Below are 110,677 nucleotides of genomic sequence, written 5' to 3' on the forward strand. Positions count from 1 at the left end.
CTTCCCACTGAAGAGGAATTTCAAGATATTTAGCGAAGACTCAATAGTTCGCAATTGGGAAGGGAAGAGAAACCTTTATCCGTTTAGGATGCCGAGTCATCAATCAACTTATGGACAAATGATTTACTTGTTAATGACAAGAATCAAAAGGTCTGATTATAATAATTTTGAATATCGTGATGAAGCTTCATATTACATTTGTTTTGTGGGCTTATATGGAAAACTTTATTTTGTAGCTGGTGGTGTATGAAGATGATTTTCTCGTGTGCACATTAGGATCACGAGTGTGGGAGGACTCATCGCTAGGAGAGTACATTAACCGGCTAAAATTTTCACGTCATTATATTCCACAAAAAGTTTTCAAAGGATAAAGTTGAATTCCCATTGTTTGTAATCAAGACATTATCTAGATATCTTAAGAGATACCCCATTAGGTGGAATGCATACAAAATCATGCTTGTGGGAGAAGCAGTTAGTGGTGCAAATCTTCGACCAGGACTCCAAAGTGTATGCTCTAAGGAGTAAATATTACTTAGCCTGTACCGCATATGGATTAACATGTGGGATCAGGTTTCCCAAGATGCTAAGTGAATATGGCAAAAGGAAGCTTCTCAGATTCAAAAGATCGAGAGTTTTACCATTTTACAATTTTGCATGATGATGCCGAGCCATTTTCAAAGAGGACAAAGCTTCACACGCACCAAAGGATGCTAGTCGGTAGGATCAGACGTAGTAAATTTCCACTTGCGCCTGACCTCTTCTCATCTTTCTTGATTTTCACTTTCCCTTTGTATAGACCCATGCATGAAAGAACGTTCTCCACTCTTACACACTGACATCGATTGCATCTTATATGCAAAAAATATATATTCAAAAACTAAAATTTTCACAATTCTACATATGGCATGTAGTATATAAGGATGGACTCGTGTTAAAGGAATGTTAAGTATAGGGTCCCACTTTGGATCCACCCTAACCATTGTTCTGCCATCCCATATGAATTGATCAAAGTCAGTGCACCATCCTTTTCAATATTCATATTCCATGTTTTTTTTTCCTTTTACCCTTTTTCCTTGAGCACATGCAATATAAGCAAGCGAACTCTACATTTGCAGCATTTGAGACGCCAAAAATACACTTTAGTGTCTTTAGATCACCTGCAAGATGCCATTCCATTGAGTAGTCTTTAAAACCATCCACATGTAGAATTTCACCTGCTTTTTGACATTGAATCACATTAGGAATCTCTGTTAGATTGAAAAACATGTTTAGGATCTCATGAACCTCTTTTGGAATCTCAAATATTACGAGCCACGAAATTTCGTTTTCAAATTGAACACAAAGTACTGAGGATCACTTAGCTTTATGGAAGGATCCAATGCCTTATTCATCAATGCTAAACTTACTCTTTTTATCTTTTGATTCTTCACAATTTCACTCTCATCAAGTTTTAGTACAAATTTCAATGTGCCACCACATTCTTGAACAGATATATCATAGAACTTCACCATTGCAGCTTGCAATTTGCCCACATCCAAGATATAATTATTGTTTGGATTTAGATCGAAGGTCACTTCTTTGGCGCAATGCTTGAATACATGCAAGTGAACTATGTGTTCAGGCTCACCAATAAGTTTAAGGACATTGTTATTCAATTGTTGCCTTGCTTTTCTGACGCTAAAAAGACACGACACAGGAGTTACCCTTTTGTTTTACAACACTGACGTAAAACCTGTATCTATTTACTTATAGATCATTACATAGAATTCTCTACTTAAACTTTGTCACAAATACCTTGAGCTTCAGTGTACAGTAAATGTATTATTCACATCTTCCAGTCGCGCATGCACAAGATCATCACTAATTGTTCTGAACTTTGAATGAGAAAGTATAAGAATTGTGAGAGTGCTCCATTGTCTTGTTTAAGGTTCTTCAACTTATCAATCTCGGCATGTATATGATGTTTGTAGTTTCCACTAGTTTTTGATAATGCAATAAGTGATCTTTGTTCTCTTACTCGTTCACGTATATCCAAATTAGAGGTGGACCTATGCTTAACTGTCTTCTCCAATATTCCTTTTAATTTGTTGTTCTTGGAATCTAGATCCTTTGATTTTTGTTTCAATTTATGGTTCTACAAATATTGAGCATAAATAACTTCTACCAACTCATTGTATTAATTCTTCTTGTTAGACAATCGAGCATTTAATTCCTTGATCTAAGCTTCCTTCATCATCAACATCCTTTGTGACGATATCCAAATGCTTTACACATCTGCTTAATAAGCCTTATTGTGTAACTAAGCAAGCCAACATTTCTCTCACAAACATATTTAATCAAAGAAGTTAAGCCTAAAAATTTAGGTGGTTATTGAGTTGAGGGATCAGGTGGATAAATTGATTCTTCCACCTAAATATTAACATGCTTTCTTCCTAATTCCATTGCATGTTGCATTACATAAGGGTTGACGTTAGAAGCCTCTGTTCTCTTATATAGAGAGAAACGTACTTATCATCCAGGTCCATATGTATAAATCTATTCTTATAGAATTATTTTTGATGTTCTACAAACCATAAAACAATACTGAAATTACAATTAACTCTTATTTGTAAAGATATACAGTGCAATAAAACATTATCATTAATTTCAAACACTTGCATTTCAAATAACATAAAAATTAATGTCCACTAAATATATCCATACCTCCATTGAGCACTATAGTAACACCTCTTAATACCCTTTTTGATACAATAACACTTCCTGGTAATAAAAGAATCGAATATAAAAAATCAATGAAAGTAAATATGACTTTTTGGTTTCACTTGAAAGTACCAGAAAGTCAAATCTCCCTTCATTGTTATCCATAACGTAAATAGTATGTAGGAAAAGAGGCTTTCTTGAGAGATTGAAGCTTTGAATAGAGAAAATTCAATTGGAGAAAAGTAGCTATTGAATGAGGAAAACTCAGCCAATAACAACCACCATAACTTCACTAGAATAAAATTAAAGCATGTTTAATTACATTTTTTTTAAAAATATGAAGTTTCTTTCAAGATATGTTAAAAAATGCCACTATTTTCAATTAACATCTTCTAATTTCATATTGTACTTATATCAAAAATATAGTTGTATAGTTACATATATTTGAAATATTCTTATACTTGTTTGAAATATTCTTGTACTTGTATAGTTACATATGTTTGAAATATTCTTGTACTTGTTTTCTTACTTTATAGAGTACTAATTTTTCACGTTTAGGAATTTTTACGCACAGTGATTGAAGTTTTACACTTTTCAAGAGGAGAGAGAGAGCCCTTAAAGAACCCATTTGAAACCTGAATTTGTCCTAATGGAAAGATAAGCATGTGTTTGTTTTCTATTCAAAATTAGGGATGAGCAATTGTTTTGATCAAAGCCCATGCTTGTTATTCACTTGATAACGAGAACATGTTTGAGAGGTATTACATGCCATGAGAAGCATTTTTTTCTTACAGCCATGTAAGAAGGCTTTAATGCTATGTGCATCTGAAGTCCAAAGATTTCTACTACGTTTTTTGCTCGAAGTTATAATAAGCATCTTCGACAAAAAGTTTATTTTCAAGAAGATTTGAACAAGAGACAAAGTTTTTTTTTTTAAAATGTGATCATCTTGAGGAAAGAGATTGAGTAAAGCTCTACCCACAAATAACTCATGAAGAAGCACTCAATTGAGAGCTAGATACCCAAAATAATTTCCACATCTCTTTTCATTTTGTAAGAAAAGAAAGAAGTCACATGGGAATTCTTGTGAAAAGACTATTTGCCTAGAATGGAGATAAAGAATGTTGCTAGTAATTTACAAATAAAGTTTAGGACAAATGGTTCAAAGAAGAAGAAGACAAAGAAGCCATCATAAAGTTTGGAAGAAGAAATGCCTGGTGGGGGTGGTGGGCAAAGCATGGCCCATCAAAAGCGCTTGACAATCCTTAGTACACACACCATCCTATTTTAAACAAAACTCATTGTCAAGCATATTATATTATAAAACTTGCACTTCTCTCTATAAAGTCCACAAATTTCATAGACATGCTACAGGCAGCTTTGTAGGCGTGTTGGCAAGTGTGAGAGCCATTTCTTTGACAAAACTGGTAGGGTGTTTTTGACTTTTCTCAGATATACACCATCCCTACCCTAAACTCAATGCCTGCACTTAAATGTTGCATCCATCCTGCACAACCCACATTGGGTTACCAAATGTTTCTTCCAAAATCCAAAAAACACAGTGAATGATCCAAACCACACCATAAAACCTAGCTCAATCAGACTACAAGAACTCACCTCCGAGCAGTTTACGATCCCAAATTCCAAGCCATCAACTAAGGCACGAAAACTCGCTTCCACAATAGAAGAGTGTGCACCCACCTAAGTACATCATAAAATCTTGACTCTATTAGTGTTTCATATATTCAAAAGATTAAGAAAAAAGCCATCCCAGCAATGCAGCCCAAATGTATGTTGATATTCATGTTGTTAACTTGACTTACAGTGGTCCATTTGTTGCCCAGGTTATCGATAAAATCAATGATTACTCGAGTGGTGGATAAGGTGCCTTTCCGTGAATCCACTGGTTCCAATAAACGGACCCTATAGTCTGCCAATTCTACACGTGCTAGTTGAGGATAGTGGGCCTCTAAAGCATTTCTGAAAATGAAGGTAAGCATAATATCTCATATAAGCATTACGCCAGCAGAAAACTTCAGGTTAACAAGTTCTGTGACTTCTTAAAAGTCTGTACACCCAAGTTCTAGACTATATACATCATGCACAGATTAGATTACATGCTATGACATCCCTTGCATCACTTGAATGGCGCTTACCTTAGAGCATCACTTAAAGCATCCACTGGCCCAATACCCTCTGCTGCACTCATCTGTCCAAATCAAGTGCACCTGAACTATCATTGCCATGTCTTCTTACCACTTTCAAGATAGATTTTAACCATTAAAACCTGACCTATCCTAGCCAGGTAAGTTAAAAAATGGTAAGATGAGAAGCTACATTAATCATGTGTAACTTAAGGCTCAAACATCTTCACCAAGACTCCCTCTCTTCTTACTTCATTTGTTTGTATGTATGCATACATGCATACGTATGTGTATTGCATGTATGTAGGCATGCATGTAAGCATGTATGTATGATATATGTATTGTATGTATGCATGCATGTATGTACGTTTATATGTATGTATGTATTGTACCTGTGTGTGTATGGTATGTATTGAATGTATGTAGGCATGCATGTATGCATCTATGTATAATATGTGTATTGCATGCATGTGTATGTATTATATCTGTGTGTGTATGGTATGTATTGACTGCATGTCATGTATTGGATGAATGTATGTATACCTCTCTCTCTCTCTCATCCCACTACACATCTTGTATTAGCCACATGGCTACTACCTTTTTCACCGACACATGTTCATAGTATAGGTAGCTAGTTCCTTTTTTCAGTTTTCGTATTTTCATGGAGAGATTGTACTACTGTTAGGTCTCATCATAAACCTTTTGTGCCCACCATATTGTACTTCAAGGTCTACGTAATACGTAAGCCTTTTATTTGTCTTTTGGCAGCTAGTTTTTCTTTTCTCATGTTGTCTTGACATCCAGTTTAGTGATGGATCACATCTCATAGACCCTTCGGAACTTTTGTAGATGTTATACACATCTCTCTCTCTCTCTCTCTCTCTCTCTCATTGGAGTGTGGTATACCATATATTGGAGAGTGGTATACCATCTATTGGGGGCTGATGCTTCTCTCATGTTTCCTGTTTTTGGCATTCCATGATGAGATTTCCATGAACAGTTTTGTATCACTCCAGTGAGATAGTTTTGATTTGTTTCTATTTTATTTTCCGTTGCATGATGAGATATGCCATGGACATTACTGTATCACTTTGGTCTTATAGGCCCATTGGGTCTTTAGTAGACGCTTAGTATATCTCTCTCTCTCTCTCTCTCTCTCTCTCTCTCTCTCTCTCTTTGCCAGACTACAGATTTGGCTCAAGACCTCCATGGTCTTTAAGTTTTTCTATTTGGTCTCATAGGTTGTTTTGGCCTTTTGTAAACAATACTCAAGCATATGTGCATGCAGGCGTGCACACACAACACTCCAAGGAAAGGGGAAAAAATTACACAAAGCAGTTGTATGATTAGGATTGGATAAGCTGACTTGCCTGATCTACACCGCCCACATTCAGTTTCACAATAGCCTGATTAACTTGGCAATCTCCGTACTCTTCTGAGTCGCTCCTTGTTTTGCCAATTTGGTTCCCTCGGTTGCTTGAAATAACCGAAAACTCTAGTATACGAAAACTGCCTTGAAAAGACAAAGAAGTACAACATCACCACCAGATAATTGGCTTACAACATATTAAGTACAAACAGATTTTTTTTTCTAGTGTATGTATGTAAGCATGTGTATATGTATGTACGTGTACACACACACACATTTATACGTTGGGGATCGAATCCCTCCACCATCATCACAGAGGTATCGGCCCACCAACAGATACCAAAATAGAATTGAAGTTTTAAGCAAGTCCAAACACTAAATACTTACGGACTTTTGTACTGATGGCCTCTACGTATTATGAGCATATCCACGGAGGCACCTGCATTTTCAAAAGCACAGCCCTACACAAAATACAGGAACACTTCAAATTAACTTGAGCCCGTAAAAGAACGATTTTTCGTAACATAACCACTAAAACAAGGTTCAATGGATAATTGTTTCTTGTCTAGGGATTAGTGACCATTATAAACATGTGAGACTTCAAAACTAAAAAGAAAATAATTTGAAATGCCTTTGCTGTTCATGTCTTCTGGAAGCTTTTGTATATAAAATGTCTTGTTGCATCTTACTACGAGTCAACTTGTCGATCTTCTATTCCCAAAAAAATCAAATGTTTTAGCTTGATGAGGATATAAAAGTGTCTAGTACATGTTTAGGGACTGCTTGTAACATTTGGCATCTTCCAAACAATGGTAAGCAGCTAAGTAAATCCTAAATAAACTTTGCACCTTTTTTTCCCTGGGTGGTAGATTTTCCTAGTAGATAATTTTGTCCTCTGCCAAGGCACATCCTGAATCCCGTTCGAAGGCAATTTTTGTGCGCAAGCCACATCAGGGGAAGGCCCGGGGGGGGGGAGCACCAGCTGGGACTTGAACCCAGGACCTCTCAGTCTTGAGTAAACTGCACCTAACTGCTAGGCTACAACTGCCTTGGCAAACTTTGCACAATATACCAATGATACATGCAGAAGCTTCAAGCAACCTTTTACTTGACAATGCAAACATCTTGAAAACTATAATGCGAGAGAGAGAGAGAGAGAGAGAGAGAGAGAGAGATTAGAATGGAGAGGTCGTAGAAGCGAGGTAGGGGAGAGAGAGACAGAGAGAGAAATGAAATGATATATTAACGTCTTCAGAAGGCCAAAATGACCTATGAGACCAAAAAGGTTACAACAATTGGTGGATCTGAAGAGAGAAAGAAAGAAAGAAAGAAAGTTGTATTAACGTCTTCAAAAGGCCAAAATGACCTATGAGACCAAAAGGTTACATCATATTCATGAGGTACATAATCCTGGGTACAAAATAGTAATAAAGAAAGATAACAAAAATCTAGAACTTTAAAATCTAATCTAGGTACATGAGCAGAGAGCTCTCATATCACCCTAATACATCCCTCATGGGCCGCTGAAACATGGTGCTCAAGGTGGTAAAACTGAGGTGGCGCGAGAAGGTCCTGCGATGATGGGAGATGATGTAGAAAGATAACAAAAATCTAGAACCTTAAAATCTGATCTAGGTACATGAGCAGAGAGCTCTCATATCACCCTAATACATCCCTCATGGGCCGCTGCATGGTGCTCAAGGTGGTAAAACTGAGGTGGCGCGAGAAGGTCCTGCGATGATGACCTATGAGACCAAAAGGTTACATCATATCCATGAGGTACATCATCCTGGGTACAAAATAGTAATAAAGAAAACAAAAATCTAGAACTTTAAAATTTGATCTAGGTACATGAGCAGAGAGCTCTCATATCACCCTAATACATCCCTCATGGGCCACTGTGACATGGTGCTCAAGGTGGTAAAACTGAGGTGCCTCCAGAAGGACCTGCGATGATGGGAGATGATGGCCCGGATCTTCCTGTGGTGGCGTGGCCGTGGGTGAGGGCCATGGGGTCTGGGGCATCGAGCTCTGCATAACTCAGTGGCTCTGTCGAGTGTCACACCTCTCGGCTGAGCTCCTACACTAGCCTGTGGTCTAGGTATGATGGGTGGATCGGCCCTCGGAGTGGTGGTATGGAAGAAATTCGTGAGAGCTCTCTGTGCTGGTCCTCGAGCAAGTACAGTTGAGAGAGAGAGACTAAGAAAAAAAGTTATATTAATAATGTCCATGGCATATCTCATCATGGAATGGAAAATAAAATAGAAAACAGAACAAAACTATCTACTGGAGCGATACAAAACTCTCCATGGAATACCAAGAACGTGAAACATGAGAGAAGCATCAGCCCCCATTAGATGGTATACCACTTTCCAAAATATCAGGCATAGGGCTAATGAGTATGGCCGAGAGGTGCCAATGACTAAGGCATGATTACTGCACATTTGCCGCTTTATTAGCTGCACAGTTGGTAGTGGTGAGAAGGCACGATGGAGAGAGAGAGAGATAGGCTCGATTCGTTTGTGTGTAGAGAAGCACTAGTGTGCTTTGTGGAAGTCTAAGCCTACCACCAAGCCCCAAGCTGTGGCAGTCAACTGCGGCAGACGGAGGCGATGATGGAGCTTGATGGACGGATGGTGACAAACGGTAACATTCGTTGGCGGCTGGCAGCTTCTAATCTATAATATGCAAACAAGTCCTAGAGCTCCATAGACTGCACCTTAGAGGAAAGCAAAGGTTCCAAAAAGCGAAAGCCCCACCCAAAGCATAATGCAGAAAAGCTAGGCTCTAGCACAACGTTGGTGCTTTCTTCTCTCCCCCACCAAGCAACTGAATACTTGCATGCTCTCCCCCTCCCCCCCAAACACCCCCAAACAACAACCCCCCCTGCGATGATGGGAGATGATGTAGAAAGATAACAAAAATCTAGAACCTTAAAATCTGATCTAGGTACATGAGCAGAGAGCTCTCATATCACCCTAATACATCCCTCATGGGCCGCTGCATGGTGCTCAAGGTGGTAAAACTGAGGTGGCGCGAGAAGGTCCTGCGATGATGACCTATGAGACCAAAAGGTTACATCATATCCATGAGGTACATCATCCTGGGTACAAAATAGTAATAAAGAAAACAAAAATCTAGAACTTTAAAATTTGATCTAGGTACATGAGCAGAGAGCTCTCATATCACCCTAATACATCCCTCATGGGCCACTGTGACATGGTGCTCAAGGTGGTAAAACTGAGGTGCCTCCAGAAGGACCTGCGATGATGGGAGATGATGGCCCGGATCTTCCTGTGGTGGCGTGGCCGTGGGTGAGGGCCATGGGGTCTGGGGCATCGAGCTCTGCATAACTCAGTGGCTCTGTCGAGTGTCACACCTCTCGGCTGAGCTCCTACACTAGCCTGTGGTCTAGGTATGATGGGTGGATCGGCCCTCGGAGTGGTGGTATGGAAGAAATTCGTGAGAGCTCTCTGTGCTGGTCCTCGAGCAAGTACAGTTGAGAGAGAGAGACTAAGAAAAAAAGTTATATTAATAATGTCCATGGCATATCTCATCATGGAATGGAAAATAAAATAGAAAACAGAACAAAACTATCTACTGGAGCGATACAAAACTCTCCATGGAATACCAAGAACGTGAAACATGAGAGAAGCATCAGCCCCCATTAGATGGTATACCACTTTCCAAAATATCAGGCATAGGGCTAATGAGTATGGCCGAGAGGTGCCAATGACTAAGGCATGATTACTGCACATTTGCCGCTTTATTAGCTGCACAGTTGGTAGTGGTGAGAAGGCACGATGGAGAGAGAGAGAGATAGGCTCGATTCGTTTGTGTGTAGAGAAGCACTAGTGTGCTTTGTGGAAGTCTAAGCCTACCACCAAGCCCCAAGCTGTGGCAGTCAACTGCGGCAGACGGAGGCGATGATGGAGCTTGATGGACGGATGGTGACAAACGGTAACATTCGTTGGCGGCTGGCAGCTTCTAATCTATAATATGCAAACAAGTCCTAGAGCTCCATAGACTGCACCTTAGAGGAAAGCAAAGGTTCCAAAAAGCGAAAGCCCCACCCAAAGCATAATGCAGAAAAGCTAGGCTCTAGCACAACGTTGGTGCTTTCTTCTCTCCCCCACCAAGCAACTGAATACTTGCATGCTCTCCCCCTCCCCCCCAAACACCCCCAAACAACAACCCCCCCTGCGATGATGGGAGATGATGTAGAAAGATAACAAAAATCTAGAACCTTAAAATCTGATCTAGGTACATGAGCAGAGAGCTCTCATATCACCCTAATACATCCCTCATGGGCCGCTGCATGGTGCTCAAGGTGGTAAAACTGAGGTGGCGCGAGAAGGTCCTGCGATGATGACCTATGAGACCAAAAGGTTACATCATATCCATGAGGTACATCATCCTGGGTACAAAATAGTAATAAAGAAAACAAAAATCTAGAACTTTAAAATTTGATCTAGGTACATGAGCAGAGAGCTCTCATATCACCCTAATACATCCCTCATGGGCCACTGTGACATGGTGCTCAAGGTGGTAAAACTGAGGTGCCTCCAGAAGGACCTGCGATGATGGGAGATGATGGCCCGGATCTTCCTGTGGTGGCGTGGCCGTGGGTGAGGGCCATGGGGTCTGGGGCATCGAGCTCTGCATAACTCAGTGGCTCTGTCGAGTGTCACACCTCTCGGCTGAGCTCCTACACTAGCCTGTGGTCTAGGTATGATGGGTGGATCGGCCCTCGGAGTGGTGGTATGGAAGAAATTCGTGAGAGCTCTCTGTGCTGGTCCTCGAGCAAGTACAGTTGAGAGAGAGAGACTAAGAAAAAAAGTTATATTAATAATGTCCATGGCATATCTCATCATGGAATGGAAAATAAAATAGAAAACAGAACAAAACTATCTACTGGAGCGATACAAAACTCTCCATGGAATACCAAGAACGTGAAACATGAGAGAAGCATCAGCCCCCATTAGATGGTATACCACTTTCCAAAATATCAGGCATAGGGCTAATGAGTATGGCCGAGAGGTGCCAATGACTAAGGCATGATTACTGCACATTTGCCGCTTTATTAGCTGCACAGTTGGTAGTGGTGAGAAGGCACGATGGAGAGAGAGAGAGAGATAGGCTCGATTCGTTTGTGTGTAGAGAAGCACTAGTGTGCTTTGTGGAAGTCTAAGCCTACCACCAAGCCCCAAGCTGTGGCAGTCAACTGCGGCAGACGGAGGCGATGATGGAGCTTGATGGACGGATGGTGACAAACGGTAACATTCGTTGGCGGCTGGCAGCTTCTAATCTATAATATGCAAACAAGTCCTAGAGCTCCATAGACTGCACCTTAGAGGAAAGCAAAGGTTCCAAAAAGCGAAAGCCCCACCCAAAGCATAATGCAGAAAAGCTAGGCTCTAGCACAACGTTGGTGCTTTCTTCTCTCCCCCACCAAGCAACTGAATACTTGCATGCTCTCCCCCTCCCCCCCAAACACCCCCAAACAACAACCCCCCCTGCGATGATGGGAGATGATGTAGAAAGATAACAAAAATCTAGAACCTTAAAATCTGATCTAGGTACATGAGCAGAGAGCTCTCATATCACCCTAATACATCCCTCATGGGCCGCTGCATGGTGCTCAAGGTGGTAAAACTGAGGTGGCGCGAGAAGGTCCTGCGATGATGACCTATGAGACCAAAAGGTTACATCATATCCATGAGGTACATCATCCTGGGTACAAAATAGTAATAAAGAAAACAAAAATCTAGAACTTTAAAATTTGATCTAGGTACATGAGCAGAGAGCTCTCATATCACCCTAATACATCCCTCATGGGCCACTGTGACATGGTGCTCAAGGTGGTAAAACTGAGGTGCCTCCAGAAGGACCTGCGATGATGGGAGATGATGGCCCGGATCTTCCTGTGGTGGCGTGGCCGTGGGTGAGGGCCATGGGGTCTGGGGCATCGAGCTCTGCATAACTCAGTGGCTCTGTCGAGTGTCACACCTCTCGGCTGAGCTCCTACACTAGCCTGTGGTCTAGGTATGATGGGTGGATCGGCCCTCGGAGTGGTGGTATGGAAGAAATTCGTGAGAGCTCTCTGTGCTGGTCCTCGAGCAAGTACAGTTGAGAGAGAGAGACTAAGAAAAAAAGTTATATTAATAATGTCCATGGCATATCTCATCATGGAATGGAAAATAAAATAGAAAACAGAACAAAACTATCTACTGGAGCGATACAAAACTCTCCATGGAATACCAAGAACGTGAAACATGAGAGAAGCATCAGCCCCCATTAGATGGTATACCACTTTCCAAAATATCAGGCATAGGGCTAATGAGTATGGCCGAGAGGTGCCAATGACTAAGGCATGATTACTGCACATTTGCCGCTTTATTAGCTGCACAGTTGGTAGTGGTGAGAAGGCACGATGGAGAGAGAGAGAGAGATAGGCTCGATTCGTTTGTGTGTAGAGAAGCACTAGTGTGCTTTGTGGAAGTCTAAGCCTACCACCAAGCCCCAAGCTGTGGCAGTCAACTGCGGCAGACGGAGGCGATGATGGAGCTTGATGGACGGATGGTGACAAACGGTAACATTCGTTGGCGGCTGGCAGCTTCTAATCTATAATATGCAAACAAGTCCTAGAGCTCCATAGACTGCACCTTAGAGGAAAGCAAAGGTTCCAAAAAGCGAAAGCCCCACCCAAAGCATAATGCAGAAAAGCTAGGCTCTAGCACAACGTTGGTGCTTTCTTCTCTCCCCCACCAAGCAACTGAATACTTGCATGCTCTCCCCCTCCCCCCCAAACACCCCCAAACAACAACCCCCCCTGCGATGATGGGAGATGATGTAGAAAGATAACAAAAATCTAGAACCTTAAAATCTGATCTAGGTACATGAGCAGAGAGCTCTCATATCACCCTAATACATCCCTCATGGGCCGCTGCATGGTGCTCAAGGTGGTAAAACTGAGGTGGCGCGAGAAGGTCCTGCGATGATGACCTATGAGACCAAAAGGTTACATCATATCCATGAGGTACATCATCCTGGGTACAAAATAGTAATAAAGAAAACAAAAATCTAGAACTTTAAAATTTGATCTAGGTACATGAGCAGAGAGCTCTCATATCACCCTAATACATCCCTCATGGGCCACTGTGACATGGTGCTCAAGGTGGTAAAACTGAGGTGCCTCCAGAAGGACCTGCGATGATGGGAGATGATGGCCCGGATCTTCCTGTGGTGGCGTGGCCGTGGGTGAGGGCCATGGGGTCTGGGGCATCGAGCTCTGCATAACTCAGTGGCTCTGTCGAGTGTCACACCTCTCGGCTGAGCTCCTACACTAGCCTGTGGTCTAGGTATGATGGGTGGATCGGCCCTCGGAGTGGTGGTATGGAAGAAATTCGTGAGAGCTCTCTGTGCTGGTCCTCGAGCAAGTACAGTTGAGAGAGAGAGACTAAGAAAAAAAGTTATATTAATAATGTCCATGGCATATCTCATCATGGAATGGAAAATAAAATAGAAAACAGAACAAAACTATCTACTGGAGCGATACAAAACTCTCCATGGAATACCAAGAACGTGAAACATGAGAGAAGCATCAGCCCCCATTAGATGGTATACCACTTTCCAAAATATCAGGCATAGGGCTAATGAGTATGGCCGAGAGGTGCCAATGACTAAGGCATGATTACTGCACATTTGCCGCTTTATTAGCTGCACAGTTGGTAGTGGTGAGAAGGCACGATGGAGAGAGAGAGAGAGATAGGCTCGATTCGTTTGTGTGTAGAGAAGCACTAGTGTGCTTTGTGGAAGTCTAAGCCTACCACCAAGCCCCAAGCTGTGGCAGTCAACTGCGGCAGACGGAGGCGATGATGGAGCTTGATGGACGGATGGTGACAAACGGTAACATTCGTTGGCGGCTGGCAGCTTCTAATCTATAATATGCAAACAAGTCCTAGAGCTCCATAGACTGCACCTTAGAGGAAAGCAAAGGTTCCAAAAAGCGAAAGCCCCACCCAAAGCATAATGCAGAAAAGCTAGGCTCTAGCACAACGTTGGTGCTTTCTTCTCTCCCCCACCAAGCAACTGAATACTTGCATGCTCTCCCCCTCCCCCCCAAACACCCCCAAACAACAACCCCCCCTGCGATGATGGGAGATGATGTAGAAAGATAACAAAAATCTAGAACCTTAAAATCTGATCTAGGTACATGAGCAGAGAGCTCTCATATCACCCTAATACATCCCTCATGGGCCGCTGCATGGTGCTCAAGGTGGTAAAACTGAGGTGGCGCGAGAAGGTCCTGCGATGATGACCTATGAGACCAAAAGGTTACATCATATCCATGAGGTACATCATCCTGGGTACAAAATAGTAATAAAGAAAACAAAAATCTAGAACTTTAAAATTTGATCTAGGTACATGAGCAGAGAGCTCTCATATCACCCTAATACATCCCTCATGGGCCACTGTGACATGGTGCTCAAGGTGGTAAAACTGAGGTGCCTCCAGAAGGACCTGCGATGATGGGAGATGATGGCCCGGATCTTCCTGTGGTGGCGTGGCCGTGGGTGAGGGCCATGGGGTCTGGGGCATCGAGCTCTGCATAACTCAGTGGCTCTGTCGAGTGTCACACCTCTCGGCTGAGCTCCTACACTAGCCTGTGGTCTAGGTATGATGGGTGGATCGGCCCTCGGAGTGGTGGTATGGAAGAAATTCGTGAGAGCTCTCTGTGCTGGTCCTCGAGCAAGTACAGTTGAGAGAGAGAGACTAAGAAAAAAAGTTATATTAATAATGTCCATGGCATATCTCATCATGGAATGGAAAATAAAATAGAAAACAGAACAAAACTATCTACTGGAGCGATACAAAACTCTCCATGGAATACCAAGAACGTGAAACATGAGAGAAGCATCAGCCCCCATTAGATGGTATACCACTTTCCAAAATATCAGGCATAGGGCTAATGAGTATGGCCGAGAGGTGCCAATGACTAAGGCATGATTACTGCACATTTGCCGCTTTATTAGCTGCACAGTTGGTAGTGGTGAGAAGGCACGATGGAGAGAGAGAGAGATAGGCTCGATTCGTTTGTGTGTAGAGAAGCACTAGTGTGCTTTGTGGAAGTCTAAGCCTACCACCAAGCCCCAAGCTGTGGCAGTCAACTGCGGCAGACGGAGGCGATGATGGAGCTTGATGGACGGATGGTGACAAACGGTAACATTCGTTGGCGGCTGGCAGCTTCTAATCTATAATATGCAAACAAGTCCTAGAGCTCCATAGACTGCACCTTAGAGGAAAGCAAAGGTTCCAAAAAGCGAAAGCCCCACCCAAAGCATAATGCAGAAAAGCTAGGCTCTAGCACAACGTTGGTGCTTTCTTCTCTCCCCCACCAAGCAACTGAATACTTGCATGCTCTCCCCCTCCCCCCCAAACACCCCCAAACAACAACACCCCCCCCCCCCCCCCGCCCCCCTGCCGCAGTTGACTGCCACAGCTTGGGGCTTGATGGACAGATGGTGACAAACGGTAACATTCGTTGGCGGCTGGCAGCTTCTAATCTATAATATGCAAACAAATCCTAGAGCTCCATAGACTGCACCTTGTTCCTGCTGCTATATATACCTTAGAGGAAAGCAAAGGTTCCAAAAAGCGAAAGCCCCACCCAAAGCATAATGCAGAAAAGCTAGGCTCTAGCACAACGTTGGTGCTTTCTTCTCTCCCCCACCAAGCAACTGAATACTTGCATGCTCTCCCCCTCCCCCCCCCAAACACCCCCAAACACCCCCAAACAACAACCCTGCCCCCCCCCCCCCCCCCCCCCCCCCCCCCCCAGCACCTTGTTCCTGCTGCTATATATACCTTAGAGGAAAGCAAAGGTTCCAAAAAGCGGAAGCCCCACCCAAAGCATAATGCAGAAAAGCTAGGCACTAGCACAACGTTGGTGCTTTCTTCTCTCCCCCACCAAGCAACTGAATACTTGCATGCTCTCCCCCTCCCCCCCAAACACCCCCAAACACCCCCAAACAACAACCCCGCCCCCGCCCCCACAAGAACACTGAAGCAAGCACCAAGAAAAGCAGCAAATCACTTGTGCCTCCCAAAGAAAGAAACCGGAAACTTTGACACCGAATGTCAATCCCTCAAGCACCAAACCCTAAGCCTTGTGTTCTAGCTTCAATGCAAAAACGTGAGAGAAGGAAGAAGATGAACTCCAAATAAGCAAAAGAAAACCTAGCATGACATATATGTTAATCCACCCAACAATATATATACCAGTGACCATGGGCGTCAAGTGAGTACTTTATCTGCCACACACCATACTCACATGCCCCCCGTGTCCCCGCTGGTAGCATCATGCTCAATGACCTCATCATACCAATATTCCCCTGAAATAGAAGTTTCAATCGTTATTTGTAGCAGCCTCGGATGCCAGTTATTTAGCCAGAATGAGTGAAGGTCTGATTCAGATAAAGGGGCTGTTTTGGATGATACACATCACTGAGTCTTTGGCCTACTACAGTCACCCATGCACATTACCCGTTCACTCTTTATCTCATATGTTGTGATGTGCATTCATATGCCGCCATTGGTTTTCCCATGTATTACTCGTGTGTCTGATGCTTTGCCAACATGTAATCAGAGGAGTTGTAACACAGGCACCCAACCAGTGGCCTGATAACTGCCCGGGACAACACGACGCATTACATTGTACAAGAGGGTTACAAATGATTGCAAGACGGGCATGCCACTGACATTTGCAGGAAGAGCACAACTCCCACTCCCCCTTGGCGTCACAAGGGCGACTCGTCCTTGGAAAAGGGTCACAAAAATGCTTAGTATCATGCCTTACGGCCTCACATTGGTGTAGTATCGCCATGGCATCCAAGTGCAGGATGCACATGACAGCTAGGGAAGCTAGGAGTCCCGAGGGCTTGGATTGGGTAATCTCACTATATGGAATATTTGGATTGTCGTAGTATATTCTCATATACCATAGGGTTGGTATTAATTTGGATTCTTGTATATTTAGACTTGTGCACATTATTAGATGATCCTATTATTAGAGTTTTCTCTGTCTTTTATAGAGTCATGGATTTGTCTAAGCAGAGGTTGTCCAACCCCCTCATAATCCAACAAGGCTCGTGGGGTACATTGAAATTTGTCCATGTGAGTCTCTCGCTCTCCTCTCCATAGCCTCATGTCATGCCACAAACTATTTTGAGGGACTGTTGCTGCTCAAAAATCTCCCTCACAATACTTAGTACGATGATATGATTCCTACTAGGGTCATAAGTGGCTACAATGACCAACCTCGCCTCGCTAGTGCATCCCAGACAGCCAACCCTTCCATATGGAATCCCTTACATCTGGGATAATTTGAGGGCTGTCATGACACATGCAACACCAATCCCCATGTTCCCAAGAAATGCATCCTCCAGTATAGCTTATTCAGAAAATTCACAAGTCAGACTGGCAATGTGCAGCAAAGAGAGCAACAAGTCAAGATCCAACAACCTTATAAACTTAAGTTATCCCACTTAGTTTCAGAGGAATTACATGCAACCTTGTAAACTTAAGTTATCCCACTTAGTTTAAAAGGAATTGCATGCAACCTTCTACCAGCCACCCCAAAAAAAAAAAAAACTCTCTCACAGTGAAGCATAAACGTTATGTGAAAAAAAGACCCAAAGTGTACGCAACATACGGACCTCCTTTTCCATTTCCTTGATGCGGGCAAGCACGCTACCAGCTATGTTTTTGTCTATGGTCAACCCAGCTCTTTCAGCCTGAAATATAGTTACAAAAGAAAACCAAACAATATAAAACTCATTGTAGAAGCACACAAAACAGAACTTTGACATCAATTGGTTTACCTTATCTAAAATATTTCCCCGTCCTGAGAGCTCACTTACTACAGATCGCATTGTATTGCCCACCACAGTGGGGTCCATGTGATTATAGCTTTCGGGCATCTGTTGAGAAAAGCAGCCTTTATGTGATAAGAAAGTCCACACAAAGTACACTCCCAAGGTCAAGTAAAGCTTTTCACTATGAAACATCCAACTTGGACGCTCAGTTGCTAAACATTGCCTTTTGGATTCAATATTTTCATATATGAGATGCCAAGAAGTAATGCACAACTAATGTTTTTTTAAAAGAAAATAATAATTATATATTATAAACATAAGAACACCTTTATTAAGGGTGAGGTATTAATGCTCTCAGAAAAGGGAACGGGGAGACAAGCAGCAGTGTTAACTAAATACAAAGTCTAAACAAGTGAAGGGCCCACCATACAATTGGCTTTAAATTTGTGCATGTTTCTGGGTGGGTGTTACATTGCCTTGTGGATTCAATATTTTCATATATGAGATGCCAAGAAGTAATGCACAAGTAGTGTTTTTAAAAAAAAGAAGACAATAATTATATATATATATTTTTAAAAGAGGATAATAATTATATATTATAAGAACACCTTTATTAAGGGTGAGGCATAAATGCTCTGAGAAAAGGGAACGGGGAGACAAGAAACAGTGTTTACTGAATACAAAGTCTAAACAAGTGAAGGGTCCCCCATACACTTGGCTTTAATTTAAGCATATTTGGTGTTCTGTTTGAGAGAGAGTGTGCGTGTCTGTGAAATCATCTCCGTCTGTGTGAGCGCTTCTCGCGTATAGGAACACGTAACACTACGAAAGAAGACGTGAGAAACCTGTTGACGGCACCGATCCCAAGAAGCCAAGGCATGAGGATCCTGCTACATAGTTTCTTTATGATGTGCTGCATCAAGATTTTGAGGGTGCAAAGTGGGAGAAACCTAAACCCACACTAACACTGAAGTGCACTATCCCAAAGAATGTAACTCTTCCCAAAGTAAAGAAGTTCTCTGAAGGTGCCTACAAGGCCATCAGCCAGAGACTTCGGGCTTTCCTCCCTGACTTGATCCATGACACTCAAACAGGTTTTGTTCAGGATCAGAGCATTTTGGACAACATCTTCACATTCTAGGTGGGGACAACTTTGGCCAGGATGCGGCAGCAGCCTCCTTCTGGATTTTGGGAAAGCTTATGATAGTGTTGACCGGGGCTTTCTTGAGGGGACAATGTACCTGATGGGGTTCCTAGTGGAGTGGATCCGTGGTATTTCAGGCCTATACTCAGCCTCTCACAGTCAGGTTCTCATTCAAGGAGCCCGAGGTGATAGATTTCCCCTTTCTCGTTCGCTCCCGCAAGGCTGTCCACCACTCGCACCATACCTCTTCCTATTTGTTGCCGAGGCCATGAGCAGTTTTCTCTTAGCTCAGGAGACGGGGCTTCAAGGATTGCATCTCCCCATCCGTACTCAGGAGGAGTTGCTGGACTCCAGAGTTTGAAGATGACACAACAACATACTTATAACAGAGATGTGGGGAATCTCCAGAGATTCATAGAGGCATAGGAGCGTAGATCAATTGGCACAAGTCGCGTGGTTTTTGGATAGGCTCTAGACCCGCCCTTACTTGGAGTCAAGTTGATGCTTTCCAGTGTATCCCGAGGGACACTCTAGTCCGCTATCTTGGATGCCACGTGAGCATTGATATCTCCCTAGAGTAGCAGCTTGCCTTGCCCCTCCTCTTTTGAGCACTTTTGTACTAGAGTTTTGTGAGACTTTCCTTCGCTGGCCGAGTGGTGGTGGCCAGCCTTGTTGGGCCTTCTCCCAAGTTTACATTGGTCAGGTACAGCGGTTGATCTAGAACTTTCTGTGGGCCGGCAATGATGGGAGGCCTGCCCGGGCCAAGGTGGCCTGGAGAGTGACCATTCAGCTGCAATACAGAAGGGGCCTAGGCATCACTGACCTTGCCATTCAGAGTCGTGCCCTGCTGGGCAAGTTGATCGTCAGAGGACTTCTCCTAGGTGGTGAGCCTAGAAGGACTTCCTCTTGGCCATGATTTCAGCCTGTACTCCAAGCCTGGGTGGCCCTTGGCCACTACGCACGAGATGGATCTTCACCCAGATGCGGGCCCACGGCTTTAGCCTAGCTTTTGAGGACATATTTGCTGCTGGCCTACTCCGAGATTGGAATCACCTCAGTTTTGGTAGCCTTGGAGAAGCGTCTTTGGCAGCCCCTCATCTGGAACCCCTTGATCCGTTTACCAAGTGGCCACATGCTGGGGGACGGCCTCATGTATCCCGGGGAGCGTTGAGCATAGGACCTGCCAGATCTCTTGGAGATTGGCTTGCATTCAGACAACTTCCCCTTGAGGCTTAGGAGAGGCTTGGCTAGGATTCGGGGTAGAGACAGACTCAGCCTTGACATCGCCTCTGCTATTCCTCAGGAGTCGTTGACCCCTATTCCAAACTTGGTCCCCCTGCAGTGGTTGGGAGTGTTTACTAGGAATGATATTCGGGGTAGAGACAGACTCAGCCTTGACATCGCCTCTGCTGTTCCTCAGGAGTTGCTGACCCGTATTCCAAACTTGACCCCCCTGCAGTGGTTGGGAGTGTTTACTAGGAATGATATTCTCTTGGTAGTTCATGGTGCAGATGAGAGTTGTGCTTTGCTCACTTTTTCGATTGGACCCCATGGTAGATTAGAGGGATCAAAGCCCCCTTTGGATGACTTCAATGGATGCACCTTACAAAGTGTGAGGGTGATCAGATTTCAAGCACACTAGTGGCACATTGACCCCCCGCCGGCCAAGCTCGCCAGGGAGAGAGTCTGGCGTTTATGGATTTGGGAGAGCTGACCCCTCATGCGTCTCAAGTGGGACCCTGCTGACATGGAGGAGATGCTGGGCACCCCATTCTTTGCATACACCCCATGGCTAGGTCGCAAGATCCACATGCTCGAGGTCGAGGGCACCCCGACAACAGCACTACACTGGTTGGCAATCACAAGGCCTCTAAGGTGGTTTCTCTCAGATTTTTGGAAGAGGCTCTAGGACATTTCCCGGCCTCTTGGGACAATTTCCAACCTCTGGGACAGATTCTGGCCTTGAAAGATCACCTCTTCCTTTGTCTGCTAGCACAAAAGAGTTTGGCAGTTGGCACGTGGTTGGCCATTGGCGCTCAACCAGCTTCTTGTCCTAGGTGCAGTCACCCTCAGAGGCTCAGCGACATTGTCTTTGGGATTGCCTAAAGGCTCAACAGGTTTGGCAGCGGTTTCTCCACATTTTCACAATAGATAGGACCTTGACCTGCATCATGTCATGGGGCACGGGCCACTGATGTTGAGTTTGTCATGGCTTACGAGGAGGAAAGTGGGGGGCTAGCCCTTCAGGTCTCTCACCTTCACATTTTAGTAGTACCAGTCCCAACCCCATCTATTGATCATTGGACTCCGGGTTCATGCTAGAGATGGGAGATATATAGTAGCAATGCAGCTTGGCACATTTGGAGAGCTAGATGCAACGAAGGCAGATTGGACGGATTTCGAGAGCAGGAGAGGAGTCTGTGGAGGGGTATGGCCTCTTTACAACAGCTACAGGAGAGTTCCCCAGATAGCCCATGGATTGAGAGTCAGCTTGTTGCCACTCGCACGGAGATTAGATCCATTGAGGAGAGGAGGGTGGAGTACAGGTACCATGCCAAAACTTCATTTTGGACTTAGGTCGGTGACGAGCCACAGGGATTTCGTTAGCTAGCCCCCACAGGAGGAGAGATGGTCACTCACCTTCACATGTCGGCAATACCTGTCCCAGCCCCATCTAATAATCATTGGACTCCGGGTTTATGCCAGAGATGGGAGATATGTAGTAGCAATGCAGCTTGGCACATTTGGAGAGCTAGATGCAACGAAGGCAGATTAGTAGGATTTCCAGAGCAGGAGAGGAGTCTGAGGAGGGGTCTGGCCTCTTTACAGTGGCTACATGAGGGTTCCCTAGATAGCCTGTGGATTGAGAGTCAGCTTGTTGCTGCCCACACGGAGATTAGATTCATCGAGGAGAGGAGGGTGGAGTAAAGGTACCATGCCAGAGCTTCATTCTGGACTCAGGCTGATGACAGAGTCACATGGGATTTCTTTGAGATAGCTGGCCCCCACAGCAGGAGAGATGGTATTCGCAGGTGGCGTGGCCAAGATGGAGCTATTGTTTCTAATCCCCCCCACCCATGCTAGAGCCATCGTCACTGATTTCTTCTGATCTCTTCTCACTGGTACCCCATTATCCCCACAGGTGATGGACGTGCGTGAGAGGGTCTGGCCGCGCACAAGAGAGGTGGTTTCCCCCCTCTTCGGTCCTTCTTATTGACTCCATTCACTGTGGAGGAGTTGGCAGAGGTGTTGATGACACTACCCAAGGGAAAATGCCTGGGGGAGGATGGGCTTCCAGGACCTCGCCCCCCAGCTTGAGGAGATCTTGGAGAGGCACAAGGCCACCGTCCCACGCCTAGCGGATCTGCATAGCCTTCCACATGCTAACCCCATGCTCAATATCCTTGACGGTCCCCTCCCCCTACCGGAGTCCGGGAGGTTAGCTCCACTTTGTATCATATGGCTCGGATTTGACATTCCAAGCCATAGCTCTAGTCTTTGTTTTCTTTTGTACCATGATGAGATTACATGTACACTATTGTACCACTTTTGGTCTCATAGACCCACTGGGTCTTTTGACAACGTTTAATATAACTTTCTTTCTTTCTCTCTCGCACATGCTCACTACTCAAAGATGGCTGTAAGGCAATCCGGGACATAATGAAGATACAAGGACTCCTATGAGAAAGAATTGGGGGAAACGAAGGAAGCCCACACCTTACAGGTTGAGAAGCTCTCTAGTTACGTGAGCCGACTGAAAGAGCAAGTGGAATGTCTCACATACGAGCTCAAAGAATGCCAAGGCACTATCAAGGAGGGGAAACTCACACACATGGAAGAGCTTACCAAGAGTGTAGATGCAAAGATTCAAGAGAGTATGGTAGCAACAAAAGAAGAACTTGTGCGGGTATGGGTCAACGTAGTAAAACAAGAAGTGGAGGAGTGGACAGCAATGGTCAAGAAACATTGAGCCTCCGCCCCGGCCATCATAGTGGAAGAGAAGAGGAACATTATACACATGACACTCAAAGAAGAGAACCGGAGGAATACTAAAGCCTTACACATTCGCATCACAGGGTGTGGTAGAGGGTAGCTCACCGAAGGCGCCTTGGAGCTATGCAAGGAACTGGAGGTGGAAGGTTCCCCATTTGTGGATGTATGGAGAGAAGGAAAGGATACCACCCGACCACGCCCACTTGTCCTCCATTTCCTGGACTTATAGAGTCCCCAGGCATTTTTAGGTACAGGGTAGCCTTGAAGGGGGAGAAAATCTACTTGGACGAGGACCTGACCCCGACACAGGTACCACACAGGAGAGTCTCAATGAAGGTCATGGCAGCCCGTAAGGAAGGGAAATGGGCAGTATACCGGTCTATGAGACTACACGCATCAAGATGGCAGCCTGGAACTGTAATGGGACTCTGGTCAGATGCGGGAGGCTTCCGGGAGACATTTACAGTACAAGATATTGACTTCTATTACAGAGGCAAACGAAAGCTCAGAGAGGGGATTGCCTTATGTCGCTGAATACCAGTGGGGGTCGGCTTACTGTGGGCATACCCGCAGGACAGGAGTAGTAGCAGTCCTATTTAGGTCGCACCTTGAGGGTATGATCAGCATAGTCAGGCGGGATGAGGATGCCAGATACATGTGGGTTACGCTACAGCTTACACCCACCAGATACATACATGTGGCGGTTTGCTACTTTGCACCAGATACTTCGCAGTATGCTATACAGGATAGTTGGGACACCTAACCACTCAGGCATAGGAGAGGAAGGAGTCCCCTTATGCATCATTGTCTGCTGAGATCTCAGCCATGTTGGGACCAGGTGTTCTCCTCATTGGGGACTTCAACACTAGGACCAAGAGTGAGCAGTCTCGGTTATATAGCTTTGAGGACCCTATCAGACTACAGGCACTTGACCAAGAGGGCAAAGGATTGCAGCGGGCTTCTCAGGACCTTGGAGCTATCACTGGATATAGGAGGTACCTCTTGGAGCTGGGTTCTCGGCATGGTCTTGTTATTTATAACGGGATGGCACAGTGGCCCCTATCCGGCGGACTCACAAGCTTTCCATATAGTGGAGGATCGAGCATGGTGGATTATATTATGGGACCCCCTCAGCTTGCTTCACTCATCTCCAAGTTAACTATCCCCACACGCCCTCTTGGAGCCGACCACACCTACCTCTCCTTCTCCATTGCCTATACACCACCCAGCCCACCACCACTCCCACCCACCTCCCGCTATACCAAAATCCACTTCACACACGAATGTGACCACATATATGCCAAACAACATTGATCGTGGTGGACCCATCAATTACAATCACTTTCTTCACATCAACCATGGTGGAAAATGCCATCCAGAAACTCCAAAACGGTTACTCCCAGAATCATGAGGGGATTAGATCAGAGAACCTATCACATGCTGCCAACACCCTTGCACCCCTCTAGGCTTACATGTTTAACAGGGCACAAGCAGAAGGCTTTCCCCACACTTGGTCATCGAATATCATCTCACCCATACACAAAGCTCAGGACACTATGGACCCAATAACTACAGGATCATCATGATCAGCCATACCTTGGCCAAGCTATATGGATCCGTGCTAGAGACAGAGCTCAGCTCATTGCAGAGAGGGAGGGCCAAGCAAGGTTCAGAAAGACATTCTCCACATCTTCACACTCAGGAGCCTCATTGAGCAGGCCAAGGCTGATGGTCGACGCCTCTTCTGTTGCTTTGTGGATTTCCACAAAGCCTTTGTTACGGTGCCACATGATCGCCTACTACAACACCTATAGATCCTTGGGGTTCCATCAGACATGATTTGGGGCATTATTGCTTTATATGAGTCAGTGGTTGGGAGTGCGAGATGCCTTGGAGGACTCTCAGAGGAGGTATCTAGTACTATTGGGGTGAAACAGGGCTGCCCGCTATCCCCCACCCTCTTCGGTCTCAGACTTTATTGACAGAGTGGGAGGTAGAGGAGCATCCCTAGCACGCATACTTGTGTCTATTCTCTTATATGCTTATGATATAGTGCTTATTGCATACTCACAAGAGGGACTACAGAATCGCATGGATGCCCTACAGCATTTTTGTTTGCAGAGGGGCTTGTCACGTAGCCTTGGTGGGAAGACCAAGGTCACGATCTCTATACTACCCCTAGTGTGAGAAAACATACAGAGATCACCTGCATGGGCAGCCGGGTGGAGGTAGCAAAACTCATGTCTACTTGGGGGTAACTTTCATGAGCTCTGGCAAATGAGACAGGCATCACATGACAGATTGACTAGCAGATACGCTGCACTTGCCCTCCTAGAGAAGCAGTGCCACCAGACACATTTCCAGGAGCCTGGGACGAAGGGTTTACTTTTTGATACAGTAGTGACTGCAGCGATGATGTATGCATCCCCATTCTGGGAACCAGGCTTATCAGCGGCAGATTGGCAGCCCATAGGGCGTCTACAGATTTTGATGCTATCTAAATTGATATGTAGAAAACCATCTGTCCTTCACCATATCATTCGAACAGAACTCGCACCTATGGTGGTAGAGGCCTTATTCCAGACTGTCACGTACATACACAGAATACTAGCCATGGATTCATCACAATTACCATACTTGGCACTACAATCTTCTTGAGCGATAGCGGAGAGAGGGGTGCGTCCATCCTTGTATGCTTCTGTCCTCACATGGTTCAGCACACACGTACTACAGTTGAGCCGACTACCCTCATTTCAGTATGACCCAGACTTCCCCTACACCAAGCTCACACGTGCGGACAGAAACTGGGTAATTCAATATGACTTGCTACAGCTACACATTCGAGATACATGGATTACCCCAAGTAAGCCCCTACACCAACCAAGATGCTGTACGTAGCACTTGGTCGACTAAGGGTCTCATCCCATAGGCTCAAGATTGAGGTTGGCAAAGCAGTAGGGATCCCTAGAGAGACGAGACTCTGTATATTGTGCCATGGAGGAGTAGAGTCTCAGATTTCTCAGTGCCCGGTGTATTATGAGATCAGAGGGAGATTCCACTGCCTATTTAGAGAGGGGTTTGGGCTATTATCTTGGGTTATGGAGGATCCAGATCGGCATTGTCTTGGACTCTTCCTGTTGGAGATCAAATGACACAGAAAGTTACTATTCAGAGATCCTCGACCCCGGCACCCATCTCAATCTACCATCATCAATTTTTTCCACTCACAAGAGGACACTCAGACGGATAAGGCCACCACATTACCGACAAGGTGCCCACCATCTCGCCCCTTGACTGGAGTTACCCTACCTCGTGCCACCGCACTTCGGAGAGCCAGACGGCCTCACCATCCCAAAATTGATGAGATCCTCACCCGCCACCAAGCATATGTAGCTGCTACCTCGTCCCAACTTCTCCTCAACCCTGCAGATCTAGGGGCCCTCCTCACCCCCTCGCCGATGCTGGACATCCTTTATGGACCCCTACCACACATCGATGGATAGCAACCTCTCCACACTCACCTCCCCCATGTCCTCTACACCCACTTTGTATCCACAATGATGAGAATGGCGATCCTCCATGATGAGGATGACGATGATGATCCATACATATCCACATTTACCTAGGGATTAGTATTACATAGTGGACTCCTGTACTATCTGAATACTACCTTTCTGACTAAGAGCATCTACTATAGGGTTGTGCTTACCCAATACATAGTCTCAATCATTCTGCCAAACTGTTTTTGTTATGTTGTCTTTTTTTCCATGATGAGATTCCATGGACACATCGTACACCTTTTGTTTCATAGACCCATTGGGTCTTTTGCAAGATGTTAATATATCTTCTTCTTCTTCTTCTTCTCTCCCCCACACACCACCCTCTCTCTCCCACACATGGCAACCTCCCCATGTAATACCAGAGGGATGAAACAAGGGAAGAGGGGGGGGGGGGGGGGGGGGGGGGGGGGAAGGGGTGCGGCAGTACACATTAATCCACACTGCCCTACAGGAAATTGATGCCAAAAGGTATCCAAAAAGTGCCATCACTCAAAACATGCACAAGGGGATACAGGCCATTAGAGACATTCTCAAACAACAAGATGAGGAAATTGAAGCCATGGGGTCAGAAATGCAAACGCAATTGCAGCATGTATTAGCTACCTACAAGTTGATATTGAAAGAAGAGATGGAAACACAACTGCCGACAAAGCTAAATACAATAATGCAAAATCAGCTGAGTGAGAATCTGGAAACATGCCAAGCAATGGTTAAAGCAGAATGTATGATGTTATGTATGCCTCAAATGAAAGCATGTGTACAGGAATGCACCGGATATGTGAGAGTACAATGTATACAGGAATGTAAGGGAAAGATGCAATCATGTGTAGCCCGATGCGTGGGTGAGGTGAAAGCCGAATGCATAGATGTTAATTTGGAAAGAAAATAAAGAATGTATTTCCACATGATAGGTTTGTAAGTAAGGGAGTACTTGATGTGTTGCACTCACATGTATGAGGGCTGACAAAGACGACATCAATGGGAGGAGATCGTTACTATGTATCTTTCATTGATGATCACATAAGGAAGATGTGGGTCTATTTCATGAAAGAGAAAAGTGAAGTGTTTACTCACTTTCAGAATTTTAGAATACTAGATGAAAAGCAAACATGTTTGTAGGTTAAGTGCTTGAGGTCAGATGGAAGGGAAGAGTACTTCTCTAATGAGTTTAGTGAGTACTTGAGAAAGCATGGAATTCAAAGACAATTTACATACTTATGTTAGCAAACAAGGAATGCAACTGCTTGAAAGCATATAGCAGCCCTCTATGGAGGTAATATGCACAATTATGAAGACGAATCTCCCTCCATGGTGTTGTCATGGGTGAGGAAAGGTCTTGGGTTTCAGGTCCAGGGTTCCAAGTGGACCTACCTCCATTGCGCAAGCTAGAGTGACCCATGAAATGTAGTGGATCTCTGATCTGTCCATCATGAATGTAAGGGACTCCTCCCCTATACATGCATAAACAAGATTGGAGAAACCAATAAAAGGGCTGTAGGCAAGCTCACCACCCAACTGTAGGTTCACGTCCACAAACCTCCCCTGAGCCAAGGGCTAAGGTTCCAATCCCAAGAGCCCATGCCAGTCAGCCCTGACGTCCCATACCACTAGTGCTTACCCACAGGGGCCCTCAGCAAGACTACCCCTGATTCGCCATGTCCATGGTGAAAGTATGCCAGTTTGTCCAGGTCTAGACCACAATGAATCAATAATAACCCAGGACACTTATATAGTGCTTATTGTTGTTATAAATAATAGTCCAATAACCTTGGATTTATTAAATTTGAACCTTGGTCACCGAAATTTACCTGCTTTTTCTAATCCCAGGGCTCCCCTAACCCTGCTGGATGCAAATAAGGTGAGGAGTATTGCCTCGGATTTTTATCTGATCTTACTCTTTGTAGAGGCCCACTCTTTGGATAGAGATTTTGCACAACAGAAAGTCTCAGAGCGCATCACATGCCCAGGCTTATTACAAATGAAACGTGCACCTCTTTGGATGCCCCCTTTTCAAAGGACGAGCTGAGACATGCATTCTAGGCCCTTTCAAAGGGCAAATGCTCAGGGGATGATGGTATCTCTCCATCCTTCTTTTTGCAGTTTTTGGATTACAATTGGTGATGATGTTACTAATGCTCTGCAAGAGATGTGGTGTACTAGTATGATGCCTCCTTTTCTCACGGAGGGTCGTATCCACCTTGTCCCGAAGGGTGGGGAAAAGACCAATATTAGGTAGTGGAGGTCCATAACTCTCATTGGATCTACTTACAAAATCTTAGCAAAGGTACTGAGTACGAGGCTTCAACTTGTTCTTCAAAGGGTTATTCATGATACACAGAATGGAATCATCCAAGGAGTGAGTATTTTTTATAATATCTTTTCATTCAGGGAAGCTGTGGAGTGGGCTCAATATTGCCATCAACCCCTTGCCATTCTAAAAATCTTATGACAGAGTATCTTTTTTTTTTTTGGTGCTGGAAAAGAGGGAGAATCCAAGGCAATTCCCCCCGATTTCCTCATTGAAAACAGGGATCTCTTTGACCTTTGTGGCATGTATGGGTTCACTAATACCTAGGTATAGACACTCTCATCTTGATGAACCTATTGGCAATCTTGACACTCCCTCTAATCAAGATAGCCATCATATGGTAGGGAAGGGAAAGGAACAAGAAAGGGTCCTACTTTGCTTATTAAAGAACTCTAAACTTGGCCATGTTTTTTCTTTTCAATCACTGCTATACTTTGCTGCAAAAGCATAGCTTGTTTAAAAGTGTTGATTTTTCAGAGTCATTATCTTTCTTTCTAAGCTATACTTAGCATAGAGATGTCAAGCTGTTCTTACATGTAGACTCCTATCTAGCAGAAGCATTGAGCAAATTTGGTGAAATAGGAATGGGGCATAATTCGTACAATCATGAATTATACTTGTGTGTGATGTTTTGTGTTGTTCAATTATATCTTTTTACATAAAGATGTTGCCGCTCCTATTGTTGTAGGTCTTGTCTCTAGAATTGATTTGTGTGATGGAGCTCACCACAATTTCCACCTGGTCTACCTGATTTGTGTGCTTTACTTTGCCGCAAAGCATACCTTGTTTAAAAGTGTTGCATTTTTGGAGTCATTATCTTTCTTTCTAAGCTATACTTAGCATAGAGATGACAAGCTATTATCTAGCAGAAGCATTGAGCAAATTTGGTGAAATACGAATGGTAATCATAGGCCTTGCATGGGGGATAATTCTTACAATCATAAATTGTACTTGTGTGTGATGTTTTGTGTTGTTCAATTATATCTTTTCATAGATATGTATACCAGTATGTGTTCTTGTTGTTGTTACCGCTCTTGCTATTGTAGGTCTTCTCTCTAGAACTGATTTGTGTGATGGAGCTCAGCGTCCCATACCACGAAAGCACACCCCACATAAAACCCTTGTTAAGCATGATCATAGGTGGAATGGCCAACTTTCCATCCTACAACCCAACCTTGAAGTAGCCAAACTCCTCTTTGAACACCAAGGTCAAACCACGGCTACATGGAGCAAAAATGTTTACAAAGATTGATTTAAGGTTTGGATATTATCAAATTAAAATCAAGGAGCAAGACATACCAAAGATAGCTTTTAATACAAGATACGAGCATTGTGACTTTAGTGTAATACCCTTTGGCCTTACAAATTCTCCTGTAACCTTCAATCGTTTGATGCAAGTAATATTCTGAGAGTATCTGGATGACTGTCTTGGTATTCTTTGACGACATTTTCGTTTATTCCAAAAATGCCGTAGATCAGGAAAAGCATGTTTAAAAAGCCTTGGACATCCTGAGGAAGCAAAGGCTCTTTGCAAAGAAGAGTAAATGCACCTTTTTCACAGAACATATTAAATATATTTGGGATTTACTATATATGAAGATGGATTCTCAGAGCTAACCGTATAAAGGTGCAAGCAATTATTGATTGGCCAGAACCGAAGATTGTAAAGGAGGTTTGAGGTTCTCTTAGTCTAACACGATGGTACCACTTATTTATCCGAAGGAATGCTAGACCGCTTCCTCTAACATCTTTGCTTAAGAAGGATATGCCATTTAAATGGACCCCTATGTGCTAGAGTGCCTTTGATAAGTTGAAGATTGCATTGGTAACTAACCCAGCGTTGAAATTGCCAGAGTTTGGCAGACCTTTTGAGGTGATTACTAATGTAAGTGGATTCGAATTTCCCGGGATCCTTATGCACGAAGGAAGGCCAATAGCTTATGAGTCACAAAAGCTCACACCCCATGAGCGAAATTATGCAGTTCATGATTTGGAGCTTTTGGTCGTCACTCGTGCTTTGAAAATGTGAAGACTAGAGGGTTGATCTAATCCATGCAAAGTCAAGGATGAAAGTTATCACCATGTTTCACCCGAATCTTTCTCCCTGGCTTCCGTAGTCAGCTCTACTCGCTATTAATAAGATATCTGGAAACCTTAGCCTAGGCATCTTGGATTATGATCATCACCACAAGACTGCCTATCACCTGCCGCCTAGTGGGTTCATGGTAAAACTAGGTATGATCTCTCCTCCACTTTAAAGAGAACTATCCACTCGTGTGGAAAAGTAAGAGCATGCAACAAATTACATAACATCACAGTTCAACAAAGATCATGTGGAAAAGTAAGAGCATGCAACAAATTACATAACATCACAGTTCAGCAAAGATCTCGAATTAATTAAGCGTTTCACCAAAAAAGTACAAAAAAGTACTTGAAATAGCGTCACGACTTAGGGTCTGTGAAGTCAAGGCTATGGAGCCATTCTTGGACCCACCAATGTGTGCAAGTTCAGACTTGAATCCCACTTAGCAAAAGCCACTTGACACCACTTAACAACGCTACGGTCACCATTAGTTGGCAAAGGCATGGAATCACCCATTAACCTTGGGTCCCCGACACTATCCTCCCCCAGAGGATCTTGGATAACGCGCTCCTGTTTATCTTCCAACCTTAATCCTGATGTGGCGGGTAAAATCCTAGCCATCCTAGAGCTTGACTTGCTCAAAGTTGTCATTGCCAACTATTGGATGACTTCACAGAATTACTGCCAATTAACTCTATATATCTCTGGTGCACACTAAACGTGCTTGCTAACTTGGAGAAAAGTAGTGATAGAAAGGTGACGAGTTATAGGCTGGAAAAAAAGCTTTTAGGGTGGATGAGAGGGCTGAAGCGAAGTTTGCAGCTTTCAAAGACCAAGATCTTGGAGATGGTGTGCTTAGATCTTGCACTACTTGTATGAATGAGCCAACAAGAAGGCTAAGACCAAATTTATAGGACAATTGAGTTTAAAAAAGCACCCTTGCTTTAGTTTTGTGCTTTTCGAAAAGATGGGGCTGAAAATTCCATACTCCCATACTCAATGCATCTGTGGTCTCATAGACCCTGCACCGTCATGTGGGGCATTTATCCGTGATGATGACTCGGTCATCACGATAAACGGCCCATTTTCTTGCCTTGAGGGCTTCCATAACCTGAACCATCCAGGCTTTCCTATGTTCCACCTGTAGGGGGGTCAGGTCATCTCCAAGGTATATTCTGGTGGTTTGAAGGGTGGCCCTCTTCTTCAAAAATGCCAAATGGGACTCCCTATTTTGAACCTCTCCCTCATCAAGTCCTTCTTGGCTTGCTAAGCATCTACAAAAGGGATATCCGTGCGGCCCATCTGTTGCATAAAGTCTCACCGTCCTCTTTTGGTGAGTTTCCCGCATGCAAGCCTGTTACTCGCACATGTAGAGCCCTAGATTGGCAACGCTTCTCTTCCTCAAGCGTGGCCGTCATTATGGATGTGGCTTTTGGGGTGTAAACTGTTTTTTGCTTTTTCACAACCTCAACCCATTTGGAGGTTCCTCCAACCTCCTCTTTGCTTGCTTCCATGTCTTTTTGAAAGCCTGCATGCTCCTCCCGGAATCCTACCAGTTAGATGCATATTCAAGGCCTCATGGATGCACTGTCTTGGCAGATTAGAGGAGATACCAGTGTGGTATTTTTGGGACACAGAGCTGTGTGTGTAACCTCTATGTAAGAGGTCCAGAGGATTGGCAGATTCGACATGCAAACATACAAGCCATGAATGGCCACGTTGTACTCATTTAAACTTTTCCATTTAATTTGAATAAAGAAATACCAAAAGGGGCGCCAAGCTTTGGGGCCAACAAGTGTCGTTCTTCTTTTCGTGTTGGAGCACTCTAGCTCCCATTTATTTGTTTTATCTGCTGGACTACGATTGGTTTGGGTGACTGCTAGTCTACCGCACTTTGGTTTCAAGGAAAGAAGTGTGACCAGTTTAGAAAAATACACTCAAAACTCCCGCCAAATATGAAACTAAGTTTGAGACCCTTCGAATTGATCTGTGGATCAAGGTTATAGAACTCGAGGAATTTTGGTATGAAATTCAAAATTCCGATCAAGAAGTTTTGGGGATACTGATTCAAGAAATACTCCTTGTATTCAAAAGAAAATCAAACTAAAAACTTACATAGAAACCCTATTTTCTTAAAGGACTGTCTTATGCCATAATAGATGGATGGGATGGGATGTGAATAGATGTGATGAGATGTCATGTGAATCAGATAGATGTGAATCAATGGATGGATGGGATGTGAATGTGTATGTGAAGAATGGATGTGGATGTGTATGTGATTAATGGATGTGGATGAGTATGTGAAAGAAATCTCTACTGTGATTGCCTTCTTAGCCTTCTCTAGTTCCGCCTCAAGTTTGGCATTGGCGTCTCGCAATTGGTCTTGTGTGGCTAGCTCTCCCTTCTCTTTGCCAAACTTGTGCATCTCTTCCTTGCAAAATTCCATACATTTCTCCAGGCATGCATGCATCCTTCCAAGCTTCCATCTCTTGTCGCATCTCATCTTGCAGCTGTTTATACATTTCCTCTACTCGGTTGTCTTTGCCCTGGATCTCAGTCCTGACAGCACGTATCTCCTTTTGATGGTGGTTCAATGTCATGTCTATCAGCTTCTTTTGGTTTGAAAGTGCCTTCTGAGCCTGTTCTTCGATCTTGTTCATTCTATCTTCAAGAGGGAGCAACATTGTCACAATCACCCACCTTAAGCTGTGGTCAAGGACACGGGACAAGAAGGAAACCGGCCCGATACATGATGGGGTAAGGGTGGGAGTGGCTTTTGGTTAAGGGTTCAACCATTTGTCCGGGGTAGGGAAATTCTACATTACTGGGGGAAAGACAGAACAGAGCCAACCCAGGCAGGAGAGAGGGCAGTGTCGGATAGAAAAGATGGTAGGCGCAGAGCATAGGTGGAATGGGTAGCGGCATACAAAGAAGATGGAGGGCGTAGAGCACACACAGAATGGGCAGCGGCGGACAGACAACATGGTGGGTGCAGAGCACGCGCGAGAAAAAGGGCGGCGGAGGACAGACAAGATGGCGGGCGCATAGCACACGCGGGAGAGGACGGCGCCAGACAATCAAGATGGCAGGCGCAGAGCGCAGGCGGAATGGCGGAAACGGGAGAGAGGGCGGCGTCGGATAGAAAAGATGGCAAGCGCAGAGCATACGCGGATGGGGCAGCAGCAAACAAAGAAGATGTAGGGCGCAGAGCACACACGGAACGGGCAGCAGCAGAAAGACAACATGGTGGGTGCAGAGCACGCGCAGAGAGAGGGCGGCGGAGGACAGACAAGATGGTGGGCACATAGCACACGCGGGAGAGGACGACGCCGGACAATCAAGATGGCGGGCGCAAAGCACAGACGGAACGGCGGAAACGGGAGAGAGGACGGCGGCGGAAACGGGAGAGAGGGCGAAAGAAAGAAAGAAAGTTATATTAACATCTACGGAAGACCCCAAGGGCCTATGAGACCAAAAGTAATACAATGGTACCATGGATATACTGAGCCATGGAAAACTGAAAGAAAAAGTAAAATGAAAACATATGACAGTACATGTGATCAACAAATGATCTTGTGTAGAGTGAGATATGCTGTGATTAGCTAATGTCGATACCCGCCTCAGCTAGAACCGATTTGATGGTGGAGTGAATGTCAGGCCTCTGTGATGGGAGCGCGACATGTCGGTGGAGAACCTCACGAATCCGTCTCTGTGTGGTGGAGGGTCCTGATGCTCTGGGTCGGGGACGTCTGGCTCGCAAAATGGACTGAGCTCTCTCACTAGGAACTGTCAGGATAGGCACTGGGATAGATCTCTGGAAGAAATCAATGAGCTGAAGCTGTCGCGCCCACCTCTCCCTGTGGTATGAGTCCGTAGCAGTGTCTCTCTATGGCGCTGTGTCTCTAGCAAGAACTGGCCAAATCTGCGCTGGTTTGCGGACTCCATGATCTGGCGGAGTGAGGGATGTCCACTAAAGATGGTGGTGTATCTCTCTCTAATGACACTATATGCTCTCCATCTGCATACATAATGTTCCTCACTCTCAACCTCCTCCTGGCATAGTCTGCATATCCTCTCTGCTCTAGGGATCTGTGTTGCTCTACCTGCCTCAATCTCAAGTTGGTGTGATGACACTCTGAGCTGGCCAATCACCACTCGGGCACTGTGAGGCATGTACACATCCATGTATCCAGGTCTCTGTATGAATCCATCCGCTGAAAGAGAGAGTCTACTAAAGACCCAATGGGCCTATAAGACCAGAGTGATACAATAATTCCCATGGAATATCTCATCATGGAATGGAAAATAAAACAGAAACAAAACATGAACATAGCTATCTCACTGGGGTGATACAAAACTGTCCATGGAAACTCATCATGGAATACTAAGAACATAGAAACATGAGAGAAGCATCAGCTCCCAATAGATGGTATACCAATCTCCCAAATATCAAGCATGGGGCTAAAGACTACGGCCGAGCGAGAAACCTGCACCTACATTAGTACTTTGGTAGTTAGGGTCAGTCAAAGGTGCTGCTGTTGTTGCACTTGCTGCTACGAGAGAGAAATGAAATGAAATGAAATGTTATATTAATGTCTTCAAAAGGCCATAATGACCTATGAGACCAAAAGTTACATCATGGTGGATCTGATACAATGTCTGGATAAAAAAACCCAAAAAATGAAAAATAAAGATGATACTACAGGCACCTAGAAAATGAAACTGGAAATGGAAGGTAAACAGAAACCCTTATAGGGTGTGAATATAGTGAGGGGGGGGGTACGCTATGGAGGTGAGTGGAATATAGTGAGGGGATACAATATCATGTGGGACGGAGGGGTACACTATGGAGGTGCCTCCATCTCATAATATGTGCCGCATCGGACGCTGGCGGATCTCCTCAATATCCTCCATGGTGAGTACTCTGACTGGACGTCTCCCATGCCGTGCTAGTATGGTCCTGATCCTCAGTTGTAGTCTCCGCCAGTGTCGAGATGGGCCTCTAATCTTGGGGCACCTGGAACGCCCCAGCTCTATAGCCCGATCAATCAGTGTACCTCTGGTGCGGCTGTACTCTGGGGCTAGCTGCAATGCCTGCTGACCTGACTGCTCAATCTCTGGTCGAAAGAAGTCTGTAATCTGCCTCTGTAGGTGTCTCTCCCTCTCTGATCCCCTCCCTCTCAGGAGACCCTCTCTATGTCTACGCAGCTCCAGCAAGTACAATCCAAGGCATCTCTGATCCTGGTATCTCATGACTCTAGAAAGTGGTCCAAAGAGAGAGAGAAAGAAAGAAAGAAAGAAAGTTATATATGCTGTGATCAACTAATGTCAATACCTGCCTTGGCCAGAACCGATCTGAGAGAGAGAGAGAGAGAGAGAGAGAGAGAGAGAGAGAGATTAACGTCTACGAGAGGCCAAAGTCGGCCTATGAGACAAAAAATAATACAACTGTGTTCTTCCGGTCATCGGAAGAAAAGAAACAAAAGAAAAAGTGTGCATGTGTCTCGATACATGTGAATCATCATGGATCGGTGGAGCCCATATACAAACAATATAAGGGGGGTGGGGATGTGGATGGAGTGCTAAGGCAAGATGCATCTCTATATGCTGAAGGGGTAGTACAAGCATGCTATGCAGATCTATGTCTAACTCCATCCAGTGCCATAAGAGGGATATAAGATATCATACATCGCCGATGTTGAGGCTGTGAATGGCATGAACATGTACCTTGAGTCTGAATGAAAGCGAGCTAGCCTCTCCTGTGTCTCCATCTGGTGTCTCATTCGGATAGCTGCTATCTCTCGGTGACGGAGTCGGGGTGCTCTATGTCCACTCTGTCTAGGTCTCCTCCTGGCTCTCAATTCCTCTGCTCTCTGTGCGGTCACCCCACGTGGTACCTCAGCTGGCACTGGCATAGCTCTCTGGAAGAAATCTGTGAGCTGGGACTATCTCCCACCCCTAGTGGGAGCGGGTGTCTGGAGGAGTCTCTCTCGAGAACTATGAAGCTCTAGTAGTAGTCTGCCAAGCTGTCGCTGGTCCGAGGCCTCCATCAACTGATGTAGTGAAGAGTGCTCCTCAAACAATCCTGCATATCTATCTCTGACCCCCTGGTGGGCTCTACATCTACATACAAAGTGATCCTCAGTCTCCACCTCCTCGCGGCACAATATGCATATCCGCTCAGCTCTGGGAACCCGTGCCGCTCTCCCAGCCTCTATCTCTAGCTGATGTGATGAGACTCGTAGCTGTCCAATAGCAACGCGAGAGCTGTGTGGCATGTATACATCCATGTACCGCGGTCGATGTATAAACCCATCCCCTGAGATGCTCATAAAGTGGTCTCTGTAATACAGCATCTTCGGTGGTAGTGGGCTCTCTGGTGCTGTCCATGTCTCCTGTATGTAGTGCTGCCATATGTCTTGTCTCATCACTATGTTCCTCTCATTGAGAGAGAGGTAACCCCGTGGAGCAGACTGATGATACTAAAAAGGTGGCAACCGCTCAATGTCTATCCCATGATGTGAGAACCACTGTAGCATCTGTGCATACCAAGATCCAGTGTGTCCAGCCTCGGCCAGCTGTCTGGATGCCTCAAAAGCTCGGCGGGATAATCTCTCCGTGGGCATCTCCCTCATCCTGTATATAAAGGAGATCGTCTGGAACAATGCCTCCACTGCCATAGGTGGTGCAGAAACTCAGCTCGAACAATGTCGTGCGGCACGGATGGTTTGCTGCGCATCATCCTTGAGAGCATCAAGATATGTGGTCTCTCCAGCTGTACCCATGTGGAGGCTGCAAGCCCTGGTGCCCAAACCGCTGCTGCATACATCAAGGCTGGTGTCACTAATGTATCAAAGAGCCACCCCTTCGTGCGGGGTTCCTGAAAATGTGCCTTATGACACTGACGCTCAAGGCCAGCAAGAGCTGCATACCCCCGGGTCACTCTGTCTCGGACTGCCTAAGCCATGGAGAAGTGTCCAGTTGAGCTAGTAAATGTGATGCCAAGGTAAACATAAGAGCTCACCACCTCGACCCGCCCTCCTGCTAATGTGAGAGTAGTGTGGCTCCTGATTGCGGGTGAAGTGTGGAAGATCATAACCTTGGTTTTCCCAAGGTTCACTGTGAGCCCCTGCTGTGGGCAGAAGTCATCAAGAGCCACAAGGTGTCTTTGAAGCCCAAGGGTCTATGAGACCAAAAGTAATACAATGGTACCATGGATATACTCAACCATGGAGAACTGAAAGGAAAAGTAAAATGAAAACATTTGACAGTACATGTGATCAACAAATGATCCTGTGTAGAGTGAGATATGTTGTGATCAGCTAATGACGAAACCCACCTCGGCCAGAACCGATCTGATGGTGGAGTGAATGAGAGGCCTCTGTGATGGGAACATGTCATGTCAGCAGAGAACCTCATGAATTCGTTTGTGTGTGGTGGAGAGTCCTGATGCTTTGAGTTGGGGACGTCTAGCTCGCAGAATGGATCAAGCTCTCTCGCTAAGAACTCCTCTGGGGCGTGGAGCTGGAGCGTGGGTACGAGTGGTCGGCTTTGATGTCGTAGTAGAGGAACTGTTGTGGCCAGTGGATTCTAGTGTGGAATGTGTGTACCACAAAGAAACATGTGATGGCTCTCTGTGAGGTGTCCTGTCGTCACTGGGGCTGTCTCTCAGCATGCTGCCTCAACACTACAACCCTGTGTCGTCTGAGCTCCATCAAGTACATGCCCAAGCACCTTTGATCCTCAAATTGTATCACCCGTGTGAGTGGTCTGAATCCCTCTCGGGGAAGAGGCAGTGGAATCTTCCCCGTATCTCATAGTAAGCCGCGCAACTGAACATATAATGGGCCTCATCCTCTACTTCTCCTGTGATGCATATTGTGCATGTCCTCTCCTCATGTGGGAAATCCTCAACTCTGCCAGTCTCTACTCTGAGGTGGTGGGAGGATACCTTGAACTGGCTGATTGTGATACGGATAGAATGTGACATGTGTATCTGTATGTATCCCGGTATCACAAAGAAACCATCTTGGGAGAGTGTCAAGAAGTGATCTTTGTAGAACTCACACTTCTTACCAATCTCTGACGGAGACACCCATGTCTGGTGTATGTGTAGCCCGAGTAGATCTAACCGGATGATCCGGTTGATCTCCTGTCGTGAGAGATCAAGGTAGGGGGGATCCAAGCTATATTGAAACAGGGTGAGACGGTCCATCTGTATGTCATGTGCATGAAACCACTCGACTACCTCAAAGTACCATGCATGTGTCGGTAATGATGGTGGCCGTGTTGCTGAGGGCAGTCTAGCTCGTCTCAATCGCTCCCCCTCCCTCTCGCAGTATAATTGCATACAGGACTCTAGTGCTAGTCGTGGGAGGCGATCTCTGTCAAGCGTGTATACATGCTGAATATAAGTGACAGTCTGAAAAAGGGCATCTGTAACCAGTGGGCCCACCCCAAACTCTGCATGTAGAATGTCATGTGGTACAGATGGCTTACTCTTGATCATGCGTGCCAGCATCATCACCTGTAGCCTCTCTATGCTCCTCTAGTGATCATTCCTTAGGCTTGGCCCCCAAAAGGAAGAAAGAAAAAAGGTTGTATTAACGTCTTCAAAAGGCCAAAATGACCTATGAGACCAAAATGTTACATCATGTCCATGGAATACTTCATCATGGTACTTAAGTAAAACTAAAAGAAAATATACGTGGAAAAAACAAGGAGCCTCAAGCTCTAGCATCAGCCAAGAATATCTCGCATAGGGCGTGGTACCCAGTGTAGTGAGGCGGGACAAAGTCCTGCGGTGATGGGAAATGATGGCTCTGATCCTACATGAGTGTGGGCGGCAGCCACTATGTCGGGGGCATCGGGCTCTGCACAGCTCGGTGGAGAGAGAGAGAGAGAGAGAGAGAGAGAGAGAGAGAGAGAACATTGTGGAACTTTTAAAGTAAGTTCTAAGCATTTTTTGGAAGTAATTTTTAAAACAAATCCAAGCAAATTGTAACAGCTTAGACCTACCTTTTACAAAGGCATGCCAAAAATACCTTTCGAATTGCTGCAACATGAATCCCGCCTTTATGAGCAAATGCATTATATCCAACAAAAGGTTGAGATGGGGAGAGTGGTTGTCCTGCTATTTCTGCCACCATGGCCGCAATAGTTGATAACTTGGGAAGCGCATTGGCTGGTATGCATCTGTATCCAAGCTTTGCTTGCAGATTTGCAATAATGCTCACCTGTATTGCAATGAAATAGAAAAGGAGAAAACCAAAATCAAGTACAAAGAAAAGATGCTATGTGTTTAATTATAATGATTATAGATCATCAAATATCATCTACAAATCATCATGGAAGAAACGACACCAGTAACATCTCAAGTTAACTCCATGTGAAGAACTCCACCTGGAGTTGTAGGGTACACTATCGCAATAGTAAGCCGCTTTCTAGCTAAAAACCAGAAGCAACGTTTCTCTAGAGTCGTCATTTCCATTTCCCATCTCATTATCTCCTCTCAAGATATTCCTCACTAATTTTGTTACTAAGTTTTGATTTCCTCACTCACTCCAAATTATCCTCTACCCCAAGTTTCTCTTCTACATGCTCCCATCACAGAGGCCTGACCCTCTTTCGACCCTGAGATTAGTACTGGTTGAGGAGGGATCAGCTATGTGGATATATCCACACACTGGTAATTTTTTTTAAAACAGTTTTCCATTTCCTTTTCAGTTCTTCCATGGTACCATTATATTACTTATGGTCTCATAGACCCTTGGGGTCTTCCACAGACGTTAATATGACTTTCTTAAATTCTTTCTTTCTCAGCTTTTTCTAGCTAATAAACTATTGATCATTTTAATAGCACCACAGCAACCCGGCTGAGTTATTCATCTTTGCTGGGAGAGGAGACTTCATGATTCAGCCATAGTTGCAGGAAACAGCTGCTTTTCCACCCTATGGAATGTGGGAGCTGCCTTTCCACCTTCCTCAAGCCAGGGAATGTGCTGGAATGGGCAGAAACAGATGTGGTGCAGCCAGAACATGAGTGAACACTTTCAGGTAACAAACAGCCGTTTCCTGGCCATAAGACTTGGGCACTCCTTGGACGAAGAATTATGGTGCCCACATCAAGCAGTCAAAATCATTTTTAACATTATACCCTCACAAAAAGGTGGACCTGTGCAACTCCCTCCAACAGTGACACCCCGTGGGCAGCAACTGAGCAAGCTAAAAAGGGAGAAAACCCAGCCTCCAGGTACTCTAGTCTGTAATTAAAACCTTCTTCTTCTTCTTTTTCATGTAGCATGCTTTAACATGCTAGGAGATTTTCGTGCCTTTCTTGTGTCAGTATGTTTATGGAAAATGACGTGTTTTTCCATTTCCATGCAGTGTCTGTTCCCGTTTCCTACCCTCTCACGTTCATGTTCACGTTCCCGTTCCACGCTAACCTGCCATTCCCGTTCCCTTTACCTGTTGCCAGTTCTGTCAAAAAATAGCTTCATTCATGAGTTAAAACGCTACAATTCTGTCACATCTTTGCTATCTCAGATACCCTGATTTTGTACAGTAATCAATCCTCAAGTCATCCACCCACTTATATGTACCAAAGGAAAGTCCAGGTCATTTCTCATACAAAGAAAAAACCAATATGCGATCTTGAGTCCATGATAGTCTACTCATAAAGCTTCAAATCATCAACTATAACATGCATAGCATAGACTACACATGCTATGACATCCCGAGTCACATCATCAGCTCCTAAGAGTAGGTGCACGTTATCCATAGACAAACCATCAAACTCAGTTTCTATCACTACTCCAGAGGTGAAGAGCAGATTCAACCGTGATGGAGGCTAGCACTAAAGAGTGCACACAGCGTTTCTAACAATCCCAAAGCCTTTACGGTTTTGACCATTTTGTGTAACATTAGGATGCTCCCAAAATACTGTTGGGCAATTGCACTGCTTGGATAGACAGAATTATTATACCAGCTGGCTGCAACTTGGACAAACCAGTCCTCAGGTTCTATCCACGCACTTATCCTGAAAAATAGTTGGGGCAAATCTTTCATGCCAACGCAATAGCACATCTACGAATTTTCCCTCAAGCCCACTATTATAGACAGAATTATTATAAACCAGGTGGCCGAAACTTGGACAAACCAGTGCTCAGGTTCCATCCACCCACTTATCCTGAAAAATAGTCGGGGCAAATTTTTCATGCTAACCCAATAGCACATGCCCACTATGGAAACTTCGCAATTGGGCTTCTAATCACATGCTTGACTGAATTCCCCTTTGCCCAGTTGCTTGCCATGAGACCAATTTATTTCAAAGGTTGAACCCCTATGGAACTTCACATTTAATCACACAAAGCATTTTCACTCTCATCTAAACCTAAAGATTCCCTATTACTGTATCCAAAAGGAAAAACCCATAAAGACAATTCATTGATGTGTACTTGTTAATGTGGGTTCCCCAACATTCTAGAAATTCCCTCCCACCACGAGAATCAAGAACATCGGTATCTTTACAAGCGTTGCCATTGTTAGATGTTGAATCTCTCTAAGGGGTTCACATTTTGGAGTGTTTCTTGCATCTTTTTCCTTTATTTCACTTGCCATGAAGTTTTCTTGTAGTCATGTAGAATCCTCACCTGCAACAAATTTTACTTGCCAGGCCATGCATATGTCAAGAGTTTCCTACTTTCCCACCAAGACCAAAGTCCTGTTTCTAGTTTATGCTCCAAAAGACCCACAAGCACCCTAACTGAAGGAGCTAATAAGAAATCCTGAGGACTTAGTATAGCAATGTATTTTGCAACAACGCATGAGGCAGCAAGAGTTATTGGTGCCTCAATTTCAGCAAATTGAAGCTGAGAAAATTAATGGCCAAACTTTACTTTCATACACTTATTGAAAATCAATGTACACCAGAAGCTGCATGCCGCCTTCCTTTAACCAAACAACACCTAAAGCATACCTTTCTTACAACACCTTACACATCTTTCTTACAACAATTCCACTTTCAAAACATTTATGCATACCAAAATTATGGCTTACCAGGTTAGCATTTCCGGTCCGCTCACCGTAACCATTCATACATCCTTGAATGAGTGAAGCACCTCCTTTCACAGCTGCCAAGCTGTTAGCTACAGCCATATCTGTATCATTGTGAGTATGCACACCTATCCTGACATGTGGCCATATTTCCAGTTCCCTCTTAACCTCTCGCGTCACTTCCTGCAGAAGAGTGCATACAATTCAAGTTGTGACTACATAAACCTCACTGTGTGAAGCAACGTCCCAAATAAAGCATCCGAAGAAAAAGATTTTCGCAACAAATACTGAACAAGATACCCAAAAAAAAAAGCAGCAGGTTCTGTGATCTAATAATACAAAACAAAAAGAGATAAGTCTAATAATAAGAAGAGTCTGATTTGGGCATATCAACAATCCACAGACACAATCAATAATAATAATCAGGCTCAAACATGGTTTGGGCAAATATATGTGTAGTGAGAATAGGTTTAATGGACAGCTTTTCACCTGCTGTTTTAGGAAGCCTACTGGGAACAACCCTTCCATAACCACAGCTTGCTACAATCAAGTGAGAAACCCCCAACCTTGTTCCTTGTAGGCTGAGGTGATGTTCTCACCTCCTTGAATTAGTTTTAGGCCAAAGACTATAGGATAGGATATTACTAACACCCACAAGCTATCAAAGACTAGGGCAGCCAATAATTAAAATGCCAATGATCACTCAATGTGATAACTCTCAAACTGTATAAAATTTAGAAGTGGATTAAAAAGAAAAGAACATAAAACATCACTTTCGACTAGATCTAAACATAGTACTTTTAGAAAGTTCATCTTTTTCATTCAAATTTCTACCAAAGCTGGCAAACTCAACGTGATATCAAAAGCTACCACCCAGAATCACCTTTTTTTTCCTCAACAGTTGTAAATAGAGGTTATTTACCCGCTAAGACTTAATAGTAATATTCCAACTGTATGAAATGCTAAAATACCATAAAAAAGCAAATATATCAACTAAGACTAGATCCACATAACTACACTATCACGTACACCCAAAAAACCTCTAAATGCAGTACTTTCACTAAATACACCCTTTTCAGGCATATTCTACACCAAGTTGGCAACCTCAACAATTGGATCTCACTTGCAATCTATTGCCTCCAATAGCAACCAATTTTACCCAACTTTTTTTGCCTCCAATAGCAACCAATTTTACCCAAGTTTTTATGACCTCTTTTAACTTGGGCAGCATAACATCATTTAATACACAATTTTCCATGTAGCATCAATTTTTCATTTAATTTTTTTATCAAAAGCACTGCAACACCTCCCGAAAAGCAACGAACAACTGGACTGTGCATCCATAGTGTCCTACGCACTGTGGCCACGGTGCCAAGGTTTTTTGCACCTCCAATGAAGCCCGCCTCTCCGGATAGGAGCAGCATATGTGCCTCTTCTTTAAAACATATACTTGTAAAGAGACTTATTCCTCATTCACGAAGATGCGATGTTGTGGGAATCATAGAGGTGTCGCTGCACAGTGGGGAGTTTGTGCCCATCAGGGCATCATATATGCAAGCAAGTAGTGGTTGGTTCAGCTCAAAACCCGAAACCTTTATTACTATGCAAAAAGGAGAACCTACATATAAGTGCCATTGGAATGAACTTCTCCATAAGAAGGGAAGATGTAAGATCCCCCAAGATCTCCCTAAACACAAGCAACTAGAAGGGGTGCAGGCTAGATTATCTCCCAATCGTAGGTCCACGTCCGTAGACCAGCCCAAGTCCCTTGGGCTAAGGCTTCCATGGACCGCATCCCAGGCCTAGACACAGGCCTCCCGTCATCCAACCACATTGGTAGGATAGCAGGGGTGTAGGCCAGCTTATCTCCCAATCGTAGGTCCACGTCCTTAGACCACCCCAAGTCCCTTGGGCTGAGCTAAGGCTTCCGTGGACCGCACTTAAATGGTTGCAAACCATGCCCCTACCTTTCCATGTTATGTAGCTGAGGGAGACCTCTTGGCCATACTCATTGGCCCCATGCTTGATATTTTGAAGAGTGATACACCATCTATTGGGGGCTGATGCTCCTCTCATGTTCCATGTTCTTGGTATTCCATGATGAGATTCCATGGACAGTTTTGTATCACCCCAGTGAAATAGCATTATTTTATTTTCCGTCCCATGATGAGATATACCATGGACATTATTGTATCATTTTGGTCTCATAGGCCCATTGAGTCTTTAGTAGACTCTCTCTCTCTCTCATGGTATCCTCAAAAATTCCTTCTAAAATCCAAACACCCTTGTTCCCAAAGATCCAAGCCATCCCCTAAACAGCTCCACAGTACCAATATACTCCAACCCACCATGCAGCCCCTTCATGGGAGGTGGACATATATTTTGTGTCTTCAATCATAGGGGAGGATGCCACCTGATAGTAACTAGCTGTATCACCTACACATGCATAGACCTAGACCATCTTGCCCGCGAATGAGTATTGAATGCATTTCATACCACAGCTGGCATCCACCTGGAGATTTAGCAATCCGCACCCTGCATCTGGGCTAGACCGGATCTAGACCCACATAACTCTATATGCTCAACTGTGCACCCCACTTGTTTATATAGAACCCAGGCCTCTATTAATAACCCAGCTCTCAATAGCTTTATAGGACTATTGATCCACTCTTCCAATGGACAACTACTTACCCATGTTATACCCTACATGATCTCTAGGTTCAAAGCTTTCCCTTGGCCTGTCCATGCAAGCTGTAACAATGTCTCTCTTTTACCAGCCTAGTTTTCACATTTAACCTGTTTTACTTTCTTGAGCAAAGCCTCCCATTGTCCTCACATTTAACAAGTTTTACTTTTTTGAGAAAAGCATCCAATTATCCTCTAACCAAGAGGGTTAGTGGGTATGTGATTAAGACCATTCTTTAAGCAGAACCTCCAAAAGAGATCCTCACATTGAAGCCATTTTTAATGCAAAGTTGACGTTTAGTGTGAGTACATGTGAACCATAGGTGTCAAAATGCTGACAAAAGTTGGGATTTTACACACAGGAGGATCTTCTAAACAAAACACTTAAATCTTTTGACACGGGGAAGGCTTCTTGGAGTCTCACGATTTCATCTGGCTGCTTTGACCACCTAATTTCCGCCTGTTTTGCTATTGAATTGAAAAGAAAGTATTGAACCGTTGGCTTTCATTAAGAGAAGGGAAGTATGTAGTGGCCATTATTTTACCTCAATTACCCATGGCATTGTTCCACCATTTGTGTCGCAAAGAACAACAACATCTACCCCAGCCTTTGCTGCCGTCTTCAAACAGTCAATCGCATAATCTCTGCCATGTGCATGATACACAATTCATCTCAGCCAGTGTTATATCATCAAAAATATGCACCAGCAATATTACAGTGCTTCAGGAGAAATTAGAAAGCTAAGCCAAAAACCACACCACTATACAGAAATTTAATACAAGTTTGACAAGACGGGACCTGTTTGCAAAGAATCCGTCATAAAAATGCTCGGCATCAAGCATCACCTCCTTGCTTCGATCCTGGTTTGATGTGATGTGACTTATTCAGGAAATATAGCGACACTATCAAAGTTATCAAAGCATATGTATCTACAAAGGTTATATATGAACGTACATACATATGTATGCATGTATGCACACGCATGCATACACACACGCGTGTACTTTAGTATTGTTTTCTGATAACCCATTTGGGTAGCTCACCTTTAAATAATTGACGGTTTCTGCTATCATTCTGAGGTTTTCCTCTAAGGAGGTTTCCAAAACTTTAAGGACTTGTGCATCCCATGCCTGTTACACAAGCAGAAATTCGGTACTAATAATATATTTTTATGTTTACTTAGTGCAGAGTTACACAAGAAGAAAATACGTTATAAAAAAATTTACTCAGTATGCAAAAGCTTCAGATTCACCTGATAGCATTAAACCTACTAAGGTTTTGAACTCCTTCAGTCAAGCAATCCCCTTTCACCTTGTGTTTGAGAAAGTAGGAGAGAATCCCTTTTTCAGTTAAAGCTTTGATTTTAATCTTTTGCCAGTATGGTACAGCTGAATTCATTCATGTAATGCTCAAAAGGCTGTTGCTCGAGTTGTCATCCAAATAAATGGCACACTGAAACAGGGAGAATGATTGACTTACCGCCCATGAATTTTTCAAACCAAATCAAAGGTTGAATCCCAAGTGAGTGTTAGAGATCAAAACTCCATCTGTATGTATTATGGAAGGTCAAATAGATGCCCGGCTTTGAAGAAGCCCAGATAAACGCCCATCAGACCTGGTTTGAGCACTGGATGGTGGCTGTTTGTGGCCAGAAGGATTATAGACAGCTTAGGTAACTCAACACACTCCCAAATAGGCTACATACAAGTAGGGGCACATATTCCCATATAACAGTGTACTAAGGGATGAAAGAGATATTTCCCTGTGCTTCGGTTACAGGGCCTGAACAGGCACCCTAATTTGTCCCGATGGACCTAGCAACATCAAGACTAAAGGTTCTTTATGAACTCCTAGATTTCCCTGGGCCTTGGCTCGGTGATACAATCATTTGAGAACATCATGATGTAAATGACAATGTGTGGCTGACCTAGACCTACTGTATCCCTTAAGGCCTTGGGGTTCGGTGATACCATCATTTGAGAGCATCATGATGTATATGACCATGTGTGGCTCACATAGACCTGCTCCATCCCTTAAGGCTATATAAAGGCCCCGGTGCAGCCGTTCCACACATCAATTAGTTATCCATGTTCAGCATACTTGTGTGCTTGTATCCTCTCTGCTGACAACCTCCATCCCAGCCAACCATTGAAGCTCCTTCCAGAGGAATGAATGGGTGGGGAACCAAAAGCCATCTGTTGCGATGAGTTTTCAGCAGTATGTCAGTTTTATTCTCCATCTCTGTTAACATGCGCTTCACTTCTGCCTGTGGAAAGATCCTGTAAACGTAATGTGCACGATAAACATTGCACTCACTTGAACTCATCTAAATTTGGAGCTTTAGTCTGGACATCTGAAAGGTCATTTCAGAAGTTAAATTATGTGTGAGTGGCTATAGTCTGGACATCTGAAAGGTCATTTAAGAAGTTAAATTATGTGTGAGTGTGTTACAGGGCAAGATGAGGTAAGGTTTAGCTCACTAGACCATGATGTCAACACAAGAGCACTTTCACCTGTATTCTCCTGCTCTTATCAACTCAACCATGTTCTCTAACTTGGCAAGTCCCAACATCACGCCCCAAAGGTCTCTACTTGTTAATGAAACCCTGTGTGTTAATCCAGTCAACATCTCTACACTTTTATAAGGTTTCATCATAAAGCCTTCTAGCTGGCTCCAAAAGACCCGTCGCTCATGCAATTTGATCAACACACTAGCTTCAGTGTTTTGACCCCCTTGCATCTTTGCAAGCAACATAGGACTAGCGCCTCCAGCTCAACCTTCCATCCCTGGAAGGCACAAAACACATGGCACAAAGTGTTTGTGTTTTCATTGGCCGCCATCAGCTTCTGCAACAAACTCTTCACATAACATACCAAATTCTTGGGAAAGCTTTTCATATGGTTTTCATTATAAAAGCTTAACCTCATCTTGGTAAAGGCTATTGCAGAAGGGTGGAAATGTCCAAAAGACACTGAAAATCGGCAGTTGTTCCTGTCAAGGTCAAACATATCTTCTAGCTAATCTTTCCAATCAGCACTCTAAGCAACAAGTGCAGGCAAATAGTGAGTGCCATCTGCCCAAATAGCCACTGCAAACACAGGCAGACGTCTTCACATTTACAAGTTCTTTAGCACACTGGGTGGCTACAGAATGCCTCAAGAGCGTCTATAGTCAGCATTTCTCACAAGCAAATACAGCTTTAAGGAGCCAACTCATAGTCAAATAAAGTTGCACCTGTGTTGATTTGATAGCCCTTTCTAAAACCTTGTCAAAGACTCAAAAATTTGCTTTGGGTGGCCCACAGACACCCCTCAAACAGGCCAAATACACAACACCATCATGAGTATCCATTAAATACACCTTCATGCATTCACATGTGCACTGCCGAAACTGGTTGTATCACTGCCTAGTCAAAGCCGTAATAGTATGACTTCTTCAATCAGAAAACAGAATAAGGACCACCTGACAGTTCATACAGAAGTTTATAGCACACATGGGATTATCTACTTTTATTTGTAAAGCATGAATATAGCTAAAAAATCAAAGTATCAACAAATCATACCTTAGAAACTACAGTGATAACATCGGCATCGCTTGCTACCAAAGACTGTACGTTTGCATCCTGCATAAGGATTACTACATTCGAATCAAAAATTTGACAAACACACATTCATGGAGTGGTAATCCTAGGCTAGCTAGGGGGTATCATAGCAAATGACTAGATCCATAAATATTAAGAAGCAATGAGTAATAATTGTGATTAAGGCACAATAATAAGCTCAAGGCAAAAGCAATACTCCATTAGAAAACTCACGTAAAAGTGAGCTCCTACAACAATTCATAGCTCAAAAGAGCTCTCCATGCATAACCTCAATGTGACACCTAGCATGTCACCTACAACATCCAAGTGGCATGACCCATATGACGCATGACATCACTCAAAACACATCATCCATGACATTACCCATCTTTTTCACATCTTTCTACCTACTTACATTCACCAAATAACTTTAGACTCAAAGGCATTCAGACTCTCACAAACATGTATCAAATCTCAAGGACTCTACTCCCCCTCACACACAATGTCCATTACCACAATTTCTAACACTCCCCCTTGGTAATGGAGTCTCTTGACACTGTGTGTGGGCTCCCTAGATAGCAAGGAGCCTAGCATGGTATCCTATGTTAAGGCACCCGACCATATATATACTAGTGACCCCAAGCATCCAGTGTGCACCTTACCAGCCGCACACCACACTCATGCACCCCATGTGTCCAGCTGGTATCCCCATGCTACACCACTGGGTCTTTTGACCTGCAATTGTCACCCAAGAACCTTGACAACTATGGACACTTAACCATGAAGTGGTGATGTGTCGTATGCTGCCAATAGATCCCATACTTTTGTGAGCCTATCCCACAATTTTGCTAGGGTGTCCCACACTTGGGGTCGCAACAAGTACATGACCTAGACCAACAATTGACATGGCCTTGACTATATCAAGGCTCAATGATTCATTTTTATATGTCATAGCATTTATCTAGCTGGCACGATGCCTGTCCCTTCCTTGAAGGAGCTTTCTCAGATCATCAGCTACTTCTTGGGAACCTGTAAAAGGGAGACAACCCTCCTGATTCTTCAAACATAACTTCCAATTGCTTGAATGCAACAATTTCTTCTCACTATTCAAGCTTCCCAGACATGCCTGAAGCCAATGGTTCCATGTCCGTGTGGCCTGTGGCCATTAAGTATGCCCAGCACCTGCTAAAGACCCTTGTAAGCAGAACAAGAAGCATACAATGAAGCTCAAGTGCTCAGGTGATCTGAAAAGGTGGTTGGAACAGGTCAAGCCTGGTAATGAGAATGACACTTTCAATGGGGAACATCCACACACCAAGAAACAGCCTTTGGTCCAGCTACAATAGATTGAGGCCTTCATAATGGAAAAGGCATTACTATGAAATCTGGCTAAGAGATGGGGACCAAAACATGATTTTATTTCAAAAAGATCCAGAAGGTAAAGAAAGCATGAATCCACCCAACACAATATACTGACCATTTCCATCACTTATATATACCTAGATGAATCCACCCAAATTCACCTTATAAGAAAGTGCAATTTATAACCTCATGGTAGTCATCCACAAGACCATAAACCATCAACTCCATCATGCATAGTATGCACCGATTCTCACAAGGATGCAAGTGGCAGATTCTTGAGTGTGCAATCCCGATAACACTCGACTCGAGTTTACCCTAGCCCTTCAAGAGATGAAGAAAAAGAGATAGCCAAGCATCGATGGTTTGACAGTTTATTTTACCAGTCTGTCTAGGAGGTTGTGGGGAGAGAGAGACCTTTTGGAGGTGACTGAAGCCTTGCAGAAAGGGTTTCAGCTCTAGCCCAATCAACATCGGTCTTATTACTCCTATCCTCAAGAGCAAACAACTTTAAAGCATTAATAGTTGGTGGTGCATTACTTCATAGGGAATGCCTATAAGCTTGTTGCTAAAGCGTGGGCCCTTCTATTGAAGCCTAGTTTGGCCAAAGCTACTAGCCACCAGCAAAGTGCCTTCGTACAAGATCACAAAATCATTGACAAAAGAGGCAATCTACCTGCTAAAGCATTCTCCTCAAGTATCGATCTCGTTAAAGTCTACAACCAAGTCCTCACTTAATTGATCACTTAGACCATCCTGGAGCATCTTTTGCAAGGGCTGGAGTTCCACCCAGATAAGCTTAGCAAAGGTGGCAGATCCACCTGGATAAGCTTCCTCACTCGAGTGCTTGATGTTCATGATACCACAGCCTTTGTGTTGGATCAACAGTCCACCTCAAGATCTTCGGTAAGTACCCCAACCCTTGAACATCTTTTGTGCCACACCTTTGGTAGGTAGATAATATGAAGACTTAGCTATAAAAGGCACCCCTGATTGACCATATTCCTTAGTCACTCGGTCCAAAAAGAAGCAGTCATCTCTCAAATAGGCATTCCCATGCCAGACGAAAGTGTGGGTTACACACTAGCATATCCTCTTGAGCCACATTTGCAAGAAAAAATTCTCCTGAAAAAGCAAGTGGCTGTCACCGCCGGCAGAGTCACACTTCAGTATGGTAGCACCAGGATAAAGAAGCCAAGAGCACCTATCTGATTGCCACGGGACCATGCCAGGCTCAATTGGATCTTTTTTTGCAAATCTTGTTTCTCCATGAACCAAAGCCGTCTTCCATTTCTGGACCTCCCAGTCACAGCATTTTAAGGTCATTGCTGATGAAAAGTGGTTCAATCAATATCATTTTCCTCTCTAGCTGGACACTCTCGGCATGCCCACATACTCTGGCACAGGGTTAAGACAGAATTTCAGTGGATCTTGTCTCTCTCGCGGCAAGCTGTTCCTCCATGACCTCGTGGCTTGACCTTGAACTTCCAAATGGCCCCCTTAGCTGAATTCGGGACACTTTGTGCCCCCAGTCTGAAACCCTTCCCATAGTTGTGAGTGGACACCTGAGGTATTTCTTGGAAATTTGTAGGAAGGGTTTCAAACTGGGCATAAAATCTCTCATTTTGTTTGCATGTGCCAGCCAGATCAGGCTATAGATTGGCAGGATATATTTTCCAAGTCAGTGTTGCATGTGTATCTGCTGATTTCAGGCAGGACTATCTGCCTGAAATCAGTGTTGCTCCTCATTTGAAAAAATTGTTTTGAGTAATTATCAAACACCATTGCTCCTTATTGAAAAAATTGTTTTGAGTAATTATCAAACATACCTCATCACAGGTTGAACCTTTCCTTCGAGTAGCCCCAAAAGCTGCAAGTTTTGTGTGTGTCTTGCTTCTGATAATCTCCATTTTGCAGACACTGAAGAACTCTGCATCTTTTGGATTTGACCCCGGCCATCCACCCTCAATGTACTCCACACCTTAAAAAATGATGTATCCTCATCTAAATCAAAAAAATATGCCTATTCTTTAAGCTTACCATTAATAACATATAAATCAGCCTAGATTTTAAAACTTTTAAATGCTTGGAAAAGGATCACCGACCGAGTTCAACCAAGGCTCGTGCAATCTTGAGCTTATCTGCTAAAGTAAGAGAAATTCCCACCATCTGCACTAGCCCATATTCAAAGCCATCAAAAACATGGATTGTTATCCTCATTCGTCTTAAAAATGGGACTTTCTAGGGCCATACATGCACACTGTAGTGCCTAGTATCACATTACTGACTGTCCCTTACACACAATCACAATACAAAACAAGCCTACATCAACGGTGTAATCAAAGATCCCAACTCTTAGATTATTGCAATGTTTATATACCTGAGCACCATCCCTCAAGGTGGTATCATAAGTTGATATGTAAGGCTTGACCGAATGGTAATCTTTGCTTTCAACCGTTTCCTTAGGATCCAAAAGAGTCTACAACTTAAAGTCACATGACAAACTACTCAAGATTATAAAAAGCATCACAGCGGTTCCTCCATATTGATAGTATGACATCAGACATAGATCTCGGCACTTTCTACATGTTTTTCTCACAAAGGGCATATACATTCACCACTAGGTTGCTCAATAATAATGGTTCACAATAGGCATTTACCGTGGTTGTCGAACAGCTGATGTTTTGCAGTGTAACAGCTCGGTCCACACTTTTTCTGTATCAAGTAATTAAATATAAGATGGACATTTTCTTTATCTTTTTGCCTCAATTTAAACAAAGCCACCAGCAACCTCACTGTACTGAAAGGTCCCCCATTAATGGATCATTCAAGACTTCCAGCCAAACTAATCCAGTAATCATATTCCAATAGAAGCATGGTGATTAGTAATCTAAAAAGGGGCAGCCACTGCCCGTGCTAGCGTTACACAGCAAGAGGCTCTATGCCAGTTGAGTATTGCCGTCACATATTCAACAAGCTGTAAAAGGCCAGCCACCAGAGCAAACTCACAATTTTACACATGCAATCGAGGTAAGATGCCATGTATTCTACAAAGTATCAAACTGCATAGCTATGCATGTGGGACATTCTTTACTATGTTAGACTAGGTAAGTGTAGTACTTATGTGAACTCTCCAAGTGAACTTCACCATAGGCTATGGCTTTGGAAAGATCAAAATCCATCAGAGAATGTGTTGAGAGCTTTCTCTGTAGAAGGTTGTTCGAATATTGGAACCCCCCTCAAAAGGCCTCGTAGCCGATAAATATTGGAGGTTGATAAAATACCCCTCACTCATGTGTTCTCAACATACAAGTCCATCTAGCATAAGACTTCAGAGGAGATATGAGTATGGCAAAGATTAGCACTCTCTCTGCCAAGCTGTAGGACATGCTTCATACGCTAGGGGAGCTGTTGCATGAATAGTCAAGGCAGTTACATAGACATTCCACTAGGGAGTCACAAGAAATGTGCATTTGGAAGGCAAGATGCCTCAAAGCTTTCGAACATTACAAGCCCATAGACAACCTGCATCAAGAGTGCAAAAAAGTGTGCACGTGCACACACACACAGAAAGATAGACTTGGAAAGCAATTGACAACTCACAAACCCAACCAGAGGCACAACTTCATTGGACCACCCCTGACAGGAGAAATGTATCAGGCAGTGCACAACAGTAAAGATATCCAGACCATAGAACACCTTGCCCATGGATGACTAAGGATGCATCCCAAATCACACCCAGTACGACCAGAGGGTTTGCCAGTCCACCATCCGCCTCTAGGACTAGATCAGATCAAGACCCAGATACTCACACTTAGTTAAGTGCACACCACTCACTTATAATAACCTTGCTTTTATGGGATTATAACCTTACTCTCCTCTTTAAACAACTGCTTACCCACGGTACATGTTACCTCCAGGCTAATTAGGATTAGCTTTTTTTCCCGAAGCTTCAATCTTGGGAATATTCTTCTTCTTCTTCTTCTTCTTCTTCTTCTTCTAGCTTGAATGGAGACTTTCAATTCTGAAAATCAGAACTCAGCCAGTTTCTTAGTGTTTTGGAGAGAGAAAAACACTATGGTATGGCTAGAGAAATATTCTATAATAAGTGCACTAGATAGAACAATAAACAAGGGCCAAGAAGCATCTTGAATGAGGCTGGAAATCTGAATTCATAGTGTTCTATTCAGCCTAGAAGGAGGCGCCTAGAGGAAGAGAAGGAGTGAAGGTTATTGCTCATGAAAAGATGTGGTAGAAAGAGATTTGTGCAAGACTTTTGGAGCACAAAGAATGGCTCCTAGCAAAGGAGCAACTCGTGTAGTAAAATGTCGAGGAAAGCCTTTCTTCTTTTTTTACTTTTCTTTTTGAGTTAACTAACTTGCATGACCTCTTTTGGAAGGTCATGGGTTCAAGCCCCCCCTCTACAAACGGTGGCATGTAGGGTGTGTGGGTTGTTCTATCTAATTCCAACCAAACTTAAAATTATATATATATATATATATATATATATATATATATAAAAGAAAAAGTGAGCTTGCATGATTTACTTTTAAGTAAAGTGGACTTGCATGGCACATTTTTAGGTGCATGTAGGGATAAAGCATTGCATGATGCATACATGTACCTAGAAAAGCTTGCATGTTGCATGCATGGGGGTTTCTGACCATGCATGTCGCTTGCATGGGGGTTCCTGACCATGTGTGTCGCATGCATGGGGGTTTCTAACTATGCTTGTCACATGCATGGGGGTTCCTAAATATGCATGTCACGTGCATGGGGAGTTTCTCATCATGGAGAAGAAAATCATCAACCATACTTAGCTAAATTGTCATGCATGCATGGAGATAGAGAACCCGCATAAGAGTGGGCTGCCGTCAAAATATCAATTTCTCCTGTACAAATCCATCAATACAAGTTAATTGAAGACAGATTATGCAACATACTAACTCATGGGTGCAATCCACGCGTCCCCAGATCCATGAGCTTCTCGTGCAATAAAATCCACGCATTGTCCAAGCAAACAAAACAATACACGCAAATAAAAATAAGCCATGCATACAATGTATGCATTTGAACACATATTTTCGAAGAAACCCCATCTATTTACATTTGTACTTGAAATTTACAAAAGCTATGGCAGTTGCCATCGAATGTCCATGGCATTATGTATTGTATTTGGTTCTCCAAGATCCATCAAATGCCTAACATGCTTCTTTGTAGCCAGGATCTCATAGATACAGCTAGCATACACATACATAGGAAGCTTAACCATAAACATTCCATGGCTACATGTAGTTCAATGTAACACACGGAAGCTTTGGGAGTCTTCTTTCAGCCCTAAATACCATTGAGAACATGCTGATGCAAAAACGCAGATAGAAGGGAGAGTAGAGAGAGAGAGAGATAGCTGGAATTTCAATATATTCATATGGTACAAAAAGGTACCCTACATCTACACCCAAAGGCTGCCTTTCAAAAAAGGTGGAATACACCCAAAACAATCCTAGTCTAAGGACCCAACTCAAAAGGAGTTGAATGACTCAAACAATGAGCACCTACGCCTATTTATAGGCCCTTTGAACCATTGGAGTGCTGGCCGACTGGCATACATTCTTTATAAATGCTGAGGCGCCTGAGTCTGGTACAACCGACTCCACTGTGTGCAGCCGACAGCCTCTTCCAAATCTTCCATGCCTTGCTCCAAGTCCAACACTGCCACTTCTGCACTTTGTGCTCAAAATCCTAGCTCTAATCTGTTTTTCTGGTTGCCCCCTTCAAGATTAGTTCCAGGTTATGTCCATGGGCAAGCATGCACATGACAGTCCAATACCCATGTCCATGGATAATAGAGAATTTACAATATGAATCCCGAGAAATTTGGGAGTAGTTACATTCCCCCCAGCTTCTAAACAGTTGTCCTCAACTTAGAAGCTTCCAAATAGTTGTTAGGGAGATCGGGATATTCTTTGAGATCTTGTTCTTGCATCCACCTTGAATCCATAGGGAAATAGTTCTTAGATTTAAGCAAATACTTGTGAATGACCTTGCCTCCCTTGAGCTTACGGTCTTGATAGAAGACAATCTGTTCTAGTTGAAGCACCTCTTCTAAATCATCCACTCCTGGTGGATCTTCTGTAACTGGTTGAAAGGGGGAGTTCCAATATATGGTTTCAACATGCTGATGTGGAAAGCATTATGTATCTTCCAATGATTGGGCAAACACAACCTAAAAGCCACATCATTAATCTTTTGAATAATCTGAAACGGACCATAATACCTGTTGGCAAGTTTGAGAGCCTTGCCTTCTTGCCTTGGTCTCTTGCGGAGACGTGCCTTTTCAAACTTGAGAAGAACCCAATCCTGCTCTTTGATGTCTATATGACGTCAATGCTGATCGGCAACCTTCTTGTGCTTTGCTTGAGAGCGTTGAATGGCTACCCGAACTTGTGCATAGGTGATATCCACGTCTCCAACATATTCATCAGCAACAAAAATTTCATCCTTAGTGCGAAGGAAGGGTGGAAGTATTACCTTACCATAGATAACCTCAAATGGATATTTGCCAATTGAGGAATGCACTGTGTTGTTGTATGCAAACTCAACCAAGAGTAAATACTTCTCCCATGCTGCCTTTTGATCAGAAACATAACATTTGAGTAGATCGAGGACCGCTAAATTAGCTATTTCACTTTGCCCATCGGTTTGGGGATGATAGGCACAAGAGAAATTCAACTTAGTACCCATATTGTCAAATAAAGCTCTCCAAAATAGGCTTGTAGTCGGTATGTCCAATATTCAAAAGCGCATGGGCGACTGAAGAAAAAACTAAATCTTTGAAGAACGTGCTGAAGTGACGTGAACCTGCGTTGCTGCCCCCGCCTACCCTCTGTTGCCTCCGCCTGCTCCTTTGCTGCTCCCGCCTGCGCCCAATTGCTGCCTTCGCCTGCCCTTCTGCAACCCCCCACCTGTCCCTCTGCAGCCTTCGCTAGCCTTTCCTCGATCCCCTCTGTTGCCCCCCGCTTGCCTTCGCCTGCCCTTCTGCAACCCCCCGCATGTCCCTCTACAGCCTTCGCTAGCCTTTCCTCAATCCCCTCTTCTGCCCCCCGCCTGCCTTCGCCTGCCCCTTTTGCTGCCCCCGCCAGCCCCCCTTTTGCTGCCCCGCCTCCCCCTTTGCTGCCCGCCCCCTGCCTTCTTCAGTCCCCGCCTGCCCCTCTGCTGCCCCCGCCTGCCCCTCTGCCCTTGCTTCCCCATGCTGCTCCCCGCCTTTGCCCCCCTTCCTCTGCTCCCGTTTTCCCAGCAGCTATTTTATATGGATTCAAGTCGGCTGACCACTTTTCTTGATTGGTCTTATGGCTTTTTCTGCCGCAGCCAATCTCTCATCACCCCCACTGAGAGAATCGTCAATTTTTCACAAGACGAGCTCACCTCTCTTCAGCACGACACTAACCTTGAGGTCCAGACTACCCTTGTTGCGAGAGTTTATGGTTCCCACCCCTCTCGTTCGCAGACCCGTGAGAATGGCTTCTAGCAGCTCTCCCTTCGGAGCTGATTGTGCAGTTTCAGGATACTCGTTTACTCGATCGAGGCTTCCTCCAAGTGGACTTTCATTCTTCAGAAGCTACTTCTCACGCTTTGGCTAGCAGCCCCTTTCCTCTTGGTCCTAGGAAGATTTTCTTCTTTCAGTACCAGGTGGGCTTTGATCCAGTGGTGGAGGATCAACGCCTTCCCCCGGTCTCACTACGGTTCCCTGCTCTTCCTCGGTCCTATTGGAAACTTTTAGCTTTCATAGGGGCGTCCTTTGGCCACGTTCTAGAGGTACCAATCCTCCCGAGCTCTCCTGCCTCAGCTTTCGCGGCTGTTACCGCCACTCTTGATGGTGTACCCCGGGTCCTTGTGCTTGATCCTGATCCATCGATTACTGATGATCATGTTATGCTTCAGAGACCTGACGGATCTCATTTCCGCCAGAGGATGGAGATTGCAGGCAGACCTGACCAGTGTCGGCTTTGTCGTCGACAGGGTCGCATTGCTAGATATTGTCCCAGATCGAGGGGCCATGCTAGGAGGCGGCGTGGTCCTACCCATCAGAGGTCTTCTGCAGATGCCGAGACTCCAGCTGCTCCTTTGCCACAGCAGACCACACAGCGTTGGGTTGTGGTTAGGGATGGCAGGCACCCTCGAACCCCCGTACCTGCGCCTTCACCCACACCCCCTGTGTAGCACCCTAACCCCTATGCAGCTCTTGCCTCACAGGATGTTGATCCTTTTTTGGAGGATGAGGCCTTGCAAGCACATGATCTAAATCCCTCACAGGAGGATGCTGCATTACAGTTACAGGATGATTGCACCCTTGAGGATGATGTTGCACATTCGGATTGTCATGGTACCTCTCCAATTCTAAGGACTAGCCCTGGCTTTTCCCCGGAGTGGGAGAGAGAGGTAAGGTTTACATCGTTAGATTTTCCCTCCCTTACCTATGCGAGACGTACTTCCGCCTCTAAAGGGGGTCCTTCGTCGACCACGAGATCTCGTCGTTCCTACTCTGAGTCTTTATGAGGATTGTCTCTTGGAACATTCAGGGTCTTGGGGGTTTTTTTCCGCGTCGACGGAAACAAATTGTAAACACCCAACTTCATTGTGCAGTCACAGGTAGACCTATGGATATATTGCTCTTGCAAGAGCATAAACTGGATGCTAGTCAGTGTGGGAGATCAGGCAAGCTTCTCTCGGGATACACCTTTTGGGCACCGGCTGTTGGTACCAAAAGGGTGGTGTTTGTAACTCTATTTCAGCTTTGATCTTGCCTTGCATCATTGGACATGGTGTCATTTTACCTGCGAGAGCGCAGTGGATCCTTCTTATGCAGGGTACTACACGCATTGGTATTCTCAACCTCTATGCTCCTAACCATAGAGGTGAGAGGATTGCCTTTTGGAAATCTCTCACTACATTGATGCCTCTTGCCGACCATTGGATTATTGGTGGGGATTTTAACATGGTTGAGATGCCAAACGGATAAAAGAGGTGGACATGAGGGCTTGGTGCATCCTCTTGAAAGAGCGTCTTGGGAGAGGTTTATACTCTCCATTCATGGTAGAGATTGTTGGCATAAGGATGACATTTCGAGGAGTCCATCCACTCTTCTTTATTCATGGTCTAAGAAGAGAAGAGATGTAGGATGTATCTATGCACGGTTAGACAGATTTTATGTGGATGATTGGGTGCTTGACAGAGGTGGACATACTTTGATTGCTACAGGCACCTCCAAATCGGATCATTGCCCAGTGGTTTTATGTATTAGAGATCCGAATTGCCATGGATCAGCACCCCATGTATGCATCCCAGATCATTTGTTTTCAGATGCATAGCTATCGCGTCGTATGCTTGATATTTGGAGATCTCATGACTTCTTACAGGCCTCTCAAAGCCTAGCCTCTGCTCTCTGTGATATTAGTGACTTTTATCGCACATGTGCCCTGTCTAAGAGGCAAGAGGCCTTGGACTTAGAAAGGGCTATTAGACGTAGATTGGCTGCCTTACAGAAAGAGCACGAGAAACATCCTCATGCTCAATGGGTTTCAGATTCTTTATGTACTGTTAGAGCAGAACTTCATCACTCTCTTGAGCAGCGCGCGGAGTACCGTTTCCATGCCCAGGAATCCTTTTGGACACAGATGGGTGGCAAATGTAACAAACATTTCTTTGCTTCTCACGGCCCATCTCATGCCATAGATAGTGTCAAGCAGTTGCAGGATTCACATGGCACTCTTCACTCAGATCCTCTTATGGTTAGACAAATTGCCACCGATTTCTATTGCCAGTTTCTTAGAGCTGAGCCGTATTCTGATTTGAGACACAGGGCACAGAGGAAGGTTTGGAATGCATTGCCACATTTGATCACTGAGGAGATGTGTGCCGCTCTGGATGCCCCTTTTTCTATGCAGGAGTTTAGTCATGCTCTTCATGCCTTACCTCATGGTAAGTGTCCAGGGGAGAATGGCCTCTCCCCTGTTTTTTTCATTACTTTTTGGGATGAGATTGGGACTGAGATCACATCGCCTTTGCAGGAGATGTGGGACACAGGTTCTATGTCTTCTTCTCTCACTGAGGGGCTTATTTATCTCTTTTTTTTCTTTTTTTTCGAGAAAAGATCCTTTCATTAGTTATATAAAAAACGCCCGAAGGGCTACAAAAGATCTCTCCTGCTCATAAGAGAAACAGAGCAATGAATACAGCAAGGCAGCCCGGGAGACTCTCCCTAGGTGCTGCAAAATACAAGCATCAGTACAAAGGACTAAAAGCTAAATCATACAATGGGGGGGGGGAAAGCCAAACAGGTGGCCTGTAATGCCAACGGGGGGATCCCGTGTGTAAGGTAAGGGGCTTATTTATCTTATTCCTAAGAGCGGGGATAAGACATTGATTGGCTAGTGGAGACCTATCACCTTACTTGGGACTGCCTATAAGATTCTTGCTAAGGCAGTGAGCATCAGGTTGCAACCAGTTTTGCACGATGTTATTCATGATACCCAAAATGGATTCTTACACGGCAGGAGCATCTTTGATAACATTTTCTCATTTTGGGAGGCCGTCGAATGGGCTAAAGCGAGCAATTAGCCCTTAGCCATTCTGCTCTTGGATTTTGAGAAGGCCTATGATAGAGTGGATTGGGACTTCCTTGAGGTTACTATCATATGGGCTTCTCTCAGAGATGGATCAAGGGAGTTTCATGCATGTATCGTGATGCCCACAGTAGAGTTCTTGCTTGCGGTGATGGAGAAGAGCGGTTTCAGATTTCTCGCTTAGTACGACAGGGCTGCCCATTAGCCCCTTTATTATATATCATAGTTGCAGAGGCCATGAGCATCTTTCTCCGCTCCACTACTGGTATTTCAGGATTGAGGTTGCCTCTTTGTAGTCATGAGGAGTTGGTTGACTCTGAGTTAGCTGATGACACAACCCTGTTTTTGGAGGCTTCACATATATGCTTATGTTCCTTCCGGGTAGCACTAGAAGAATTCTGTTTGGTAGCAGGGGCACTCATTAATTGGCACAAATCTGTTGGTTTTTGGGTTAGTGATTCACCGAGAGTTGATTGGGGTGCAGAGCTTGGTTTTACTTGGATCAGCAGAGGATGCACTGCTAGATACTTGGGATGCCAAGTTGGGATTGATATTTCTCCTGCACAGCAGTTTGCTCCGGTACTTATATGAGTATCCGGAAGAAGCTCCTCCATTGGAGCTCCAAGAGATTAGATTTAGCCTCTAGAGCTTTGGTGGCTAATCAGGTTTTGCTTGCCTCAGCTTGGTTTATTGCCTCTTGTTGGTGCTTCTCTCGTGCGTTCATTGGCCAATTACGGAGATTGATCCACAATTTTCTCTGGTCGGGCTTGGATGGCACCTCAGACACTCGTGCCAGGGTAGCTTGGCTCACAGTTATTCAGCCCAAAAGAGAGGGGGGCTTGAATATTATCGATCCGGATGTTCAGTGCAGAGCGTTGCTTTGCAAACTTGTGGTCAGAGGTTTCCTACCAGGCACTGAGCCTTGGAAGGATTTTTTCTTGTCTCATATTTCCAGATGTACACCCAGGGTCGGGAGAGACTCGATGCCCAGCGCACGTTTTTTTTTCACAGAGGCTGATATTAGGGCACCATCTTCCCCTCTTATTGCAGCCATTGTCAGAGCATGGAGAAGCATGATATATTTTTTGCGACAAAGGCTTCCTAGGTCTTTGGACGAGGCTGACCGACAACCTATTATGTGGAACGAGTTCATTAGGGCTGAGGCAGGTCGGCCACTTGGTGCATCTCATTATATGCAATGGTCAGGATGGGAGAGATGCGCATACACAGTTCTTGCTTGGAAGACCTTTAAGAGTCTTCCGGAGGATCGGAGAGTTGCATCCACTCAGCATCTTAGGGGCTCTCGCATTCGTATTGATCAGATTGATGCAGATATTCCACATGAGTGGCTTTCTGGGACCTTTCACGGAGACTATCATCTGAGTTGGCTGGGAGTTTTTTCAAGGATAGGCATACCTCTGCAGGTCATTGCTCTCCCGGGCCAGGAAGATACAGATTGCCTCATTTATTCTATCATGCCTGGTGGGAGATTGAGGAGATGTAGTATGGAGGAGATCATCCCAAATACTAGGCTTAGTCCAGTGAGGATTGTTGGTCGCTCAGGGAAGCACTGGTATATTGACCCTTCTCCTCAGATATTGACTCATGGCTCTTGGTGTTTGTGGCTATATGGTGGCAGTCCTATCAGATATCTTCAGTGGGATCCAGGAGAGTCGGAGTGGATTGACGCCTTCGATCCTTTGAAAAGCCTTTCTTTTTTCAGTTTCACTGTTCGGAATGCCAGGCTTCTCCTCACTCGACAGATGCATAGGAACCCTACTCTCAGGCCTCATTGGGAGAGCTATGATATTTCTCCAGTGATACAGCGCAGATATTGGCATAGACTTTGGCACTCATACAGAAGGAGCCAGATCTCTCATTTCTTTTGGTTATTCTTACATGGTGGTCTCCCCACCAATCAATGGAGATCAATTTTCGGTGTAGCACCTTCCTATCCTAGATGTGCGGCAGATTCCGAGTCCGTACAACATTGTCTATGGGGATGCAGCATTGCACAGCAGATTTGGGGTCCTGTAGCCCAACTTATGGGCAAGAGTGGCCGAGCCATGCATGTGACTTGGGGGGCAGTTGCTTGGCTCTCCCAGTCTGGTCCGTAGCTTTTTTATGAGGGCAGTGGTACAGATTCTGCTTTTTTCATTCGTAGAGGTATTGCCCAGCATGGTTTATTGCAGGATGTTCCTCACTCTGATTATACACCTCCTAGACAGAGGATTGACACCAGTTGGGAGATTATTGCCAGTATTACAGCATGGCAGATCTGGAGAGCTAGATGCACGGAGGCTATTGAGGGTGTCCAAATTTTTGGGTCTCAGTGCATTAGTACTATATGGGGTGATATCATCCACACTCTTATGGCTACTTGGACTCGCATTCAGGGGCCCTCTCGTTCTGCGCAAGCGAAGCGTGTGATATTTATGTGCGAACGGGACCATGGCATCTTCTTTTCTTCTAGTACCACAGGCCTTACATGGCATCATGATGCTCCTCAGTGGTTGAAATCACCTTACATATTGGGGTGATTCTATTCTTTTCCGGCTTATAGCTGTGATTGTTGAATGTTTTTCTCATACTTAATAGAAGTCTCTTTCTGAAAAAATAAAAAAAATAGGTTTGTAGTCCTTGGATCTCTGTCTCCTACAATGGATTTAGGTATTCCATGATGTTTGAAAACATGGAAAAGAAAGAGTCGAGCCATATGATTGGGCTTGATAGTCTTTCTTACGGGAATAAAATAACCTTGCTTACTAAAGCGATCAATGCTAGTCCAAATAGCATTATTACCATAAGCAGATCGAGGAAGATCTACGATAAAATCCATTGCTATGCTATCCCAAGACGCTTGAGGAATAGGCAAAGGCTAAAGTAAACCGGGTAGCTTATGTATGTCATACTTAACTTTTTGGAATACCACACACTCACGAACATATTTTTCTATATCAGCCCGCATAGAAGGCCAATAGAAATATCTTTCCAAAGCTGAAGTAGTGGGCAAAATACCTCTATGGCCTGCATAGGGAGATGCATGCGCTTCATCCATGACCTTGTGACGAAGCTGCATGACTACACAAATGACTTGATGGTGATATAAGTAATCATCTTTGATGGAGAAAGGATGGACTGATTTGGCAGCTTGTAAATCCGCCCATATCTCTTTGAAATCTTCATCAGTATTATACATTTGAGGCATAGATGAAAGGTCCTCATGATAGGCACTGATGATAGCATTCACCTTGGGCCCACGAGATAATGCATGAGCTACTGAATTATTCTTTCCAGAAGTGTGAAGAATTTGAAAACGAAACATGGAAAGAAAATAAGCCCACCACATCTGCTTCTCTAAGAGTTTTCTCTGTGTGAGAAAGTGCCGGAGACTCTGATGATCTGTTTTGATCATAAATTCAGCACCTAAAAGATAGTGCTTCCATATGGTTAAAGCATGAATCACATCCATTAATTCTTTCTCATAGATGGTACTATGCGTCTCTGCATCTTGCAATCTTCGACTTTCAAAAGCCACAACATGGCCTTCTTGATTTAACACTGCTCCTATGGAATCACCACTTACATCACATTCCACAACAAAAGGTTTATGCGAATCTCGCACAATAAGAACTGGCCGTTGACTAATGGCATCTTTTAGGCTCTGGAAAGCTATCTTTTGTCTAACACCCTAAACAAAAGCAATTTTCTTCTTTGTGAGATCATGCAATGACCAACCAAAAGAGAAAAATGCTTAATGAACCTGCGATAATGTGAACATAAACCGAGAAAGCTTCTAACTTCATGCCCAGAAGTCAAGTTAAGCCAATTAACAATAGCTTGAATCTTGGCAGGGTCCATGCGTACACCGTCCTTAGAAACAATATGGCCAAGATAATGAGTTTCGGCCAAGAAAAATTCACTCTTTTTGGGATTGATATAAAGTTTATGCTTGCAGAGCTCCTTCAACAACAATAGCCAAATGGTGCTTGTGTTCCTCCTCAGACTTGGAGAAAACTAGCACATCATCAAAGAAAACTCCTGTAAACATTCTGTGATTTCTGAAAATACGATCCATCATGCGATTAAGAGTAGCAAAAGCTTAGTCATCATGTGCTGTAAGGTACTATTAGGATAGAGTTTTAGCTTCATCCTAATAAAAGGTTGGAGACCACTTTCAAACTTCCGCATCTTCTTATCATTAGCAATCTTCATAAAGGGGGTTACTTAGAGCAAAACAACCCAAAACTTATCTACATATATAGACACACTTTCATGCTCTTTTTGTGACAACCAATCCCACTCTTTCTTTACATCTTTCTCAAAGTCAAGAGGAAGAAACTGCTCATAAAACTGAATTTTAAAGTCTTCCCAAGACTTTGGATATTTGTTCTCAAGAATCTTGGCCAGCCACCAATTGCTAGCCGTATGCTCCAAATACATGCCCACATGACGAAGTTTAGACTTCTCAGTAAAATTGCCATTCACAACTGCAACCTCAAACTGTCTAATAAAAGAAAGAGCTTTAGTAATATCCCGTTTTCCATTATAAGATTCAAACTTAAAATCTTTATCCCCAATCTTGAAAGTCTTCAATCTCTTTGAGGGCTTTTCAATGGGAGAAGGAGAACGGGCTTTGGGTTTAGCATGGCTTTTATGATGGCAAGAATGGCTTTTACGAGGAGAAGAACTATGGCTAGGTGAAGGAGAACGGTTATGGGCATGAGAGTGAGAGCGGGTATGGGATCTTGAAGAATCTTCTTGAGAGGCATGAAGTGTTGGTTCTCTATGCCTCTTCTTCAAAGACTCAAGGGTATGTTGAATTTCTAGGATGGCCAAAATAGACTTCAATTCAGCCACTTCAGACTGTAGTTGTTGCAACATAACCTCACTCTGATGTGGAGAATTGCTCATGATGGCTGTTGGAGTTGCCCTTCCCACAGTGGAGTAAGGCAACACAACTCAAAAAAACTGTCAAAGCTCCCCAAAACAATGTTTTGCCTACAACACAATTCTGTATACCCAAGACCAGTCTCTACTCGCATCTAAATATGATACGGAATAGACCGCAAGGGTACAACAACGCCCCTACACGGACAGGAGGGTCACAAGGTCTTTCCAACACACTCATTGCCACTAAAACCATTGGTACCTCCTTTCGGAGTGTGACAATAAGATGAGGGCTACCTTAGAATCCCATCCTTCCCTCACGGATAATGACTTCTTCACGGTCTTATCCAGTATCATAAAAAGATTTATGCAAAGTAAGAGAACTGGAGCTCCGATACCGCTGTCACAAACGGGAGCGTGGTTATACATAATTTAGTACTGAAATCACAAGATTATCATCCTTTCATTACTGACACATCCCACAAACATAGCCATAATAATTGATTGTACAATTTGCAAATACTGAAAAGAAATGATACTGCACTAGAGACCAGAAGATGGGTTGGAACTTGGTCCCCCCCCCCCCCCCCCCTTCCCCCTTGAAGGATATGTATTGCCTTAAGGAAGTGAGAATTTCACAAGTACATAAAACTGGTGGGTTGACCCAGCCATACGCCACCGTTTCTTCCAAAATGATTGAACATGAAAACAATTTACAAAAACTATACTTGCCCACAAGTAGCCTAGCTACAAGCTAGCAATATGGTGCCCAGCACTCTTCACCAAGGTTGCCCAGCAATCCCGATTTCTACTAATGTAGCTTAAACTTCAATAAGACCAACCACCTAGTGGCTGAAAATCAGCCTTAGGAGAATGCCCAGCACTTCCCAAGGGTTCTCCCGCATAGAACTTGTAGCAACCGGAGCCAAGATGATTCTTCCACAGCTTCAATCATGGGAATAGTCTTCTTCTTCTTCTTCTAGCTTGAATGGAGACTTTTAATTATGAAAATCAGAATTCAACCAGCTTCTTAGTGTTTTGGAGAGAGAAAAACACTATGGTATGGCTGGAGAAATATTATATAATAAGTGCACTAGATAGAGCAATAAGCAAGGGCCAAGAAGCATCTTGAATGAGGCTGGAAATCTGAATTTATAGCGTTTTATTCAGCCTAGAAGGAGGCACCTAGATGAAGAAAAGGAGTGGAGGTTCTTGCTCATGAAAAGATGTGGTAGGGAGAGGTTTGTGCAAGGCTTTTGGAGCACAAAGAATGGCTACTAGCAAGGATTAACTCGTGTAGTAAAAAGTCCAGGAAAGGCTTTCTTCTTTTCTTACTTTTCTTTTTGAGTTAACTAACTTGCATGATTTACTTTTAAGTAAAGTGAACTTACATGGCACATTTTTACGTGCATGTAAGGATAAAGCATTGCATGATGCATGCATGTAGCTGGAAAAGCTTGCATGTTGCATGCATGGGGGTTTCTCACCATGCATGTCGCATGCATGGGGGTTCCTGACCATGCATGGGGGTTCCTAAATATGCATGTCACATGCATGGGGGGGTTCTCATCATGGAGAAGAAAATCATCAACCATACTTAGCTAAACTGTCATGCATGCATGGAGATAGAAAGCCCGCATAAGAGTGGGTTGTCTTCAAAAGATCAATTTTTCCTGTACAAATCCATCAATACAAGTTAACAGAAGACAGATTATGCAACATACTAACTCATGGGTGCAATCCAGGCGTCCCCAGATCCATGAGCTTCTCATGCAATAAAATCCAGGCATTGTCCAGGCAAACAAAACAATACACGCAAATAAAAATAAGCCATGCATACAATGTATGCATTTGAACACATATTTTGGAAGAAACCCCATCTATTTACATGTACTTGAAATTTACAAAAGCTATGGCATTTGGCTCTCCAAGATCCATCAAATGTCCATGGCATTATGTATTGCATTTGGTTCTTCAAGATCCATCAAATGCCTAACATGCTGCTTTGCAGCCAGGAACTCGTAGATACAGCTAGCATACACATACATAGGAAGCTTAACCATAAACATTCCATGGCTACATGTAGTGTCCATGGATAATAGAGAATTTACAATATGAATCCCGAGAAATTAGGGAGTAGTTACAGTAGTCCTGAACGTTGTTTTGTCTCTACAGCAACCTTATTGGATGATAGCCACTCTTCAAGTCTATCTTGCTGAACACTTTGGATCCATCCAACATGTCTACGATATCATCAATCCTAGGTATGGGGAACCTTCAAGTCTATTCTGCTGAACACTTTGGATCCATCCAACCTATCTAGGATATCATCAAACTGTTCTTTATAGTAATCTTGTTGAGAGCTTTATAATCCACGCACATGCGCCAAGACCCATCCTTCTTCTGGATTACCAATACTCGAGAGCAAAAGGCTAAAGAACTAGGCCTAATCAAACTCTTTTAAAATAAAACTCATTTACCTACTTCATAATCTCATCCTACTAGGCTAGGCTTATGTGGTAAGGTGGCCGGTTTGGAGGTGAACTCCCAAGAATGAGGTCGATCTAATGACCTTTTGGCCTCTCTAGTGATAGTTTATCTGGTAAAGAATCTGCAAAACAATCTCCATACCTCTTTAAGAAATCAATCCTCTCCAGATCCAAAATAAAGAGGGACTCTTTAGGCTCGGACTCTTTATTTTTAAAGTCTTTTACAAAAAGCAAGGGAGAAACAGACGATTTCATTGCTTTGGAAACTTGTACATGGGATATCATGGGAATAGAGTTTCCTTCAACTCTCACATCAAAAGATACATTCTTGCCTTTGAAAGGGAACCTAAACTTGCTTTGGTCCCAATCAATGGCTAGATCAACTCTCCTATGCCAAGGCATAGTAAGTACAACATCACAATGACTTAGATTTCCCATAATAAAATTCTCATGATCTACATACTCCCTATCTCAATCTTAAGTTTCCAAAGGATTGGGGTCATCTGAGATCGCATCCCTTCAAAGGCAACATCTGAAGTTTCCGGAGTACCAAACTTCTCCTTAGGCAGTTTGAGAGCTTTAATAATCCAAGGATGGATATAATGGTGAGTAGCACTAGTATCAAAGCGAATAAGAACAGGCTGATTGGCAACCTTTCCCCAAGCCATACATAGCTTCCTCTTCTTTGAAGGAGTATCATCCAATTGCAAGAGTTCTTCAGGGAGAGCAATCACCGGAGGTGATTTTTGCGGCTAATTCTTCTTTTGGCTTGTTGGGGTATTGGAAACCATATGTCCTTTTTCTCCACAGTTGAATCACTTTTCTTCCTTGGTATACTCTACCAGCTATTGATACATCAGCTTCCTTCTGGATCATAGAAGTGGTTTACCACCATTCTTCGGCTTCTACTCTTGTTGCACTGACTTCTTTGGGTCAAACACCTTGGTCTTCTTCTTGTGGGACTCTTCTTTATAAGACTGTCCAATTGTCCAAGGCATATGCAATCCTTCTGCTTCTGTGGCTGCATGTTGAGCTGCTTCCAAGGTGTTCGGTTTTGTCATCTTGACCGCCCATCGAAGTGTTGGATGTAAGCCATGTATAAACTTCCTCATCTCCATATTGAGGGAATTTCATTCAGAGATCATTGAGAGATGTAAATTTAAGAGAGATTGCAGCAAACTTATTGATATAAGTTTCAACATTCTCCCTTGGGTTCTGCTTCAATTCATCCCATTCCTACTACACATCAGCTTCAAAAGATGAAGGTGAAAACTTCTTATTGTTGAACATCTCCTTGAAGTCCTTCCATGTCTTCCGTTCTTTGTGCAAGGCAGGCTAGCAGCATCCTTCATGTGCATTCTCACCATCCTGATTTTGGACTTCTTCACCACCAAAAATAACATCAAATTGAGATTCTCTCTTAGCATAAAAAGCATCAAACTTGATGCTCTTTTCTCCGGGCTTGAACCCTCGCTTGGCAGCTACTTGTGAAGTTATTTCATGAACCGCTACTCCTTTCGCCATAACAACCTTCGGCGAATCAACCACCATGGTCTTTGGCTTTCTCCTTGTCCTTATGAGGATTTTCAAGACGAGATGAGGCAGCTTGGATATGGTGGGAATTCGAGGTTACAGCTTGATTACGTCCTCTGATGATAGTGGGTGAAGAAATTTTCATGGTTTTTTACTTTTCTGATTTAGAGACTCCTTTTATGCTGTGGTAGCATTTCGGTGCTACAACACCATCAATCACAGCACGCTTCTCAGACTTTAGCTTCAGCTCTAGCTTTAGCTCTTCTTTCCATCAAAGCTTCCACATTGTTGATGAATGTTCTCCTCTCCTTCTCCTGACATGGTGAATGTAATCTGTGTGCTGGTCGAAAATTCTGTCACCCTGAAAAAGATCTCACAAGAGAAGATCTAGCTTTGATACCATGTAACGCAAGGATACCTGAAAATGACAAAATTGATGAACTACTTGTAACGAACCCACGTAATCAACAATCAAAAATAATGAAAGAAAGTAGGAGTCAGAGAAAAGAGAAAAATGAGACTCACTGAGAGGGGAACAGGCCCCTCCCCCTTTGCAAGAATATATTGAATCAAACCACAGACACAAAGTTCCTAAACCTTTACAATAGATGTGAGCTGAAAAGATGCTCACAGCCGAATACATCCAATAAAGTGGACTAATATTCTGATTTTTAGGGTTTAAAAACCCTAACCCTAATTTTTGCACAGTCCGGACAGCAGGCTATATTCTCTATAAACACCTTGATTTCACCAAATATGGTGCATTGTGGCCACGACAGCCACTGTAGACCGTTGTTGACAATGCGTAGCAAGTGTATTCTCTAGTATGTAACCTTAAAATTGATGAGAAGTGCCTGAAAACTAAAGAGGGAGTGCTCCAATTTATAGGTTTGAGGCTTCAATGCTCTAGAATGGAAAGAGTAAGCTCCAAATGATAAGTGGCTACTTTATTTGACAAGTGTAAGCTAAATTGACAAGTGTAAGGTGAAATGACAAGCGTAGAGACACTTGTCACATTCTAGATGCCACATGTCTACTTTAAGAGGTGATTCTTCCATAAACTTCTATGCTTAAAATATCCCAACTCTAAAGAATTTGACAAAGATGCTTTAGTAATCCAGAGGTTTTGACGCGAACAGAATTTCCATCAAAGTCTTCCAAAAATAGCAACTCTCCTAGATTCTAGGAGTTGCATGCTTTGGGTCCAAGAAGGCTTCGTTGCAAAGATTCACCTATTCATGGTTTGTTCAAATGATTTGGACATCTGGTTTTGCCTTTGAAACCAGTCATCACTCATCTAAGCGTTCTGGTCAATTTGACCACCCAGGTGCTAAATCCATTCATTTGGACTTCTCGTCTATGACACCCCACTGAAAACTTTGGGCATTCTCGCCAATGGCCACCCGTAAATAGAAATGAGAATTGTAGCTTAATTAGCTACTAAAAAGATATACAAATCACAATTCATGCTCCATGAGATATTTGGTAGCTACCAACTCACATATGGAACAGTTTTGAGCAAGACAATGATCAATTTGAAGAACAAAGTAGGAGGCTGGTTACAATATGCATAAGCTCTAATTTACAATATTTTTAGAAAGCCGTAACTTTTATTGATAAGGCTTTGTAGGTACAGGTTGTTGCTCGGGCGCTGATGTGGACAATGACTGTGATGAGCAACAGGCGCATTATTGTCAACTGAGTTGGTGGCGAGCTCAGCTGGTGTAGAGACGGTGGCTAATGTCTAGCAACCCCTTGTTAGGATGTGCCTCATGGTGCAAGGCGGCTGTCTCACAAGGGCGAAAGTAGGCGCACACAATGCAGTTGGGGATGGCGACGTGTCGAACTGTTAACATTGAACTAGAGCAGAAGACAGCAAAGTGGCAAACGAAGATGCAAAGGGTCGACGTGGCAATGCATTAGTGATGGTTGCTACTGTGCGTATGGCATCAGGAGAGCAGATGCACACACAGAGGCCATTGACATGGCAACAACATCGACACCAATGGAATGGTGCGTGAAAAACTAGAGTGCAAACCAGCAGCGTGCCCAAGTGTACAGCAATGCGGCACGACCCAACAACTGCTGCATGGACAAGGTTGCACCAGGCTCTAGCTCTGATATCAATTGTAGGTCTAGGGTTTGCACAGGTAAAAGCCTAGCTATGGGAGATCAAACAGATCCATGGGGGGTGTGTGTGTGTAGAGAGAGAGAGAGAGAGAAATGAAATGATATGAAATGATATATTAACGTCTTCAGAAGGCCAAAATGACCTATAAGACCAAAAAGGTTACAACAATTGGTGGATCTGATACAATGTCTGTGTGTAGAGAGAGAGAGAGAGAGAGAGAGAGAAAGAAAGAAAGATTTTATTAACGTCTTCCAAAAGACCGAACTCGGCCTATGAGACAAATTGGAGTACCTGTATGGGGTATCCTCTGTCATCCCAACAAAATGAAAAAGTACTGAATAAAAAAAGCTGAATCTGGGTGTGCAGGGGATGGAGCTCTACTACTAGGAGAATGCAAAGCTATATGCATGGAGTATACAATCATGATATGCAACCTAGCTAGCTCCATCCTGTACCATACTGGGGGTGTAGAGAGAGAGAGAAAAGATATATTAAGCGTCTATTAAACATAAACATAGCTATGTCACTGGGGTGATACAAAACTGTCCATGGAAACTCATCATGGAATACTAAGAACATAGAAGCATGAGAGCAGCATCAGCTCCGAGTAGATGGTATACCACTCTCCAAAATATCAAGCATGGGGCTAATGAGGATGGCCGAAAGGTCTCCCTCAGCTGTCACGTGGAAGGGTAGCTCGATGGCGGTGGAGCATGTCCCAGATCTGGAGCTGATGAGGTGATCGTGGTGGCCGCCGGGGGGGGGGGGGGGCGTCGGGCACGCTGGAGTGCAGAGGCTCGGTCCGAGGTAACTCCTCTCGGGCGAGGTAGGTCCAGAGCAGCTCATGGAGGGTCCACAAGATCCATTATATCGGTGTCCCCGACCTCCTGGGTCCGAAAGAAACTGGTGATGGTTGGCTGTTGAATAAAGCTCAAGAGAGATAGTATTACACAACTCAATGATGTGATTTGATTGATATGATAGGAGTGATGTTCACTCACCAAGTCCAATACTTTTGTAGGTTTGCAACTGTCACGTGCATCCCGCACTTGGATGCCACGCGGACATAACTGAACAAGAAGGTGAAGGACTTGGAGTGGAAAACTGGCCCCATGTGACCCCAGTTCGGGATGAGTCAGTTGCTTTGTGTGTTTGGTCTGCGTTGTGGGTCTCCCTCTAGAATGGTGTCAGTTGCTCTGTGTGTTTGGTCTGTGACCAGACATCTATGTAGGGCACGTAGGTTGCATGTAGAAGGGCGCATCCCTTACGGCTACCCCAGAAAGGGGTATTATATCCCATGATTGGGCAGGGGGTAGGCCTTAGGCCACCCCAAGGGGCCCATGGCCTTTGCCCACCAGCCAAGGAAGCTGGGGCCCTGTCAGCTAAGGTCCAGTCCAGCCAGCCGACATGCATTTGGGGCCACCCCAGCCAATCGGCTAGCCCATAGGGCAGCCAGGACTGTAGGCGGCCAAAGCATAAGGGCTGCCCAAACAGCCTGGACAGAAGCGATGGAAAAGCTAGCAGCCCACGTGTGAAAACGAATACTTACAAAGCATTTAATGCTCATTAAACAAGACGTGGAAGGGATTTATTGCTGGCCGACTGAGAACTTTTGTTGGTATAAAAACACAGCCCAGAAAACAATTCATTTATCTCATATTTCACAAAGTGTTACAGAAACTCAAGGGCCCAGACAGCCAAGGGAGGAGCTAACGCAAGGGTGAAGATTGAAGGTCAAGGGCAGAGATTTATCTCCACCAAAACAGCAAGGTTCAGTCTTTTATTTTCAGATTTTACATCATTCTAATAAAAGCAAAATACACCATTTGTGGTGGCGGCCCTACAGAGGATATTCGGGACCCAATACTATGTCCTCTTCTCCCTCTCTCTCTCTCTCTCTCTCTCTCTCTCTCTCTCTATTTTCTGCACATCTACTTTCAGTTTTGTGCGTTATTCTCATCGTGAACGATTGCTGTTTTCTGAGCATTGAAGTTACCCATAAATTTTTTCTCGTTTGTGTGGTTGGTTTCTAGACTTCGGTGGACTACCCCTTTCAGAGTGACTCCTATCCCTCGAAGAACGGTTGGTTTTCAGCCTCCAGAAGTCTCCCACACACCTAGTGGATGGTCAGATTGCGCTCCGGAAATGTAGTGCATTTTCCTAGTATGGCGAGCTACGACGACGAGAGAGAATAAGAACCTTGGGACCGAAGTGCACCAGGCAGTCCATCTAGGGCATCAGGCATGAGTGTACCAGAGATGTTCCAAAAGATGAAGCGAGCAATCGCAAAATAGGGTACCAAATTGGAAGAGCAGAAGGCGTAGATACTAGCTCTGGAAGAGTGCACCCGTTCTCCAATTCCTCTTTTTCCGTCTCCTCCCTCTCCTTTCGTTTCCTAGATTCCAGACCCTCTACAAAGGGACCCTTTCGAAGGGTCACGACCCCAGCTGAGTTTGATGCTTGAGTTGCAGATGCGTGCGATGGAGATTCGACAACGTGAAGACGACGCCATGCGACGCATGGAACATGAACGATACCTTGCGGCTTTGGACGCAAGACTGACACCAGCGGCTTCCTCAAGTCATTTTCTTGAGAAAATGAACTTCAGTAAGTATAATGGTAAACTCAACCCCACAACTCTTTATTCATGGTTGCATCAATTTGAAGCTTACTTTGCCGTAGTTCGAAAAAGTTATACTGACAGGGTGATCTTACCTAGTTGGTACTTGGAAGGTGAGGCCATTCCTTGGTGGACCTAGTGGGCTCATGCCCACACCAGATTAGGTATGGCAGCTTATGTTTGGGACGAGTTTGTCCTCGACCTTAAGCAGCGGTTTCTACCGCCCCATTACCTTGAGCAACTCGAAGACGAGTTTAGGGATGTAGGCATATGCTCACTTATGGTAGTGCTGTGTGAACAGGGCTTAACCAAGGGCACTTTTTTCCATGTGGTTTTTCTCCTTGGATATCAAGTGTGAAAGGACACTCTATCCATATAATATTTTGTACTTCTATATTATATGGATGTGACACACATGCAAGGGTTGACTTGCATTTTGTGGCTACCACACTTTTGGCTCTCTCTCTCTCTCTCTCATTTCTGTGTGAGCTTCTTCTTCCTGCACCTAACCCTAATTTGCAGGATTCTGTGTGTGTGTGAGTCCAACACCAACAATTGGTATCACCCTCTGGAAGTTCAGTCCTAGCCGACCAAAATTCCGACGCTGCAACTGTCTTCTCTCCGTCGCCAGAGGATTTCCGTCGAACAGTCCGTCCATCGGCTCTGGGACAGTCCGTCCGTCAGCTTTGGAACACTCCATCCGTCGGATCCATCCAACCGTCAGCTCCGTCGACACCCACGTCGGCCTCTCAACCGGCGGCGCTAGTGCTGAGGGATCCGCCGCCGCCCAACCTGCCCTCCCAATCCGGCGTCGCTACTGCCCATCGCTCCGCCGCCGCCGCATTCCGCCTCCGATCATCTCGACGGACTGTGCGGACAGCTCCACCAACGCCTCGCCCCCACTGGCTGCGCCACCCATCCATGCTCACAGGGTCCTCCACCGCCGTCCAGCGTGTGGGGTTCCGGCCGTGCCACAGCCTACAGGTCCGTCCGGCGTACAAATCCGTCGTCTAGCGCCCACCCCTCCTCGCCTGTACCTCTTGCTCTATCACCCGCCCTCTGTACTTGTCTGACACCCACTGGCCAACCCGTACCTGCTCGGACTCTAACCAGTTCTACCTGCTCGTCTGACACCCACTAGCCAACCCGTACCTGCTCGGACTCTAACCGGTTCCACGTCCAGCTTGGCCTGCCCGTAACTACTCAGACGCCGTAGAGTTTCGTCTCATGCCCACTTGGCCTGCCGTATGGAGGTACTTTTATTTCAAGGAATATTTTTTTTAAAAAAATACCAGACATTCTTGTGTAGGTCCAGGAAATTTTGGGGGCAGAGCCAAAAGTTCCTCCTTTGCATGGAAAATTGCAGGAGGCACAATAGCATGGAAATTATTTGCTGCAGAATTGCCCATGCTGTTTTGGTTGGAATTTGGGGGTTTTTCAAATTGAGGTCAAAATCAACAAATTAAGCCTCCCCTAGTTGCAAAAATTTGGGGTTTTTGTGAAAATTGGGCAATTGACTGCACATTGAAGCAATTGCAGTGCATAAAAATTGGGGCTTTTCAAATTGGAGCATGTAATTGGAGATTACAATGGTGATTTGTCACATATGTATACACATTGTGTGTAATTGGACAATTTGGTGCAGGTTTACACTTGCTTCAGGTTGCAGGCAAAAATTTGCACAGGACATTTGGTTGCCTGGCAGTGCACATTGGTGCTTGGTTTACTTGCGGGTGTATTTTGTTGACATGGGTCAAAATGCTACACATGTATTTGGTGTGCTCACCCAGGAGGATAAGTTGGATGGATCAAACTACTCCCTCTGGAGTTTCATGATCCGTAATTTGCTGGTAGCCAAAGGGTTTTGGGGCATAGTGTATGGTGATGACACACACCCACTTACCATACAGCCAGCAACGCCTCAAAGGGGAGGTGCTCAAAGAGCTCCTGAGGTAGAACCTGCTCCCACACAAGAGCAGAAGAGATGGGACTCTAGGGATGCACAGGCCATGTCCTTGATAGCCCTTTCAGTGAAAAAGGACTATTATTCCACACATTCGGTCTTGCAAGACATCAAAGCTTGCATGGGACACATTGGAAGCAATGTATCAGGTACACAACGAGACAAGAGTTGCCTACTTGAAGAGGCAATTGGATCTTCTTTCTATGGATGAGGGTGACTCCATGGCAGATCATCTCACCAAAGTGAAAGATTTGCAGGAACAATTGCTCAACATTGATGAGGTTATCCCAATCCGACAACTTGTCACCAACACTCTTCATTCTTTACCACCTTCCTACTTGGGCTTTCACACCTCTCTCAACCTCTCTATGAGAGGAGGTGGTGATCCCATCACTTTTGAAGAGCTGGTGGGTTTACTCTTGAAGGAAGAGCAAACAAGAGCAAACTTATCTAGCAACCGTGGTGGAGACAAGGCATTTACAGCCAAGGATAAGGGTAAAGCAAAGAGCTTTAGGCATAGGGGACAACAGTCTAGTAAGAGTGGTCATGGACAGCCCTCTTCTAGGGGTGAAAAGTCTGACAAAGGGGATACAAACAAGCCTAAAAATAAGGACAAATGTCACTACTGCCATAAGCCTGGCCACTACATCAATGAATGTAGAAAGCGGATTGCAAAAGATAAAAAGAAAGATGCAGGCAATGCAGTAGCAGACTCTTCTGATGACAAAGCACAGCAATCAACTAATGTAATTCAGGAAGAGTACACTTTTTGGTCACATGCACTAGTGACACACCAAGTGCTTCAGACGATGATGTCTTGCATTGCATCTGATAGACAGGATGTATCATGGTATTTTGATATTGGTGGTTCGAGCCACATCACTTCACGCAAAGATGTATTTCAGCACTCGGTTTATGTTTCAAATGGCCGCACTATATCATGTGCACATCATACCACATATCCAGTAAAGGGAATCGGCAATGTCATACTTGTTGCAGCCAATGGTGCCAATATATGTATGAAAAATGCGTTGTATGTTCCAGGGATAAAGAAAAATCTGCTCTCCGTCTCAGCCATAAACGACCAAGGTTTAAAGGTTGAATTTGAAGATGGGAAGTGTTTGGTAAAAGACCTATCAAAGGGTTATGAAATAGTCACTTCTGGAACACGATACAAAGGCTTGTATAAGCTGGACAGCTATGACAAGCGTACTTATGATGCAAATGCAGTGGCTACCCACACTCCTGCTATGCATGATGCAAATCTATGGCATACTCGTTTTAAGCATGTAAATTTTCGGAGTTTGATGCTTTTGCAGAAGCATCATATGGTTGATAATATGCCGCCTCTTGAGTCTCCAACAAGACATGTATCTTCTAGCCATAGATCACACGCTCGAAATCGCCAACCTTCCAACACCCTCTCTCGATTCGAGCTCCGCAAGCCACCGAGACGTGAAGGGGGTCGCCCAGGACCACACACGCCTGAGGCTCCCAGGACCACACAATCCTGGGCTCTAATACCATGTCAAAATACGCAGCGGAGATGATAACCAAATCTGAGACCACAAGAGCAAGTAGAGTGCAGAAAATAGACAGCACAACAGAAGGAGAGAGATAGGCGTGTAACTCGAATGCGCAACGGAAGACTAACGCACGTAGGAGACGCATCACCATCGAGCACCACGAACACCCCCAACGGACACTACAGCATCCCTCCGCCGGGCTCCCATCTCTCGGTGAGCTACCTCCCAAAACACCGGCCAGAGGAGATGACTATGACAAGGTGCCACTCTAGTCTATATATGGCTCTTCAACTTCCCATGCTTCCACTTATGGGATAATCCAAGGCACCTTCTAGCCATAGATCACACGCTCAAAATCGCCAACCTTCCAACAATGCTCACTTATGGTAGTACTATGTGTGAGCAGGGCTTAACCAAGGGCACTTTTTCCCATGTGGTTTTTCCCCTTGGATATCAAGTGTGAGAGGACACTCTATCCATATAATATTTTGTACTTCTATATTACATGGATGTGACACACATGCAAGGATTGACGTGCATTTTGTGGCTACCACACTTTTGGCTCTCTCTCATTTCTGTGTGAGCTTCTTCTTCTTGCACCTAACCCTAATTTACAGGATTCTATGTGTGTGAGTGTGAGTCCAACACCAACAAGGGGAGCGCGTCAAAACGCGCAACCAGTCCTTCAATTTGCCAAAAAAATCTCAAACTTATGTTTGCAGTTGGGCTTATCTGATACGGGCAAGAAAGGGCAATTCCTTTATGGCCTTGACATGCAAATCCAGTGAGAGGTGCGTATTGGCGGAAAGCCCAAGACTTCCCAGCTTGCTACTCCCAAGGCTAACACCTCGGGGGGAAAAGGCCAGAACCAGACGGGACCCTCCCCAGGACAGAGTTGTCGCGTGCATCCCGCACTTGGATGCCACGTAGACATTTCTGTACAGAAGGTGCAGGACCTGGGATGGTGAACTGGTCCCATGTGAGCCCAGTCCGGGACGAGTCAACCACGGATCCATCTCAGTTGTCCAAGGTCAGGTGTGCATTGTCCTGCACAGGAGTCTAAGGTCACGTGTGCACTGTCCTGCACATGAAACAGTGCTAGTCCGCGCTGTGAGTCTCCCTCTAGAATGATGTCAGTGATTCTGTGTATCTCGTATACCGGATGCCAGATCACTGAGTAGTTAGTGTTTAGGACAAGGGGCCAGCCCATAGGGCTACCTCGGATCTTAGTGTGGGCATGGGAATGGTGTGGAACCACCCCCATGAGGGCCAGGAAGGCCCACGCTGAACCCACCAGCCATGGAGGGGCTGTAGGACAGCCCTAGGGCAAGAATAAGGCAAATTCCAGGAGTTTACAACCTTTACATGGCTGTAGGGCAAGTATGGGGCAGCCCATACAGGCTTCCCAACCCTTGGGATGTGTGCAAAGGCCTTGCCCAGCCATTGGAATTCAGGCGCATCACCTTCTCAGCCTGTAGGGAAAAATGCAGCATTTTTTGGGATTTAATTCAGCATTTATTGCTGGATTTTCACAAGTCGTGGGACTTTTAGGCTGGCCACCTGGATGTATACTAGTTGACTGCTCATATTGAGTAGTATAAATAGCCTAGCCCATGTTCCCATTCATTCATCTCATTATTCACCAAGAGCTCAAGCAAATCAAGGACTAGACAAGCCAAGGGAGTTGCTAAGCAAAGGGGTGGAGTACTGAAGGTCAAGGGCAGGGATTTCCCAGCCAAGAAAGGTCAAGAATCCTGTATTTTCTTTTCAGATTCACATCATTCTAATAAAGCAAATACACCATCCGTGGTGGGGGCCCTACAGAGGGTAATTGGGACCCAATACTGTGTCCTCTCCATCTCTCCCTCTCTCTCTCTCTATTTTCTGCACATCACCTTTCAGTTTGTGCGTTAATTTCCGTCGCGAAAAGAGTGCTGAATTCTGAGTATTGAAGTTACCGATTCTTCTCTAAAGCTTCCGCATGTTACAGTGGTGTCAGAGCCTACTTTAAGTACAAAGATTCAGCAAAGAAACCAGAATTTTTTCTCGCTCATGTGGTTGGTTTTTAGTTGCCGGTGGACTACCCCTTTCGGAGTGACTCTTGTCCCTCGATGGACGGTTGGTTTTTAGCCTCCGGAAGCCTCCGGACGTCTCCCACACAAATAGTGGATGGTTACATTGCGTTCCGGAAAGGAAGTGCATTTTCCTGCTATGGCGAGCTTCGACGACAAGAGAGACCAAGAACCATGGGACGAGAGTGCACCAGGTAGCCCAGCTAGGGCACCAGGCTTGAGTGTCACAGACATGTTCCAGCATATGATGCGAGCAATCGCAGAACAGACAGCCACGTTGGATGAGCAGAAGGCGCAGATCTTGGCTCTGGAGGAGCGTACCGCTCTCCAGCGTCACGTTTTCCATCTCCTCCTCGCTCTCCTTCCGTATCCCAGATACCAGATCCTCGACTCAGGAACCCTCTCACACGGTCACAGCTGCAGCCAAGCTCTTTGCTTGAGTTGCAGATGCGTGCATTGGAGGTTCGACAACGAGAAGACGAAGCCATGCGACGCGTGGAACACGAGCGTTACCTCAAAGCATTGGACGCCAGATTGACACTGACGACGCCCTCCAATCATTTTCCCGAGAAAATGAACTTCAGTAAGTATAATGGTAAACTCGATCCCACAACTCTCTATTCATAGTTACATCAATTTTAAGCTTATTTTGCCGCAGTTAGGAAAACAAATACTGATAGAGTGATCTTAGCCAGTGATCTTAGCCAGTTGGTACTTGGAAGGTGAGGCCATTCCTTGGTGGACTCAGTGGGCTCATGCCCACACCGGAGCAGGTATGGCAGCTTATGTGTGGTACGAGTTTGTCCGCAACCTTAAGCAGCGGTTTCTATCGCCCCACTACCTTGAGCGACTCGAAGACGAGTTCAGGGGAGTGCATCAAAACGCGGAACCAGTCCTTCAGTTTGCCAATAGAATTTCGACTTTATGTCTGCAATTAGGCTTATCTGATACGGAGAAGAAAGGGCAGTTTTTGTATGGCCTAGACATGCAAATCCAATGGGAGGTGCGTATGTTTAGGCCAGCCACCTTTGAAGACGCACTCTTGCTTGCGCAGAGTGCAGAAATGAAACACAATGGTGGCAAGCCCAAGACTTCCCAGCCGGCTTCTCCCAGGGCTACCGCCTCGGGGGGCAAAAGCCAGAAGCAGACGGGGTCTTCCCCAAGACAGAGCCCGAGAGCCTTTGGCTCCAAGAACTCGAACAATGCGTCTAAGCTTACTCCAGACCAGAAAGCGGAGGTAGGCAAGACAGGTGGCAAGTTAAGAGCGGAGGAACTTTCTCAGTATAAGAAGAAGGGTAGATGTTTCTTTTGTCATACAAAAGGACATACTTCTCGGGATTGTCCGAAGAAGCCTCCAAAGCCCGCCACCGTCGCCTCCACAGCTTCCGTGGTGAGCTCAGCTCCCACACAGACCCCAGTGGCTACCCCTAGTTCTTCAAACCCCGGTGCTTCAATTGGAGCAATTATTAGCCGGGAGCTCGTAGATAAGCAGAAGGGCGCCCATGACCAAGAGTATGAGCGCTTGCTCAAGTCCTTTGGCTATATAGGTGGCCAAAGAGTCGTTGTCTTGTTTGACAGCGGCAGCACGGAGGATGTGGTCACAGAACAGGCCGCTAGGCGTGCCCGTTTTGAGCTAACTTCGGTGGACAAACAGATTGAGGGTTTTAGCACAGGCATGACAACGCGCGTCAAGTATGAAGCTCTAGGTGCTAAGTTAGTGATTCAGGGCAAAGAGTTTGTGCGTGATTTTATGGTTGCCCCTCTTGTAGGAGCAGACATAATTTTGGGTATTCAGTGGTTTCACAAGTTTCTTCCTGATGTCAAGTGGGACAAGCACACGTTCCAGATCAATCGGAATGTGTCAAACGCCCCAGTGACCATTAAGTGTGAGCTAGGAATTCCGAACTTTCCGCTCATAAGCCACTTACAGGCTAAGTGAGCAGTCTAGAAAGGCACACAGTGTGCGATGATTTACATCCAGACAGCCCAGACGGTGGCCAGTGCTTCCAAGAAGTACTCGGTTCTCCATGAAAAGTTCCAAAATATTTTTATTCGGGACAGCCTCCCTCCCCAGCTCCCCCCGTCCAGACCGGATGACCATAAGATTGACCTCCTCCCAGGCTCGGAACCCCCAAGCACGTTTCCGTATCGCCTTTCCAAGGCAATGGAATCGGAGTTGGACCGCCAACTCCAAGAATTGTTGCAATCTGACTTCATCCACCCCAGCGTGTCGCCATTTGCAGCACCGATCCTATTTGTCAAGAAGAAAGATGGGTCTTCCGGTCTGTGTGTCGATTATCGTGCACTCAACAAGCTAACGATCAATAGCAGATTCCCGATGCCTCGAATTGACTATATTCTCGAGAGGCTAAATGGAGCAAAGGTGTTCTCGAAACTAAATTTAAAGAGTGTACCACCAGGTGCCAATTGTGGAGGGGGACATCCCCAAGACAGCCTTTCGTATACAGAACGGGCCCACTATGAATTTGTGGTCATGCCATTTGGCTTGACGAACGCCCCAGCTACATTTAACCGCATGATGATGCGTGTTTTCCGCGATTTGATTGGAAAGTGTGTTCATATTTTTGGACGACATACTAGTATGTTCAGCTACGATTGAGCAGCATGACATTGATGTGGAGAAAGTCCTTAAGTTGCTAGAAAGCAACAAGCTCTATGTCAATGAAAAGAAGTCAGAATTTTATCGGTTCCAGCTGCATTACTTGGGATATATAATTAGTGCTGAAGGCATTCGACTTGATCCGACTAAAGTGGCCGAGATTGTCAACTGGGAAGTACCTCAGACAGCCTATGACATCAGATCATTTGTGGGTATATGCCAGGCATATTCCACCCACATCGACAAGTTTTCTGACCTCTCAGCAGATCTCACCGATCTCCTAAAGGGAGTGAAAACAAGAAGGCAAAAGATTCGAATGACTCCACGAGCGTTGGAGGCATTCCAGAACCTCAAGGTGGCTTTATCACAAGCACCTTGTTTAGCTCTTGCCTCATGGGACGACCCATTTCAGGTGATCACCGATGCGAGTAACATCGCTATTGGAGGTGTATTGCAACAAAATGGTCATCCAGTAGCTTACATGTCTCGTAAGTTACTGCCCGCCAAGAAGAACTACTCAGTTTATGATCGTGAACTCCTAGCAGTGATACAGGCCTTGAAACATTGGAAACATTTCCTGTATGGCCGTGACTTCGAGGTTCGCAATGACCATCAGGCATTACGCTGGATTCAGACAATGCCAAGTGCACAGTGGAGTGATCGACAACACCGCTGGAGTTAGATATTCCAGCAATTCGGTGGTATGATTGAGTACCTTCCAGGAAAGGCCAATCCAGTGGCCGACGCTTTGAGCAGGAAGGGACAAGTGTCTACGATTCAAACCACTAGACTTGATCTTGTTGGTATAGGACTAGAGGACATGAAGCACACGTACGCGGATTTCGAGGAATTCGGTTCACAGTGGGAACAGGCATTGGATGCCACATGACCATGCCATTTTCTGATACGCGATGGTTGGCTTTCCTACAAAGGCCGACTATGTGTCATGAAGTCCTTCAGGGCAGCTCTTCTCCATGATGCCCATGACGCCATTACAGGTGGTCATAGGGGCATGAATTCGACTCTGGAGAAATTAGAACGGCAATACTATGGGCCAAAGATGAGGCATGATGTGTTTACATATGTACAACGCTGTGACATTTGTCAAAAGGTGAAAGCTCCTCGTGGAAAGAAGATAGGGTTGTTACAGCCCTTGCCAATTCATGAGGGTCCTTTCCCAGACATTTCCATGGACTTTGTCACAAATCTGCCTCCCAGTCCGAGTAAACGTAATACGCAATGCTTAACTATTGTCGATAGGCAGGGCCAATGTGACCGCCGAGGATGTTGCCCAGTTATTCATTCGGCATTGGTACCCGATTGGCGGGATTTCTATGACCATAGTGTCAGACCGAGATGCCAAGTTTACCAGTCATTTTTGGAGGGCATTGTTTGATAATTTTGGTACTAAGCTGAATTTTTCCAGTGCATTCCACCCACAGACAAACGGCCAAACAGAGATATACAACCAGCTGGCCTTTGATGTGCTGAAGTGTTATGTCCACGATCAGCAAGGTAAGTGGGAATCGTATTTGCCTTTAGTTCAAGCTATTTTGAATGACTCTTTTTCTTCAGCTATTGGCAGGACTCCATATGAGGCCGCATTTGGAAGACCTTTCCAGTCGTTGTTAACCAAGACTTCGTCTTCAGTACCGGAGGTAAACAGAGTGACGGAGTCTTACCAGGAGATCTTAGAGTCAGTAAAAGACAGATTGGCTAAAGCGCAAGAGGCCTACACTCGACAGGCCAATAAAGACCGAAGGGATATGAAGTTTTCGGAAGGGGATTGGGTTTATCTTAGGATAATGAAGCAAAGATTGAAATAGGTGGACAAGCGATGCCCAAAGTTGTCTGTCAGGAGTTTCGGACCTTTTCCCATCAGGAAAAAGATTAATGAGGTGTCTATGCAGTTAAAGCTACCTCCGAGTTGGACTATGCACAATGTATTTCATGTTAGTTGGCTAAAGCCATATGCAGGTCCAACCTCTTCAGAGGTCAAAGACCAAGTGGAACCAGACATTGTTGATGAAGCAGAAGTTATGGTTCCAGAACAGATCCTTATGCACCGTTTCAAGCATGGCTCAGGCCGAAGACTACAACAGTTCCCCACAAAGTTTCAGGACCGGGAAACCCATGAAGCGGTATGGCTCGACAAAGAGTTTTTCGAAGACTATGCGGCATTATTGACGGATTATTTGGAGGCTATGCAGCTTCCGTCAAGTTAAGCAAAAGGGGATGTCACGTGCATCCTGCACTTGGATGCCACGTAGACATTTCTGTACAGAAGGTGCAGGACCTGGGATGGTGAACTGGTCCCATGTGAGCCCAGTCTGGGACGAGTCAGCCAGGGATCCATCTCAGTTGTCCGAGGTCAGGTGTGCATTGTCCTGCACAGGAGTCTAAGGTCAGGTGTCCTGCACAGGAGTCCTACACATGAAACAGTGCCAGTCCGCGCTGTGAGTCTCCCTCTAGAATGATGTCAGTGATTCTGCGTATCTAGTATGGTACCGGATGCCAAATCACTGAGTAGTTAGTGTTTAGGACAAGGGGCCAGCCCATAGGGCTACCCCGGATCACACCACCCCCATGAGGGCCAGGAAGGCCCACGCTGAACCCACCAGCCATGGAGGGGCTGTAGGACAGCCCTAGGGCAAGAATAAGGCAAATTCCAAGAGTTTACAGCCTTCACATGACTGTAGGGCAAGTATGGGGCAGCCCATACAGGCTGCCCAGCCCTTGGGATGTGTGCAAAGGCCTTGCCCAGCCATTGGAATTCAGGCGCATCACCTTCTCAGCCTGTAGGGAAAAATGCAGCATTTTTTGGGATTTAATTCAGCATTTATTGCTGGATTTTCACAAGTCGTGGGACTTTTAGGCTGGCCGCCTAGGTGTATACTGGCCGACTACTCATATTGAGTAGTATAAATAGCCTAGCCCATGTTCCCATTCATTCATCTCATTATTCACCAAGAGCTCAAGCAAATCAAGGGCTAGACAAGCCAAGGGAGTTGCTAAGCAAAGGGGTGGAGTACTGAAGGTCAAGGGCAGGGATTTCCCAGCCAAGAAAGGTCAAGAATTTTGTATTTTCTTTTCAGATTCACATCATTCTAATAAAGCAAATACACCATCCGTGGTGGGGGCCCTACAGAGGGTAATAGGGACCCAATACTATGTCCTCTCCATCTCTCCCTCTCTCTCTCTCTATTTTCTGCACATCACCTTTCAATTTGTGCGTTAATTTCCGTCGCGAAAAGAGAGCTGAATAATTCTGAGTATTGAAGTTATCGATTCTTCTCCAAAGCTTTCACATGTTACAAGAGCACGGGAGCCTCTAGCTCCAAGAACTCGACCAATGCGCCCAAGCTTACTCCATACCAGAAATCTCAGGCAAGCAAGAAGGGTGGCAAGTTGAGTGCTAAGGAGATCGCTCAGTACAAGAAGGAGGGTAGGTGTTTCTTTTGTCATACAAAAGGACACACTTCTCGAGAGTGTCCTAAGAAGACTACCACTTCACCGACGACCACCCCAGCCTCCACGACTTCAATGGTGAGCCTAGCTTCCACACAAACCACAATGGCTGTCCCTAGTTCTTGGAATCCCAATGCTTCGGTTGGAGCAATCAATAGCCGGGAGCTCGAAGATAAGTAGGACACCCATGACCAAGAGTATGAGCGCAACGAATGGCTCAAAACCTTTGGCTACATAGGTGGCCAAAGAGTCGTCGTCTTGTTTGACAGCGACAGCACGGAGGATGTGGTCACAGAACAGGCCTCTCGGCGTGCCCGTTTCGTCCTGACTTCGTTGGACAAGCAAGTTGAGGGTTTTAGCACAGGCATGACAACGAGCGTCAAGTTTAAAGCTCTAGGTGCTAAATTAGTCTTTCAGGGCATACAATTTGTGCCTGATTTTATGGTTGCCCCTCTTGTAGGAGCAGACATAATCTTGCGCATTCAGTGGTTTCACAAGTTCCTTCTTGATGTCAAGTGGGACAGTCTTTCGTACGGAACAGGCCCACTATGAATTTGTGGTCATGCCTTTTGGCTTGACGAACACCCCAACCACATTCAACCACATGATGATGCAGGTATTCCGAGAATTGATTGGAAAGTGTGTGTTCATATTTCTGGACAACATACTAGTATTTTCAGCTACGGTTGAGCAACATGACATTGATGTAGAGAAAGTCCTAAAGTTGCTAGAAAGCAACGAGCTCTACGTCAATGAGAAGAAGTCAGAATTTTATTTGTTCGAGGTTCATTACCTTGGATATATAATTAGTGCACAAGGCATTCGACTTGATCCGGCCAAGGTGGCCGAGATTGTCAATTGGGGAAGTACCACAGACTGCTTATGACATCAAACCCTTTGTGGGTATATGCCAGGCATACTCTACCCACATAGACAAGTTTTCTGACCACTCGACGGACCTCGCCGATCTGCTAAAGGGTGTCAAGACTAAAAGACAATGGATTCGAATGACTCCACGAGCGTTGGAGGCATTCAAGAACCTCAAGGTGGCTTTGTCAGAAGCGCCTTATCTAGCGCTTGCCTCGTGGGACGAGCCGTTCTAGGTGATCACCGATGCGAGTAACATCCCAATTGGAGATGTATTACAACAAAATGGCCATCCAGTAGCTTCCATGTCTCATAAGTTACTGCCCGCGGAAAAGAATTACTCGGTCTACAATCGAGAACTTCTCGCAATTATTCAGGCCTTGAAACATTGGAAACATTTCCTTTATGGCCGTGACTTTGAGGTTCGCACTAACCATCAGGCATTACACTAGATTCAAACAATGCCAAGTGCATAGCGAAGTGACCGACAGTACCGCTGGAGCCAAATATTCTAGCAATTTGGTGATATGATTGAGTACCTTCCAGGAAAGCCCAATCCAGTGGCCGATGCTTTGAGCCAGAAGGGACAGGTAACTTTGATTTAGACCACTAGACTTGACCTTGTTGGTACCGGACTAGACGACATGAAGCACACGCACGCGGATTCCGAGGAATTCGGTACACAATGGGAACAAGCAGTGGATGCCACAAAACCATGCCACTTTCTGATATGCGATGGTTGGCTTTTCTACAAAGGCTGACTGTGTGTCATGAAGTCGTTCACGGCAGCTCTTCTCCATGACGCCCATGACACCATTACTGGTGGTCATCGGGGCATGAATTCAACTTTAGAGAAGTTAGAACGGCAATATTATTGGCCAAAGATGAGGCGAGATGTGTTTGCACATGTGCAACAATGTGATATTTGTCAAACGGTGAAAGCTCCTCGTGAGAAGAAGATAGGGTTGCTACAACCCTTTTCAATTCCTGAGGGACCTTTCCAAGATATATCGATGGATTTTGTCACGAATCTGCCTCCCAGTCTGGGTAAGCGTAATACTCAGTGCTTGACTATAGTTGATAGATTTAGCAAATTTGTTATGCTTATTCCATGCAGGACCAATGTGACTACCGAAGATGTTGGCCATTTGTTCATTCGGCATTGGTACCCGATTTAGCGCGATCCCTAGGACCATAGTGTCAGACGGAGATGCCAAATTTACCAGTCATTTTTGGAGGGCATTGTTTGATAACTTTGGTACTAAATTGAATTTTTCCAGTGCATTTCACCCATAGACTAACGGCCAGACAGAAATGTACAACCAGTTGGCCGTTGATGTGCTGAAGTGTTATGTCCACGACCAGCAAGGTAAGTGGGAATCGTATTTGCCTTTAGTTCAAGCTGTTTTGAATGATTCCTTTTCTTCAGCTATTGGTAGGACTCCATATGAAATAGCGTTTGGAAGACCATTCCAGTCACTATTGACCAAAACCTCGTGCTCAATACCTGAAGCGAACAGATTGACAGAGTCTTACCAGGAGATTTTGGAGTCCATAAAAGACAGGTTGGCTAAAGCACATAAGGCCTACACTCGACAAGTCAACAAAGACCGAAGGGATATGAAGTTTTTAGAGGGTGATTGGGTTTATCTTCGGATCATGAAGCAAAAGTTGAAACAAGTGGACAAGCTATGAGCTTCGCACCTTTTTCCATCTAGAGAAAGATTAACGAGGTTTCAATGAAGTTGAAGCTACCTCCGAGCTCGACCATGCACAATGTGTTCTATGTCAATTGGTTAAAACCATATACAGGTCCGATCCCTTCAGAACTGAAAGACAAAGCAGAACCAGATATCATTGATGAAGCTGAAATGATGGTTCCAGAATAGATCCTTTTGCACCGCTTCAAGCATGGCTCACACTGAAGACAAAGACAATACAAAGTTTAAGGACCGAGGGACCCACAATTTGACAAAGAGTTCTTCGACGACTATCCGGCTTTATTAACGGACTATTTGGAGGCTATGCAGTTTCTGTCAAGTTAAGCAGAAGGGGATGTCACGTGCATCCCGCACTTGGATGCCACGTGGACATATCTAAACAAGAAGGTGTAGGACCTGGAGTGGAAAACTGGTCCCATGTGAGTCCACTCCGGGACGAGTCAGCCAGGGTTCCACTTCATGCGTCCGAGGTCAAGTGCGCATTGTCCTGCACATGAAGGAGAGCCAGTCCGCGCTGTGAGTCTCCCTCTGGAATGATGTCAATTGCTCTCTGTGTTTGGTCTGTGACCGGAATGATGTCAATTGCTCTGTGTATTTGGTCTGTGACCGAATGCCAGACATCTATGTAGGGCATGTAGGTTGCATGTAGAAGGGCGCATCCCTTAGGGCTACCCCAGAAAGGGGTATTATATCCCATGATTGGGCAGGGGGTAGGCCTTAGGCCACCCCAAGGGGCCCATGGCCTTTGCCCACCAGCCAAGGAAGTTGGGGCCCTGTCAGCTAAGGTCCAGTCCAGCGGCCAGCCAGCGGGGGCTAGTCCAGCAAGCCGACATGCATTTGGGGCCACCCCAGCCAATCGGCTAGCCCATAGGGCAGCCAGGACTGTAGGCGGCCAGAGCATAAGGGCTGACCAAACAGCCTGGACAGAAGCAATGGAAAAGCTAGCAGCCCACGTGTGAAAACGAATACTTACAGAGCATTTAATGCTCATTAAACAAGTCATGGAAGGGATTTATTGCTGGCCGACTAAGAACTTTTGTTGGTATAAAAACACAGCCCAGAAAATGATTCATTTATCTCATATTTCACAAAGTGTTGCAGCAACTCAAGGGCCCGGACAGCCAAGCTAACGCAAGGGTGAAGGTTGAAGGTCAAGGGCAGAGATTTATCTCTGCCGAAACAGCAAGGTTCACTCTTTTATTTTCAGATTTTATATCATTCTAACAAAAGCAAAATACACCATTCGTGATGGGAGCCCTACAGAGGGTATTCACGACCCAATACTGTGTCCTCTTCTCCCCCCCCTCTCTCTCTCTCTCTCTCTCTCTCTCTCTCTCTCTCTATTTTTTGCACATCTACTTTCAGTTTTGTGCGTTATTCTCTTCGTGAACGATTGCAGTTTTCTGAGCATTGAAGTTACCGATCTACCCCGAAGCTTCCGCATGTTACAGCAGCCTTATCTTTTGACCCATCCTAATATCACACTCTAATAAGTGTATACCACATGGCACACTTATCTTATCCACTTATAAGGGTGCTCACCCACTACTAGAACAATAACTCTTTTAGGAGTTGTTCAAACACACACACCTAGACACACACACACACACATATGGACACAAACAAGGGTTCACACACACGAGAGGACACACACATGAGACTTCGAATCCCAACACTAACAAGCTTGAGCAAAGAATGCTCTTATAGTAGCTTCAAGATGGTCAACTACAGCAAGAAATAAACCTACGACTACAAAATGTGTCCACACTAAAAGATTTTCAATGCTGCCCACACCAAATGCCACACACACACAAGCAAGCTGGTGTTCACGCGCTTGACCTTTGGAACAACTCATACAACTTATCCACCCTCCCAAATGAAATCCCATTAGAAGAAAAGAGAGTTATTTTTTTTAGGGGAGGAAGAGGGGTTTGGTTGGCGTGGGGGGGTGGGGGGGCGGGTGGGGTGGGGTGGGGTGGGGTGGGGGTGGGGGTGGGGGATTGGGGGTTGGGGGTTGGGGGGATGTTGTCAAGAAATTTATGTTCAATGCTGTGGTCATTCCCACAATATTGATTGAATGTGGTAGTAACAGGATGTTCCCACTGAGTTGGCCTACTAGCAAGCTGCTCATGCTTGTAGCCGGAGGACACAAATAGCATAGAGCATTGTCTAATGAGAAAGACTAGTATTCTCACTCATGGATGTGGCTAGCCACGGTTACACCATGACTTGTCAAGTGTGGCCGCCTAGCAAGGAAGGAACGTTCTTTGCCTACAAGAAAGACGATTGCTAATTTATTTTGGTTGAAACCAAACTTGAAGCAGGCCAGGTGTATGTCTCAAGTGACTTTGACAAAATAGAATTGCAGTTATCCATTGCCTCTAGGGCCGAAAATCGCAGAAATATGTCAAAATATTGCAAATGCAAATGGCATTGGCATGTTCTACATTTCATCTAGTACATTCTCATGCCAATGACTTGTAGTGCACACGAGAAAATTTAGGAAATGCAATTAAAAGCATAGAGGGCATCATAAATGCAAGCTAGATATCATAAATGAGCATACAGATGAAGCACATTCTAGAACCAATAACATGTCGTACTTAAAAGTATGTCGTATATTCTCTCCAGAAGGTGCACAATGAAACCAGACCACATCAAAAGGGCAAGGGCCCAAATCAGAAAAAACAAAAATTAACAAATGCAGGTAGAAACAAGCACATTTTGTACAAAAATTATACGATGAAAACAAACCTGAGTGGGAGCTGAGAGCGAGAGGAGGTGGCGGGGAAGAGGAGACAGCGAGACGGAAGAAGCTGGCCATGCTGTTGGATGAGATTCAGCTGTTGATAGTGGGCGGCCATGGCCTTCTGCAGCAGACAAAGAGAACAAAACTAACGTAAAATTGACCTGAGTCACGTGTCTTCGCCTGACAGCGCTGCTGACGTGGCAGTCTTCTTTATCTGGTTCCAGGCGAGTATTCAAATTTCACAACGTTAAAGTTTTGGGGAGATTAGAGGGAATTCTATAGAGAGAATTTCACAACGTTAAAGTTTTGGGGAGCTTAGAGGAAATTCTATAGAGAGAGAGAGAGGTATTAACGTCGGTAGAATACAACACGAGGGCATATGCGACCAACGGTGGGACTTGAACTCATGTGGAGAGAGTTACAGGTGGTAAAGGGGAAACGTTAAAGTTTTGGGAACATTAGAGAAGATTAGAGGAAATGCTAAAGAGAGCGACAGGTAAGGGGAAAAACCTGTGCTTAATAAAATAGAAAAGAGATAGAGATAGTAGATATATTCGTGCATGCATGTAGTTGCACACTTGCATACACACAAGAAAAAACTTCATGCCACATCAATGCACGATCACCTACTTGTAATAAACAATGTAAATTTGGAAATGTAGTCAAGACGGCAGTAGTTCGATGAATAGAGTGAATTGTGTTATTCCCCAGGGTTGTGGGTTCAAATCGTGCTGGCTGCGATGCAGACATCTTTGTAACCTACCAGATGTGCATATCTGGATTGTAATAAAAATTAGTTTTACACCCGCGTGCTGCTCTGCGACATTGTCCCCACCACACCTTGTAGAGTCTGCCCATTTGTACACTATTGCCACGTGACTAGAGGAGGAAGAAAAGAAATTGTTTTAGAAGAGATCCAGTAACTAGTTTTAGAGGAGATTAGAGGAGACACTGGTGACAGGAGGTGGCAGGGAAAAACCCTCCGCTTAATAAAATAAAAAATGCACCACTTTCCCTATTTAAAAATCATATTAAGTCAATATTCTCAAAGCGATAGCAAACTTTTAGTGTTTGATTTATTTTTCTCTCTGTCGGATAGATCATATTTGGTCTCTTGGGATTGTTCCTACGACGTTAAAAAGGCTTCTTCTTCTTCTTTTGTTGTCAACACGACTAGGGTTCTCGTGTATTCAAGGGCTCTCGTGTATTCAAGGGCCTGGCAAAATCTGGAGACATTGTAATGTATTCTTGAAGCTTTCTTTCTTGTAATTATTCTCATGATGTGGCCGTGTTATATTTGCAAGCGTGGAAGAGGTAGATGGAAGGTCTACTGGCTGAGGACAGTGTTCAGAGAGCAGAACGAATTGGACGCTATGAATGAAGAGAAGAAAGAAGTGTAGACGACCATACGCCTAAGTTTTGATCGCTTCTTTGGAAGCTATAAAAGCATAGGCTGAACTGAGTTAGGGTTTGATCTTTTCATGTGATTTTGCTGGTAACAAGCTGTGGCTCCTGCCGCCGTCGCCGCAGCTACTTTGAGCATGAGCATACGGGGTAATCTACTCAGCAATGTTGTTTTGTTGTGGGATGTAGGGGACACTAAATTCATGGACAATCCCATGTTGTTGACTAGTTTTCAAAGGCCCCCCCATTATCAGTGCTGAATTTTTTAATGGTCATGTTTAGTTTGTTTTCTACTAGTGATTTTTGTGCTCTCTCTCTCTCTCTCTCTCTCTCTCACATACACACACACACACACACACACACACACACACACACACACACACACACACACACACACACCACATTTTGCTTAAATTAGTCAAGTGTTGCAAGGTCATGGGGCTGATTAAGTGGATGAGAAATTGGTCTTTGGACTCGGTGGAATGAAGTGAGATCGGCATGAAATCGTGAAGGCCAGCAAGGTAGAACTCATGAATGTTGTTGTGGCTTATGATGGTGATGAAAAGGTGAAAGGAAACTTTAGAGGATATTTGAAGTATATATAAGTGGATGATTGAGAGAACAAACATTCCAAATCAATAGATACTCAAAACAATGAGACATTGCTATTAGTTTTAGTATCTGGGGAGTTTGTGGTGGATTAGGGGAGTTTGTCTTAATACTGTAAATGATGTTTCAAGTATATACCAAGTGTATGCTTGGGTGTAACATGGGGGCAAACATGGCTAATTCTTGTCCAATGTGTGTAAGTATGCAAACAACTTTTGAGATTCCCATATATAAGATAAATTTCGGTTAGCATATATAGGGATGTAAATTATCTTAAAAGAATTTCAAGTGAGAAAGTTGCACCTACTATAATAGTGAAGAAGGGTAATGGCTCCAAGAAAGATAAGGAGATCAATAAAACCACAAAGACCATGCCTATGTAAAAAGATCAAATTTTTAAAATGTGACCAAGATGCCTTGGTAGAAAGAAGCAAGATGAATGATCCTAAATGAGAGCCAATTATGCCCATTGGAATTGATAAGGTGCATTTTTTCACATGGTGTGCAAAGATGCACAACGTGGGCAAGATATAGTTACATAGCCTCACACGGCATGCAAAGATGCACAACTTGGGCAAGATATAGTAATTCCAACCTCACAATGCAACCATGTGAATGAGTTGTTATCTCTATGAAGATGGTAGATGAAGTGTTGAATAGCATGGGTATCATCCATGGGGGCAATGTGAAGATCATGGGTATCATCCATGGTCTTCACAAATAACAATGAGGGTGATGTGAAGACCATGGGTATCATCCATGGGGGCAATGTGAAGATCACAAAGAACAATGCTAAAGTTAGAAATGCCCATGCTGTGCCACACAAATCATTGTGTGGAGGAAAGATGATGTGATTCCTTGAGTAGGTTACCAAAATGATAGCACTACATATTAGGAAAAAGAATGATCCCATGGGGGCTTTCAAGAGCCAAGGTTTAAAGGTGTCTTAACAAAGTTATCCAATTGATGAGGAAGAGAAGTACAACATCAAACGGTCACATGGCTTGTATATGAATGAGGTGATGACTTCACATACATTTGTTGAAGCATAAAGAAAAAAAATGTGTTACACATTAGACATTATGTGTAATGGGCCATATTATATATAAAAATACAACTCCTTTAGCACGTGGACAAATCTCACGACACTAAAGGAGCCTGTTTAAAGTAAACAAGACATGATGGTAAATGATTCTGAGTGGCTGGGGGAGCAGTGCTAGAACAGTGCGAATTTTAAGCCTGCACCGCTGCTGTAGAGCCCAAATTTGCACTGTTTTGGCATAGCTTCCCCAGCCCTCCAGGAGCGATTCTGATGCATTGGATGACAAATAATGTATTTTTATACATGATTAAAGGTATTTTTATTTTATAAATTACTATTTTTATAATTAATGTACTCAACTCCATTATAAATGCATCAAAAATGATCCTGAGTGGATGGGGAAGCAGTGCCAGAACAGGCAAATTTTGAGCGTGCACCATCGCTGCATAGCCTAAATTTGCACTGTTCTGGCATAGCTTCCTCAATCCTCCAAGAGCAATTCTGATGCATTGGATGACAAACAATGTAATTTTACACATGATTAAAGCTGTTTTATCTTATAAACTATTGTTTCTCACAATTACTGTAACTTCGGTTGGTTTCATCATTATGAAACCAATTGGTTTCAAGTAAACAAGACATGATGAAAAAACTTTAGTTATTGGGCATGTCCAATCAAAAGGAAGAGAGAAGTGCCATTTGTAGGGCTTTTAAAGACATGAATAAAGGGAAGAGAAAAAACGAATTAAGGTATCATATCTTTGAGACATACTTCATGGTGTTAAACACAAACTTATAATAGAATGCGATGGACATACTAGCTAGTGTCAAATACAAATGGGACTCTAGACCACAAAGTTAAAGTTTTTAGATTATCTTTGTTGTTGTAGAACTATTGGAGTGGTAAATCACATAGCTAACCTCTTGTTGATGCATTGCTAGAAGGTGTGTTAGCTCTTTATGTGGAACCATGGGAAGTCAAAAAGCCATATAGAACCTTGTCATAGTTATCTCCCCAAACCCTTGGGGCATGAGATGGCCCTGCAACCAACATCCCTTCATGGGGGCGCTATTGATTTGTGGTCTCCTAGGTGCCGGCGGTGCAATGGATGCATGCATCGACTACTGTAGGTTTCCTACATGCTCTGTGTGGAGGCATCAATTCTCAGCCCATACAAGGGATGATCGGAGAGTGCACCACAAGTATGTATTTATTTGGTTTGAGAGGGTGGGCTTGGTTTATGGGCTTCAGCAGCTTGATGAAAATTTGTGTGGACATAGTTTTATAGTCATGGATAATTCTTTGCTCCAATCAACGAGCTTAACTTAGACTTAGCGTGGCAATTAGAAGGGGGCTTTGGCAAATCATGTAAATAATCTCAGGTGGAAGGTGTGTTGTGTTATCCCATTTGCAGAACCATGGGAAGTCAAAGAGGAATCCTTTTGGACTCATATGGGTGGCAGATGTAACAAACACTTCTTTGCTACTCATGGCCCATCTCATGTCAGAGATAGTGTCACGTAGCAACAAGATTCACATGGCACTCTTCATTCATATCCTCTTATGGTTAGATAGATTGCCATTGATTTCTATCGCCTGCTTCTTAGCACTAAGCCTCATTCTGATTTGAGACACACGGCACAAAGGAAGGTTTGGAATGCATTGCCACCTTTGATTTCTAAGGAGACGTGTGCCATTCTGGATGCCCCTTTTTCTATGTAGGAGTTCAATCATGCTCTTCATGCCTTACCTCATGGTAAGTGTCCAGGGGAGGATGATCTCTCCCCTATTTTTTTAATTACTTTTTGGGATGAGATTGGGGCAGAGATCGCATCGGCTCTCTAGGAGATGTGGGACACAAGTTCTATGCCTTCTTCTCTCACTGAGCTTATTTTCGTTATCCCTAAGAGTGGGAATAAGACCTTGATTAGACAATGCAGACCTATCACCTTACTTGGGACTGCATATAAGATACTTGCTAAGGCAGTGAGCATTAGATTACATCCAATTTTGTAGGATGTCATTCATGATACTCAGAATGGTTTAGATTGCACAAGAGGAACATCTTTGATAATATTTTCTTGTTTTAGGAGGCTCTGAAATGGACCAAAGCGAGTAATCAGCCTTTAGCCATTCTACTCTTGGATTTTGAGAAGGCTTATGATAGAGTGGATTGGGAATTCCTCGAGGGTACTGTTTGCCATATGGGTTTCTCTCAAAGAAGGATCAAGGGAGTTTCATGCATGTATCACGATGCCCATAGTAGTGTGTGTGCTTGCGCTGATAGAGGCAAGCAGTTTCAAATCTCTCGCTCAGTACGACAGGGATGCCTTTTAGTCCCATTATTATATATCGTAGTCACAACGGTGATGAGCATCTTCCTCCACTCCACTGCTAGTATTTCTGGATTAAGGTTGCCTCTTCGTAGAGTGAGGAGCAGTTGGTTGACTCTGAGTTAGCTAATGACACAGCCATGTTCTTGGAGACCTTACACATATGTTTAATGTTCCTTTTAGGTGGCACTGGAAGAGTTTTGTTTGGCAACAAGGACCCTCATTAATTATCACAAATCTACTAGTTTTTGGATTAGTTAAGAGTTGCTTGGGGTGCAGAGATTGGTTTTACTTGGATCAACAGAGGATGCACTACTAGATATTTGGGATGCCAAGTTGGGATTACTATTTCTCCTGCTCCGGTACTTATGAGTATTCGAAAAAAGCTTCTTCATTGGAGCTCTAGGAGATTGGATTTAGCCTCCAGAGCATTGACGGCCAATCAGGTATTGCTTGTCTCAGGTTGGTTTATTGCATCTTGTTCATGCTTCTCTCATGTATGCATTGGTCAGTTGTAGAGGTTGATCCGCAATTTTCTTTGGTCGGGTTTAGATGGCACCACAAACACACGTGCTAGGGTAGCTTGGCTTACAGTTATTCAGCCAAACAACAGGGGGGTTGAATATTATTGATCTGGATGTTTAGTGCAGGGTGTTGCTTTGTAAACTCGTGGTTAGAAATTTCCTACAAGGCATTGAGCCTTGGAAGGATTTTTTTCTTTCTTAGATTTCTGGATGTGCACCCTGTGTTAGGAGAGATTGGCCACTTAGCATGCGGTTTTTGTTCACAGAGGTAGATATCAGGACACCATCTTCCCCTCTTATTGTTGCCATTGTTAGAGCATGGAGAAGCATGAGACCTTTCTCGACGACAAAGGCTTCCTAGGTCTGTGGATAAGGTTGACTGACAACCTATTATGTGGAACGAGTTCATTAGGGATAAGGCTAGTTGGCCACTTGGTGGATCTCGTTACATGCAGTGGTCAGGATGGGAGAGATGTGCATACATAGTTCTTGCCTGGAAGACCTTCAAGAGTCTACCGACGGATCGGAGAGCTGCATTCATTCAGCATCTTAGGGGTTCTCGCATACGTATTGATCAGATTGATGTATCTATACCGCATGAGTGGCTCTCTGAGATCTTTCATGGAGATTATCATCCGAGATGGGTGGGAGTTTTTTCTAGGATAGGCGTACTTTTGTAGATCATTGCTCTCCTAGGCCTGGAGGCTACGGATTGCATCATCTATTCTATCATGTCTGGATGGATATTGAGGAGTTGTAGCATGGAGGGGATCATCCGAGACACTAGGCTTAGTCCAATGAGGATCGTTGGTCGTTTGGAGAAGCATTGCTTCATTGATCCTTCTCCTCAAATAGTGACTCATGGCTCTTGGTGTTTGTGGCCGTATGGTGGTAGTCCTATCATATATCTTCACTAGGATCTAGGTGAGTGGGAATGGATTGATGCCTCCGATCCATTGAAAAGCCTTCCTTTTCAGTTTCACGATATGGAATGCCAAGCTTCTCATCACTCGATAGATGCATAGGATCCCTACTCTCAAGCCTCATTGGGAGAGTTATGGCATCAATCCAATGATAGCATAGATATTGGCATAGGCTCTAGCATTCATACAGAAAGAGCAAGATCTCTCATTTATTTTTGTTATTTTTAGATGGTGGTCTCCCCACCAATCAGTGGAGATGTGTTTTCCGTGTAGAACCTACCTGCCCGAGATGTGGAGCAAATTCTGAGAATGTATAGCATTGTTTATGGAGATGCAGCACCACACAGCGTATTTGGGATTCTATAGCCCAACTTATGGGTAAATTGAGTGGCTGCACGATGTATGTTACTTGGGGGCAATTGCTTGGCTTTCTCAATCGAGCCCGCAACTTTTCTACGAGGGCACTGATATAGACACTACTATTTTCATTAGTAGAGGTACTGCCCACAGCATGGTTTGTTGCAAGATGTCCCGTGTGCACATTATACACCCCCTAGATAGAGGATTGACACCAGTTGATTGCCAGTATTACAGCATGACAGATCTATAGAGCTAGATGCATTAAGGCTATTGAGGGTGTCCAAATTTTTGAGTCTCAGTGCATTAGCACTATATGGGCTGATATCATCCATACTCTCATGGCTACTTGGGCTTATATTCACGAGTCCTTTCATTCCATGCAGGAAAAGGGCATTGTATTTATCCAAGAGTGGGACCATGGCATTTTCTTTTGCTCTAGTCCCATAGGTCTTTCATGGCACCATTATGCTCCTCAGTGGTTGAGATCACCTTACATATTGGGGTGATTCTATTCTATTCCAGCTCATAGCCATAATTGTTGTATGCCTTCTTTCATACTTAATAAAAGTCTCTTTCTTAGAGAAAAAAAATCATACCTCCAAACTATTGATAGATTTGAATCCACTTGGCTTTCCTATCACTACATTGGGCACACTACATTGGGCACTAAACATGGTTTACAACCATTTAAGTATCTAGTGATCAATTTTCATTGTGAATTCCCTCCCATAAACGAAAAGTTTCCAATGCTTAAGATCCGTGAACAACCCTAAAAGCTCCTATATATGGCTCTTCTTTTCTTTTTTTAAAAGAGAGAGCCATATATAGGCTAGGGTGGAACCGTGTCGTATTGATCTCCTTGAGCCCATTGTTTTAGGGAGGGGTGGTAGGATACACTCCAAGGTTACGAGGATTGTAGAGCGACAAAAGTTACGAGTGTCGTGAAGCAACATCTGTAGTAGTGACACTTTTGGGCTTTTTCAAAAAAGGTAAATAGGAGTCGCTTAATGACATAAATAGTGTTGCTACAAGTGTCATTAAAAAGTGTGACTTTATAACATTCCTAGGGACATAAATCACATGAAAAAAAAAGCGTATATCCCAAATGTTCTTCAGATTCACTTCACCCGCCATTTTTTTCTTTGCTCTCTCTCCCTCTCTCTCTTCATTACTAGAGCTTGTTGCACATACCCCCACATTCTCTCTCTCTCTCTCTCTCTCTCTCTCTCTCTCTCCACATTGTTTGAGCTTGCATTCTATCTCTCTCCATTGCACACTAGCATTGCTCCATGGATCCTAGCACTTTGTTTTTATTAGTTTTACTACTTGGGCAGATTATGATAGATGCAGGATTCATAGAGGAGACATGTTGGAGGATGCTATGGCCTTTATTGCCATTGCCACATCGGGGATTAGATTCAAGATTTAACTGATTTGATCGGGTCTTTGCGCTAAAGAGGTGCCGGTTTCTTTGACAAGCCACCCTTGGAGATGCCACCACCTGCGTTGTTGGTTTCTCGACATGTTTCAATCACTCATGAGAAGAAGAAGGTTGTGCAGGAGACCATCAAGAGACCGAGAAAGATTGCACCATGGCTTGGGTAAGTAGTACCATTTGTATTAAGCTTTTTTTTTCGAGAGAGACATAAATAAATAAAGGTCTTATGCTAAGCCTATGCATAAATCTTATATGTATAGGCTATACATAGGCTATATGCATATAACTTTATGTATAGGCCATATGCATAGAAGCATAGGAAAAATCTATAGTCAAAACGCTACATACCTATAGGCTATATGCATAAAGCTTATGCATAAGGCATAAGTATAGGCTATAGGAAATATGCTAAAGTCTATGCATAATTTTATAAGCCAAATGCTATATACCTATTGGCTATAGGCTATGCATACGCATAGCCTTATGCGTAAAGGCTATCCATAAGTCTATAGGTAAAACGCTATATGCCTATTGGCTATAGGCTATGCATAGGCATAGCCTTATGCGTAAAGGCTATCCATAAGTCTATAGGTAAAATGCTACATGCCTATAGGCTATGTGCATATAAATGTCATGCACATGCTATATGCATAAGGCTTATGCATAGGCTACATGCAATATGCTAAAGGCTATGCATAATTATGTCTATAGTCAAAATGCTATATGCCTATATATAGGCTACATGCTATGCATAAAGGCTATGCTAAAATCTATGCATAAGTCTATAGGCAAAACGCTATATGCCTATATATAGGCTATAGGCTATGCATCGATTTATAGGCAAAACATTCTATGCATATATATATGCTATATGCATTTATGCTATACACAAAGGTTATGCATAACCTATATATAGGCATATATATGCATAAAGGTTATGCATAGCCTATAGCCTATATATAGGCATATATATGCATAAAGGTTATGCATAGCCTATAGACTATATATAGGGATATAGTGTTTTGCCTCTAGAGTTATGTATAGCCTTTAGCATATTGCCTATAGCCTATGCATAAAGGTTGTGCATAGCCTACTATGCAAAAGTCTATAGGTAAAATGCTATATGCCTATATATAGGCTATAGGCTATGCATTAGTCTATAGGCAAAACATTATATGCCTACATATAGGCTATAGGCTATGCATTAGTCTATAGGCAAAACATTATATGCCTACATATAGGCTATATGCATAGCCTATAGCCTATATATAGGCATATAGTGTTTTGTCTATAGACTCGTGTATAGCCTTTAGCGTATTTCCTATAGCCTATGCATAAAGTTATGCATAGCCTGTAGCCTATATATAGGCATATTATTTTGCTTATAGACTTATGTATAGCCTTTAGCGTATTGCCTATAGCCTATGTATAACCTTTCCCAACAAAAAGGTAAAAAGTGCCCATGTATAAGAAACATTCGTCCTCTTGTATGCCATATATGTGTCAGACCCTTGTATATAAGCTATTGAGAAGCTATTTATTATCTTTGAATGGATATACGAATGCCAATGGGCACATAGGGTATACAAGAAGATTTATCTTTTTATATGCAATATATGCTAGAATAGTGTATGTAAGCTATTGATTATCTTTGACTGGACATACAAATGCCAATAGCCATATAAAAAGCTAAAGAAGAAAATATTAAGTGCACCCAACTTAAGATTCCCCAAATGGCATATACATATTGATTATTTAACATTTTCTATTGGATGCATGTTAACAAAACCAAGGGAGCACAACATAGACTGAGAGAGAAGGGTTAGCCATGGTATATGTTGTAAAAAGAAGTATAGGCATTATCTCCTTGGTTACGATTTTTTTTTCTTTGTTGACCATTAAGCACTGCTTTATTTGGTGAATAAGCTTCACACTACATGGTGCATCACTAGAGATGGTTTCTTATTCTTTTGCAGTTTGATTTCACCATCACTGTGTAAAAAGGATCTGTGCCGGTCCATGCCGACCACCTTTCCATAATTCCAAATGGAGAACCCCCTCTAGAAGTGGAAGACGATCTTCATAATGGTCTATTATTCCATATTGATCATGTATCAGAATGGGATAAAGACATCACTCACTTCTTGAACAATGGATTCCCAATAGGCCATCCCAACAAGAAGGATAAACCCAAACACCTCATTAGGAAAACAGTCTCCTACTATCAATTAATAGTAGGAATGCTTTACAAGAAGGGTCAAGATAGCATCATGAGGAAATGTGTTCATAAAGATGACCATGTCATCGTTCTTGAGCAAGCCCCTACACTCTTTGGAGATCTAACTAAGTTTATCAAATGCTACAATAAATGCCAAAGGTTTGCCATAGTCTAAGAGAAGGACCGAATTCCCCTAACCCCTATAATTTTGAAACAACCATTTGAAAAATGGGGTTTAGACTTTGTGGGTCCCATTAGCTTAGCTACTATGGTGGAAACCCAAGCACATTTCATTATGGTCATCATCAATTACTTCACATAGTGGACTGAGGCGGCCAAGGTTACACTAAATACTGATGTAAGATAGCACTAAGTTCCTCTATGAGAATGTGGTTGCCCATTTAAGTTGTCACTAGAAATAGTGAGTGATCATAGTATACATTTTATAAATAAAGTGGTGAAATTTTTGCTCAAAGAGTTCCTTGTGGTGCATAGAAAGTGAATACCTTACTACTGCAAGTGAACGGCCAAGCCAAAAAGCACAAACAAGATATTGTACACTATTCTCACCAAGACGATAGAGGCATTGAGGAGTGACTGGGAGCACAAGTTGTACTATGCTATATGGATCTATCATACTGCATAAAAGGTAGCTATCAACAACACACCTTTTCAGCTTGCATTAAGGCTTGGCACAATCATGCCAATGGAACGTTTAGTTCCAAGCCTTCAAATTGTAGCAAGGCATAACCTTGAAAAGATGCAGGGGGGAAGAGAGCTTGAGCTCTTGCAAGCACACACACACACTCACAAAACCCTAATAGAGAACACACAAGGTGAGAGGCTGAAATCTTCTTCTTCTCTACACTCAACACACCATATACAAGAATAAGAGTACACATAATATGAAAGGTACTCAACCAATACATACACGGGTTCTCTATAGTGTGAACCCGACTAAATGAGCTGGCGCTATAACTATGCCAGTCTCTAGAATGGCTATCACACAGCCTGTCATCCCACTGGCCGCATATCTCCCATGATCTCACCAACCATGCCAGTGGTGTAAGTGTGGGGCCTATCCCCCTCAGTGGCCACCGCCTCACTAGACGAGCTCGATATCTCAACACTCCCCCTCGAGCTCAACTCCATCTCATGTACACCAAGCGAAGCCCTGAATCTGCGGAGCTTCTCTGTACCCAATGCTTTGGTGAAGATGTCAGCTACCTGATCCTCTGTGTGCTGACATAAACAAGGTCAAGATCTCCTGCCAAGACCTTCTCTCTGACGAAGTGGTAGTGGACCTCTATGTGCTTCGTACGAGCATGAAAGACTGGGTTCCTGGCCAACTGTATACTGCTAATGTTGTCACAGAAAATGACAACTTGTCTATCCACTGATAGACCCAAATCTGCAAGTAGCTTTCTCAACCAAGCTGCCTCACATGCTGCCATAGCAGCTCCTCTGTACTCGGCCTCTGTACTCGATAGAGCAACCGTAGGCTGCTTCTTGCTGCTCCAAGTCATAGCAGCACTCCCCAAAGAAAACATGAATCCACTGGTAGATCTTCTATCTGAGATACTACCAGCCCAATCAGCATCTGTGTACCCATGTACACATATCTCTGTCCTAGTCTCATAGAATAGTCCACAATGCAAAGTAGACTTCACATACCTCAGTATGCGTCTCACTGCATCCAAATGCGGTTTCCGTGGAACCTGCATAAACTGACTCACCAACCCAACAACATAGCTCAAATCTGGTCTGGTGATCGTCATGTAGATCAAACTTCCTACTATGCTCCTGTACATAGTAGGATCCTCCAAGATCTCTCCTGAATCTGCACTCAACTTGCCATTCTGATCCAATGGCACAGAAATAGGCTTACATCCTGTCATACCATACTTGGACAACATGTCCAAGCCATACTGTCTCTGCAGTAATCTAATACCATGTGGTGACCTAATCACCTCAATGCCTAAGAAATATCTGAGCTCCCCCAGATCCTTCATCTCGAACTTCTGTCTAAGCAAGATCTTTACATCAAAGATCTCTGCATCATGGTCCCCCGTAATGATCAAGTCATCTACATAGATGACAACAAGCACAACTCCTCTATCACCATGTCTCACATACAGCGAGAAATCTGCATTGGCTACATGAAAGCCAATAGTGACAAGATATTCAGAAATCTTGTCAGACCATACTCTTGGTGCTTGCTTTAAGCCATACAAGGCTTTCTTCAACCTGCAAACATGCTCGGGGTGACCCACATCCTCGGCTGCAACATATACACCTCTTCTTGCAAATCCCCATGCAAGAATGCATTCTTTACATCCATTTGATGTAAAGACCATTGCTTTGACGCAGCCACTGCTATCACAACTCTCACCGTTGCCATCTTGGCAACTGGGCTGAAAGTTTCCTCATAATCAATCCCATATGTCTGCGCATATCCTTTGGCTACCAATCTAGCCTTGTACCTGTTTATGCTTCCATCACTGTTATGTTTTACTTTGTACACCCACTTGCATCCAATGGCTTTCTTGCCTTCAGGCAATTGCACTAAATCCCAAGTCTAATTTCCATATAGTGCATCCATCTCCTCATCCATAGCTTTCTACCAACACACATTTCCAACAGCCTCATCAATGCATGTGGGCTCTACAACCTGCACAACCTTTGCCATATATGCATAGTGATGTGCCACATAACCATCATATGTAAATCTCTGCACAGGGTTCTTCACTCTCTGTGATCTTCGCAGCTTTTCATTCATGGCTTCCATAGTCTTCTTTACACCAGGTGTTCTCATAGCTGGGATCCCAAGCTCCTCATCAAGGCTCATATCTGAGCCACTAGACTCTCCATCAACATGAGAATGCCCTGCAGAAATGTCAGGCATACCAAGGGGCTCAACCACTTTCTCTTTTCCTTTACGTGATGTACTAATCACATTTGCAGGACTGGTATTATGACGCAGCCTGCCACTCCATGGTCTGTCAATAGACCCACTAGATGAGGACTCTCCTGGTCCACTCAAAGACTGTGATTGCTGACCTGCATTCTGTGCAACCACACTTCCACTCAAATCAGCCCCAACAGCTTCTTTTTCAGCAGTATACCAGCTGCTCATCTCATCAAAGACAACATCCCTGCTTACCCTCAACTCACGTGTAGCAGGGTTATAACACCTGTATCCCTTTTGCTCAAGGGAGTATCCAATAAACACACATTTTTTAGCTTTTGGATCCAGCTTAGTTCTCAGCTCATCTGGCACATGCACATATGCAATGCATCCAAAGACTTTCAGATGAGACAAATCCGATTTTCTGCCAGTAAACCTCTTCTCTGGAGTTACATCATGTATGGTTGCAGTTGGAGTCCTGTTCATGATGTATACTGCTGTAGAAACAGCCTCAGCCCAATAGCAATGCGGCATATTCTTCTCTTCCATCAATGCTCGCGCAATCTCAGCAATGTGCCTGTTTTTTCGCTCAGCAACTCCATTTTGCTGCGGAGTGTATCTGCATGTAAACTGTCTCCGAATACCATTCTTCTTCAAAAATTCAGAGAACTCATTGGAGAAGTATTCTCCCCCTCCATCTGACCTTAGGCACTTGACATATTTCCCTATTTGCTTTTCAACCAAAACTCTGAAATTCTGAAAGTGAGTGAACACCTCACTCTTCTCTTTCATGAAATATACCCACACTTTCCTTGTGTGGTCATCAATGAAAGTCACATAATACCTGCAGCCTCCCATAGATATGGTCTTCATAGGACCCCATACATCTGAATGCACAACATCTAGTGCATTTCTGCTCACATATCTGTTACGTGGAAACACACGCTTTGTTTGCTTCCCAAATTGGCATGCTTCACATATTTTCTGCATACCTTCCACTTTAAATTTTGGCAACCCTGTCACAATTCCTTTTGTCTGCATAGACTTCAATCTCTGCACATTTACATGTCCAATCCTTTTATGCCAGATGTCTGTGTCTGCAACAATTCCTGAACCATTTGCAAACATCGCAGCACTCATTTCAGGCATGTCTACATTCAATGTAAACATTCTGCCCACTCTGTTGCCTTTTGCAACCAACCTGCACTTGTCTTTGAAATCTTCAACATAACACCCATCAGGGTTAAACCGAACCTGCAAACCCTGCTCAATCATCTGGCCAACTGAAACCAGATTCTTTGTTATGTTCGGTACATGAAGTACATCTGCAAGGTACTTCACTTTGCCATCCTGCATAGACAATGGCACATCTCCAACATGGGCAATTGGATGAGCAGTGTCATCCCCTGTTTCCACAAAACTTGGTCTTTCCGGGTTTTTCATCTCCTTGAACCACTCCCCATGACTCGTCATGTGGTTCGAAGCGCCTGAATCCACATACCATACATTATCTTTTTGTGCTACATCAACATTTTCAGACATGGCATTCACGACATGTTGCATGACAAACAACCTTTCATTATCCTCATTATTTCTGCTTGAGGATGCATAGTTGTTTTGCTGCACTTTCCCATTTTGCATGTCAGCCTGCTTCTTATAGCATTCTGCCTGCACATGTCCAGGCTTACCACAATAATAGCATTCACGTGCATCATTATATTGCCTTTGCCAATTTCCATGGCCTCTTTGACTCCCCCTGCCTCTGAATTTGCCTCTTCCACCTACGTGTTGTTGTTGTTGTTGTTGATTCTGGGACTGTTGTTGCTGCTGCTGCTGTTGGCCATAATTCTGATTACCTGTTCGGCCACCTCCTTGACCGCGTCCACGGCCTCCTCTTCCTCGTCCTCTTCCTGAACTTGTGTAGAAGGCTTGTTGCTCTGAACTGTTTTTGCTTTGTGAAGACTGTTGGTCTTCACCCAAGCTCTTCTCTTCGATAATCAGCATAGACACCAAATCTGTAAAGTTGGGAATGTTTTCCCAAGTCTGAATAGACGTCTTGAACGCCTTGTATTGTGGCCCGAGACCACGTAGACAGACCTCCACCTTATCATCATCATCTACTGACACACCAATAGATGCAAGGGATTCCACAATACCCTTTATCTTCAACGCATAGTCATTCACAGACATGCTCATTTTCTCCACAGTATGAAGTTCATTCTTCAACTGTATCTTACGTGCCTTGGTATTTGTTTCATAAAGCTTTACCAAGGTGTTCCACGCCTCCTTGGGGGACTTGGCATCCAGAATGTGCCCAATCATGGTGTCCTGTATACTAATGGATAGCCAATACATAACCTTCCTAGCTCCTTGGTTCCAGTCTTTAAACTCTTTCACATCTGCAGCAGTCGGATTTATATCCGGTATCTCCGGTGCCTCTTCATGCTCACCTTCTATGTAGTCCCAATAGCCTTTTCCCATCAGGAAATTCGTCAACCTGAACCTCCAAGCATGGAAGTTATTCTTGTCAAGCTTCTCAGCCACAATCTGAGTTATCCCATCATTTGACATCTTGCCAAACACACAATTTTACCAGAACCTGCACTCTGGTTTTTCTACACAAACTACTGTATTTTCTGCACAGCGGTACTGTAGTACTCTCAAATGTCACAACCAGTGACTTCAATGTGCATACATACACCCAATGGCAACTGTAGACCTCTTTGCAGCACCCACAGTGTCTGCACAGTCAATGTGTCTTCCTGCAGTTCTTAAAACAGAGTTCTATAGAGAATCAATGACTTACCCGTAGTGCTCGAAATCGCCTGCTTTTTGAAAAACGGAGGTCCAGACGCACCCGAAACGCGTTTTCGGCTCGAAAATTGTAGTCCATAGGACTGAATAGTTGCCCAAAAGCTTTACTCCCGTGAAGAAAGCTCCTCAATCAGAGATCGTTGCCGATGCCTCCCCTAGAGCTCCTGACAAGGGTGTAGTCACCAACACAAATAGGGAAGAGTAGTTGAAGCTCTTACCCTCGTACCGCTTCCTGTGATTCTCTTGCTTGCAGCTCAGCCCTTAGCATGAACCAGGCTCTGATACCATATGAAAAGATGCAGGGGGGAAGAGAGCTTGAGCTCTTGCAAGCACACACACACACTCACAAAACCCTAATAGAGAACACACAAGGTGAGAGGCTGAAATCTTCTTCTTCTCTACTCAACACTCAACACACCATATACAAGAATAAGAGTACACATAATATGAAAGGTACTCAACCAATACATACACGGGTTCTCTATAGTGTGAACCCGACTAAATGAGCTGGCGCTATAACTATGCCAGTCTCTAGAATGGCTGTCACACAGCCTGTCATCCCACTGGCCGCATATCTCCCATGATCTCACCAACCATGCCAGTGGTGTAAGTGTGGGGCCTATCCCCTAGGCGGGTTATCAGTGGCCACTGCCTCACTAGACGAGCTCGATATCTCAACAAACCTTAAGGGGAAGCCTCTCACAAAGAGTTTACTTTCCTTAGAGCAACTAAGAGAACAAAAATTACGATCTTTTTAGAGAGATTGATGGTCTCGCAAAAAACTATTACACAAGGATGACCAACTCAAGGACAAGTACATAGAGGTAGGAGATATATGGTACTTGAATACAATGTTAAGAACACTAATGAAAACTTAAGTGCAAAGGCAAAGGCCCTACTGAGTCACAAAAGTTTCTCGCTCCTCCAAGTGTGCAGTAAAGCTAGCGACCCTAGATGGGGTTAAGGTGGAAGAATATTTCAATGAAGAGAGCACTACTACGGACCTCTCACCTAGAACATGCTCTATCACATTCATAAGAAAAAGGAGGAGAAATGAGAGGCTGATAACAAAAAATGGAGGGCATGCCTTGAGGCGAATACCTAATGAAATAAGAACCAAAGAGGCTATAAACCCCGAAGCATATAGAGCTTTGTACATGCAATCAACCGTCACAATTCGACCAGAAACACAAATAATGGTGATATCTACTTAAGTGCCTTGAGCTAGAGTTCCCCTAAAAAGACCACCTAGTTGCATGGCAAGCCTCACTTGACACCAGGGCTAGCCACAAAGTTTTGTCTTGGGAGATATGGACCTTGGCCACCCACCCCTCACTCCTTTTGTGTAGCAACCATCACACCCACAGTAAACAATTCCCAAACCATAGCTATCGGTTATTGAAGTGGAGTTTTTCATTCGATATAAACTTACATCTTACAAGTTCTATGTGAACCCCTCTACAGCAGGTACAATGAGAGAAAGTAACGTCCTCAAAAGAGGATGAATCATTAATGTATTCAGGTTACAAAGAAAAACCATGACATTTGAGCTCCCCTATATGGAAAGGTCATCGTATGTTTGGTGAACAAAACCTTCCAACATCCCAAGTCTTGTCATCTACGCCATTTGAGCTCCTCTATATGGAAAGGTCATCGTATGTTTGGTGAACAAAGATAATATCCAAAACCTTCCAACATCCCAAGTCTTGTCATCTACGCCATCATTTCAAGTAACGCCTAACACACAACACTTGTACCTTTGATAATATCCCATACCTTCCAACATCCCAAGCCTCGTCGTCTAACCACACACCATTATTTGTAGGTAACCCCAAACACACAACTCTCCTCTTGCCTCAATCTGTCAACCACTCCCCTCTAAACCGACTGGAGACCCACAACCTCACCAATAGAGATAAAGACCACCCCCCAAACACCACCCACATTGGTGGACCATCGAGGAGGTCACTAGATA

General features: G+C 44.2%; 1 protein-coding gene across 7 annotated transcripts; it reads right to left on the reverse strand.

Annotated features, from left to right (window-relative positions):
* Positions 1-3,721: 3,721 nt before the first annotated feature.
* Positions 3,722-92,365, reverse strand: LOC147641711 (uncharacterized). 7 transcript variants are annotated; one of them, XR_015265979.1, is made up of 19 exons: positions 92,134-92,365; positions 53,518-53,572; positions 53,238-53,336; positions 52,963-53,026; positions 52,687-52,838; positions 49,481-49,540; positions 46,961-47,047; positions 46,716-46,777; positions 46,462-46,561; positions 43,235-43,414; positions 40,222-40,413; positions 18,096-18,194; positions 17,931-18,008; positions 6,601-6,674; positions 6,215-6,357; positions 4,857-4,909; positions 4,524-4,680; positions 4,318-4,401; positions 3,722-4,207 (listed from the first exon to the last, which is right to left on the reverse strand). XR_015265979.1 is itself a non-coding variant. In XM_086798804.1 (19 exons), the coding sequence occupies exons 1-19, from the start codon at positions 92,241-92,243 to the stop codon at positions 4,190-4,192; spliced, it is 1,845 nt and encodes a 614-aa protein (XP_086654930.1). In that variant the 5' UTR covers positions 92,244-92,360; the 3' UTR covers positions 3,722-4,189. The 7 variants fall into 7 exon arrangements, 6 of the variants coding, with proteins under 6 accessions (XP_086654930.1, XP_086654927.1, XP_086654945.1 ...); XM_086798804.1 differs by having other exon boundaries at positions 6,215-6,353; positions 53,238-53,318; positions 92,134-92,360; XM_086798801.1 differs by having other exon boundaries at positions 6,215-6,353; positions 92,134-92,360.
* Between the last annotated feature and the right edge of the window lie 18,312 nt (positions 92,366-110,677).

The sequence above is a fragment of the Cibotium barometz genome, chromosome 1, assembly GCF_041138505.1.
Source record: "Cibotium barometz isolate CiBa-2024 chromosome 1, ASM4113850v1, whole genome shotgun sequence".
NCBI classification, from domain to species: domain Eukaryota; kingdom Viridiplantae; phylum Streptophyta; class Polypodiopsida; order Cyatheales; family Cibotiaceae; genus Cibotium; species Cibotium barometz.

Excerpts from the sequence above, each read along its gene's own strand:
- LOC147641711 (XM_086798801.1), bottom strand. The coding sequence starts at position 92,243 with ATGGCCGCCCACTATCAACAGCTGAATCTCATCCAACAGCATGGCCAG. Across the intron at positions 40,414-43,234 it reads GGACCGGAAATGCTAACCTG|GTGAGCATTATTGCAAATCT; the intron begins GTAAGCCATAAT and ends ATTGCAATACAG. Across the intron at positions 18,009-18,095 it reads GGGGAAATATTTTAGATAAG|GCTGAAAGAGCTGGGTTGAC; the intron begins GTAAACCAATTG and ends ACTATATTTCAG.